The sequence below is a fragment of the Pseudopodoces humilis genome, chromosome 14 (genome assembly GCF_049639895.1).
Source record: "Pseudopodoces humilis isolate 2021_Gansu_Grassland_sample_001 chromosome 14, ASM4963989v1, whole genome shotgun sequence".
NCBI classification, from domain to species: Eukaryota; Metazoa; Chordata; class Aves; order Passeriformes; family Paridae; genus Pseudopodoces; species Pseudopodoces humilis.
In genome coordinates, this window is record NC_142213.1 from 18,636,112 (window position 1) to 18,749,023 (window position 112,912).

At 45.8% G+C, this 112,912-nt stretch overlaps 1 protein-coding gene across 1 annotated transcript; it reads right to left on the minus strand.

Annotated features, from left to right (window-relative positions):
* Positions 1-26,082: 26,082 nt before the first annotated feature.
* On the minus strand, positions 26,083-104,521 carry WTIP (WT1 interacting protein). Its single transcript, XM_005530127.3, has 8 exons — positions 102,856-104,521; positions 75,358-75,459; positions 47,899-47,966; positions 35,222-35,284; positions 32,807-32,937; positions 31,654-31,705; positions 29,877-29,945; positions 26,083-27,041 (listed from the first exon to the last, which is right to left on the minus strand). The coding sequence occupies exons 1-8, from the start codon at positions 104,297-104,299 to the stop codon at positions 26,889-26,891; spliced, it is 2,082 nt and encodes a 693-aa protein (XP_005530184.1). The 5' UTR covers positions 104,300-104,521; the 3' UTR covers positions 26,083-26,888.
* Positions 104,522-112,912: the final 8,391 nt, after the last annotated feature.

Genomic DNA, 112,912 nt, shown 5'->3' on the forward strand with positions numbered 1-112,912 from the left:
GAAAAAAATACCACACTGATGTCAGACTGGCACTGTGTTTCAAGATTTAAAATTAGCATTGAACAGTCTGTTCTGGAAGCCCATGGTTTTGGTACATTTTTTTTCCACCACAGTCAGGCTGGATTAACTCGCACTGCTCTCCGTGCTTTGAGCGCTGTGGCTGCTCGGTTAGGAATGCAAAACTACAACGAACAACAGGGAGGAGGAATTATTAGGATTGTTTACAAATTTCAATTTGCATGAGGGAGCAGAGATGTTGACAGTTATACTTTGAGAATCAAGCTACCGCAGCTGGATAAACACGTACTGGATATCTCAAGGCCTCGCTTTCTCCCACTCCCATGGCAGAGAATGAACCAAATGCAAGTCCAAGCTAATCTGAAAAATAATAGAACAGCTTTCAACAAAACCTATTTATCTATGAGGTCAAAAAGGCTCAGCCTAGTTACACTCCTAGGGAGGCTCTACTTGACAACATGGTCATACTATCTCAGGGCTGGGAGCTGTAGTGTTACAGACCACCCAGAATTATTGCTCCCACAAGGCAATGGTAATGGTGCTATGATTTCATTGCCTGCAGACCTGATCTAACATTTAATAGCTTGGGTAGCCATGGGAAACCTGCTGCATTTTTGTGTCTTATGGATCACTTTTCCTGAGTACTTTTTAGGCACTGATAAAACTAGCTTTGTAGATTGGGAAAGTAAAGAAGGGTTGTTAGAAAAGAAATGAATAAGCAAATTGGTATTGGTGTGCAGAGCTGCAGCAAAGGTAGCTGTGACTAATGGACAGGTTTTATCTTCTTGGGCTTCAGTGTGTTTGACACACCAGAATTCCATCAGACTCCTTATAGGAGTAAAAAACCTGATGGTTTTTATGGTTAAAATAAAACAGTGTATTCTCTGGAATGAAAATGTGAATGAATCCCAAATGCAAAGGGCTCTCAGTTTTCTGAATCTCTAGACAAACCTCCTGGGGCCTTTGGGTGCATCCAGCAATGTGAGTATGAGTGCAGGCTACAGGAAATAAGCACTTGGGAAAGCTGTTCTGACCTTGTGTTGAGAGAAGTTTCTAGAAATAAATTCCCATAAACCTATTCCAATTACTGAATGATCTTCGAGCTGATGGACCATTCCCTATGTAGGTCTGTTTGAAAGAAAGCAGCAAAAACAAAACAAACCCAAGCATAAACCCCAAACAAACTTGAGAATGTTTTTGTAGAGGTTGGGTTTCTATTCTTGCTTCCTCTGAAGTCAAAAGAAATTTTGCCATAGGTTTGAATGGGAGCAGATTTGGCTTTAGAAGGGAGCAGTTTTCATGGGAAAATATTTGTGCACATAGAAATCTGTCTGTGTAAGTGCTGATTTACATATTCAAGTGCCTGTTTGCATAAAGAAGTTTATTTGGGCCCAGCTGTTCATAAATACTGCAAGGTGCATGTAAAAATCCTTTTCTCTATTATTGTTGGAAAAACTGTTACCATCCAACTGGAGCTGCAAAGTAACGTGATCTCTTTTGTCTTTTTCTTGTCCTCTGAGCTGTCTCACATCCCAAATCTAACAAGATAGCTTTGAATTATGGGAACTATCATGTTGATTTCCAGGTAAACCTTTCATATCTACAAATAATTTTTTGTTACACTCATGCAGGTGTGAGTAATGTTACCTAGTAGGCTGAGATGAATCTTTTTATATCATGTTGCACTCTGGATAATGAATAGCACATACTTTAATCAACATGCTCTCTCTCTCTTTTTGTGGGTTGTTGTGTTGGGTTTTGGGTATTGGGATGGTTATGGTTGATGGTTGGAATTTTTTTGAGTGCATTAGGATGTAGTGACTCACATCTGTATGTTTGTGGTGGGTTTTGAGTGTTTTGTTTGTTTCATTGGACACATTTTCAATTCTGAATACTGAAGTCACGTCTAGCACCAAATGGGAATGGTGCCATCATTGTCTTCCCAAGAAGCTCCCAGATTTGTGACTGCAGTTCTCTCTGAATTGTAATTTTGCACAAGCACAAACACTGCCATAAATATCATATTGAACAGAATTCCTGGCGGGTCCCCCATGGCCACACCTGGTGTTAGGATCCCCAGTGTGTGAGCACTTCCTTTAAAATCTGTTTTGCAGTGATGATTAGCTCTGGTGTCAGGGAAAGCACACATGGAGGAGGAAAAGGAGACAGGAACTGCTCTGATGTTTCCCTCCCAGCTCATTCAAGGGACTTTGATCCCAAATAGTCTCAGAATTCAAAGCCCTTTAAAATCCTCAGTGGTTATAAAGATGAATATTGGATATCATACAGTTTTTAGTTTAGATTAGAACTAATCTTTTAGAAAAAGAGAATTTTAGCTGCAGGTTGTCAATAATGCTTCTGTAGGGCTAGAAATGTTTAATTTCCATCTGGATATTGGGAACTAAAGCTGACTTTCCACAGTCTGTGATCTACTTTGAATGCTGCTCTTGTTTACTACTTTGATATCTATAAACTTTGTCATGGATAGAGATTTTTGTGTGATTTTCTTTTTGAATATATCATATTAGTCGTGGATTTCTTTGGGATTGGGATTTTTTCCCTCCTTGTTTTGTAAACCACAGAGAAACTTCCCTCTCCTTGTGTTGTTGTTAATTCCTTGAGCAGCATGCCAGAAGAATGTGGTGTCATAGAAACATCTCTTCCCATCTGAACAGATGGATCCCATGGCCAGGAGTGGGTGGGTTTGGTGTGCTGTTCTTGGCAGCCTGACTCATGTAGCCCAGGAACAGGGCTCCTCTGCAGCACTCGTTTGGTAGCGTGTGGCCCTCATAATGTCTATATAAACTGGAATAAATTTGTGCTGTTCTTCCAAAGATGGATGGTTTGGGCTGTGATGCACTCCTTGGCCTGATCTTCAGAGAGAACTGCAAAGTCTTTCCCTGTTTCTCTTTCCCGATGAAGAAGTTTTTATGTTGAAGAAAGACCCAGATACTTGGTCCAGTTTGAAAATGGCCCCAGTGTCGTTTGAGATAGCTCAGGATAAGTGGCATCAACCCCCATGTGATCCCCTGGGACTGGGCATCACCTCCAGTTTCTGTTCTTTGTCACCTCCCCCATCTCAGCCAAGTCCTGGGCACAGCTGGAGGCACCCAAAACACCCCCATGTCCCATGAACTCTGCAGGTTTAACCTCAACACCCCTCACCACACAGCTGAGTCTCCCTGCGCAGTTTGGGAATGCTCAGTACAGCTGAATCCAGCAAACCACCTGTGTGTGACTCATTCTCTGTGTGTTGTATTGTCTGTTTTGATGGCTTGGTTGGAAAGCCTTAAGAAGTTTGTTTTCCAGCTAGCTGGTATTGCCCTGGATGTGGGTATTCTCTTCTAAAGGGAGAGACTGAGCTGCCCATGCCCCAAAACACCGAGGAAATGTCCCTGTCTGACATCTCCTAGTAATCTGAGTGCAGCTTTTGCTCAGAGAGTACAGTGCCAGTGTTGCATGTCCTGAGATCTGAAATAAACCCCTTAAAACCTGTACTGGAAAGGCTATCAAAAATACTCCAAAAAGTGAGAGGAATTAAATCATTACTAGGAAAAAAAATTCCTTTTTGTTTTCTCTGGATCAGCCCAGGTTTTATTAACTTTCCCCTCCTGATTTTAGAATGGGGCATAACTGGTAGAAAAGGCAATTGTTCCATGGGAAATACCCATTTTGAACTTGCAAAAAGATATTTATTTGTGATTCTAGAAAAGTCTTTGATAAATTCAATCAATTTTTGGGAAAGATTACTGAATTCTTATTGCACTGACTGAGGGCTATATTTGGTGTTTTCAAAGACTCTCTATTGCTTTGTAGAAAGCTCCAAGTCTGTTTTTGACTTAGGAGTTACTCAGGTGGATTTTTGTGGTTAAAGTTCACTACTGAGAGAAGAATCCTGTGTGTGCCTTGAACATCAGCAAGGAATCAGCTGCATCTTTCCCCTTGCACATGAAGGTTCCCAGCCCTGGAGGAGCAGCTCATTTGCCTCACATCCCGAGGCTGTACAAACACTATGTGTTCAAGTTTTGGCTTTGCTTATTTGTTTGCTTGGGTTTTTTTTCTAATGTGAATGATAGAGCCCTTCATTACAATTATCTGCTCCTGCTGTTGATTTCCCATTTTTCTCAGCAGTCCCTGGCTCTTCCCTTGGAGATGAATCTCATCCCTGTAGCAGCAGAAGCTGATGAGCTTTGAAAGGGGCAGAGGGAGTCTCTGTGCAATCAGTGCAGACAGTGCAGTGCTGGGCCAGAAGTGCTGATGTGTGACAGACACATTATGGTGACCTCTGCTTTTTCAGAAGCATCACTTCCTGTCCAAGGAAAGGAATGCACTGCCCTGTTCGGGTATTCAAGGATAATAAGGTCTTAACCATAAGTTCTCAGGTGATATTGTACTTCTACCAGGCACCCAAACATGGACATTGACCTTTTTTAATGTTCTAGAAGATAAGTTTCCACTTAAATTATATCTTGAACATTAAATGAAGCCTCTGTGTAACTGTAACTACATGAAGGATTTCTTTAAAAAAAGGAATAGATGCATCTACCCCTGTGAAATATTTTAGTGTTTTTCCCTCTGAAAACCAGGTTTTGTCTTGGGAAGGAAAGCTATTTTTATCTTCAGAAATCTGCTATTTATCTTGTAACCATAAGAGATGCAAGCATGTATCTCAGTTGACTTTCAAGTCACATGAAAGTGTCCAAAATATTTGCAGTGAAATATTCCACTAGGAAACAGCTTTCAAAATTTCATCTAATGATGGAAAACAATTTGTCTTGCCAAAACTTTCCCTGCATGTCTAACAGGATTTTAATTTTGAAAGTCTATTTCCTACTTAATAGCAGAACAGCTACACTTGAAATGCAAGGTGTTTGCAGATTTTGCCATGTGGGAAACCTGTATTTGAACACTCCTGCAGTAAATGTAACTCTTTGTTATGCTTATCTGTTTGCCAGCTGTATTATCAATTTATGCCAAATTATTTCTCTACTAATATTTGTCTGTAGGTGGTTTCATGGTTTCTTCTCAGTTATACCAATACCTGAGAAATGGCCACATAAACATGAAATTTGAAATTTAGTTTTGATGCAAGATAAAAATATCATCTTAAGTACATTTTTGAAAGCATGGGTGGGTGGGTGTTTATCAGCTTTTTAAACACAATGTGATTTTTTTCTCCTGGATAAAACAATAAATGGTATTAAATACATGGTGGCTCTGTGTCAGGCACTGTCCCTCATGCAAGGAGTACCTTTGCAAGGAATTCACTGATCCAAAAGTCACTGTTAGCTAATTTTAATATATGTGGTAAAAGGCTCCTCCTAACTTTAAAACTAAGATTTTTGCCCTAGTTTTGCTTGTACATGTGGATTTTATCTATCTGTGATTCTCCATGATCAGCAACACAGAAATTTGCTGGTCTCCTAAGTATTATAAATATTCTGTCTGTGCTTTTGTATCCAAGACAATAACTTTTCACACAGCACAATTCAAAGTGATGTGACCACAAGGAATAAGGAGAGGAGATAAATGCTAAGATTAGAGATTGTCAGACTATCTGGGGCTGAAAAAAATGTAATCAAAATGCATCACTTGACTGGAGCATCTCTGGGACCAGGAGATGGAGGAGGAAATATTGGGAGAAGAAAGATCGCTTGCACCTGGAACATGAGAAAACAAGTGCCTGCTATGTCTGAGATAAAGCAGATTTTCAGTCCAGGTCTCTGCAATATGGCAAGAAAAATCTTGAATTTGGGGATCCCACATCCCAGTGAAGTCCCCAGCATGTTCTCTTGTGTTCATGATGGCCATTTCTGTTTGTTGAGAGAAATTGTGCCAAAACAATGTTCTGTGTTTTGTTCCTTATGCAGTGTGGGTTCTAAGGAAAAACAAAAACACGATACAAGATACAAGATACAGATCTTTCTGGTTGTCACAGAAGAGTCCCCTTGTCCTTGATCTGTTCCAGTTAGGATTGAGGTCACTCATTAGGTCTGGAGTGACCTGTTGTTTGAGGGTGATTTCTGTGGGAGTTAACAGTGCTCAGCTGCTCTTTGGGACGTTCTGGCTGGAGTCACCTTGGTCATCCCTCTCTGTACCGGTGCATTTCTTTCCTGTGAGCCTTGTGTTCCTCACAGTCCCCACTACTGGAAATATTAAGAAAGATTATGTTTTACTCTGCTGTCATTTTTGGGAAATGAATGAGATTAGAATTACTGACCAGACTGGTTTCCAAAAGAGTGAACCTGAAGCCATGAATGGAGCTGGAACTGAGGCAAGAAAAGTGGTAAGAAAAATAGATGTGAAATAATAGCACCAAATTTTGTACTGCAGAAAATTTTATAGTATTTGTCAACTGTGTATTGGTAGATGTTGTCAGCTGTCCTTAACTGAGCTAAAAAGTGGTGTGGGATGATAAAAAGAGTGTAAGTAATTATAACTAAAACCTGCCACATCTGAGCTCAGAAGTGCTTGCCCCAGGCACACTCTTTTTATTTGGTTCACTGAGATGAATGACTTGTAATGCTCTTAAATTGTACCTCCCTTGGAACTGGAGTAAATTCACATGTCACCCAGTTAGTTTCAAGTCTTGATTAAGGTTTTAAGCAACATTATTTTTTTCAGGTGTTGAAGAGCCAGCTTACAGGTTATTGTGGTGTCATTTGACTTCAGCAAGACACCACTCTGAATCTTACCATTTAGGAATGGAGCAGCAGGGATGTGCTGGTGACTACGGCCAGCAGCCCTGTGGAAGCTCAGATCAAGGCTTTGTCAGATACAGAAACTTCATAAGAATCTCACTTCTAATTTTTGCTGGCAATATTATAACTTTATTGATTTATATCAGAAGTCTTTCCTCCGTAAGTATCAGCTGTGTGATTCTCACATGTGGTTTGTGAGGGTCTTTGCTAGTGGGGAAGGAAATCTTGATCTCGATTAATCTTCACACCAAGTTTGCTTGCTGAAGTGCAGTCCTTATGTCCACTTGAATGGTTCCCTTTTAACCTCATCATTGTTCTAAAGGAGGGAATAAATGTCCAGTGCAAGATATCCTCTCAGTTGTCTCACAAGCACTGGTGGGGATACTGCCATGGAAAGCACAGTCCTTGGTTGGAATTCTGGCAGGAAAAGCCACAAAAACCTTGTGTTGTAGTTCAATTCATTCAGAAACCCTCCTTCAATTTTATCTCTTAAGTAGAAGTTCTATGTGATACAGAGCTGGATTTACATAAGTAGTAAATACACATTTGCCTATCCAGAGCTGTATTTTCTCCCTTTCTACAGACATCTGTTTCTAAATCTCACCTGGTGTCCATCACCACAGAGTCAATCAGCATACAGAAATCAACAAATTATTTCTTGGGATAGCACTGGGAGATAGATATTGCAGTTCCAGCTCAATGGATGGGTTACTGGGGCTTAAACAAATTGCTCAGACAGGCAGCGAGAGAAGGCAGGAGCAGATGTGTTAAGTATTGTCCCCATCCCCACTCCTCAGGAATTGCATGAGGGAGCTGCTCTCTGTCCAGCTGACAGGAACCCATGCTGCCTCCCTTCCAAACTTTGATAGCAGACTTGGAAACAAATGTCTCCTTGCACTTTGAGCCCTATTCCTTTCAGAAATCTCAACTTTGGAAACTTGTTCTGCACAGAATTGGAGGGAGGCTCAAGTTTCAAAATGCACTTCTCATCTCTGTTGTCATTTCGTTGACTCTTCAGCACCCAGGTTTGGTATTGGCTTGCTTGGAGCCATAAAAAGACTGCAGACAATTCTTTCCAGTACATGTGCAGGCCTGGGCAAAATGTCCTGTAACATTATGAGGGGTTTTAACTAAGACAAAGTTCTTGGTGCTCTTCATATAAAACTTTACAGCAGTTCTTAAGAATGAAGCTATTTCATCTATTTAGTTCCTTTCAGAATATCCACTTGATATGTTTATTTGTGAAGCTGCAGTGCTTTCTTGGTCCTGTGTATAAATACTGATGCACTTGTTCTCTTTCCCAGTGTATCTATATGATCCTGGTTGTAAACTGTTCTTCTCCTTAGGATGAATCCAGTGTAACTCCAAACGATGCAGTTCTCTGCTGCTAATAGTCCTGTTACCTGGGTTTTCCTTTGTTTGTGAGAGGTACATGCTTAGTGGTACCTGGGTAAGTCCCAGACCAACAGCTTTGTTACTGCCTGGATTCCATCAAGTCTCTGTTTTCACAGTGGGAAAATAAAAGGACTAGCTCCTGCAGGAATCTATTCAAACAGTTGAAATTAGCAGCCAGGCTTCTGCTCAAAAATTATTTACCCACTGTCAAATACTTGCCAAGGGATGCTTTGATCCATGAACGGGATATCCTTGTGACCTTTGTGAAACTCCTAACAACGTGTTTTTTTAAACTTCATAAAAACATCTCAATTAGTTTCAATTTCTTGAGTGAGACTTCAGAAGACTGGGCATGCAGAAACAAATAAAAAACAGTATGGGAGGGCTATGTGTATATTTGGAAATTACTGATTGTACCTTTTCATTTTGTCTCCATGATTTTCCACTCAGTCACAGGAACTGATTTATCTTGTCATGGGGCACACCAGTGATTCCTGCACAGGAAACTGTGATGTGCACATATGGTCTGGGCCTGCACCCCTAGAGACAATCAGGAAATGCAGGAGACTTTTTCCCAGAGTATTCTGCTGGATTGCCAGAAATGTCCCATTTCCAAAAAGTCACAATACAAGCTTTTGCTCTTCTGGCAATATTATCACATTGCTGTGCTACAAGCAAAGCAAGAAAACACAGATGCATAGTTCAGGTCAGTGAAGGATTGTGTATGGACAGAGAAGCTCTTTGGGATGGAAACAAGGCTCAGCATTGCTGGTGACTCCAGCTGTGGTGCTCCCTGGTTGCCCACAGGAGGGACAATATTCAAGGATCCAAAAGGAAGGGAAGGGAAGGACTGGCCCTGTAAACGAGCCCTGGTGGCAGCAGGCAGCAAGGAGCTCAGGCAGAGCCAGGCAGGCAGCAGTGCTGCCAGCTCGTGTGGCTCTCTGGCTGGGCAGCTGACAGGGCTGAGCTCCTCCAGGGGACAGGCAGTGTGCTGGGAGAGGTGCAACAAGCTCCTCCAGACTGTGTCAGGTTATCCTGGTCCCTCTCTCCTGCAGAGGGCACCTGTGTTAGTGCAAGGCTGGTTTGGCTGAGTGTGCGTGGCAAAGTGGTAACAAACAAAGTAGCTGGAAAATAAAGGAGGCAGGTACCTGAGCATAAATTCTTGAAACTCTTAAAACCTCACTTGAAGTCTGATTTAGCGACTAAAATCTTTTTACACGCAACTGACTTCTTGGGTCTGCAGTCAGTACAGTCTGGGCTATACTTTCAGGTATTTAAGCCTCCATGTAAACATCTGAATTCCTTTTTCCATCCTTGTATCATTTCAGAGCTTGTGGCTATGACATAAAATGAATGTGGAAGAGAGGAGTGTTCCTTAGGTTTTATCTATTTATTCATTCATTTGTTTGTGTATGTATGTATTTATTAATGTATTTACTGCTCCTCATGAGGCCTATGAAACATTCTCAGCCACAGAAAGACTTCATCAGTAATTGGTGGGGGAGGGGGAGGGATGGGAAAAGAGGCTGCCTAATCTATTTTAGTCCTCCAAGATGGCAAAAAGTACCCTAAAAACTGCAGAAGTAGTCAGGGAGAAGGAGGTTTACTCTTTCCCTCTTGTATGCAGCCTCTGCTGCTCTGGAGATTTTAAAAGGCCCAAGTGGCTTTGAAAGTGAGCAGGGAGTTGCTGACTGGAGACTCTCCCAGGCCCATGGAAACAAGGAAACATTCTGGGGCAGCTGTTGTGTGTCAGTGTTGTCACACTGTTCTTTAACTGGAGGGACAGTGCTGCACAGAGCTGCCAGTCCTGTGGGGAGCCTCACCTTCCTCTGGTGGAGAAGGAGAGTTTGACAAATACAAAGGGAATCCTGAATTAGGCATTAATTCAGGACTCTGTTTGTTTCACAGCACGGTGCTCTGCTGTGGGGCTGTTTCAGATGTGGAGAGCTCCAAATGGCAAACTCCAAACCTCCTGAACACCATCACCCCTGTGAGCTCTCTGCTGCCCAGGAGATGCTGTCAGGACTTGGTGCTTGGAAATGGTGATTGTTTCACTTGCTCATGGCATGATTCATAGGCTTGAACTGATACTTTAGGACTCTATTTGATTTTCTTTGTTGTTTGCTCTGTGGGAAACCCAAAATATTCTGTTGTCTTGAGTTGTCACTCTCTTTCAGCAATAAGGTGTCATTTAAGACATCTTTGATAACTTAATTCTCTGTTTCATAGATATTCTACACAAGCAAAGAGCAAGAAAACATAAAGGCTTCTTCATTAGGAAATTTGCCTGAAGTTTAACAGGTTTGTTGGAAAAACAGGGCATAAAAGAGAGGTTGCTGCTGTGCTACAGTCATGCCAAAGGGCTTTGCTGGAATGACATATATAAATGAAGATTTGAGAAGAATTTACTCTTTGGGTTAGCATTGCTGTTTCTTATTTTTCAGTATATTGTAGACTTAATCATGAAACAGAATAGCTAATAGACTGTCTGACTCCTAATTACAAGTGAAGGGCAGAGCTGAAGGAACTTTTGAGGATTTGGCCAAAAGGAACATTTGCCTCTAATGTTCAGCATTAAAAATGGCACTTCAGGGAATTTTTTTATTTTTGCTGGTTTGAGAAATAAGACAAGCTGAAAAAAAATGTCTCAAGTCAACAAAAAATAAAATGACCATGGATTAAATTTATATTTTTATATGGCACAGGAAAACTAACCTTCCAAAAGCCATTTTAAAAAACAAAACATCTCCCCCGTTCAAGGCAGAGCTGGAATCGTTGTGGTACAAACTTATGTAGGAAATTGAGATTTGGGAGGATTTGCAAATGGATTCCCATTGAAATAAGTGTTCCACATCCACTAGAAAACACCACGGTTGCTCTGGGAGAGCACTTGCAGGTGTCTCTCCCTGCAAAGCAGCTGCAGCAAGAGCCCTGGTGCCGACACTTTCATTTAAACACCCTAAGATCTAATATTTCTTTGATGTCCTTCTGATCCTTCCTCTTGAGGAACTGAACGAAGTGAAACCATTACTGTAAACACAGAAGACATTCAGTGATGTTCCAAAGAGCACATTTTTGGCAGCGGCAAGTTTTTCCGGATAGCTGCCTGGGAATTTACAAATCTGTCACATCTGAATCCATTTTGTGACCCTTTCTTGAGGCTGCACCTGCCTCCCAGAGCCAGGGAGAGGCTGTAGATATGTTATCCATTTGCTGATGCTTCATTAGAGCTGAAAGGGAACAGCCACATGTTATGGTCTGATTACAACACCTTGGGTGGCAAAAGCTTGTGAGGGAGCACTCAGTGGGTCAGTTCTGCTTTCTGTCCTGTTTTCCCCACCCCGGACTAAAGGGTGGGGGTTTTCTTCTAAGCGAAGTGTAACTTTCTCCGAGTTATTCTTGCTGAGAAGAAAGAACAAGTAGTGGAGATTGAGTAACCGAGTGGGAGAAAGATTCCTGGCGCTGCTGTATTCATCCTGGAGCTGCTGCTGGAGTAAAGAGGGCAGCAGCGAGTCACGATCGTGCAGCATCGCAAGGGGTGGCACTGGGAGTGCAGGTGACATAGCAGAGACATCTTTGGGAAGCCTGGAGTGCAAATTGTGCTAATTCACGTTCATCAAGTGCATATTTGCTGGTCAAATGTGGGTCACAGTAACTCTTAACTGCAAAATTACCCAAGTGTTTGTCTATAAAACATGAAAGCTATTTTATTATTAGGATTTGATAGATTGTCTGTTGTCCCGTTAGATTCAGGCATAGAAAGTGAATTTAAAGCTTCACTTCCAAAGTGAATTGATTATTGTTCCAGCTCAGCAGCTCTGGAAATGAAAGGAAGTTCTTTTAAGAAGAAGACAGACTTACTGGTTTGTTCCTGTCGTTTCTGTCTGCAGGACAGTTTAATTTTGCCTCTGACCCTGGCACTCCTGACGCTCACTGGGTGATGTGACTGCCACAGAAAGACTGCAGCTCATGTGATTTTAACACTTCTCCAGTCCCAAGCAGAACCAATTTGATGTGAGCAGACACTTTCTGGTGGAACTGAATGCTCTGAAATGACAGAGGGGCTCAAAAGGCTCGTTTCTTGGTAACAGCTTTTGGTCAGCCAGAAAAACAAAACCAAACTGGTGGAGTCTGGATGTAGACTTTTGGATGCAGATGCTTTACAGCCCCTTTGGCTTCAGCCAGACCTACCAGAGAGGTATAAATCTGTGAGGAGTCAACTATTCATGTTCTCTTTTCTGCAGTTTGGGAGGGATCTCCTAACCCACTGTATCCCTATGGACTTTATTAAAAAAACACATGGACATAGGTATTTACATACATACAATCATAAATCTATTCTCTAAAACATAAATGCTTTCTAATTCTTTTTGAAGGCATTATTTCAAGGCTGGTAGTGACTTGAAGGTAGAGCATCCTGTTTCTAGTGAGATTAGAATAGAGAAAGCCCAGAAAGGCTTTAAGGTAAGTCCTTGAACAGTTCCAAATGTAATTTATGATGTAGCCTTATAGAGGCTAATGTAGCTTTACAGATACAGAAGGCATCTGTATAAAGGCACTATATAACAAAGAAGTAGTTATTTGCAAATAACTGTTGGGTTTTGTTAGCTCTTCTCCCTTTTTCATGGCATGAACATTTTGCTAAAATAGTTTGGGGCAGCCTAAAGCTTTACCACAAGTATTTGTGACACTCTGTACAGTGCAATCTATCTCCACAGTAATGCATAACAAAACACTTTGCTCCTTCTCATGCTTGTTCCTGCTCATTCCTGCGGAAATCTTCTGATAAAAGCCTGGCTTTATCTGGGAAGGTACCAATATATATCTCTTTCACACCTAACTAAATAATTTTTCACATGGCAGCTTTAAAAGCTTCTAGGCTTATCAGTGGAGAAAAAAATGCTTGGAAAAGAAGAGATTTAAGACTTAAATTAGTTCTATCAGCACTGCTCTTTTTTTTTTCTTTTTTTTTTAGTTTTTTTTTTTTTTTTCTTTTTGGTTGGCTGGGACTTGTTCTCACAGAACTTCAAGCTGGATTATTTGTGTTAAACTTCCTGACTGAATTCCGAACAAGTCATCTTTCCCCACAACGCTGACCTTTAGTACGAGGCCAGTATAATTTTAATTTGTTTCAAGTTTCCCTTATAAGCAAGAGAACAAGAAACCATATCCCTCTAAGACCTGGTTAGCTAGCTGCATGGCAGAATATTTTAAAATTCTAAAAGGAAAACCCCCCAATAAATTTGGATATTCCAAACTGCCATTCAAACTGCATGCATCCTGAGTGGGGTTAGCTCTACCATCTTCCAGGCAACCAGTCCAGAAGCTATGGAAAAACACAGGCTTCAAAGAAAGCTTTAACTAACTAACCTGATTTTGATCAGGGTAATGCCCTAGTGGAGGCATTGCAGGGCATTTTCCAGATTTCTGCTGGCTGTTTCTGGCTGTGGTGGGGCAGAGATGATGACTGGAGCTGCAGTTTGCTGAAAATATCAGGTGCCAGGGCTGCCCCAGCCTCCTACTGGCACAAGCATCTGTTTCCCCAAGTGGTGAACAGGACCCAGGTAATGGACCTGGCTGAATGCAAACCCTTTTTTCTTGTCTTTTTCGCTTTGCTGGAAGTGTTTTAATCCAGATTGTTTCCCTGATCTGTTCCACGGCACAGCTCCACGTGACTGCCTATGCCTGGGAGCAGGTGAATGTAGGAGCAAGTGACTTGGAAGGAACATGCTGTACTTTCATTTTTTAGCCATGATTAGATATGAGGACAGGAAGTCTCGGTCCCATCATGGCAAGGAATTGCTGTGAAATGAGATGATTTTCACTGAAGAAAATCTTAGTAGTTCCCTGTCAGGAAGAGAGCAACATGTTTGGTGAGACAGAGTTGGGAGGGCCAGCAGTGGGGTGGGCAGCTTGGGTACCCTTGAAAATAAGGAGATCTGCTTGCTACTCAGCCTAACCCAGAGTACTGAGGAGATGTGCCACAGATAACATCAGCCACAGTCATGTCATTTGTGGGATGTCTTTCCTTGTCTTTATGGGGATAAAAGTGTGTTTCCTGTGTGTGATTCATCAGCCGTTTTGTTCTCAAACTTGCTGCTGTCCAGAACTGGAAGTGCAGTCACGACTTTTGCAGAGACTTGGCTTTTGTTCCTCCTTGCTGGACCCTTGGTCTCAACTGCACTTGTGGGACTGCAAAGAACAGTCCCAGACGTGGGAAGTGATTTTTTTCCAGCACTAGGTGGCTGTATGGCATTCTGCAGTGTCCTGTATGCAAGTATTTTAAAAGCTGAGAAGTGGGCCATTCTCAAATGGAAAGGCTTCTGTGTTTTCACACCTCTACTTCAGTATCATCTTTTTGAAAGTTAAGAAATCAAGGAATGAAGGCATTTTAATTGTATAAGCTTGTCACTGGCTGCAGACACTTTTATCTGTGTGGAGGTGAGGTAGGCATGCAGTCCATCACAAAAGTGATGCTGGTGGCTGGGCTGATTGCTGCAGTTGTGTGGTGTTGCTGCTTTTTGCTGAGAGGCCTGGGTATGACCATTAAAGGGAGAGTCTGCATGTGTAATATCTGGTCCAGATCTCTCCTGCTACTTGGAGGTTACATGGGGCTCCCCATGGGACGTGAGGATGGTCACGAGGGGGGTGTCCACTCTGCCATGGGACCTGGGGCAGTGGGTCTGTCTCTGACTTCTGGTGATCCTTAAGTGTCCTTCGGGATGGGGAGTTGCACCAAGCCTTGCTCATGGACCAAGAGCTTTGACAGGATTGAATTGTCCGAAGAGCTGGCTGTGCCCCCAGGCTGAGTGCCTTTGCCAAGGCCAAACACATTCCCCCAGGAGCCGTGCTCAGCTCCTGCTTTTCATGAAACCCAGCCCTGAGAAGCAATTTGTCTCCAAATGAAAGAGAGGCAGTTGTTTTCCTTGGACACTGTCTTCTCTCCTTGCTCTTTTCTCTGCCATGCTCTAGTCTCTGTACATTTCCCTGCCCATGCCCTTCCCCTCTCACTAGCAAAGAAAAAGAACTAGGTTTTGGCTTAAACATGAATATAAAATCCCAGTGCAGTGGTTTGTGGAATCCTACATACATGAAGGCTGATGCAGCAGGGGTTTGACAATGCTCAGTAGTGCCTTTGGTTATTTCTTTGCACTGAACAACAGTGAAAAACCTTTCACAACTGGAATCCTTTATGTGTTTGAGCTTCACCTTCTGAATATTTTCTTGTGATTAAAGCTACTGTAATTTTCTTCTTTTCCAGATCTCTCTGGGGTGAAATTTGTGCAACTCCACACCAAAAAAATGTGATGATACAGAACACTTATTTTGCATTTCCATGGTGGCACATCCAGTGTGATGACACATATTTTTAAGGGAAGAGGCCTAGTTGAGGATTAAAGATCTTGGGATGTTCAAAGCTGTTGTAAATGTATAAGGTGAGACATCTAATGAATTAGCAGGTCTGCTGAAATCATTTACTGGGCCACAATAATACATTAGGTCTCCATTGTGCTGGGTACTGTATGTGGGTAGCAAAAGGTTGGTTTAGGCCCCCAGATGTTTTTTGTAACTCTGCTGAAATTCTTAAATGATGTCACTTCACAGCCTTGTTTCATGCTTGTTTTCTGTGAATGGCTTTGAATGAAGATCCCCAGGACATAAGAGTAATGTGCAGGAGTATTTGTCCCCAGGATTTTGCACACTTGATCAGACGTGAAAAGGAGACGCTGCAGTGACTCATCTGACCTTGTAGACCCAAGAGTGCCAACAGTGGTCTCTGCTAAGGTCCCCATCACAAGAATGCAAAGCATTCCAGAAGCTTTCGTCAACAATTCTAGATAGCAGCCAGCAATTTTCTCACCAGTGTTACATAAAATGGACAGGGAAAGCAAAAGGCTAATCGAGTAAATTATTGCAAACTGCTTATGGAGTCTCTTTAATTTATACCTAGCAATGTAAACCCACTGCAGGAATGGTACTGCTAAGGATGGCTGTGATCGATTTTTTTATTTTTCATTTTATATATTTCATTTTTAATAAGGACAGCTTTCAGTGCTAGAATATAATATAATATATATAAGAATTCTTCCTATAGCAGAATTTCTATTACATCAGGCCAAGGTTTTGGCAATACTGAAAGATTTGCTGATATTTACTTGTAAACTTGTCAAATTGCAAGTCTTCCTTCTAATTAAAACCAGGACTTTTTTCCCTCAGAAACGTACTGCCCAAATTTAGGCAGGACAGATAGATATAGGTCATAGCCATAGCGCGTTACCATCTCTAATTGGAAAAATTCATTTAACCATAACAACAGATAAAGGTATTAGGGAGGGATTTAAAGGAGGATAATGAGGTAAAAAACTCCTAAATGGCAATCCTGTATAATCAGGAAGGAGCAGGCAGTGGGAGAGGGCACCCTGGAAACTGAGCTGGGGCAGCAGCGCTCCCAAGGTGCTGGGAGCAGCAGCCAGCACTGAGAGCAGAGCACAGCAAGGACACAACCTCTGTGCTGCCCTACCCAGCCCAAGCACTCACATACATCTAATTAATGTCTCCTTAATGGAGAAATAGCTGGGCTAGAGCTTGGGTTTTGTTGTTTTTTTTCTGGGAGGGGGGGAAGGTCAGTTTGTTTCAATGTCTAATTTTATATTGGAAGCGAACTCCCTTGTTTGCCCTCTGAAGGCAGCAGCTGAGGCTGATGTGTCTCAGGGGGGCAGCAGTGCTGGACGGAAGTGGCCTGCCAGGCCTGCTCTGGGATTTGTTTTCTTTTGATTATGGGAAAAGTAACCCGAGATATTTCTGTGCATACAGAGCATTCTTAATGACTGACAAATCTGTTGTCAAGTAGGCGCAAGGGGGAGGTGCCATCTTGAAAGATGACACAAATATGTTTGAATTTGGCTTAAAAACCCAAACAAACTTATTTTTAGTGACTTCCAGAATCTTCTACTATCAAAACATGGAAAAAAATAAAAATGAGATAGTACACAGTTAAACCTGGCCTTGCTGTGGTGGGACTTAGTGGAGTTCACTGCAGTTCACAGCAGCAGGCACAGGAGGGTTTCCTCCACAGTGTCCCAGATAATAATTTCTGATCTCCTCAGGCAGGAGCACAGCAGAGCTGGGGGGTTCCTTACACAGCTGGGGGGGCTCGATGAGTTCTTGTGCTGGCCCTCAGCTTCCAGACATTTTGGCAGAGATGGGGAGGAACTGGAGGTGCTGTTCTTGCCTTTCTAGTGCTCACTTTCGTAGCTGGGGAGGGCTGGGGACATTCCTCAAGGGTACCTGCTTTGAAATAACTTTAGTATTTCTGCTGGAAAAGGTCCTCTGGTGACATTCCCATGTCCTTCAAAGTTGGTGCACTTGACACCATGCAGGAGGCTGAGCAATGACCACCTGCTCTTCAGTCCAGCTCCTGGCTGTGTCACCTCTGACTCTTCCTTCCTTTTGTCCACCTTTAGTTCTACATGCTGCAGCTTTTTTTTTTTTCCCTGAGACCCAAACACAGGAAACCCCAGAGGTTTCATCTTGCTGTGCTCACAGACCTGTGCTTTGTTGGGGGAAGTTGTGGGGCACCACCACAGTCTGGTCCCCATCTTTGGCCATGGCCTGGCCCCAGGCTGGGCCCTGCCGTGGTCACAGGGGGCATTGCCTCTGCTGCCTGTCCTTGCGTGTGGATCTGCAGCTCAGATGGAGAATTTCCTCCTGGTAGAGCAGGATATTTGGTACACTTCAGCTGGAGAGGGAGTGAGGAGTAACTACTATCACACAGTGAGAGGAAATGTGCTTATGTACCTGTCAGTGGTGTTATCATCTGCCCCAACAAGTAATACTGGGAAACGTGTAAAATACTCTGTAACCCTCTGTCAGTGAATCTGATGGGACCAGCTTCCCTCTAAAAGGAGAACTTTGTACACAACAGCCTTTCAGCCCACTTACAGCTCTACATGTGGATTTTTTAGCTGCATATATTGAGTACAGTATTTACAGTGAATTCATATACATATGGGATTTGGGCTTTTTTGAGGTGGGAGGTGCTGTAAGGACAAACAAAACCTTTGCCCTCTTCACAAGCAGCTACAAAGGACAACATGCAGTGAGAGTAAACTGCCGAGACTTTGGACAAAGCAGAGACTGCTCATACACCACATCAAGAGAGCTTTGCTGTTCTTCACAAAGAGGGGCAGCTGGCACTTCGTACCCAGCCGGGCTCACCAGGCACAAGGCTGCAATTGAAGATCCAGCTCAAGAAAAACAGCAGCCTTTGGTACCTCCTCCTTTGTCCTCCCTGACTGTGCCTGCTAAGCCTGCAAGCATATTCCTGCTGCAGGAGATCCTTGGACTTGGGTGCCAATAAAGCCATAAAGCTTTTGGGAAAAGTCATATGGAAATTACTGACTGCAGTGCAGTAGCTGCCTAACTTCACACTATCTTCTGGCTCATCAGAAAAGGAAAGTATTTAACCTCTGAAGATATTGTGATTAATACAGGAAAAAAAAAAATCATCAAATGGTGAAATCCATCATGCTTTATCAAAGCACTGTCTGGTGCCTGCCAGAGCCATTGGTTTAGCAGGTTTTCTTCTGTATGTTGCAGAATAAAATGAGAATCACAGAATGTTAGGGGTTGGAATGGACCTTAAAGAGCATCAAATCCCAACTCCCCCCTGCTGTGTGCAGGGACACCTGCCACAACATCAGGTTGATCAAGGCCTTATCCAAGAAATATGAAAAGAAAATTTTGTCTTGTTCCACCTTCCTTCTTTTCTGATTCTGTTTGAATTGCACATTCTTTAAGGACTTCTGCTCCTTTTCATTTCAGGAGCATTCATGGACTCTTCCGTACAGACTTTTTTGTTAATTTTTCCCCATTCTGATGAGGCTTCTGAAAAATTATTGGCCAGTTATATATTAACTGTCAGTACATTTATTAATTTTTAAAATAGGGTTTTCTGGCTTTAAAAAAAAAAGTTTTTATCTAGAGATTTGAAAATGTGCTGTGGTTAGGTCAGCAGCTAAAAACTGATTGCAAGGAGAGTAAGTAATTAAAAAAAAGGTCACAAATATTTTCTTTTAAATAGAGAATGAAATAATATCTATAGCCAAGTAAAGGCAGATCTAAATCCAGTTGCATGTCTGTCACTTTTACCATTAACTGCATTATATTGGGATGATAGAAGAACAACGAGCCAAATAAACTGCTGCTGTAACTTTTATGGGTGAGGAATGTAGGTAGCAAATGAATTATTCCACAAGATAAGACACCACTAGAAGCAGTGGGCTGTGTCTAAAGTGACCATGATGTTTGTTGGGCCAAGGCTTGCCATTTTTACAAAAGGATTCACGTGTGACAGTGACACTGCACCGACAGCCCCAGCCTTGTGCCCAGCCAGCTTCCTCTTCTGCTTTGCTGGGAAATGCCCTGATAAGGAATGGAAAGTAAATGGTGCAGAAAGCTGTGATGCTTTATTTTCCCCTGTTCTTTTTCTGACATAGGAAGAAGTGGGAAAAAGGATGAACTCCCAGGTGAGCCCAGGCACAGCCATATGTGGAGGAGTGTCATTACCATCCTGTTGGGAGACAGGCAGCAATGCCTGATGCAGGACACCAGCCCCTTTTTTTGCTTCACTGAAGAAGCTCTGTGAAAAAAGTTTTGGGAGCCATGTCCACTGATACAGGTAAGTGCAGTTAAACATGTGGCTTGAAGGTACTGCAGATAACTCTTGTTATTCTCTCTTTGGCACTGCACCCTGCCTCACAGGCCATTTTAATTTTCTGCCCTACTCTGTTGTGTATCCATCCATAGTGTGTGAGCTTTGAAAACTTCAGGTCAAGACACCAAGGTAAGACCAAATCCCCACAATACCCAACCCTCACAGAGCAGAATTTGTCACTGCTTTATTTCCCTCTGATAGCTTGTTGCATTTGACTCAGGAACTTTTCAGCTGCATGCCTGAGATAGTAAAAGACACAGCTTTATCCAGTGATTTCCTCTCCTGTCCCAATGCCCTTGAGGACTCAGCAGGACCCAGCACAGTGCCAGGGTCAGTAGTGCCAGGCCTGCTGACACTGTTTGGGAACTGTGCGTGTCACCATTCCCTTCCTGTGCTGGAGGCACTGAGGGTGTCTCTGGCTTTCATTTCCTCGCCAGAGCAGCCAGTAATTAACTGATCAGTTGGCTTTAACATTCCTGCAATAGTTTAAATGTGCCAAATTTTTAATTAACATGTTTTTTTTGGATAGTCCACTTAACCGCTTGACTTACTGTGACTAACCAAAACAGACCTTGTTCTTCAAGGCGATGGCTTCCCAGACATGTACATACAAATGAGGGGGTTTGAGGATTTCTTTTTTCAGCTGTGATGCAAACCTTTAAGAATTTGTTCTTAAATGTGTTGCTGGATAGCTACTTAATCACTTCTGGCAAACCAGATCTCCTCATGGTCTCTTACTTATTGTACAGTTTTCAATTTGTCCTTCTCCTGTGCTCTTTGTGTGAGCAGTGATTTATATTCTCTAATGTTGTGTATTGTCTTCAGATGGGACAGAAACTGACAGCACAGGGACAGTGCAGGTACTGCAGACATGAGCCAGTTCTAAATATATGTTCTTAAACAACATGGGAACTTGCCTTTGTTGTCTCAAAGTGTTAAGAGATGGTGGGAATTGTATTGAGTGCTCTGATAGGATCTCAAATGATTTTTGAACAGAAAGAAAATATTTTTTTGGTCTTCTGGAGTTTTATCAGAAGTTATGGTGAACCCCATAGCTTTTAAAATTACATAAATCAGCTGCTGATTAGCCCAGTAGTGGTGACCAAGGAATGACCTGCACTTTATTCCAGAAACCAATGCCCTCTGTTTAGAGGGTGACATTTTCATGTCTGGCTTAGACACCCAGTGAAGACTGATGTCTCCTACTCCATGTCCAGTAGCTCTTGGTCGCTATTTAGCAAATTTAGCTAAATCTAGTGATGACATCAAGTTGGGTGGGAGTGTTGACCTACTGGAGAGTAGAAGGCTCTGCTGAGGGATGGATCAGGACAGGTTGGATGGATGGGCTGAGGCCATGGGTGTGAAGGGTCAACAGGGTAAAATGCTGGGTCTTATCCTTGGGTCACAACCACCACCAGCAGAGCAAAATGCTGGGGCAGAGGGGCTGGAAATCTGCACAGAGGGAAAGGCCCTGGGGGTGCTGGTGGCAGTGGCTAAACATGAGCCCAGGAGCACCCAGGTGGGCATCAGGACCAGGGCAATGATTGTCACCCTGTACTCGGCACTGCTGAAGCCAAACTCTGAGTGTTGTGTTCAGCTCTGGGCCCCTCACTACCCAGGACAGGGCCAGGGAACCCAGGACAGGGCCAGGGACCAGGACAGGGCCAGGGACCCAGAACAGTGCAGCCTTTGGTGGTGCTCCCCTGGGAGCCAGGGCCTGACTCACACCCACCCTGCCATGAACAAATGTTCTTTTTTCCAGTATGTGCTTTCTGCACGGAGGCCCACACAGAACAGTTAAGATTTTAAAGTATTCTGTTCTTTTCAGTCAGGCTGATTATGAGTTGGTGTAAATTCTTGCTGCATTAAGATGTCCTAGATTTTTATTAAGTACATTTGTGTTACCCATGTAGTAAGGCCCTGTTAAAATGCTTTGAGTTGGCCAGTCTTTGTGGCTTTTTTTTTTCCTTCAAGGAGGGCATGGATTGCTCATTTTGAATGAATTTTTGAAAATAACGAGTAAGAAAACAGCATGTATGTGAAGGCCCTACAGAAGTATGGTACATCTGTTTCAAAGCACCAAAGTGCAGACTGTCCCTAAAACAATTGTGGCATCTGTAACTCTTTCCATTCTGACTGTGCAGAAGAAAAATTTGCCAAAATAGCCATTGTGGGAAAACCTCTAGGAAGTTTCTTTCCAGCTGTGAAGTTATTTGGGCTTTGCCAAGCCAGGGTGGCAGAGCTGCAGAGGCCCCTCTGATGGGAGGGTGGCCCAGACGCAAAGAGCAGCTTGTGAGTGTTTGATGTCTGCCGGTCACTGGAGGGAAGAATATTCACCAGGAGAGCAGACTGGCCATCCTGATGGAAAGGAAGGACACTGGCTATGAGGAAACAAGGAAGGAACTGGCTGTTGTACTTTCTCCCCTGGCCAGCTGGAGACAAGACACCAGAGCACGTTCTGCCCAACAGACACAGCTGCTCCTGCAGGACCATGGGGTGAGGAAGGTAAATGTGACCAAGCTCCCATCTGTGCCGTGAAACTGGAATCAGGAAGATGGCAAAAAGCTTCAAAAAGGCAAAATAGATAAACATGCATCTCTTTGATCCTATCAGAGCTTTGGCCACAGTTTCTGGATTACTGTGATTTAGCAAGAATATAGAGAAAGTTCCCCAAACCAAGGTCCAAGTGCTTCAAGCTAAGTTCATAGCACAGGCAAATACTTCTCTTGTGTAACACTCCAAAAAATAATGAGAGTTTTGAAAAGGAAGTGTTCCTCAATACTGACTGTCTGACATGTGAACTAGCCAGACTAGTTAAAGCTTAATTAAAAAGTGCCAGAGTGACTAAATTCTTTTCTAAGTGCAGCTGCAGAACGTTAGCTGTGGGCATATTTTAGACCTTAATTAGTAACACTTGCACTAGAGGACCAAAATCTTTCATGAATGCAGCTGCAATCAATTAATATCAGTCAGGCATTTCTGTAGGCAATACAAGGGTTCTGAAAATTCTTTTAGTGCCCACCTAGATTAAATTAAAAAAAAAAAATACTTACATGCAACAGAACTACAAAACCAGACATAACTACAAAATGTCTTTATTGAAAAAAGCAGATTATAGCATCTAAGGTTAAATGAAACTTCTGACTTTAATATTAAATAACTTAAGATGATAGCAAGTAGCTTCTTCTTTAGATAAATAAATCTACATTTCCCAATTTTTTTCTTCAACAATCAAGGGAATCAAACACTGAAACACAAAACCACAAGTAATTCTAAAGACTAAAAGACAGAAGCACATTGAAAGGTTTTACAAGGATATATATATATACAAAAATAGTTAACTAATGTATATTTTCAGCATGTAAACTAGTTACATGATATACAAACTGGGAATTCATTTATTTCCTACAAAATAAAAATCAACGTTGGTCCAAGTTCTTGGAAGAAAACTATATTCTTTTAAAGAAAATGAAAATATTTCTCAAATGAAAACTTAATTTAAGTCAAATTATATACTCTAGTTACGGCATTAGTTACAGGATGAATCACAAACTTTTAAACTTTTCTTGAAACACAAGAAAGCAGCTTTTGTTTCCTTTAGAGCTTTGGTTTACTTTACTACTCTGGAATTTCTGGTCTTAAAGAGTTCCTCTAACCATGTTTTCCTTTTGAAGCTCCACCTTACAAAATATATACACACACGTGCACACAAGTGAAAGGAAAAGGAAAGAAACCCAAACAAACCCTCTTGGAACCTCAATTCTCTGAGTGCATTCTTTTGTTTTCAAATGAGTATTTTGGTCCTTTCTTTGGAACATGTCCTCCTGTGGACAAGGGACCCTGCACTGCCCACAGCAGCTGATGCTGGAGAGGCTTGGGAAGATTCCCTTCCTACAAGGGAAGGTGATGTGCCTGATGCAAATGAGAGCAGGTTCTTATTGATGGAACTTTATGGAAACAGTACAGTACAGTAAAGGCTTCTGAAGAACAATTGCATTGTAAGATGAACTGAGGAAGTTTTCATCTGTGTTGAACTGATTTAACATAAGAATATTCCGTAAGAAAATAATTAAAACAAGATTTCTCATTTATGTAATTCCCCAGGCAGGAGGTAAAATGTGTAGAAACTGTCACTTAGTACTAATGAGTACAACACATCAGTACTTTAGGTTTGACTTTGTTTTTCTCTTTGATTTGAAAAAAAACCCAACCAAACCTGGGAAATTTCACTCAAGCCCCAGTTTTTACAGTAAATGCTGGAAAAGCAAAGCTGTACTTCGTAATACAGTAATGGAATGCATCTGTCTGTAGAAAATACTAGAACAACTGCTGCTTTCTGGTTTTAAACAAATCTCTTATTCCATATTGACATATTACCTTTCAGAATTTTTACCATGATGACACTTAACAGATCAGACCGGCACAGAACTACAAGAGATTGAAAAATCAGCATGTGAAATTAAATGAAATATTATTCTGTTCTACGGGATGATTGTTTTGAGGAAAAAAAACCCAAAGAAATGTTCTGGTTATGTACATGTTTGAAAGTGTGCTGGCCCTTAGAAGGTATGTTGGAAACTTAAACCTGTCCCTGATGGAGGCACAGTGTTCAGGAAGGTGCTGGCAGAGGACTGGGCTGAATGTCAGAGTCAGTCACCTCCAGCTCTGTCCACTGTCAGTGTGAAGGTTTTGCCTCTCTACTGGAAAAGCAAAGCATTTTTCCAGTTCAGCAAGTAACTGTTATTTGTTCCCAGGAAGAGACCAAAATCTTCTTTCTGTATTTTAATCATCTTTTCTTAATCTGGGTCCTGTAATATATATTGTAAAGACAAGCAGGTGAAAATACCTCAAGGCTAAATGTGGTCCAAAGCAACCTCCTGCAATGGTAAAAGAATTCCATTGTAGCTGATGCTAAAAGTTTATCCTGAAGCTCTGCTGCCTTCCGTGTTTGTAATGACCTGAAGGAATTGACCTGGCCATACAATCCAGTTTAAGACATTTTTTTCCCCCTTTCTCCAACATTTGCTGGCATGTGTAGTTCCACTTCCTCCTTAGGCTGGGCTGCTGACTATGGACACAGAGAGAGTGTCAGCAAATGCAGAATTGCACGTGCACTCCTGGCCTCTCATTTGCAGGCCAGACCTCTAGGACCACAGCACAGAAATGGGGCACTGATTGCACTGTAGTTCCTTCAAATCCTGGCATTCACATTAAACATTTTAATTATAAACTGATAAATATTAACTACATAATTACTTTGCCCAGGAGCCTTCAGTAGGACAGGTTACTCTAGGCCATGGAAGTCTGGCAGAAGTTCAGGAAGCATCCCTTTTGTTCCTTACTAACAGAAAAAAAATAGTTCTCAAGAATTTTTCCTGTTCCCCTGCCCCCCACCTTTGCCCATAAGGAAATTCCAGACTATCAAAAAGTTCTGTTAAGGGAGTTAATTATTCCACTTAGGAATTAGTGGCCATTGGATGCTCTTTGTGCTTTTCAAGAGCACCACAAATGGCTTTCAAAAAGTCAATGGAGCATAAGAAACTAAACTGCAATGGTGTTGCCAAATAAGTCATTCCATCAGTCTGCATGCTGAATTTAACACAGGATCATTTCCGAACGGATCGGGCAGATTCTCAAGTGTGGAGAACTGGCATGGAAATGTCCCAGTTTACACATGCCAAGAACCTGGTCTGGTATTTCTGCTTCCTCTGGAGCTGAAGAATTTTATTTTATTGTAACTTTGAATACAGTTAAAGACAGCAATGATAAATTGCAGCTTCAGGAAGGCTGGGTCAATTCTCATGAGAATGCAAGGAATTTTTTTGACATACAGATGGTGTGATTTGTATGTAAAACACCAGCACGTGGTAGAAAACAAACCATAAAAAAAGATTCATCTAACTTCCTATATGGAAGACATATATCTCTCCCCAGAGCTCTGAGGGTACTGTAAAAGCTTATGCAAAACATGAAAGTGTGTACATTCTGTGTACAGCTAATACTTGTTGTAAACACCGATGTTTTGTGGTCTGACTCTCTAAATTACTATTCCTGCCATACTGCACTTTGTTTTCCAGTGAAGACGATCACCATAATCAGTTCAAAAGTAATCTCGAAAAGAACACAAAGCTGAAAAGGTAATACCAAACCACTGGGCCTCTCTTTAATAATGTCTCAACATACAATCATGAAGCAGTTGGTAACAAAAAAAAAAAAGTCTTGGATAAAACAAGCAGTATAAAGACAAGTGTACCTTTGCATAGAACCCTATTGAACAAAAAACAGTTTTGAAAGATGAATTCTTTAGTAAGTGCCAAATGGTCCAGTTGATAGGAATGCATTTTGAAGCCATGGCTACACAGCCAGCAATTACAGAGGGCTGCAACTACTGACCCGGCACGTGCCAATCTTTTGGATACAATCCTCTGTACTATGGGTTTTATATCAAATCCTTGCCATATTTCTTGAGCAAGCTGAATAATTAGTCTTTGGATGACTGTGGGACCCTGCAGGATGGAGAGCTGGCCTGACACTTCTTCACAGAACACAGAACACCCTTCCTTACCTTGCTGAAAACTGCCCTGGCTTAAACACCTGCTTGCTGCCTATTCCCTACTTCTGGAATCTAAGTATTCTCTAAGACCAGAATTCAACAAAACTAGCTAAAATGCAAGCATGTATCTTATCATGCTTGCTGCAATATGATAAGGTGCTAACTTTTGGAAAGTAATTCTACTCCTTACTTGGGTGAAATCTCCACTGAAGGAAGCAAGTAGGGAGTCCAGAACAGCCCTTTGTACCATTGTTTTCAGAAATGCTGCCATTTACAGTTACAGTTTAGTGGTGAATTATTTGTTCAAGTAGACTGTCTTGGTGAAAATGTCTAGATAAAAGAACATATGTACAAGATCAGAAAAGGACCCCCTCACCTCTGATTTAAAAAATAAATAGATGGTTTAGATGGTTATTACTGGAACCTCATCTTTAAAGGAACATGAAAATAATTTTTAAACTTTTGTCTTCTCTTTCAAACAGCTTATTGATCATGGAAATGTCTTTCAGAGTTCTGTGACATGCATGGGGTAGCTCGGAGGTGGATGTGATGGCAGTTTGATATTAAGGCGCCTGATATGACAGGTGTGGCAGAGCAAGTGGCCCTCTAGGGGATAACAACGATGGCCTTCCTCATCATTGAGCTGCAAGCCACAGTCCTAGAAGAAAGAGAGACATCTCAGATCAGTGAGTGACTCAGGCAGGCCTCTCACAGTGCTGCTGGTCTGTCCTGCATGGCCCCAGGAGCTCCCTCCCACCTCCAAAGCCAGCAGCCTCCACAACTTCTGGGAGGTGCACCCTGACCATCTCACACTGACATTACTGAAATCCAACAGCACAGGCTATAATAGTGCCCAGCCTTTTTTCACCACTGTTTCCCATTCTGATCTCTCCTCCATCTAATAAATGGTGATGCAAATCAAAAGCCTAAAAGCAGGCTAGGGGCTGACCCTGACAAACACAACCTGGAAGAGGCTCGAACAGAGAAGGAAATAATTCTGCAGCGAGGCGGCGAGCAAGATGTGGGGGAGCATAAGTAGAGAATGAGAGGGGAGGGGAAAAGGGGGGAGAGGTGACATATCTTACTTCTGGAGCAGATTTACACTAATTTGGAATTAAAAGAACTTAAAGACTTTAAGGCCAGTGGTCCATCTTTACTAGAAATGCTGGTAATCCCTGGGACTGGCACGTAACTACAGACAGAGACAGAGAAGCAACTAACAGTGATCCTGCCTGCTGACTCTTATGTACACTGCAATAGAGACCATCCTGATTTCCACTTGCCATCACTGTAATTCTGAGGGCATTTGGAAATCACTGAAGTTTGGTGCTCAGATTTAATGTTTCAAGGATGTTAAATACTTAGAAATTATTAACATGATCAATTCTGAGAAATCAGGGATTCTGAGTATGTATCTGTGCACATAATAGAAAGAAAAAAAAAACCAGAATAAACTGGGAATAGAGATGGTTTTACTGCTGAAAACAAATGCAAAGATTTTAAATGAACACAAAGTATAATTTTTCAGCTTTCACAGCTCAAGTTTAAATCCTCAAATTTTACAATAATGAAATAAGACTAAAAATGGGTTTTAAATTAAGCTTTAAAACTGGAATGTTAGTTTAGAGGGGTCTTAATCAAAGTATCTGCCAAAGTAATTTTCTGTGTGTTGCTACATATTATATAATGATTTTATAGCAATTTATACAAGACTTAAAATTAGAACTTGCCAATTTCAGATGCCTTGCAGATGTGCCAAGTGTTTGTATGTTTTTCCTTCTCCAAAACTGAACTCCCTTTCTGCAAGGAGAAAGCCTGCCTTGTCAGTGGATTCCAGTTTCAGAATGGGACTCCAGTGATCTGCAAAAGGGCTTCAGCTCCTCCACAGAAATCAAGTGGGGTTGCACATGGAAGAGATGACACAGAAAAGCTGCAAAGTTTCCAACCTGACCACTGACTGTGCATGGCCAGCAGGTGAGAATGACATCAAAAGCAGATGAGAAGTGGTGGTCTAAGTCATGGCAACCTTTGCTAAAGTTTTCATGTGTGTACCTCAAAATCCTGGCACTCCCTTTTGCAGCAGCATTTGGGGACAGCAGTGTACAGAGAGCCTGATTTGAGAGCATCAGGCAGTAACCCACCCCTGCTGACACATGGCTAACTCCTGATTTCTGTACATAAATGCATTCTGCCTTTCTGGGCAGATGTGGAGGCAGCTTGCTTTGCCTCAAATGGGGAGGAGAATGGGGAAATGAATAATGAAATGACAGAAAATAAACCCCCAGTGGGACATTCCAGCATAAAGTCAATAGCCTGAGAGCAGGGGAGGGAGCTGTCATCTTAGGTGAAGCTTGCACAAAGCAATAGTTGGGGGAAGGAGGAGGGAAGTTCAGCTCTCCAAAATACTGTGATTTCCTGTGCCAATTTCTCTTGAAAAATTAATAGAAATGGATGGAGTATCAGGTGTCTGTTGAAAAGAGATGGCTGACTGGATGGGGCCTTCCTTACATTTAGGTACATACTATTTCAAGATGCCCTGAATTTTGTAATTTTCTCTCTCAGTCAGCAGATTCTTTGTAAAACCTTTGTGCAACAGGGCATGAAGGCAGCACTGCTGTATTGTTGCCCCTGGTGTTAACAGGTAAGATCTGTGTGGATATTTGTGTGTTATATCAGAGTGCCAAACCGACAGCAAAGGGAAGTTTTTGGTTGATCCCAACTTAGTGAGTTTGTTTCCCTTCTTATGTTCCTGGATGCAGGACTAAGGATGAACTCAGGTCTCCTCTCTGAAGCAAGAGCGCTAATTCCACAACTTGATCTGTGACAATAACTGTTTAAATGTTCTGCTCAATAAGAAACTACTCCCAAAAAAATGACAGCAAGTCCATGGTATCCCTGTCAATTTCCTAGTAAAGAATCAATATTCATTCAGCACAGAAAAACCAGATCCCCTAGAAAGGCCTTCCAGTGAGACACCTTCCCTGCACAGCCAATGTAAATTCAAGTCTTGTCAGATCAGAGCCTACAGACTGTACCTAGAGATGAGGAAAAAGAGAACTGACACCTACCTACTCTTTGCTCACTCCCCATCCAGAAGTATTGAGAAAACTCAACACAACAAACCAAGCCCAGCTTTGAAGGTAATATATTGGGGAAAACCCCTCCATAACTAATTTGGTACTGGTGATGGCAGCACCACTTCCAGCCCAGGCAGCATTCACCCCTTTGTCTTCCTCCAGGAGCTGTGGGGCAGAGCCCTACCTGCCCAGGTGTGTTAGAGCCAGCAAGCACAGCCCATGGGGTGAGTCAGGGTCCTTCTGAGGCAGAGCAGGACTCCCAGAAGCAGAGCAGATCCCCCCCCCCGAGACAGAGCAGATCCCCCCCCAGGCAGAGATCCCCCCCGAGGCAGAGCAGGACCCCCAAGGCAGAGCAGAGCAGATCCCCCCTGAAGCAGAACCAGCCGTGGGGCGGGCGGGCAGAGCCCGGGGCTCACCTCGCAGTGGTAGCACTCCACGTGGTAGTCCTTGTCCATTGACACCACCCGGATGGTCTCCTCGGAGCCCTGGGGTGGAGCAGAGAGAAAGTGACAGTGGTGTCTAAGCATTTCTTCAGTCTTCACGCAGTGCCCAGCTCGTTGCTTTGGAGAGCTGTTCCCCTGTTCCCCCGTGCAGCAGAAGCTCTGTGACCACTGAAGGTCTTAACCCCAGGACCTGGCACTGCACCACTCCTTAGCTTTGTAGCAGCAGTCTGGGTGTCTGGCACATCTAAGCTGCAGAGGTCACTTGGGAATTTTAGCCAAAACCTCATCCTCAAGGAACAAATCAGTCTTAAAATCAAGTAATCTTCCAAGGGCACCCAGATCTGAACAAATTACCAGTCAAAAACCTGCTCTTTGGGTAACTTTTCCTTGTACACATCTTGCTCTGATTTCCAGGACTTGTATTCCTCTCAAACCATCTGCTGCACAGCTCTTTTGCACATGCACATGTCACTGTGTCCCCACAGGGACTGACACACCAGTCTGGCAGGTAATTACATGCACAGGCCAAACCTCAGCGTGAGGGTGGGTGTAGGAGAGTTGTGCAATTCCTGGCTGAGCCCCAGGCCCTGCAGAGCAGCCCATACCCTTCTAGTAACCTCACAGGCTCTTTTGCTGATCCACTCTGAAGACAGAGCTCATTAAATTGCTTGCCTTGCATTGTTTCCAGGTCCAGGCGTGGCTGGAGCACCAGATATGACGTGGACTATGTCTGAGAGAAGCTGTGGGCAAGTTAGCACCTGCACTTCTAGACTTGAACTAACCTAAGAAATCTCCCTGGGAAAGAACATGGAGTGTGTCCTGCTAGTCATCAGGTGAGTCAGCACTATGACTGCCTTATATTTCTTTTTTCTTTCTTGAAAAGAAAAAAAGAACTATTTTTTAAGACCCAAATTCAGTGGCATTTACATAGAGCTTTTCTCCTCACAATCCATCAGGACAAACAGTTCTGGTTCAGCCTTTATAGGGTTCTTGGTTATGTAAGACTTGGCCAGTTAACAGAAATGCTACTGACAAATGAGAGTAATGTGCAGTGGCGGAGAGGTGGGCAAGTGAAAGGCTTTAGCATCAGCCTTTACTGCAGCTCAGCAGCTTACAGGAGGGAAACTCTGACCAGGGGAAAAGCAGGGAGATGCTGAGGCCCTTGTTTACAAATGAAACGGTGGTCAGTGACCTCAGCAAAGGCAACTCAGAGGGTTCTGTACCAACCAGAGCATGAGGGAGCCCCACTCTGGTCTAATTGTGCCAACAACACTGTCAGCCTGGGTTGAGCTTGCAAGCAGGCTTCACCTGGTTCCATTTTTGTTGCTGCCTTTTCAACCCCTTAAAAACTTTCATTCCATTGCCACCTCAGAACAACAGACTGTGTGTGGCCTTCTCACAGGGTCAGGGTAGCCATCAGATGCCTTTTCAAGGGCTTTACTCCCTGAGTTGTTCTTGGAGCCCCAGTCAGTGTTTTCAATTAAATGAGGTTTCTAACAGATTAATGAAGACCTGGAAAGCTAAGACCTGAAGACCTAAAGATATAAAGTACTATACTTTTAGAAGTAGTATGACTATTACAACCTCTGGGAATGTTTGGGAGTGACTTTACTGATGAACTTTGATTTAATTTGGTAACTAACATAGTACAGATTCTGGGAGAGGAAGGAAAAGCCTTTAGTGTGTTTTTAGGAAGTGCCCATATGCCAACAGCTGTTTCCCCTAAGAGTCAGTGCATGTTAACACCTACCTGTGCTGGGAGGATCGGCTGGTTACAGGAAGCACATTTTGGTGCAAAAACCCTACGGTGCAAGAAGAAAGTGTTCCAATCACATTCAAAGCATCTTCAAAAAGTAGAACCAAGAGAGCCATTCTAATCATGCCTTGTTTTTAGTAAAATGGAGATCCACAGGATTTGAAATGCCTCTAATTGTTTGATGATATTCAATGAGAAGGAGATTTGGAAAAGGCTGATCTACCCCAACTTCATTGTTTAGGTCTTCCTGACCTTGAGGCATAATTAATCCACCCCTCTTCCTGTATATGCCATTTTTCTTTCTTTCCTTTATTTATAAAACCATTCAAATTTTTCCAGAGCCTTGATGCTTGACTACAAAGCAGCTCCTGACTTAGGGATGTCACTCTCTGACATCAGAAAGACATAACCATGCTAAAGGAGAGGAGAGGGGCTGATCATGGCCAGAATCTTCCAGGTAAATACACAAATGGGTTTATTGTCCACAGCTGCACTGTATGACAGCCACTGGGACAACACTCACTGTGTCCTTGTAACACAGTCAGATTGGCACCAACAGGGCTGAATTCAGGGTGATTTACTCCTGCTGCATAACTGAGTTATTGGTTAACTGGAGCTAAGAGCAGGATCCTGTTGCCTTTGAGCAGAATCAGGAAGGAGTCTAAAAGCAATCTCTTAACCCTCTACCTTTTGTCAAGTAAGGCTCAAATTGTTCTAAACTAACTGTTAATTACACTTCTGTCTCAGTTAACAAAACTTACACCCGTGTCAAGCACTGCCAGAACCTCTACTCTTCAAACAGCCAGCAGAACCTACCAACACCTGCAGAGCTGGCCTGGTATAATTGGTAGTCCTGAAAGTAGAGGAACAGCCCCCAAGAAACACATCCTCTGACACAATCTGATTTTCAGCCTCACTTGGCTGAAGTATGGCATAACTAACATACTACTTAACAAATCTTAAAATACTTTACAAATGAAACACTTTACAAATAAATAAATTGTAAAATACTTTACAAATGAAAGAAGCAGTTGAGGGACATCTGAGCAAGTAGGAGTGACCTTTTTACCCATCACAAGGCTTATAACTACATCAGTGATTTAACTGGTATTATTTTTCTGAGCATGCAGTGGATTTGTGTACTCACGTATGGTAGTCTTTGACACAGTAAATATTGTTTTCCACATCTACAGTGAAGGGGACTCCATCCAAACACTCGTTACACACCACACAGCGGAAGCAGCCAGGATGGTAGGATTTTCCAAGGGCCTGTAAGATCTTATGAGGCAAACAACAAAATAAATGGATACTTGATTACATGAACTATTTGCTCCCCATAAACTGCTGTGTCTCTCTTATTCTTTATAATGACAGTGAGAAAAGCAATTCAGGATGAAATTACCACTCTGCAGATCTGTCAGCAAGGAGTGTCTTAAAACAATCAACTTGCTTATTTTAGTGGGTTTCAATATGCTCCCAAAGAAGAGCAAGAACTGAAATTCAGGCTAAACCCATCAGCTTTAGCTCTGCAGTGCCAATATTGCCAATGGAAATTAAAAACTGCTTCACAGACCACTTCTGGGGAAATCCCAAATACAAGTTACTTTACCAAACTTAGCAGGCTGTGACAGAATCCAAACAGGTCATTACTCAAAAAGTTAAATAAAAAAACAAGCAAATAAAGAGGTGCTTCTTTATTAACTAAGGATCCTAATCTCCCAGAGTTACTGACTGGTTATCATTCAGTCATAGGGGCCCATCCATTTCTAATAAAATGCCATCACTATCCATGTGTTTGGTTACTGATCCATGCACCAGCCCAGGCTTTTCCCATGCTGACCTTCCCTACTGCATTTTAAAGGTTTCAAGGAAAGGTCTGAAGCAGCTTTGGCTGCACTGCTACAGAACAGATCCCCCCCAGTCCTGACCATCCTCGTAGGTAACACCCAGTGTGGCACTGGGACATTGAGGAGGATGCTGCAAGCCCATGAACAAGCCCCTGGGAAGAGTGAGACACAGTTACCACTTTCAGGCAGCTCTCAACAGACTATAAGACCAATTCCATACATTTTGGGCATAAGAAGTATGTTTGGAAGGTAATTTCAAAATTTCAGCTGCTAGCTGTACTCAGCCTGGAACTGCTGGGAAGCTTGAGATGAGAAATCTCCACTGACCAAGCTCCCTTGGCCCTATAGGTGATTCTATGAATAAAGGTCAAACCAGGAGGAAAGAAGTACAGAAAAAAAGGCCAATTTAATTTAACCTTTTTTCCCCTCCCTGCTGAAGCCCTGTAGAGTTCAGTGAGTGCTATCAGACTCTGTTTGACTGGAAAGGCTGGAGTTGGTGCTGCTGCAGGAGTGTGCTGTGGTGCCAGCCTGGCACAGCTGTGCAGGCACTGGGCACAGGGCAGCTCCTCACCCAGCCCTGCACAGCCCCAGCTCTGCCCCAGGCCAGCACACGGCAGGAACCCACTGGAATTAGCCAACTAGGAGTGCTGAATTCCTGGAGCTCCCAGAGCTGTTTCCTTTTGTCAGAGCACACTTGCTGACGGGAGAGAGGCAGACAAGCACCTGCCAAAGCTTCCAGCTACTGAGCTCCACCAGCAAGATATTATGGACTCTTGCCTGGGATTCTGCAATTAAGGGCCAGCTCAAAGCATGCAAGTCAGGATCCCCCTCCCCCTCCCAGCATGACACAACTCTAGAAATTTGCTCTTGGGCTAAAACGAACAATATCCTTGTCCAACCAGTGGTGCCAGGATATAAGCCAGAATCCTCATTAGTGAAGTCTCTGTTCCAGCTCCAACTGAACCTCCGTGTGTGCAGCACAACAGCTACTTGTCTTAGGCACACTGAGGTTCATGCACACTTTAAAGCAAGAGGAGAATAGATACACTATAGGATCTGCCCTTCTCTGTTGTGAAAACCACTTCATTTTGTTAGGGAATTTCTGCTTAGGAAGAGCACACAAAACTCTTTTCACACCATTTCACGCACTGAAACGATGTCAGTAGTATCTGGTCAACCCAAAGCCCTTTGATTTTTTCTTATTACAAAAGTAACTCTGACTACTGGCTCCCTACAAATCCCAGCGGCAATAATGCATATGGAATGACGTGGAGCAAACAGAGGGTAAACAAAGCAAGTCACAGAGCAGGTGACAAACCTCAGGACTATTGATAATGTTCCTCTCTGCTCTATCCCAGATTCCACCCACTTGACTGAGCTCTTGTTATCTGCTGTCTTACACAGCACACCCACCATGCTCCTTTACCATATTCTCATACGAAGTTGTGCTGTACTTTCACCCTTTAGTATTAAAATTCTATTTTATTTTAACTCACAAATGGCAGAATAACAACCTTCCATATTCTTAGGCAGAAAAAAAGCCAAATTTTCTGTACTTTATAGTAGTTATAGAGCATGAAGGTATTATTATTTACTGCTTCAGTTTCAAAAACTCTATTGACAGCAGTGAAGACACAATAGCATCCTGGGTAAGGAAAAGCAGTCTCACAGTGCACTTCCCAAGCTACCCATCATTAGGAGTTTAGGTCTCTTACCATTTCCATTATGAGGTGTCCACAAACAAAGCACTTGTCTGCTGTTTGCTGAAAACCTGAATACTGTTAAAATGACAGAAAAGAAAGGATCATTAGTAGCCACTCCTCTAGCCACAGAAATACCTTTTAGGTGAAAGCTGTGCTATTTTACTGTGCTGTGTATGACACAGGTTTGGGAGACAGTGACTCAGAAGCCTTTGCTCGGCTTTTGCAGCATGTTCAGATACCAGTTTGGCCTTCTGATCCACTGCAATATTTCCACTGAGATTCCCAATGTAACAGTAAGTTTGATATGTGGAAAGTTTGTGTTTGATGTGCAGAAATTAGCTTGAATTGACTCTTTTGGTGGTTGTTTTGAATAGCATTGGACTCACCTCCCAATTCCTGCTCAAATTAGAGATCTCAGACTTTGGACCTATATTTCACTCAGTGCTATTTGCAAGCTAAAAAATAGAAGACAGGCCTGAGAAGGATTTAGCTGCCTTGTGGATACCAAGCCTTCCAGGCAGGGAAGAATCCAGTGCACTCACAGGAGCTTGGGCTCACTGCACAATGTGGGCAGCAGTGAGGTACCTCAGAAGGATGATCCAAAGCCCAGCTGCCAGCCCATGCTGCACTGCCAAGGGCATGGCTCTGGGGAGATGCTTTGCCTGCTTGGGACCAAAGCTCTGTGTTCCCTGTCTGAGCGGTTCTGACCTTAACTCTGTACTCCTGTCCCCAAGGCAGATCCTGTTTCAGATGCCAAGATCTGCTTTTAGTCCTCTGTTTAGAGGTATAGAGGAACCATCCAGGTAATCAGACTGACCTACAAACCACAGCCTACAAACAAGAGACATCTTCCTGAGGAACTCCAGCCATGTACATTTGAAGCTGGTGTTTGCAGGGGCTGAACTTACTTTCTCCTCACCCTCTGAAGCCCCATCTCAGCTGAGAGCTGTGTGTGCACAATCCTGCCAGGGGAAGGGGTGCCCCCCTACCTGGGGGTGTTGTACACTTATGGTCTTCTAGCAGAGCTCACCTGAAACATGCTTTAATTACACAACATAAAAGATGAGGAAGAGGAGGATGAATGTAAACCAGACTCTTCTAGAACACAGGTTAATTGGCTCAGGCACCTAATGCATCCCCTGAGCCCCAGAGTGTGTATCTTGCTCCATTCCCCCTGGTGTAGTGGGGATTAGCTGTCCCCTCACATCAAAAGCCCGTGGTTCCCTGCCTGGAGCTGCCATATGTTTTCCTTTTTATTGGAGTGAGGGGATTACATATTATGTTGGATCAATAGGTTGGAGATAAAATTATTGTTGCTATGCAACAAAGTGATTATGAAGGGAAAGGTCTCATAGACACTTAAATGGGTCTGGAAGTCAGTAAATGATATAGCAGCTGTCACAGCCCAAAACTTGCCATGCCCAACAGCTCATGCAGTCTTAAGAAACTTTTCCACTCCCCTAGAAGAGATCAGGGTGTTGAGGAACAAAGACAGAGGCAGGCAGTCCTAGCTGTCTATTTCTGCAACATACTACTTTTCTTTGCTTTTTTGCTCTTCTTACTGATGAAGAAAAAGGTCTCACTGCTTGGGATGTTTCTTGGCTGCCCTGTGACTGAGTAACCCTCTGGCTAGACTGCTTCCTAGGGCTGGGAACTCCAGGCTTACTGGAAACAGGTGGGCAGGTCCTAGTGACACAGACAGCAGAGGATTAACAACAGCACAAACCCAGCTAATTCTAAAATCCTGCTGGAATGAATTTACCAGTACCATCTGGCTGTCATTTGATAAGGAATGCAAAGGAGCATTCACACAGCTATTGATTAAGAGGGGACATTATTCCCCAGGGAAAGAATGGCATAGTGGTCAGATTAATGGCATTTATTGCTAACTAGATTGTCATAAATTACACTTTCGTCAGAAAGAAGGGCTTTGCTGACACAAAAATCACTCTTTATATAACTAACCCTATTAAATTAAAACCATTATTTGTTTTTAGCAAGAGAATTGTTATTAGTCAAACACATCCAGAACTGGATTACCCCATTAAGAAGACTTTGCAGAATGGCAGTAAGACTAACAGCAGTAACACAGTATTTCATGGGCTCAGGGAGCTGGTCCTGTAGCACTACACTCTTTCCTCTCCTAGTCACAGGGTCAATCCCAGACAGACTGAAGGCCTGGTTCAGTTAGATGGAGGTTTTGGATCCAGGTCTGCTTTGTTTTAAACCTAATTGGACTGGAAAAGAATAACAGCCTCAGAGCCCAGCAGCACTCTTTTCTATATGATGGCAATACTGTGGGACACTGCTGCTAAAAGAAATAAATTAATTTCTTGACATTTCTGGAGCTTACTGCTGCTTCTTTGCACTGTTTGATCCTAATTTGGAGTGTTCAAACAGAGCTACAGTACTAAGCTTTGAATTTTAGAAGCAGAATTTAAAAGTCTTAAAATACTAATTAAAATTGTCAACGTCTGTCTTTGAAGCACTCGATTATTAACAATCTTCAGAGATGTGGAGAGGAGTTGTGACTTGCTCCAGACTGCAGACAAGGCAGAACAGCCTCTTTATTGTCTCTCAGCACACCAAGAGCCTCCCGGGGTGGGCTCCCAGCATGGCTGGGAGGGAGGAGCAGGTAACTGAGCAGGTAACTGAGAGAAGGTTTCCCTACACAGACTTGGAGCCTTTCTTATTCCTGACAGAGTCAGAGGAGTAAAAAGAGCTTTTGAGCACATCCACTCCCAATCTGAAGGTGTGAAAAACAGGCTGAGGTGAAGCAGTGAAGTGACACAAACTGATAGGCAAGACCCCCATGGAGAAGCCAAAAATCTCCGCTCTGGTTCCTGTTCCCATGGTATTCATAGGCACAAATTCATTCAGGATCTAAGCAGTGTGGGGCTCAATTCTACCCTTACTCTAGAAGGGTTCCCACTATGCCAGGTTCTTAAAAAAAGCATTTTCTTGGCAGAGCAGTAAAGTGATGTAAATACAGACCAATCTCAGGCTGGATAGGAACAGTCAGAAGTCTATGGACACTCTGTATCCACAACAAATGGGAAACATCATTTTGAACTCTCCCTAATATTCATTACAGATACTCCTTAAGCATATATAAAAACAATGAGAGAAGTTGTTATTAAAAGACCAGTTTTGAAATTCAAAGCTGAAAATGAAGTGTTACCCTTTACTCTCCCTTCTGTGACTCAGGAGTACAATGCTGGATACACCAGGATGCAAAGAAAACAAAGTGCAAGTTGAAGAGCTGGCATATTGTTTTTCCTGATTTCTTAGTCTGGTCTCAACTGTTTTCTCCCGTATTTACCTTGTCCTTGTCTTCTCTACCAGGATAATAAAATCTCATTTTATATGCACAAATCAAGACTTTGTAATTCAGCTCCTCAACGACACTTATATAAAATAAGACTCTGGGAAACTAAATAAACCTTGAGAAATATGTTAATTATGTTAGAATAGAAGAGTAAAAATAAAGTAGAAGACTTGGCTGGCTGAACTTTTCTTTTGTTTGCTGTCCAATATACTTTGATTATCAAACAGGCAAAAAAAACAAAAAACAAAACTCTAATGATCCTGTCCAAGAGTCTTTGTTCCAATGTAAGAGGAAAACAAGACCCCTTCTGTCCTGAATATTTAGGCCTGTTAGTATCCTCCTGTGATAATCTTGGGATTTATAACTCTTCTATCTAATATGCAATATCTCTAAAACAAATTAACAATGAATTTTGAGCATATAATGAACAATTATGCATGGAGGATAATCCCACCAAGTACTATGAGAAACAATTTCTCCTGTCTGTTCTCAGTCCTGCGGCAAATCTCGGTTGTCTACCAGGGTCTTTTAAAGTTCGATGTTCCCATCATGACTTTCAAAAGAAAAACATTCAGAAAATAGTGTGCCTGAAAAAGGCTTCAGGACCCAAACTTTGTACCTTAGGCAATGTCAGGCCTTTGAAAAGACATGTCACCGGCTCCTCCTTCACATGCCTGACCGTGCCCAAGGAGGGGCTGCTGCTCTTCCCTGCTGTTATGCACTCAACAAAACAAAACCTTCCTCCTGGAAACAGACCTTGGAATCTCATTCAGGCCCATTTGCTTCTTTGATGAGGATGTTCAAAACCTGCTGAAGGTTTGTGCAAGCAGAGCCAGTGGGCTACATTTCAGTGGGTGTGGCAGCTGCTGCCCCGGCAATGGTATGAAGCTGTAAAATCTCCAATTCACTGCAGCAGCACTGCAAAGTCACCGAGCGTGGCTGCTCAGCCTAGGCTGGAGATTCCTACTCTTAAACGCTTTAAGAGTTTTTAAGCGGGATGATAAGGAATTTTTGCCAAAATGCTTCAGGCATTTAATTCTGAAAACTAATTTCTGAATTGGGTGCTGTGCTAATAATGTATTCCAACCCCAGGCTGCCTGTAATCCCTCACAGACTCTCTGCTCCTTGCTTTCCCATTAGTAGAGCATCTGTCTTCTCACTGCTGTATTGTTTGCTCTCTGCATGGGACCCTTACTACATGGTACACAACAATGTAAGAAATTCATGGGATTGCATTAAGAGAGGGAACAAATATCAAATTTGGTTTCATGCAGATGGGGTTTTGTTGTTGTTTTTTACACACATATTTAAATGCAGCGATTAAAATGAACTGGACAAAATGGGGCCTTCTCAGGCTCAAAGATAAAGGAGCCTCATAGCAGGTGACAGATTAATGAAAGGAAAATAGTCCAGAACTTTACTCTTCATCCTGCTGAAACTCTTTCATGTATCCTGTTGCTTCACTCTGTCTTGCTGTCTGTGAGGAAACAGCACACAGCAGTTTGCCTTCTTGCTTCTGTCTTTCCACTTTGTTATGTTTAAAGGAGAAGGACAGGACAAGGAGGGACTCCATGCTCTGCACAGAGCTAGCAGGTGGTGTGGCCAGGCACAAAACTCTGCCAAGAATTCAGCTGATCCTGAATTCTGTCTCTGCCAGTCAGGCATTTTATAACCCCTGAGAAGAGACCATTTACATCCTACAGTACCACACAGATCCTGGGTGAGCACTCGCCAAGGCTACTTGCTGTGTGATTAATTAGGAGCCACTAATGATTTTCTTACCTAGACCTTCCTTAAACAAACTCCTGTCGGAGCTTCCCAGTGACAATGATCAAGAAAAAAGGCTGAATCAACAGCTTTAACTCTGCATCATATTACAGAGCCCAACATTTACTGACTCCATTCACACTGTCCAGCACTTCACACTGCACAGGGCCATGCTGCAGGTTGTTTACTGTCACTGCTACCATCTACTGCAAACACTGAAAGGAACTGTTTACACAAGAACCTATCTTCCTGGAAAAAAAATTATCTGGATTTTATTCAAAACAGTTGTTGAGAGATTTCAATTCAGAACATAACAGCAGTTAATACCAACATTTATTACCAAAGTGGAAACATGCCACTTTCCCACATGGGTCTTTTTCTAACCCTCCCATAGAAAAAAATAAATACTGTCTGCTTACAAGTGTTTGGCAGGAGTTAAGACATAATTAGAAAGGGCTCTAGTTCTTTTAAGTGTTCTTCAGTTATTGTAATTTATTTTCTAATGTAATATTAAGCAAAATGGATAGTCTGGCTATTTGGATCACCATCTCAAGAGGAAATAGGGGAGTGATTATCTGGCATGAAACCAACTGGACTTTGTAACAGGCTCTTCCAACATTCCACCAGCAAATATAACATATGGGATAGTTACAAAAGGTAGTGAGCAGTGCTACATCTCAGAAAAAATCCATCTTTGCCTTTCCTTGTCTCCTTTGCCATGTCCCAGAGAGTGATCCCTGCAACTCATTTAACAATCTGCAACCCAGTTCAGGAAATGCTGAGCGCCCTTTCACTGAACACAGACCTTACTCACACACTGAAATTTCACTGCATTATGTTTATCTGCATTATCACCTGGGCCCAGGCACTGCCTGTGTAGTGCTCTTTTATAAACCTGAGATGTCTCAGGACTGCAGCTGGCTTCCTCTTGTGGCCCCAGTGTTGCCCAGTAAGCCCTGTGCTGTGTCCTGCACTCCTGCACCTGCACTCACAGCCTTCACCCTCAGCTTCTCTCACTGTTTATGGGCCCCAGCTTTAAAACTTTGTCCTCTGGGGTCAACCCCTGGGAGAAAACCCAGGTGCCCTCCTGAAGACAATAGGACTTCTGCCTCGAGCTTCAGTGGACTTGTAACTACCTGATCCAGGATACAGCACTCCAGAATTGTGTTGCAGTAAGAGGCAAACCCAAATTCAGCTCCACACACTCTTCATGCTGGTTCACATCCAAGTCCAAAGTGCACAGACAGACCAATATCTGACCTTGATACCCCTGGATAGTATGAAAGTTGAATTTTAAACATCTGTAGGTTTGACCCAATGCTTCACAATTAATCATCATTACTGTCAAATTAATTTATAAAATAAACCCAGGACCACTGGCATACTACAAACTTAGGGAAAACTAAGGAAAGAAAGTTTTCAAAATTTTTTGGCAGGGAGGGGCTGGAGCAAGACACACACAAGCAGCAACATGACTGCACTCCCTTGTGCCCCAATTAGGAACATGCTAGAAACTGTTTGTCTTTGTTTTCAGTGACAGCATCTGGGAGCACAGCAACACTTGGTATTCATGATGCCTCTGGAACCTTCTGTCCCAACCTAGAGCAACCAGCACCTTGAAAACACTCACAGCCTTCCTTATGCTTCTGTACATCAGGAATATTGCAGTAAGTCCCTTTTCTAAGCTTTGATTCCATCATTGTTTAAACATATCAATAAACTCCCATGTCTGTCTGTTCTCTGACTGAAGTATGGCTTCTAATAGCAAGTCTCCTAAATACAGCATCCTCCCAGTTATCTAGAACTCCATGTGCTCTGTGATTCCCATTAGATAGGAAATGGACACAAGCTGAAACTTCAGTCATTCACCTTTTCAACTGAGTCTATTTCTTTCTGAGTCTCACTTAGCAGAAATGGGCTCTCTGAGTAATGCACCAGTCCCAGGGCTCCCTCCCAAGGGGGACTTCCAAACATTTATAGTCGCTGAGATGGAAAATCAAACCTCTGACTCCAGCTGACACCAGCTTCCATCAGCTTCCATTACACTAAAAAAAAACTATCTTCTGAGTGCCCCAGCAAGTGGGACAGGCCATTTCCCACACTGCCAGGCCTGGAAAACAGCATGTGCACAAACTGAGAAGAAAAGCCTCATTAGTATTAATATTTACATTGCAGCCATGCCCAGGGGCCCTGGCTGGGGTGAGGGTCTTGCTGTGTTCGGTGCTACAGGAGATGAAGGTGCAAGCCCTGCTCTGAGGAGCTGCCCATCATCACTCAGCTGCTCCCAAGGTGATATCCTGTCCCTTCCCCCATGAAAGGCTGGGCATTACCATTTCCCACCTGCCTCCTGGTCCTGCACACCCTGATACTTTTGCATTTCTGAAATCATTGTGACTTTTATGGTTGTGGATACAAGACAAGGCTCTCTATGTCCTCTGTAACCAACTTTTGCATTGCAGTGACCAGCAAAGAGAAGTGTCCTGGGTGGGGACCAGTGGCTGGTGTAGGGGAGAAAGGGATCCAGAAGCCCACCAGACTGGATGGAGAGAAGGAAGGCTGGGGAGGGACTGCAGGGCTGCAAGGGGCTCTGCTGGGGCTGTGATCTGCTTGCCCTCCTCCTGCCTCTGGGGCTGGGCACCCTCCTGGGGACAGCAGGGAGGGGACACCCAAAGGCTCCTGAAGGTTTGCAATGCACCGAGTCTCTTTATGGTTGCCATGTGCAAAAAGAAGCTTTTATCCTTTCTCTCTGAGGATTCATGGGCAGAGTTTCTCCAGTCTTACTCACTGAAATGGATGAACAGCTCTAGATGAAACTTTCAACAACTAATGACAGTAAAGTTAGCCAGAGGCAAAAACCTAGCATGAAGAAGTTCAGCCTAAATGATTAAATTTGGCAAAGTTTTAAGACAGTGAAAGAGAAAATCTTAAAAGGGGAAGTTTTGGATGACCTTAATGCAATGCACTTCAGCCTGTGGTGTCTGTAATAGGTTATTTCCAGAGCATCTGAGTGTCTTCCAGTAGTGCATTAAGCAATGTAACTAACATCTGTCACGAGCTTCATTTTCCCTCTCATCTCCTCCCTCGAGGGAAATTCTCTCATTTCTTAACCTCTACTGGACCCCCACTCAATAATGTTCATTACCTCAAGAGAAAAAGGAAAAGCCTATCAAAAAGAGGGAAAAAAGAAAAGAGATAGATAATAGATCTAAGATTCAGGCTGCTTTGGTGACATTTTAAAAGTGTATTTTGCCAAGCAAAACAGTATTTATTTTAAAAAAAAATTCTTTACGTGATATTTAAGCATAGAAAAGGAAAGACAAAATTATTTTTCCTTCACCATGATTATGCAGCAATTTATCAACAAAATGAAACATCAACATCTGACTGGGATTATTTATTATACAGTAAGGCATTTATTTTTTGTTCACTTCACCAGGAACAGTGTCTCTGTTATGGCTAGTTAGCCATCTGTGTCCAAAGAGCTTTCAGGAAAGGATTAAACTGTCATTTGTTTTATTTCCTTTCATGAAATAACTCTCTTAACAGGGCTGGGGCAAGACTTGGACATTGCTGGACTTGTTACTTTAAGGTGGCATTTAAAGGAGTAACTGGATCCTCCCTAGAGCTAAAGCAAAGCAATGTAAAGTTTGGGAGGTTGTTTTTGTTCTTTTTGCTCCTCACACATGCAGTGTCCTACTGGCAATGGCATAGATCAGGCAACGTCTAAAGCAGAAGCAGAATTATCTGTGGATTGCTTTTTTTAAATCTGATTCATTAATTCAATTAGCCAATAAGGGTTTAAGCACTGAGAGAACGTGCAGCTAATCAGAGCTGGAAGCAGAAGGCTGATAAAAATAACCCTGGGAGGCAGAGATATTCCAAATCCTCCAGGTGCAGGGGATTCCCAGCCCAACAGAAGGCAGAACCATGGCTTCCCTTGCCCACCAAAAAACTTCTGGCACTTCTTCCCTGCAAAGAAAGAGCAAAAGAAGCCACCTGGTGTGGAGACTGTGCCCTCAGTAGGACCAAACGTGTGGGAAAACTGTTTGCCAGAAGGATGTACCTCGTGGCTCTTGCAGGGTGTCCTGGGGCTCACCAGGAGCATGAGCACCAGCAGCAGCTCACTCAGGACCTGTGTCCACAAACCAAAAACACTTTTCCGAGAAAGGGGTGGATTTGGAAAGTTTGATGCCAGCAGCTCCTCACGCCACACTTACACTGAGTGATTTTCTGGAAGCACTTGGCAGCCAAAGCTCTCAGGCTCTTCCTGAAGTGACAACTGTGCTCTGTTCAAACATAACCTGCACAGGAGCTCTTGGCCAGAGTGCAAACAGAGGAGACCCCTGGAGCAGCTGGACCCAGCACTGGATGGACCTCGAGGGGGACACTTTAGCCAAGGAGAGCTCTTACAAGAGCCAAACATTTGAAAGAATCAGAAAGCAGGTTTTCTCAAGGCCTTGGCTCCAGGGATCACACATGACACTGCAGTGAATTCCACATATCACCTCTGATTGAGTGGAAGAGCTCATTTGTCATGAGTGAGTGGTAGTTAAAGAACCAGGTATCCCATGTGAGCCACTGGCTGCAGCTCTGGAGACTGCTCCAGCAGGAGCTGCTCTGCCACAGCAAAATGCAGAATTGCAGGAGAAATAAAATACTGACATCTATAGGATGTTCGATATTTCTAGCAGCTACAAAAGGAGAAAACCCATAAATTAAAGACTATCTATTCTTTACTAAAATTTTCTGCATTCACTCACATCAAGAGCCATTTCAGCTTTTCTTCCATCATTGTTCAGGGGCTACTCAATGCAGCCCCAAAATCGCTGTGTCCTGCCTGGACTGGCCCGCAGGACACAGCCAGTGTGACTCCAGGGATGATAGGGAATGGGGTAGGATAATGAATGGGATAAACAGAGGCACAGTGGGTGTGGACAGAGCTCTGCAGCAATGACAGCCCTCCCTGTGAGGGGATGGCTCTCCTCCAGGTACCAGGGAGTGTCACCAGCTCTGTCCCCCATGGGCAGGACAGCAGCTTCCCCTCGGGATGCCTCTTGCTGGGAGCACGCGAGGGGCTCATTCAGGCCACTGCTGCCTCAGTGGCACCGTGGGCAAGGAAACATCGACCTCTGAGGCTGACCTGGGACCCATGGAAGGATCAAAGCTGGTACACACAGCCCATCCTGGGTCACCAGTGCCCCCAGTGGGGCTGTGCTGCACCTCCTGCCCTCATCTGAAGCTGCTCTGCCTTCTATCCTTGCTGGGTTTGAAATAACCTGCTCACGGGCTGTGAATCCACTGAGCTGTGACCCTGCTCCCAAACCAACAGGAGCATCTAATTCTCCTGATCAATTCCCAAACAGAAGCCAAGAAAGAGGAAGGACACCCAGGGCAGGCAGCATTTTCTTAGCAGCAAAACAATTACAACACAGTTAGACTGTATCTGTTTACATTCCCAAATCGAAATAATCTTTCTCTTATCCCCCTGCCTTACCTTCCCTAACATTCCACTACCATGGTGTCAGCAGGGAATCCTGCTGCACTGTAATGGGGCTGCACTAAAGAGCTGGAGTCATGCTAGAGACTGAAATTCTCAGTTATCCAGAAAAAGCATTTCATTTTCTGCTTTGGACTGAAAATGCCTCTTCTTAGAAAGAATTGGGGTTTCCCGGTGTTCAGGAGGAAGACCTGGGAAGATGAAGTAGTTAAAACACTTTCCTTTTTAATGGCTATTTTGTAACCTTTTTCCTTTCAACTTTGAGAAAAGCTTTCTGCTTTCTCTATTTACAGAACTCTAAAATAGGCAAGGTTGATTGATTTCATTAGTGATACCATACAATTCCTAGGAATTCCTAGGATTCTTGCTATGACATTTCCTCAAGGGAGCTGAGAGAAGATGCAATCACTTCCTGAGAAACAGTGAGAATATCACAAGCAGGGACAATGTCAGAATTTGGTTTCTTTGCTGACTTCCACAAGTGTCCCTTCGTTTTCTCCTTCCCCATCCCTCTGCTACTAGGAATCTGCTAAAATACACCTGTGGGATGTTTGGGCTTTTAAATCTGTGCCTTAAATGTCCCAACAGTTCCCAAACTTGCAGAAAGTTTATTCCTATCAGGTCCTTAATCTCAGTTTTCCTGGGAAAATCTCTGCAAGTATCTTCCTTCAGAAACCCAGTACACAACATGCCTGAGCTTAAGAGTTTTTCCCCCCACCCCATGAAAACTGAATGTTCTCCAAAAGATTAAGATTTTTAGATTTAAAATTCTTGTGTTTAGGCTGAAATTACAAGCTAATAACAACAATCATGTCATTAAGTCTGGATGAAAGGTTTTGATCATGGGGAAAGTACATTCCAACACAGTTCAAATGAAAAATCTCAAAGGTTTGAGCTCCTCCCTCTCACACTCCACCTCCTCTCCCCCTCCCTGTGCTGCTGCAGAAACACAGTAAAGAGCTGGGGAAAAAAAAAAAAAGGAAGAAAAAAGAATTTTCCCTCCACAATGCAAGCAAAACAGTAACAAGTTTCAATTGTAACAAGATACTTATTTTCTGCACAAAACACATTTTGGTTTCTTTTCCAACAGGCTCCAGCTCACAGTAAAGGTGTAACATGTAAAGACAAATACAGCTTATATTTTAGGAATTTCCATGAATTTTATGGATTGCATTGATGAGAAATGCATTAGTGCACTTTGAACTGCCAGTAAGAATTTTGTTGTGGGATATACTTTGAATAATTCCTTTGCAAAAAGCATGATTATATATTCATTAGAAATGGGAAGTCATCATGAAAGACCCAAGCTTCTAAATTAATAGTATTTCAATAAATAAGCTGGCATAAATTCAACATACTGATTGTCCAATTCATCTTCCTCTAAGCTAAAATATATCATTGCTCTCTAATTGCAATTCTCAGCCACGCCATACTCTTCATCTTAACTCTAAATGGTCTGCACATATTGAATCATTTGTGGTGCGATGCACAATCCTCACCCTTAATTGCATGAATATTTTATTTTTGGAACAACACAGCTCAACAATAGGCTTCATTTTCTTTTTTGACTTAGTCTCTATTAAAGTAAAGCATTTACAAAAGCTCTGTGAGCAGGGAGAGAACCTGAGTTGCCCCTCCATGACCAACAGCTCCCAGCTAATCACAAGTCAGCCCCACAGCCCCGCGAGCAGAGCAGTGATTAAACTGTGCCTCAACAAAGCAACTTTGTGCACAGCTCTGCCGTGCTCCCAGCACAAACCTCTCCCTCCTGTTATGACTGGTATTCCCCAGATGTTTGACTTCGAGCTCAGCCTTGGCAGGCAAGTCTCTGTGGCTGCAATTCAAGTGCCAGGCTTGAGCAGCTCCTGTGTTTATCCTGGCTTATGGGCAGTTGTGTACTTTGTGCTGGCTTATGGGCAGTTGTGTACTTGGTTTTACAGCCACCACTTCAAACCAAGGAGTCAGTGGAAGATGCTTCCCAATTCCGCCACTGGCAGGAGGCCCCGCATCATCAAACCATCTCTCAAAACAAACAAGCCAACATAAAAGAACCATTTGCTTTAGAAATGATAAAAAAATGCCTGAAATCTTACTTACTAGGAAGTCTTCTTCACAGTACACCTTGCCATTGACATTGTAGAATGCTTTCCCTCGTAGTCTTCTCCCTGTTAAAACACAGGACCATCAGAATTTTGTTCTTCATCCCCAAACCCAGTAGTTCAGAATGCAAAGTGCAAAGCACATCCCCTGTGTGTCTGTGGGGTCTGTTCCTGGCCCCTCTCCTCCCTGGAGGGTCCATCCAGAGCCAGGCCTGAGGGTCAGGCTCTTGGCTCTTACCAAATCAGGTACCAAACCTCGCCTTAGGTACCAAGTAAAAGTTATGTTTAAGTATTTTGTTATGAAACCCAGCTGATAACAGTTGCTGAAAAACTTGCAATCTAAGCTCAAAAATGATTTGGGGAAAAAGCTCCTTTGCAAATTGAGACAATTTTCTTGGCATGTAAAATCCCAGCAGGCTCACATCCACTGCCGTCAACAGCAGCAGCGTTTGTCTCCAAAGGACTACACAAAGGATACTGCATATGGATGTTCCTGCACCCTCAAAAATATTAATAATCAATGCCACAGCAGTTCCCTGCAACACTAAAGCAGTACAAGGCACATCTAATGGAAGAAAGGGCAGTAAAACACTGAAAATGAGAGATTTTGTATTCAAGTTTTGACATTTGCCATTTCATTAGACCATGTGGAACTCGACTAGCAGCCTGTGGTAGTCATGATCTGCTGGCTCCCTTTACAGTGAAGAAATGCACAGCATTCACAGAGAGTCTCAACAGAAAGGATTCAAACCAGGAATGCAAGAACCACCAAGCCAAATAACTTTGTAGATAGAGCACATCAGAGCTGTCTTACACCAGAGTTGCTCTGTTGAGAGCAGTGCTGCTTCAGCAGAGTAAAACCAGAGAGGGAGAAGGGAAAGCAAACTCATCCCAAGTCACCTCATTCCCACTGTGCCAGGGTCCCACTGGCCAAAGCTCCCAGGCACGGAGCTCTCAGCAGCCCTTTGCAGCCTCACATGGACAGGCTGCCTCGGGCTGTGCCAGCAGCAACACAGGCAAGGGAGAGGGCAAGAGGAGTTCCCAGGACAACAGATCCCAGGTCACTGCTGGAGCTTCACTCCATGGAATCAGCCTGGATGTCTCCTCCAGCTGCACCAGGAACACCACTGATCCCTGTGGGGGAGCTGAGCCAGCTGGCCAGCACAGAGGGGCAGGAGTGCTCTCCACGGTTTCCATAAACAGTGTTGAGGAAAATATTATTAATTTGCAGTGTTTGAAAACACCTTTTCCATGTTGCCACTGTGATCTGATCCTGGGAAACAGTGTGTGGCACAAAGGAACTGGGATCTGGGCTGATGCTCTTGGGAAATCACATGCTGCATGCGGTTGTCTGGTGGTTTTACTGTCGTGGCTGAGGGAAATGCTTCTTTTGTGTGCACATTCTTGGGCTGTCGATCTCACGGCTGCTGTCTCCATACTGCTGGTAGGTGGAGTCAGCTCTTGTTTGTCTTTCCAGCTCCTGGTGGCTCTGGTGGGGACCAGGACCCTGGGGCCGTGGGCAATGTACCCTCTGAGAGTCTGAGGTGAAGCTGGGCCATCCCCTGAACAAGGCTGGGACAGCAACCAGGGGACCTTGGGGCCTCTCTCAACTGATGCAGGAGCAACCACATCTGCATTTTCCCTCCTGCTTGTCAAAGCTGTTTTTACACCGCTCTAGGGAAAGGTAAAGTACATGGAATGAAAGGGAAAAACGAAAGAGGCCAGAATGGCTTTGTAAAGGACATGTTGTCTCTGTCAGATCCAGCCTTGGCACACAACTTGTCTTCAGCTGGTGGACATGAAGTGTCCAGCCAGAACAGGGACCTGCCTTGGATGTGTTGATGCAGCACATCCCCCGTGCCCACTCACCCCAGAGCTGGGTGTTTGCTGCAGGGGAAGCAGCGCTGGCCATCAGGGACAAATCCCAGCGCTGGCTGCTGGAAGGGTCTCTGCAGGAGAGTGGTGCAGGGAGGCACCAGCATCTCCCAAGGCACTGCCAAAGGGGCAGGAGGACCCTGACATCCCACCCTGTACCCCAGCCTGGCAGTGCTGAGCTTGAATGGCACAAATTCTGCTCTGGTTCTTTCCTCAGCACAGCATCACTGGCAGGAACCAGTGGGGCCAGCACTTTCCTGGACTGGGATGGAGCGGGAAGCCTCTGATCCAAACCAACAAGGCAAATCCAGTGTTCTGGAGCACCTCTCAGACACATCAGAGGTCTCAGCTGCATTTGGCAGCTGCCTGCCCTGTGCCCAGCCCCACTGGGAGTGTCCCCATGCCACCTCTGCAGCACACAGCACTCCCAGCACAACACCTCTCAAAACTGAGGGAAAATACCATTTCCCCCATTTTTCAGCTGAAAAATACAGGACACCCGTTAAGGAACTGACTTGCCTAAACTCATAAAGCAGGCAAGCAGCTTGCCCACATGATAATGACTATTACTAGCAATGATTAACAAGACTGACAGGCCTTTTACCTTGCAAGAATTTCATTCAAGGACTGTACAATAATTATCTCATAAACAAGAAACAGCAAGTTATCACTCAACCAACCATGGATGCCTATATTGGCTTCAACATCCTGCATTTTAGAAATAAAGGCAAAAGTGTACATTCCTGTCCTGTGGAAGGGTTGACTGAATGACAGCACTGAACATGGTCAAACATCAGCCTCGGAGTGCATCATGTGCAAACTGCAGTCGAGAGGGAAGTGCTGCCAGGGAGACAGGAATCCTGAGGAGAGGCAGTGCTGTGGCCCCAGCCCCAGGTGGGTGCATCACCTTGATGTTGGGATGCTTTCCCCGAGCTCCAGCTGCTGGACAAGGGGGCTTCACCTCTCAAAGGGCTGGAGCTACTCGGGGACCAGGACTGTTGGGTGTAGCTGTGACCTGTTACTGTCAATAAGGCAGAAATTACGAGTAAAATCCCCCTGATGTTGCTTTAGCCAGCTGATGCCAGCACCTGGCCAGCCAGGGAAGGTAACATCATCCTGCCCACTGGCACACAGGCCCTGCTGCTTGGCTTTCCTTTGAATGACTGTGTCTAGCCAAGCCTGGTTACTATTTGCTTTCATCATATTGAAACAAAAAAAGTCAAGAGCTTCTGACAAAACTTGATGCAACTTGCTGACGGCTCATTACAATAACAATGAGCAGCCTAGCACAGAGTTCAGAGTATGGGGTTTCACAAACACTGCACTTGGTTCCTCCTCCTCCTCCTGCTGGATTCCCACCTTGGCATGCCTGCCCCGTCAGACCAGTTTGCAGCAGCAGCAGTGAGGAATTGGCTCTGTTTCACACCCAAAGAGCAGCAGAACAGGGAATGCACAGGGGATGTATAGGGGATGTATAGCGGATATATATAGGGAGCACACAGGGAATGCACAGGGGATGCACAGGGGATGCACAGGGAGCACACAGGGGATGCACAGGGGATGTATAGGGGATGTACACAGGGAATGCACAGGGAGCACACAGGGAATGCACAGGGGATGCACAGGGATGTACAGGGGATGCATAGGGGATGCACACAGGGGATGTATAGGGGATGTACACAGGGAATGCACAGGGAGCACACAGGGAATGCACAGGGATGTACAGGGGATGCATAGGGGATGCACAGGGAGCACACAGGGGATGCACAGGGGATGCATAGGGGATGCACAGGGGATGCACAGGGGGATCTGGCCTGGGGCAGGAGCCACCCAGCTGTGTGCAGGCTCCTGACACCAGCAGCAGCTTTTGGGGGGAAGCCCCTTCTCCCCCAAGTGCTCTTCAGCCTTGTTTTCCCACAGTAAACAAAGATTTTGCACTGCCAGTGACAAACAAATAGTTTCCATTTCCCAACAGCCCCACCTTGGAGGGGGAGCGAGCACCAGGAGAAGGGAGTTCCACCACCTTGGGTGGGAGGCAGAGACCTCACAAACGCCCCAGCAAACAGTGCAAACATTCATGAGATAATCTAGAAGATAATAAAATGAAAGCTAGAAATGACTCTATCCCAAGGACCAATCACAACTGGTGATTGCAACCAACATGACAAACATCCAAAAGAATGCAGGTTTTGTGGAACTCTAAAAAAGAAATAGAAATTAAAGCAGAACCATCTCTAAGTTTTTAACAGTGGTTTGGACATTTAACCATTTTATAAATGTCTGTTATTTAAATGTGTCCATCAAGTATTTCCTGCACAATTTTTATCTCCTACATGTCACAGACTAGAAGGAATGGGACAGCTGCTCCTTTATCAAAGGGTCCAACTTAGACAGCTTGCAAAAGGAAAAATGAACCCCAGTTCACTTGGGCTGTCCACAGTATTCTCCCCAGTCTTCACAACACTTTGCTGCCTGGTGAGAACACACCAGCCAGGAAGCCAAGATGGAACACAACTTTTTTTCACTCCTGTTTCAAATGCTGCTCCAGGTCCCCATGGAACAAAATGTGAATGAGCCCAGATTTTACAGTCTTGGGGACATGGCCCAAAAGAGCACTGGAAGTGTCCTGCCTTTCCCCTTCAGCCTGGAAAGCATCACTGCTGCTGCTGGCTGTGAGTGTTTGCCTGTGGAGAGGTCAGTTTATCAATCACAGCCTTCAGTGGAAGATCTCCTGTCTCACACAGGATGGATGCAACCGGAGCAGGGGCTGACACCCCCCTGGCTGCTGTAAAACAGGAGATAGGAATGTCTCATTGTCACAGCAGGGTTATTAGACCTAATTATTGTTTGCAGCATGCTTTGAAGTTGAAAAGTGCTGAGCATTATTATAATATTTCAAGTTCTTTGATGATTGAAAACACACAACCCTTTGGTAATCATGATTTAGTAGTAGTGTGAAGTAAGCAAGTTCATGTGAGAAGCCTGCATTGTCTCCGTGCCTGACGCTACTCAAACACAAGCAGCTCCCCTCTGACATCATGGGAATGCTGCAGCCCCAGCCCTGCCTCCCAGATAATGCCTGCTGCATCCCAGAGATTACCAGCGTGCTGAAAAACCCACAGCAGAGCACCCCCTTACCATCAGGCTCCCTCTCCTGCCACTCTCAACAGAGATGTGCCTCTATTAACTTCATGTGGGAAAGTTTCAGTATTAGAGGAGACAAAGAGTGAAGTGACTAATAATGTTCAGTTACCCCTAATGTCACAGCTGTGTGGAACAGGGATACTGTTTTAGCCACAAAATGTAATTAAACCTTCCCATATGGAGTGCAATCCAAGAGTTCAGTTGTAGGCATCACTGCTAAAGATGGGAAATTCATTAAAGCAGAGCTAATTAACAGTCTGAACAGCCCAAGTTAACACCATGGAATATCACTTCAGTGGCTGCCATTCCTGCTGGCTGGGGACATGGCTGTGCAGCACAGGGAGAGCCAAGGCACAGGCAGGGTGGCTGTTCCTGTCCTGCACAGCACCAGGGCTCTGCCAGAGCCCTCAGCATAGCCATGTCCTGCTCCTGCTGGGAAAGGGGCACCCAGAAACTCCTGTCCTGTCTCACAGCAAGACAGATACACAGCATCCCTCTTTAACAGCTCTTTCTGGAGGCAAAAAAATATAAAAATCTCACATTGCTTCTCTCCTTGAGATTCTCCCTCCTTCCTATTTAATGAACTGTCAGTGCTAAGGCTGATCAGGACACACAGAGAGGATCTCTGCAAGCTCTGGTCCATGACTTGCCTAGCTTCCTGAGTGTGGCAGCCTGAGCTCTTCATGCCTGGCTGACCAAAGAACTGTGTCTGTTTTAGTTAGCAATATTAAACATGGACCTAATTGCTTGTTAACTGCTTCAGATGCCATCCCTGCAGTGACTGATGTGACACCAGCACCAGGACTCGTCTCATCCCAGCACCTTAAGTGACAGTCTCCCAAAGCCAGGCTGCAGTGATGTGTGAACACACACACAGAGCATTAATACAGAACATTCACTCAAATATCTCCCAGCTACCTTAACACTGAAGGAAAGCTCCCATGTATTGCCCCAAAGCCCTGTGCAAGTGGAACGAGACACAAGGTGGTTTGAGCTGAGCAAATGCTTCTGCCTGCTCACAGCTCACCTTGCCACACTCTCCATCACTGCTCAGTGAAATGGAAACTTTTGCCAGGCCAAACCTGGTTTTTGTTTTGCAAAACGCTCTGGCTCTTGGTGTGGGGCTGCTGGGATTGTGAGCTGGTCTGTGGTGCATCCACAGGCTGCCCACACTCCCAAAGGCACTTTTCCAGCCAGGGTCCTCTTGAAGGTCCTGCCCACAGCAGCATCACCATGGGCACCACTGCCCACCAACCCCTGGCACACACTGCAGCTTCTGCATGCGAGCAGTGACCGTCCCTCTGAGCTGTGTGACACCACCTGCTGACCGACGAACTGGCCACACAGAACCCAAGAGATGAACGGCAAGAGAAACCTCCACAACCCAAACCAGTTCTCCACAAACCCCTAGATTGGACAGCCACTATTTCTGAACAGTAGAAGCTAAAATTTAAGTCACCAGCTGAGTCCAAAAGCTGAAACTTCAAGAAAAATACCAAGTTTTACAAACACAATAAATAATTGAAAATGTTAAGTAATAACAAACCACCCCTGCTACCTCCTCTGCCCAGACACCTCTGGCTAAAACAGGAGCAGAATTTCACCCAGAGAATTGTTTCCTTTTAAGCAGCAGAGGAGGTTTGCCTGCCTAGGAATTGAAGATGTGCCAAAAGAAAACAAAAGCTTCTAATACTTTATCTGTTACCATTCCTCCTTTACTCACATGTGAGTTTGGGCCTGGAGTTGCCCATCCTGGCTTACACTGCCTCTCTCACAGGGGTTTTCTTTCCACAGGGTTTCTGCCACCCCACCCATTGCAGCGGGGCAAACCGAGGCTGCTTTAGCCTCTCAATAACTACTAATTAAGTTTTTCACATTGGTTTCCTACAGTGGACTCACACAAAGCCACCGAGCACAGGCTCTCCATGCTGGGGTCCTGTGATGAAGCTGCCACCACAGTCAGGGTGCCAGGAGGGGACTGAGCTCTAGCCCCTGGGCTTGGAGAAACTTCCATCCCCCCACTGCCATGGCCCCCTCCCCTCCTCATAATGCTCAGCCTTTGTGAAAGAAGGGGTGAATTTCTAGGGTTTTCAGGGGTTTTAAGATAGGGGAAGAAAAAAAATCGATGCCAAATTCCTTTGAATAGAAGATACTGCATGTTGGCAGAAGCCACTTTTCACAGACTCTGGCTGTTTGAAATCTGAAACACTAAAAAGTGGCTACTGTGGATGTGCTGTATTCTTCTTTTCAAAGCAATCTGGCACACAATTTTGCTCCCCTGTTCCAGGACCCAATCCTGCATTCCTTTCACGCTCAGACTCCCATTGACTTTAAGGAATGCAGGATTGGATCCTAAATGTGTGCTTTACTCACACAATAGCTCCTCATGGTTACGATCTATTGAGAAAGGCACACTTTAAAAACCATTTGGAATTGCAGGCTCATCCACCAGGCCAGAATGCCTGTAAAGATCTCCCATTATTTCAGGAAAAATGCTCAGTGTCTGGATTGCACACACACACACACTCACACGTTTTCCTGGTTTCAAGCTGCAGGCACAGCTTAGCTTGAGATGCATCAAAATATTTTGAGCACTGACCTGATAGCTCCTAAAGAAACCACGTGTAATTTTAGGTTTTTAAAAAAAACAAAACTCTGAGGAAAAAAAAAGGAGAAAAAAAAAAAAAAGCCACCAAAGCAAACATATAAGCAGCTGAATCTTAAGGTCGGGTTTTTCAGAGAACTTTTGTAAAAGCCTCTAAAAGACCAGCCCTGGCTAAGACAAAACAGAGCCTTGCACTGCTATTTTTGAGGATGCTGTATATTGAGTTACGAGGCTATTACGATGCAAATCTCAAATGTACAAGCTTTTTACTCGGCCATAAACACAAAACAGTATACATTGTCCTTTCAGAAGAAAAGGTTTGCTGCTAAAATAGCAGAAGCCCTACGTAAATAACCAACATTCTTTCTGCCTGAGGTCACTGACTTGGCCTATTCAATTCCAGGCTAGTCTGGGATTTGACAATCTAAGCAGGGGAGAGGCCCTTTCCTTTTTTTCAAAAGAATGCTGGGATTTTATTTGAAATTTAAACTCTTGCAAACAAAAGGTGGCATCGTATGTTGGAGGCCTATGAAGGTGGAGTACAGGATGTGTATTGTTTTCTCCCTTTACATAGGTTCTTTCAGGGAAGAGTATTCAGAGTCTGTGAACAAATTCCAATAAAATATTATCATCAGGTAGGCAGACATAGCAAGATATGAACAAACACTTTAAAGAGATTCAATTCCAAGAAATATTGATGTGGAAAAAACGTAAAAAATAGTTTAAAACGATAATTTAAATTATCATTTAAAATAAATTGTTTTCAAATTAATAATTGGAAACCATTTTCTAGTTTAAGATCCTATAGTGATTCATATTTGTACACCAAAACCGAGCTTTTCAGTGCAAATTAACCGTGGCTACAAAGTCAGCATTCTTTCTCACTCTCCATCTCGTCGCTCTGCCCTGGGGAAGCAGATGGTAGTTAACTATTTTTCCTCCCAATTACCGTTTCCCTGCTCTTCCCTGGACTCTCACAAAAGCACACTCTGGTGTAATACAATTATCATCCTCTCCCTGCTGCCCCGCCGGGCTCGCAGCTGCTGGGGATGGAGGCCCCAGGTACCAGCATCGCCAGGAAGGGCTCTGTGCTCTGCACCCATCAAAACCCCAGGGAAAACACAGCACAACCATTCTGACATGCTTGTAAGCCCAAGGTAAACTCGAGATTCTCCTCTGCAGTTTAACCTTAACCTGCCATGAGTGAAGAACTTCATTAACTTCCCCTGGATTCTGCCCTGTGGCACAGGAGGGAACACCTCTGTACCCAGTGGTGCTCCTTTGCTGCATCCTGCATCCCAGAGATCTCCGCAGGACTCTGCCCACCACAGCCCCAAGTGGGTGCTGGACACGTTTCTGAGGTGTGCAGGGCACATTTCTGCCCCAACCTCTCTGCATGACTGCAGCTGTCAGCCTCCAGCAGGATTATGTAGATAGTTAGCTAATATCTTTTGTTACCTTGCTGGAAAACCCCACCTTTCTTGGCAGGGTATCCCTAATCTCCGTGCCATGTTTACTCTAGTGTGGAATTCTCTCTTCCTTTCTGTCTCCTCCTACTCTTCAGTCAGGTTATTTAACCAAAAGGTTGCTTAAAGCTGCAGGGACAAGAAGCTCTCTGACCTCTGGCAAGGCGTTCCTGTGCAGACTGTATTATAAACTTAGCAGATACTTTCAGGCTTCCATATAATTTGCTGAAGTTTAAATTGGCAGATGTTTCCTTTCTCTCCCACTTACATATTTATTCTACCCCATACCACCCATCAATTTCTGGGTTAACACATAAATTATTTCCACAGAGCTCCAACAGAAGAAGTTATGCTGAAAAAGGGTTTGCAAAAACATAAGCCAAGTGCATGTTTAAAAACAGAAATACAACTGCCTGCATTGATCTAACAGCTACTTTGGGTCCAGATATTAACATATATCTTAAAATATATATTACTTAACAACCCAGCAAGTGGCAACACAAGAAAATGTAAAATAAAGCTCCAAGTGTACTTCAATTTAATGTTTTTCCCCCAGGGCTGGGTTTACAAATGCAAAAAACCCCCACCAAACCATGAGAGGCCTTGCCACCACTCATAAGCTGGGAGGGCAGGGGGGTGCAGCTCTTCCCCCAAGGTAGCTTCCACTGCGGGAAGCTTTCACCGCTCCATCACAGCCTCTTGTTTGTTATCAGCAAGGAATTCCAATTTTCCAGCTGCTGCCTGTAAGCCAGGACTTAAAAGAGCACTTGTCTTATCACACTGTCCCAGGGTGCAAGTGCCAGCCCATTCCATGGCAGAGTAAATCCATCCCCAAAGCGCAGCCCACTCCAGCCCAAGCCTTCCAGGCAGGACACGGCCTCCAGGGGCCTGGCTGGAGCCATGTGTGCCATGGGGGTGGCTCTCATTCAGCCTCCAGCAAGAGCCACCACAATGTGAGCAACAAGCCTCCATCCATCCTGGCATCCTGGCTCCACATCTGGCCAGGAGTGGAAGCTCATTGGGAAGGAGCACTGCAAACAGGGCTCACACAGCTGCAGTGTTCCCAAGAATAACCTCTCAGCTTCCAGCAGCCAGCACTTAAGGCCTTCCTGCACCACAGGTTGCATCATAACTATTATGTTTAATAGCCTCACTGGAGCAATTCTTCTCTAATTTGTCTAATTTCTCTATGAGATCATTTATATTTTTGGCCTCCACACTTTTCCTATGGCAGAGTCCCACAATTTCACTGTGCATTGTATGAAACATTCTCTTTTTTTGTTTTGAACCTCTGCTGATCTCAAGCTCCTGTTGCATCCTAGAGACCACAGCAGCCTCCAGAGTCATCACCAGCAGACTAAAGAGCTCTATAAGTCAAAGTCTGAAACTTCAGCTGCACCTGGATATGAATGGGATGCACACCTCCAGCACAACTGGTATTTTTATCTAGCAGCATTCTGAGACTCTGCTCAGGCCTTCTTTTGGACACACACACATGGAACAGAGTCCCTGAATCAAAGTTCACACTGTGTGATCTCCCTGAGGGAGACAGGATCAACCTCCTGAGCTCTGCACTGCCTCAAGTTCCTGAGCAGCCTTTGTGAGGGATGCGCTGAGAAACACAAAGGGAGGCTACTCCGATGGGAATGCATCCAATAAGACTGAAGGAAGAAGAAGAAGGAAGAAATAAAAAAGGATGTTTGGTGTCAGGTGGACATTTACAGCAGGGCAAGAACCCACTGGAGCCTCCACCTGAAAACTGGCAAATGCTGGGTAAGGCTGTTGGGTACTGCAGACCCCCCACCATTGATACATTGAACCATTGCATGTTCTTTCCTGCAAGTCATTGTTTTCCATTCAAGTTCAGCCTCAACTCAAAGTCCCAGCTTAGCCAGGCTCTGAAGCATGTGAGACATCTGAACAGGAGCTGGAAGAGCAGGCAGGTTGCTGAATGTCATCTTAGCATGGAGCGAGCTGCAGCATCACATCTCCCAACATACAAAAAAGCACGTTGAACAAAAGGAGTGGACACAGCCCAGTCCTGTGGCAACATGCAGGAGAGCCTCAAGGGAGATGAGCAATTTCCCTAAACTCTCTTGTGCGTTGTCTCACAAGAACAAGAATGGATTTGCAGAGTTCACTAGCACCATGTGAGTCAGCACCCAGCACAAGAGCATCAAAGGGCGCTGCTGCTGAACCTCCACACACCAGCAGGGCTTGGCTTGAGTCCTGTCCACAAAGTGCTCACGCTGGTGAAATCAAGCTCACAGTGCACAATTCCCCTTCCCTTGAGATAAATCTCAATAAAGTGAGATTGTTAAGACCCACGGTGCCTAGAAATGACATCTTGAGCAACAGCTGTAACCCTTTTCTTCATGGCACAATGGAAGAATGTGTCAGGGAGTGGTCCTTGGGTCCAGAAGCACGAAGAAAACTTAGCATAGTACACAGTGAGAGAAGTTCAGAATGACTAAGTATTAAAGCATCTGCTAGTTTTGAAGGGCATTCTCTGGGTTTAGATTATGTAGCTGTAAATTCGAAAGATCTGCACAGAGAACAACTCTCCTGTTGCCCACACTGGTGAACAATTACACTGATGTCAATAACATTACTTCAGATTTATCCTGGGTAACTTGGAATAAAACCTCGCTAGGACCTTAGATATGTGTTTTAGACAATATTCCAGTATTCTTTGCTGTAAACAAAACAAAACTGAAAATCATAGTTCTACTCAGTTACTGAAATGGACTGGGGTCTGCTCAGCCAATCTGAAATCTAATCAAAGCTCAGCCCTCCTTGATGTTTTGTGCTGGACTGACCACAGCTTCCTGCAACAGGTCACATTAGTACTAAAGCCACAAGCAGCTCCCAAGCCAGAGGGTGAATAGGTACAGCTCCTGACAGTACACTCACTTCTTCTGGCACTCAGGTACAATAAGGATATTGTTCCTTTAATGCTTAGCTTTCCTTTTAAGAAGTATGTGAGATTTCAGCCAATTCTCCACAACGATTAGTTCAGGATGAATGTACTTAACTCAGGATTCAGCTGGAAAGAGCCCAAGTAGATGCAATCAATTTTCTGCTAAATCCACTTCCTTCCTCTCTTCTCTACCCAGCATGAGACATCAGCTCTCCACTACAGCCACTGGTGACTAAGACACTGCAAACCTCTGCCTTCAGCCATGCTCCTATCAAAGCTGCTTACTCCTGATTTCCCCTGGTTTTTGGGTTTTGTATATCCTGTTCACTTACCCAACATTTGGGCTAGGGGGAAAAGGCTAGAAGCAAATATGAAAAAGCAGCTATACAGCAAACCACAAACATCAAATGCACTGGCTCCTGTGACCCAGGAGTTAATCACTCACAACTGCACAGGATCAGCTGCAGAACTCCACTGATAAAGAACTTTCCCCTTTGTGCAAATTTTGAAACCTCCTCAAGGTTTCAATGTGCAGGTACTGTATGATCTGCTGGCTTCTGTGCTGTCATCTCTGTATGTGAAACAAATTATCTTCACCATCATCACCCAAACCCCACAGGACTTCAGAGAGAGCAGCCACTGGCTCCTCTCGTGAACCAGCCTCATGCAGCAGGGCCCAAACCAACACTTTCTAACAACAGAGATGATTTGACACTTGAATATAAACAGGGCAATAAAAAATAACATCCCTTCAAAAACAATGATCTCTGGCTCTCACCTACATACTTTCTTAAGAGATTAAATAGATGATTTCCAGCCTTATTTTCCCAAGTGGACACATTGTGCTTTGTTAAATAACTCATGGAATCAGCAGAACAAGTCCTGGTGGCTGTGTGTTCTTTAGGCTTTCTTCCCCTAGTCCAAACTTTTGATCATGTTCCCCTACCAGTAAAACAACGTTTGCACATGAATTCCAATACATGTACATTTATATATTTATAAATTATATACATCCACTTGTGAAGTATTTTCTTCCTGCACCCTAAAGGATCATCTTGAACACTTGTCTGGGGAGAGTGCTGCTCTAGAGACCACTGCACTGTTAATACTGATTCAGCAAATTGTTTCTATGGGTCTGAATTTACTGAATTTACACTGCTGTGGTTCCTAAGGTCAGTAATCCACTGACTCACTCAATGAAGGTATTTGCATTACTTCCAGGAAAAAATTTTGCAGGCAGTGCAGTTGGAAGTGTGATAGTGCAGAGAACCCAGGCAGCCAGGGGAGCTGTGTGACTGAATCTAATTTAATGTCAGGACATAGCACACTTGTGTTTTAGAGCACACTGACAGACAACTGCTGAGATCTAAGAGTGAGTAATCAAAAACAAGCAATCAATCCATTCCTGCCTTTAAATATGCACTAAATCAGGGGCCTGTCACTCTGCACAGGCACAGCCATAAGAGCTGGAAGGTATCAGTGGCTGTGTGCTGGCACAGTCACCACACCAGCACAGCAAACCCTGCTGGATGGAGTCAGAGCCACTGCTCTTCTTACAGCATTTACTTTGAAAGTGTCTCTTGTCCAGTTCCCTGCCTGGCTCATCATTCACTTTTGCTACCACTACTCCAAACACAGTGCAAGTTCACAGGAGTTAGGTAAACAAATAGTTATGCTGGAAAGTTTTAGGCAAGAAGTCAGGTTGGGGGCTGGTGGAGAGGAGGAGAAAGCACCAAGCCTATGTGGGCATCCAGAGCAGGGAGCGCTGCTGGAAGCCCTTCCCCAGCCACGGTGGCTGCCTGGCCCCGGCTGGGCTGCACGAGCTGGACGAGGGAGCAGCAGGGGAAGGCAGAGCCAGGGATGGGGGAGCAGCAGGGGATGGCAGAGCCAGGGATGGGGGAGCAGCAGGGGATGGCAGAGCCAGGGATGGGGGAGCAGCAGGGGATGGCAGAGCCAGGAGAGCAGCAGCAGATGACAGAGCCAGGGCCAGGCCCAAGACTGAGCCACAGCAGAGAAGCAGTAATAGTAACAGCACATCAGGAGGGCCCTGAGCAGGAATGGGAAAGGAACACAGGATTTTGTGCACCCACAAAAGGAACCTGTGGGGACAGGAAGAGCAGGACAGTGCACAAGGCAGTGAGGGACCCCATCACCAAGCACCCAGCACTGCTGTGCCACCGGCACCCCATGGCATGAACGGGCAGAGGAGAGGGAGGGTCTCTGTGGGACCTGAAACCTGGTCCTCCAGGCCTGCCCCTAACACCACACGGCAGAAAGCACTCATGGGGCATTTTGGGAATGAGCCCAAAGAACCTCAAAAGCAATGGAGTTTACCTTGGGGTTTTTAAACCCCATTGCAGAGGCCATGACAGTCAAAAGCCTCCCAGGCACCCTCCTGCCCCAAACAGCATGAGGAGACCAGAGCACTTGAAAAACCGCTGGGCAGAAGATGCTTTGAGAGAGTGAGTGACACTTCTGGCCCCATGGGCTTCCAGGTCCCTCCAGTCATGTCACACACAAGCACAAAAACACACTGAAGCTACATCTTCATGTGTTACTTGGCTTTGCAGGACGTGGGACGGAGACTGAAATGCTCTTTGCCACTTCAGCATAAAGGGTGGGTTATTTATTGCCCAGGAACAGCCATTTTATGGGTGAAATGCTGAAAGCCCTGAGCACCCACCACCCCAAAACAATGGCAGGAGGTTACTCTGGCCCATGACACAACCTTCCCTCAAGTCCCCAGTGTCTGTGAGAAACGAAGCAAGAGGCCCAAGTGTCCACCAAACACTCAACACCTTTCCCAGAGGAACCCCAGCACCATTCCCAGAGGAACCCCAGCACCATTCCCTGAGGAACCCCAGCACCATTCCCTGAGGAACCCCAGCATCGTTCCCAGAGGAACCCCAGCATCGTTCCCAGAGGAACCCCAGCATCGTTCCCTCCTCACTCCCTGCAAGCCCTGAGCCTGCAGGGATGTTTGGGACAGGTGAGGAACACAGAACTACACCTGAAGTTATTACACTCCTGCTCTCTCCACTGCTTGAAGAAAATAACCCTCATTAATTTGAAGCCAGGAGACTGGGTAAGCCCTGTTGGGGACAGCCCAGCACCAAGAGCACAGCACAGCATCTCCACTCCATCAAACACCTGGGAACTGCCAGAGGGAGCCACTGACCCCTGTGAAGGGAGCAGCACTGGATATGGATGGACTGGACACTGACCACTGGTGAGGTGTGACAGTGACCAAGGGCAGAGTTTGCTTCAGATTTCCTTTCAGAAAGCATTTACTGGACTTAACTCAAACTTGTGGGATCAAGCTTGCAAGTGTGACAATTGCATATTTTTACTTGTGTCAGTTCAGTGCAAGGCACCCACGTGTAGGATTCACACTGGTAAAATAATAGGAATTTCACAAAAAACCCCATAAAATAATTCCTTACTGTTTCTGGCAGGGTGCCCACAATCAAAGCCATATTGCAAAATGACATTATTTTTATACCGACCTGGGGATTACTGTCGGTGTGATGGGAGCAAGCTCCTGCTGCCCAGCTCAGAGCTCATCACACTGCCCTCCATGAACTCAACACTACTCCAGCACTAACTGAAACTGGATTTGGCCATGAGTGATGATAAATCTAGAAAGTCCCAGAAGTTTTGGTCAAAGTCAGGATTTTCAGGAAATGAGATATTTATTGGAAGCAAGGGAAAAAAAATAGCTTTCTGGCCAAGATTGAATTTACTGAGTTTCTTCCTGTTCTGTGTTCTAAGGGAGTGAGGCAGCGAGGGATGGTTGGAAACAAGAGCTCTTCATTACCTGGGTTAAAACAAGCTAAAATTTTCTGAGAAGTCCATGGAGAGGAGAAAACATCCATTGCTGGTAAATAACTCTGACCTGTGGAAGTGAATTTACCAGAACCAAGCTGGTCAGTCTGTAACAGTAATTTTATAAGCAGACAAAACATTCAGGTCATGTCAAATACCAGGGGTTACCAAAGCACTTTCCTTGGTGCCCAAGGCCAGCCCACTGCCGCTATAATCGGCCAATCCTCCCGAGTCCTCTCATTTAAATGAGAAAAATTTATGGTTGTTTATGTAGGCTTCATGCCAAGCCTGTTTCTCTGATAAGCTTCTCTGGTGCATTTGTGTCTCACATCCGATTTAGAGTCCTCTGAATACTGGAGACAGCATTCCTTGGATACTGAAAATAAATTAAAAACACAACGTTGGGCTTGGACAGAGGAATGGGAACGCTTTTGACGTGGCCCAGGCACTGAGGGCTCTTGGGAGCAGTGCTGGGAAAGCAGACTTTTTAAAATCTTGCATTAGTCCATTTATTTAATGATATATAATCCTCAAACTGGTCCCCCATAAACTGTAAATACGCATTATTTGAGCAAGTAATTAGTTTCAGTAGCATGCAGTAGCAGCTGTATGGTTTGGCTGCCAGACACTGCAAGTGTTTCCTCCAGCAAATGCAGCTATTTGTGCTATTTGTGATATAACAATCATTACTGAAAGGTATAAAAAAACTTCTCACTCCTCTGGTGCTTTCACCTCAGGATCTCCACATAATTTCAAAGTATTGAAAGCAGCACAGTAGCACCCAGGTGAGGGAGGGGAGAAGGATTATGTCCACGTGGGCCAAGCCAGATAGGCAAAGTGATCTGTCCAAGAGGACAAGGAACCCTTAGCAAGTGGGAAAAAAACCTGTCCTCTGCCTCCTGGGCTGATCCACCCCTTGGTGACCACCAACCTACCAATCCTCTCAGCTAAGAATTGTTCCTCTGTCATTTGCCAATATCCTCTGCCAGAAGAAAGCCTCAAACACAGAGTATTGAACTCTGCTGCAACTGCATATTTTATAAATGTGAAGACAAACTTTAGCAAAAGAAAAATCTTTATTTTGTTTTGTACATGGCAAGATTCTTACGGGAAAGAGCTTTTCTAGTCCCACAGGAAGTCAAAGCATCCTTAAGGTGAAGAGTGGCAGTGGAAACCTTTGATCTGTAAAATGAATTTGCAAGGTAAAACCTAGGCTGCTTTCTGGTGAGAACCTCAATGTGTTTTCAGGCCATACAGACAACTCTCCCTGGAAATAAGCAGTTAACAAGAATTAAGGATGAGATTGTAACCCAGCTTGGACAGGGGCATGGCTGAGGAGCAAAGCCAGAGCTCCCCTGTCAGACAGCTCAGGAGGTAAAGGCAACAGAAGCAGCAAAAACCAGATTTCCTCATCGTGCTGTGTCCTCTGCTAAGAGCTCCAGTCCTGGTCAGGTGGGAGCTGCAGAGCTGGACTGAGAGCTGGCCTGGCAGGAGGGGAGAGGTCCTGTCCCTGCACTGTCACCAGGGAATGACAAGTCCAAGACTAGAAACAGCAGGAAAACAGGTAACAGGAATAAGAATAGAAAACTATTTTGGAGTTTGGAAAAGGAATTTTTGCTGGTGAGGGAGGACAGACTAAAGCTTCCATGGCAGCAAAGTGGTATAATCCTGCCTCCTTGATATGGGGATGATGAGCTGCCAGAAGTCCTTAGACACTTTTCCAGGAAAAGCCAAAGATACACATAACAAATCAAAACGGGCAATTACCAGGGTACAGTAAGATTTCAAACAGTCCCAAAGGAGCTCACTATATTTTGGAGATAAAGGTACTGACAAGCAGTTAAGATCTTGACTAAAGTCATCCACGGTGCCTGTTTGAGATGGAAAACAAAAGATGCCCACACAGAAACCGTAACAAAGTTTGAATTCTTCAGTAGCAGACACATCAGAGCAAATGCAGGCAGAAAGAAAAAGACAACACATGGGGAATGGAAAACGTCCCACAAGATGCATCAGAGACAAAAACTGAAGTTCAACCCTTCCAACACATCAGGAAAACAATCAGGTAGTGGTGGCCCACTGAGCAGCAATGGTGAGATCAACACCAGGGCAAAGGAAAGCTGGAGAGGCACCCAAATTCCAGGAGAGGATCCAGGTGATCCCCAGCTTTAGGACAGGCTGAACGTGTTTATAAACATGGACAGGTTTTGTATGAGGATAAAATGTACTGGGACAGGCACCAGGAAAGGAATCATCGGTTGGTTGTGGGCACGGATTCCCTGAGTGCTGAAGGACAAACCTGATTAACTGCATGTGTGGATACAGAATTGACTTTTTGTTCAAGAACTGATGATGATCTACATTACATGAGAAATTATTTTGGAGTTTAATTTGCAGGTTTAGTTTTCAGATGAGCAAAAATCAAGGACACTACTAAAGCATTTTATACACTTGGCAAAATATATAGGGACAACATACAGGAGAAACAGATCAACAGAATTACAGGAAACCAACCCTGTGTTTGCCCTTTAATTCGTTTTTTTCTCCACTTTTCCCTTCCACCTGTTTTTTGGTAACACTTAAAAATTACAGAACCTGGAAATGGGAAACAGAAACATCTGTTGACAACGTCAATGACTTGCCTGTGCTCTGCTCTGGATTATCTGGATTTCTTCCCTTCTGAGAGACAAACTCAACAGCAGCCCAAGGGAATCTCTTCTTTTGTAGCAACTGAGGTGTGTTCCAAGAGAACATTTTAAATGGGTAGAGGGGAAGGTAAGAAAGTTAAAAAAGAGAGTAGCAGGGAAGACTGAACACCCAAAAGATGTGGGTTTCAGAGAAGACCATCAAGACCTGCAGATAAAAGATGCCAATAAGGAAATGGAGAAATTTAACCAAATCTTGTTATTCTAGAAAATAGGTGACATTTCAGATTCACAAAACTGTACAAAGAAGTGATTAGGTTCTCTGGAGTTTTTAGAGAAATAAAAAACAGAGACAGAAACCTTGTTAATTAGAGCACATTTTTTGTACTTTATGTGTTTTCCAACCCTTGAAAGGATCACAGGTGCCATCAGTGAATTATTCCACATTATGAATACAAAAATTTTGTGGAAGGAATACATCTACGGTCAATGAACACAGAAGAAAGTTTCTGTCATGAGTTGCCAGGCAACCCCACCAATTAAAACAGCCATCCAAAGCCATGTATTTCATGCTGGAATCATCAATAGCAGAATGCAATTACAGCCCTTCAAGGAAACAAGGAGACAGGGACAAACCACCAGCCAACCACTGATCACATGCCCTCTGATCATCAGAAATAGAGAAGCATTTCCCAGTTCCCTGGCAGCCAGGTACTGACCCCACAACCTTTCCCTGGGGCTGAGCCTCCAGCTCTACCACAGCTGCTAAAGCAGCTCTCAGAGAAGAGTGGCACTGTACCAAGACACACACTCCCCCAGCCAAAAAAATGCTTTAAGCACCTCCATCTTCAATATCTGGGATGCCCCCATGGAAGTAAAGCAATCAGATAAGCCAGCTCTAAAAAATCCAGGTTCTCTCCTAGAGCTGAACTAAATTTAAATTAGTCACAGAATTGAAAACATCTCATGACATAATATTTACAGCACAGTCTGTAGAAAGGACCCAGCAATGGAGTGCTTTATTTCCAGCCCAGCACACACATCAGTGCCCTGCTGGGCCAGAGCTACCTGGGACAACAGACAGCAATGCAGGAAAATACAAAATGCCTCCTAAAAAGTAACACCCAACTACATAAATTCCAAATAAAGGAGTTTCCTGTGTCTATCCCATCTCAAACATTTCTGATGACCCTTTCCCATCCCACTGTTTTTGTTCTTCTAAAGCCTGGGATATTATCAGACTAACCATGGAACAAGATAAAACATTTTTCTAGCAATCAGTACCCAAAGATACTTGGGCTCTTACATGGGCTGATATCCAAGTTTGACTTTTAATTAAAATTAAGCTTACATTCCTTAGCTAAGACTCAGTCATGGCTCGGAGTCTTGCACAGGGGACCCCAAACCATGTGAAGCCAGCTGTAATCTCTGCCACCCTCTGCCACCACCCTTCCCTGAGTCCTGCACTGGGGGCTGGCTGCGCCTGCTGCTGCAGCCAGACTTGAAATGGCTTTATCCATCTGACAGGTGTTAAATGGGAAGTGTGGGGCTGAGCACAGGCTGTAACTCATCCCAGAGATGCAGAGTGGCTCAGGCAGAGGAGTTATCTCAGTGACACGTCTACACCAGCCACAGGCAGCGGCACAGACTCCAAATCCTCCCTCTTACCCAACCCCGTGTCTCCGCACTCCGCTCGGCTTTTCCTGGGAATCACATCTCCAAGTGCCTGCCCCAAGCACAACAGGACCTGCTGCCAGCTCCAGGCATGGCCTGGAAACCACCAAACATCCAGGTGGCCACAGATTCAATCCAACCACGGGAGTCGTGGATGAGCAATGACGGCAGGGTGTGAGCTAAGGGAGTCGGGAGGGATGTTCCTGCAGCACTGAGTCACTCCTCAGCTTGGGCCCTGAGACCAGGAATCAGCCAGTGCCTCTGGCAGGATTACAGACCAAAAATCCCAACATTTCAGCCTGCTCCAGTCCAACAAGATGTGGTTAGAAAATGGCAGGGAAAAGCGCACAAGGACATGAGGTACCCAGCAGCTGTCACTGCACGGCTCCTCCCAGCAATGCCCACCAGCCCCTCTCCCTTCAGGGCTCCTGCTGGGTTTCCCTGATGCCCAGAAGGGCTGCACAAAGTGGCTGCACAAAGATGAAGAGATACTGAACCTGCAGCTAAGTGAGTGAAAAGTCAGTCATGAGGCACCAAGGGTGAACCCCTGACACAAACACAAATATTTGTACCACTGTGATTAACAACCCTAACACTGATGGACACACACTGTAGAGCTCACAGATTTCACACTGAATTCAGTTTTATCTTATGGCAAAGTCACACTTACAGACAATTTAATTTGCAGCTACAAAGCAAGTACTGGCAGTGTGCAATTTGGATGCAGCAACTCATGCCAAACTTATAAATACGCTGTGGGGACAGAACAAATACGAATTGAAAATGAACCTTCCATTGGGAATTTGGGTATTTTGAAAACTCACCAAGTGCTGTAAATATACACCGAAGGGACACAGCTTCCTTAAGATGTTCTGTGCCTTACTACCACCAAAAGCAAACAAAGGTTCAACTTGGGGCAGCAAATACGCAAAAGACCATTTCCAGTGTCACAAGGAACTTTTCTGGGAATGAGCAGCCTCTATTAATAGACATCTACATCCAGTAGCACTGAGTGGCCTCAGACAGAAGTGAAAAGGCAGGTTGTGACTGTGGTCATGAACTGACTCCCTTTTCCCATCAGCTGGGGGTGTGGGCTCGTTCAGAAGTGCTCTTCATACCCTCAGGGTAATAATAACAATATTCCTACTGTGGCTGTCCCACCTGGGCCTTCGAAAGCAGCAGCTCTGGGATCTCAGCCCTCCCTGTGATCCCTCCCAGAGACCTGGCTGAGCTTGTGAAGGCTGAACAAAGGCAGCAGCACTGCCCATTATCACCTAAATGTGACTCCTTTACCAATGTCCCTCAAAACTGAAGTGCTGTCTGACCCCTGGGAGTGCTCCAGGCTGGCCAGCAGCCATCAGCTGAGAGCTGCATCCATTTGGATGCCACAGTTTTCTTTAAGCTTCTGGGTGATCTTGCCATGATTTTCAGTGCCTTAAAACCAGCAGCACAGCAAAAGCTCCACTTAAAGATGAATGGCATTCTCAAGCATTTGCTTTCACACAGGAGAGAAGAACATGTTCCTGGTTTTTATGGTGAAACACATCTCAGCTTTGAGAGCACAGCCTTCAAACCCTTAGCTCTGCAAAGCTCATTCCCTGGCCAAAGCTCATTCCTTTACACCCTCTGAGTTACAAACAGAAAACTGATACTCCTCATTGTAAAGATTTATCTTATTGCAGATCCTGCCATCATTGCCACTACATTAAAATTTTGAGCCTGAAAAGATGCTGTGGACGACATTATGATCTGCAAACTGAAGGTGCCTGGTAAGTTCACTTCTTTAATGAGTATCAACCAGAGTTCATTAATTCCTGCAACTGTTCACCTACACTTAGATCACACAAGCAATCTGGCATTACAGCAATTATCCTTCAAGAAATCCTGTCATGCTCTGAAATGCTATTAAGAGGAATTAGATGATGAGCTGTTCAGGAAGATATTTTTCAGCTCTGGTCGTCCATAAGCAAAATCTGCAACTGAACTCCTGCCAAAGCCAAGATTTTACACTTAACAGAAGGGACAGACTATGTTGTTGCCTGAATTAATATTTGTTATTTAAAATTCAGCAAAGCAATTTTACACATGACTAATATAACATATTTAAACACATCTAAGTGCTTTGCTGAATCAAGGCCTAAAAGAGATTCTGTTGGTGTCAGGGATGAGACAGAATCTGCATTTTAAAACCATCCTAACAAGCTTCAGGTGTATCCTCTAAGAGATTGTGAATAAAGATCTACATTGAAATACTCGATCTCAGGAAATCAGATCACTTTGGCTTCTACCTTAACTGAAGAGAATTATTTGACCTCTGAAAAAAAGCTGTCTGAGGACCATGGCTTTAGGCAAAAGGCTGTAGGCAAAAATCTACTGACAGAGCAAGGATCTGAGATGCTGAACTTGCTCAGTTATGGGAGCAGAGCTCAGCCACCCAGAGCCCACTGAACACATTTCAGAGGTGGAAAAGCAGCACATAAAATATGCCAAATAAGTAATCTACTCTTCCTTTCCATTTTAACTTCAATCTCAGCTTACTGGTGCTGAGTCCTTTTTTTGAGGAGATCCCGTACAACTCTGAATCAATGCATTACTGAGGGTTTTTCCCCGAAGTTGCCAGAACCTAGGAAGACAATTAAGAGATTTACCATCTGAGCATTTTACCAAAATGTCTAGAAGGGACAGAAATCTCCTGTTTATTTACTGAAATACTTTCTCATCTTTCTGCATTCATGTCCTCAAGGAGGGAACCACCCTCACTGCAGAAGACCCCAATAACCCCCATTCCATCCTCACACCTCTACACTGGCAAGCCTGGAGCCCCCAGGGAGATGCCCACGGCTGAGAGTCTGTTTCTGGATTTCCTCTTAATTACAAGCAACAGAAAGCCCCAACAGTGATGTGATAAACAAGGGTGGGAGCAGGAAAGGACAGCACTGGAGCTCCCAGGAAGGCACAGGAGGGGACACGCTGCCCCCTTCAACCAGGACCCCCTGACAGATGGCACCTGGCACTGAAAGAACTCAAAGAAGTGTCTAAGAAAGGGCTCTGACTCAGGCAGAATTTCCACTTCTCTGCACAACTGCACTTGTCTTTGCAGAATTTAAAACACTCATTGCCAAGTGATGAAATGAGGCCTTGGAGGCTCCACCATTCATTATCACATTTCAGCCTGAGTGGTCTCCAAACCACAACTTTTCCCAAGGGTTTGAAATATTATTTTATTTATTTTTTAATTGTAGCTGGTTAAATATTGAGCCTTTATCTAAATCAGATATCTTCAGGTGCAAAAGTATTGTTTTTCAGTAACTGCCTTTTATTTTCTACAGCCATTCTATTGAAAGTAAAACTGAAAACTGCTGAAGGTGAGCTCAGATCATTCTTGTTACTTGAGTTAAAAAAGACAGACTAAAAAACCAGGCAATCTCATGCTCTTATTCTCACATTTCGAATTTGCACTGGGCTGGCATGGCCAGGCTTTAGTTCTGGGGTGGCTTTGTGAGGAGCTGCCAGAAGCTTCCCCCTGTGTCCAGCAGAGCCAATTCCAGACGGCTCCAGGATGGACCGGCCCCGGCCAAGGCTGGGCCCATGGGTGACAGTGGCAGCACCTCTGGGGAGCCTTTAGGAAAGGGGAGAAATCCCCCTGGAATTGCAGCTGGTGAGAGGAGTGAGGATGTGTGAGAGGAGCAGCTCTGCAAACCCCCAGGGCAGGGCATGAGGGGCAGGAGCTGCTCCAGGAGCTGGAGCTCAGGTTCCCCCAGCCTGGGCAGAGGCAGCTGTGCTCCTGCAGCCCACGGGCTCCAGGATGGATCAGAGACCCCCCTGCAGCTCTGGAGAGCCCCACAAGGGAGCAGGGGGTGCCTGAAGGAGGTTGTGACCCCCAGAACCCCACACTGGAGCAGCTCCTGGCAGGACCTGTGGAGAGAGGAGCCCAAGCTGGAACAGCTTTGGTTTGCTGGCAGGACCTGTGACCCCACAGGGACCCAGAGCAGCTCCTGAAGGACTGACTGCAGCCCATGGGATGGACCAGGCTGGAGCAGCTCCTGAAGGACTGACTGCAGCCCATGGGATGGACCAGGCTGGAGCAGCTCATGGAGCTCACTGTCTCCTGTGGGAAGGACCCCACACTGGAGCACAGGAAGAGTGTGAGGAGCCCTTCCCCTGAGGAGGAAGGAGCAGCAGAGACAACCTGGGATGAGCTGAGCACAGCCCCCATTCCCCGTCCCCCTGCACCACTGGGGGAGAGGTGGAGAAAGCTGGGAGTAAAGTTAAACCCAGGAGGAAAGGAGGGGTGAGGAGAAGGGTTTTAAGGTTTAGTTTTTATTTGCCATTATCCTACTCTGATTTGGTTGTTAATGGATTTTTTTGCTTTGCTGTGTCAGTAACTGGTGAGGGAGCTCTCCCTGCCCTGATCTCAACTCACAAACCCTTCCTTGTATTTCCTCTCCCCATCCAGCTGGGGAGGGCAGGGATGGAGTGGCTTTGGTGGGCACCTGGTGTCCAGCCAGGGCCAACCACATGTACAGGAACTACAGCATAGACACTGGTTTAGGCAGAGAGAACCAATGGACTTCTCTACTCTCCTGTCAAAGGCTCACAAGGAGCACCAGTGTGTGCTGTGACCCCTTGCCTAACAAAGATCATTAATGATCACCCAATTACCTAAAGCTTGGCTCAACTTAAAACATTCTCCAAAGAGACATTTGGTCTTAATTTGAAAACAAAGATGAACAGAGAATCTTCCACTTCTCTTGTTATTTTGTTCTAGCAGTTAATCATCCTCATTGTAGAAAAACTGTCTTTGATTTCTATTTGAATTGTGTAATTTCAGCCTCCAGGAAAGATCTCTCTTGTGTTTGTCTCTAGTACAAATGACACCACTTTCTAATGCTGTTTTATGGCTCTTGTACTTACAAGTTCCAGCCACATGTCCCTCCCATAATTTCAGATACCCAAAATACACTGGGCTGTCGTGATTAGCTTTTCTCCAGCCTTTAATCATCTATTTAAGTTCTTCTGGGCCCTCCCTGGTTACTTTCATCCGTTTAAAGGTGGGCATCAGACCTACAGCTCAGGATTCTCACACAGGTCCCAGCAGTGTCACAAAAGGAGCTCCCTGTTCATCAGCTGCAGTCCTGTGAGAAGTCTCCATTTGGTTCCTTGCCCATGAGCTCCTGTAAAGCCTTTTCAGCACCATTCTCAAGGGTGCATTTCCCACAGACAGGACCTGCATACCTTGGTCCCAGGGTCTGGATCTACTGGCACTGTCCTGAACCACTCTGGGTTCTCCATGGGTTGCACAGCCCAAAATACAGTGAGAAATTAAAGAGTTTAGCTACTCTCACGTTGATCCTATTTCAGAGATGAGAGAAAAAGCTCTGTTTTGGGCTCACCCTTGAACACAGGTGAAGCTGAGCTTTGCTGAGGTGTTTTAGCTGCCCTCAGCCCTGCCCCAGCAGCAGCACAGCCCCTCTCCAGTGCCTGCCTAAGGAAGTGCCCAAACACTCCCCTCCCAGCCAGGCTTGTACCAGAGGCTGCAAACAGAAGGAAATCCCAGTCCTTCTCACTGGTGAACCATCCTGGAGGGCCCTTCAGCCCAGAGCAGCACAGTGAGAGGCTCAGAAGACAACCTGGAGCATCTCCCTGTGCATGGGGTGACTCATGGGAAGCTGCCTGAATCACCAAATTCCAGGGCACTGAAGGGTGGGGCAAACAGTGCTTCAAGTGGACATGTCTCAAATTGCCCTGTGGTGGGTGAATACAGGCCACACACACCTCTCCACAACAGTCAGAAAAGCTTGTTAAGTGTTTAAATAATTGAATTGTGTTTGTATTTTGCTGTTAAAATACACTTATTGTCCCTTATACATTTTTCTAAGGAACAGTGACCTGCATAGAGAACCCCGTGGTAGCAAACATGAAACCCGAGTACTTAAAACCAACATTTCTGCCCCAGAGAGGAAACTGGAATTCACCCATGCAATTAGGTTGGGTTAATGCTGTGGATAGACATTATCTGATATTCTATTTTGTAATCCTCTGCTAAGCAGGATGCTGCTCACTTTGGGAGCCAACAGAACAGCTACTCACTGTCAGAGCTGAGCAAAGTCACCAGCCATCCCTGAGGCTTTCAGATGAGCTCAGCCCCACATCTGGTAATGGTCCAGAGTCATTCAGACAGGTCAATAAACTCTACATTCAGGTTGAAGGTTTCTTTAAACCAATATTTATCAGTACAAACCTCAGGAGAAAAAACACTTCTCCTGTGAGCGGTGAAATTTACAATGTTCTTCTGACCATCAACTTATTTGGTTCTATGCCAATAATATTTTACTCTTTTTCTAATCCTTAATTAATCCTTTTTATAAACAATCTGTGCTCAGCACATTCTGCTCAGAATAAATTTTTTGCTGTGTATATATATATATATATCATAACAAGATCTTCAATATCCAGGCAAACATTTTCATATATAAAGAACTTCACTAGATGGGTGCATAAAACAAGAAAAATCACCTGACTCCTGAAAATTGAGCTCTCACACTTCCCTTAAGCTTGGTGGGAATTTGTGAGCTCTCAGCAGTTACAGACAAGACACTGAGGAAGTTTTCAACTTAAATTCATAATGCCTGACTTAAGGCACACTTCTGAAAATGCTGCCCTGAATTTTCCATTTCCCCTGGCAAAGCCAGGACTTCCCCAAATCACACACAGAAACACCTCTTTCAGATTAAAAGGGAAACCTAAAAAGGTCCTGGGAACAAGGAGGAAACAGTGATTTATCGTCTAGTTTTCCCCCACAAAAATAAAATCTTGTAATAGCATAAGACATTTCAACACACAGTTTCTATTTGTTCTTGTCACATTCAACCATAAGTGAACAATTTCTGAGCACTGTGCATACACAGAAATGAGAAATACACATGCCTGACTAGACTTTCATTTGCAAATAGTGACAAAAATATGGTTTTGGCTGAACAAATTTTACCTTTTTTTTCTATAAAAATGATACATGCACATTACAGTTCCATAAACACAAGTGATTTAAAGCACATAGTGCTTCTACCAGCCAGGTTGAAGCCATTTTGTAAATGCAGCCCTTCAAACAACCAAACACTACTTTTCTGGGCTGCTGCTTAGGAAAACACCACTGAGCACTTACAGATGGCAAATAAAAAAACAACTTTTAAAGCTGGAGCCCTGCGTGGGAATTTTGCCTGGGGAAGCAGCAGGATGAGGTCTCACTTTGTGCACTGGTTGCTAAAGGAAGCCACAGAAGAAGGGCACGGCAGATCTGACTTACCACAAGAGCAGCACGTGAAGCAGTTGGTATGATAGAGGTTACCCATTGCTTGGCAAGCCTGGCTCGCTCCATACACACCTTTTCCACATTTTATACAAATACCTACAAAGCAGAAAGAGAATCGAAGTTAAAATCCTCCACAGCTCCTAAAAACAGCTCCAGGCTGCCGATTCACAGCACTCATGATACCCCCATCAGGCCCTAAATCAATGAGCTCCTCACCCTGAATAGATTCAAGTACCCAAGAGAGCAGCAGGCGGCTGCAGAGAAACAAATGCATGGAAATTCACCCAAAATGAAGGGGGGGCCAAGCCTCTGCTGGTGTTTCAATGCAGGGAGACTGAGGCTGGCTACAGACAGAAACCCAGAGGAGGCAGGTGCAGCCAGGAAGGACAGAGAAATCCATGCACTCCCTACAAACAACCCTGCCAGTCCAAGAAATCATTTAGTGAGACCTTCACAGCAAACTGCTCCACCACATGACATTCAACAGACACTGATAAAACAACTCAGTCCAAGCCTGAAAGATTTCTCCTTGGCCCTCTCCACAAACACAATATCAAGTATGTTTGTCTGCAGTGAAAGCCACTGGGAAAATGGATCTGTCAGTCACATTTAGTAATTGTTTCATGAACAGAGGATGTAACCTCATAACCACAACCTGGCACCTTCCCACAGCCAACAGCAAAGCCTCTGCCTTCCTTTTGGTCTCAGGACAGAAATTCAGGCTCACGGCTGTGCTTGAGTGGGCTCAGAAATTCACCTTTACTGATGCCAGGGATGACTTCCATGGAATCCTCAGGAGACCAAAGCACCAGGAGCAAACAAGTCAGAGATCAGCGCTGCACATGGCAAACTCACAGGGAAGGTAATGATCTCAGTAGGCTCTATAAAGAGGGTTTTTTTGGGGGATAGTTTGGTTTTGGGGAGTGTTTAAAGCTATTTCCTCAAAGTTTTTTTTTTTTTAAAGTCTTTTGCCGGTGCATATATTTCTACCTATACATAACCTCTCCAAATTCAAACCAAGGAAGGGAATTAACTCAAGGATTACTTTGGTTTTGTATCCCTCTGAAGAAGAACTTAAATTCAGGGGAATCCATGTCCTTCTGTCACACAAATGGGACTACTGATTTTTAAGTTCTTCTGAGATGTTCACAAGCCTCTATTCAATTCTAGCAGGACAGTCCATCAAGACAAGGCTGGTGGTATTTTTTAAATACTACAGTAGAAAATAAAAATGAAGATTGTTTTTTTTTGCTTCAAACAACTCTAAAAAAAATGCTGTTGTTTGGGGCTCTATTTCTACAAGTGCAATCTTAGCATTAATCATTGGCAACAGCAAAACTGCTAATACACCTAAGGACTTAGGAACTGCAGAAGTGCAAAACAGGCTTTTATCTTCCAGAATTCTTCTCTGCTGTGCTGTGAACATTCTATATAAGTACAGGCAAAATAAAAATGCAATTTCTTTTTGGGGAGATGAGCATATTATGAACAGGTATCCCTCTCTTGTTCAGGGAGACATCCCTCCATGAACTTCTCCAGCCTGGTCCTTCCCATGGGCTGCAGTCAGTCCTTCAGGAGCTGCTCCAGCCTGGTCCATCCCATGGGCTGCAGTCAGTCCTTCAGGAGCTGCTCTGGGTCCCTGTGGGGTCACAGGTCCTGCCAGCAAACCAAAGCTGTTCCAGCTTGGGCTCCTCTCTCCACAGGACCACAGGTCTGGCAGCTCCTCACAAAGCCACCCCACCATCAAAGTCTGACCACACCACCCCTGTACAACACACCCTTTCTAAAACTGACCTGCTTCAGTTCAGAGCAGTATCAACACAGCCATCAGTATGAGCTGTGGAGTGTGATCAGATTAACTGGGACACTGGCAAGTGCGAAAAAGTATTTTTCCTATACTATAAATTCCAATACTGAAATGGAAAGACCATTCATTAAATCACAGGGTTTATTGGTGTTTATACCTTTAACTCCCTCATTTCATGTCATGAAGGGATATTTTCATTTAGCTAGCTCAACATCCTGGCACAATGTTGCCATTTTAGACTATTTGTCAAATGACATGATAAATTTAAAACCCAAGACATCAATTAATATTTTTTAAAAATCTTAAACCTGATTTCAGAAATTTAGGGAAGCAAAAACTCTAAGATCAACAGCTAGACTGTTAAAACTCTAAGATTACCCAAGCTAGACCTATTGAGACAAACTAGCTGCCATTCAGATCCATCAGTTCATTACAAACTTGTTAAGAAAATGCCAGTCCTTGGGTGAGCTCAGCCCTGACACAAGAAATGGGAAGTTCAGAACATTGGTTGCCTTATCCAAGGCTGCTGAGTCTGTTCATTTATTTGTAAGCAAACGTTATAGAAAACAACTTCTATTTGCCCTGAGTTACCTGAGCAAAGATGGCTGTGGGTCCCTGCAGACACTGACTGAAGAGGGGATGAGCTCCTCACTCCTGCCCAGGGCTCCTCTGGCTGTCCCTGCAGGAGCCTGGGGCAGGAGGGGCTGCACAGAACAGGGACACAGCTGCACCAGCTGCTGCCATCTCAGCACCTGGGGACAGAGGAAGCCCCTTCAGAGCCCCCCAGCCCCTGGGCACTCCTTGCCCACCTTTCCACGCCAGCCCTGGCAGCTGTTGATTATCTGACAGGTTACACCAAGAGAGCTGCGCTGTCCCATCTACTTCCTGCTTAAAGCTACTCAAAGAAGAGCAGGAATCCACAGTCTGTAACTCTGGCAATTCTGTCTCTGAGCTCTTGTGCACAAATCTACTACAGTCCAAACTGCTTTGATAAATGAAAGTTATTACCTCATTTCTTTGCCATTGCTGCACTGAACCATCACAAGCAAAAGAAGGATTTATTGTGGATGTTAAACTTGCACTGGCCTCTCCAAGCGAGTGATTTGTTAGGAGCAGCTGTCAGTTTGTTAACTTGTTTTCTCCAAGAGTACTCATTAACTCCAGGAATGAATGACCACAGAGATGATTAGCATACTAAAAAAGCGAATGTAAAATTCCAAAAGTGTATTTTGGAAAATATATCTGCAGCTGCAGTGTGAGTTTAGTGTGAGCTCATAGCTGCCTAGGAAAAGCCCTGATTACATGGCTGCTCAGGTCTGCTTTTCCACCAGTCACAGCCCAGACTGCACACTGCGGGCTTGTGAAGCCCTGACATAACAGCTACATCACTTTTCCCCCCAGAAATTCCCAGATTTAATTCCAAGGCTTGTTAAACCAGCTGTGAAGAATGTTCTGTTGCAGAGCAAGTGTTGTCTCATTTCTGACACTTCCCCTGACATTTCTTCAGATGCCTTTAGATGATTCCTTGCCCCTCCTGACACCTCAGTTCTGAGCAGCCAGCTGTACCCCAGACCTTTAACACATCAGCTCTCCTACAGATTGTTTGCCATGAAGGCTGGCTGAGCCAGGAGCACAGTGTCACAGCAGTCCTGGGCTGGGGTGGAGGTACATTCACACCCTCCCAGAGTGTTTAACCAGACAGGAGAGTGGAGACTGAACCAACACTCCGTGGAGCAAAAGACCATCAACAAAGATGCTACTGGAAAGAGAAGGAGCTCCCAGAGACTCCATGCTGGACTCCAGCACATGGCCAGTGCTCCCCACACCTTTTAGCAGTCCACTGAGCCTGACCACACCACAAACATCATCTCTGGACATAAGGCAGGCGAGCCTCCAGCACAGCACAGCCACAGCCGTCAGCGCACGGCGCTCCCTGGGCAGCTCACACACCAGCAAACACAAGTATCAGCACAGCAGAAAATCACACAGCTATTTTCTCATGTGTTCAGTGACTGCTCCAGACCTGAGACCAAATGCAATGCATTATAATTAGCAAAGGTACCAGCACCAACCCATTTTTCAGACTGTTGGTACTTGTGAGAGTTCCCTGCAGCAGCCTGTGCATTACAAGTTTGGTTTGGGACCTGTACATCAGATCCTCTAATGCTTTTTTGGCCACACCAGTACAGGCTGCTACTTCCTACAGACTTCACCAGGCAGCCAGAAGTAGGGAAAAGACTGATAAATGCCTTGCATATCATGGCAGATATTTAACCACCTTTTGGCCCAGCTTTGTCCACAGACACAAGTGGAATTCAGCCTGTGCCTGATGCCATCCTCGTGTAACCTAAAGGCAAAGGTTTAGTACAAATGCAAGAAAAATGGTTCCACGTGGGCTCTCAACTCCAGCAGGCAGCAGCTGTGTGAGCTGGGAGGATGCAGCTGCCACAGACTGAGCACCATGGCCCAGGGAGGAGCTGCAGCTTTTCTGTCTTACAGCCACACCGTATCTCCAGGATAACTGCTACACGCTGCCTACAGCGGGAAACAACCAAGCCCTGTCATCAGGAGTTATGGTAAAGCTAAAATTAACAGCTAACACATGGCACAGATGACTCCCTGCCTCTGCAGTTCTGGGAAAAGGGCAGATGAGCGTCACATTGGGCCATGCAAAATCCCCTTTTCTTCTCTCAGAGATGGAAAACCATCTCTGCACGAGCCCCAAACAAGATTGTCCACACCTGCAGCCTACCCAGGGCACAGGGGCAGGGAAATGGACACCCACTGCCATGGAGCAGGGAGAACAAAGGAGGAGGGAAGCCTCAGCTCCAAACAAGAAGCCAAACTGCAGCAAGAGCTACAAGAGCAGAGGGCTGCAGCAGACACCCGCAGGTGCCCCTGGCCAGGGGAGGTGTTCCCACACCACCTGCAGCCAGGGATGTCACACAGGGTGCTGCTACTACCTGTAAAATGTGTTTTGCTAGGAACCAGGTAAGCAGTGAAGCCCCAGAGCTGCCACTGCTGCTGCAGTACCTGCTGAGCTCCCGTGCACGCCCTGGGCTGCGGCAGCTCGGATTGAAGAGGTGATTTCAGGGGAGAAAAATGCTCTTTTCCTTCCAACAACCACAGGAGAAGGGATCTTCCAACACACACGTCATCCCTCAGTCAGGCACAGACAGAAGACTCGAGGCACCTGCACAGGGCAGAGCGAGGGAGGCAGCCCAGGGAGCCCTCCCAGCCCTCGCCACCATGGGCAGCTCTCACTGCACAGCTTTCATCTGTCACCTGGCAGATTCCTTGCAAATGCACCAAGGATTGGAACATTTGATTAGAATGTCAGTATCTAACATGAAATCTGAAATACAAGTTATAAATAGATACAACCTGGATGCACTCAGCAGCAACATCCTGTGATAGGAATGATGGAGGGACTGCCTGGCTCAGCTGCCAGCACTGCCTCTGGCCCAGGAAAGAGCAGGAGACACCACAACTTGAATTAAGGTTGAAAATGACAGGCTAAGAAAAGTGAGAAATGCTCAAGTAAATGTTTTAGGCTCTCCTGCCAAGCCCCAGCCCACCCACACCTGGCACCCCAACACCAAGAGCCAGGAGGGAACTGGCCCCATCTGGCAACACAACCCCAATTCCAGCCTGGAAACCCCCACGTGCTCCCTGCAGTGACTGTGCTGGAGGAACACGGGCCACAACACCTAACACAGATCACAGCTTCGGCAAAGCAAGGCAAGAAGCAGCCTATGGACTGGGAAACTTCCTGTTGTCACTGTTAACCTTGTTGAGATTGCCTCCAATCTTACTTTCATCCTCAAGGAATAAACAATAAACTGTTTAGGCTCTTGAGATATGCATCTGCTGACTGAAAAAGATCTCTATCACTTCAGTGCCTGCCTGCTACAGAAGGCTTTACTCAATTAATACACAGGAGGGATGCACGTGTAGAACTTGACTCAGAAAAATCAGAACTTGAGATAATTTGTGTTTGGTTACAAATGCAGCAAAGTTCACATTCACTGGAAGCTTTGCAGAAGCAAAGCTCTAGGTCCTGGAATAACTTTCATTACCTCCACTCTGCCTCTTGCTTACCAAGGCTTGTGTGGGACAAGGCTGGTGGGAGAGGTCACGGCCACAAAGGGAGGCACTGGGACCAGTTCCAGGAATGACAGCACTGCTCAGAGCACAGGAGCCAGGCTCTACCTGCCTGAGGGGTCGGTGCTGCCAGCGGGACCCAGCCCATCCCTGCTGGCTCTGGAAGCAGCAGCACACTCTGCTTTGTCCTGAAGTGGTGGGAACGCAGAAGGCCACAGAAACAATCCACAAATACCACCCCCCCCCAATTCCCTATTTTAGCAGCTCTGAGCCCAGGGCATGTCTGTGCTGGTGAATTAAAGCAGCTCCAGGCCAGCACTGCAGAGTGGAGATGCCATGGGAGCCAGGATCAGCCCTGATTAGCAGCTGCTGCAAACTGGAAGGCTTTTATTCCTGCTGAAGTAGATCCACCCCAGCACACACTGAAAGCCCAAAGCCAGCACAGCAAATGCTTATTGCTTCATACAGAATGTGAAATGTCTGCTGTGAAGCATGAAATTACTGACACTATCTGCAGGGCTCACCCCTCGCCGCTGCCTCTGCAGAGCTCCCTTTGTGTGGAGCCATCAGTACCCACACTCTTTCAGTTACACTGATGCTTGCTTTACAAATATTCATTCATTTCTCTGTCTTGATTTAGTGCATGGCAGTGCCAGGGTAATTTATACTTATTATTTGGCATTCATAGAAAAATCTTTTGCCACTGAGGCGCTGAAGTGGAATTCGGAGGAGTTCTCGTGGCTGCCCCATGGGCTGTGCAACTTTGGGTTGCTTTGCCTGGGATTCAGAGCTCAGCTGACTGCTCAAGGCTCGTGCTCACACAATCACAGCACATAGGGACCTGCAAATAACTTCAGAACCCAAGTACTAAGCAAAAATAAAGACAGAAAAAAATCCTGATTGTAAAAGTACCTTGTGATGACCGGGATTATCAAAGCAAGGAGACATACAGCTGGGGTGGCAAAGGAGGGCACCACTGGGAATTTATAACGTGCAGGGAAAGTCTGTAAATCACATTCCCTGTCCCACTGCCCCTCCACTGCTGAACACCTGAGTGTCTTGCTATGGACATGAGCCCTCTTACAGCCCAAAGGGACCAGGTCAACGAGGCCCTTCAGCTCAAGCACACTTACTCTGCCTGGAGCACAGTGGGTGCAATCACATTTATAATTCAGCCAGCTGAGGAGTGTTGAATTTCCAGCAGTGTAGCAGCAATCAGAGGATAGGCTATGACCAAAATCTGGAGCTGGTACAGCTGCTGGCAGAGGAGGACACAGCACCAGAGCCAGAGTCTCAGTGAGCCCAGCACACACACAGGTAGGGCCCAGAGCCAGCAGAACTGGGAGATGCTCCTGCAGCTCCTGGTTGCAGTCCAGACTCATCAAATACCAACATCCAAAGCTCCACAGTGTCCTAGGAAAATTCCCTGTTAGAAGCTGGTGAGCAGCACCAGGGGCATTCAGCCCAGCTCTACACTCACTGACAAGGAACAGGGCAGACCTTGGCACTGCACACCCCAATATAATGGGCAACAGGAGAAGTGGCACTTCACAGAGGGTGATAGAGGAGATTCTCCATAAAAAATGTACTTGGTTTTTAATTATCATGGATACTGCAATTTCTACCAGTTGCTGGTTAGACCAGCTGGGGATCACCTGAGCTCTGGGGCAAGGTGCTTGCCCATGCCATTACTTCAGACTTTGGCACAATGCAGGTCAGACTGTAGACCTTTTATATTTAACCTTTTATTAAGTTGTTGGTTTTTTTTTTTCAAGTAACAAGTTTACAGACATTGAGACAGTTTTATTACAGTAAATAAACAAAAAACTAAATATTTGGAGCTCATATAGCCATCTTTCTTTTCTGCTGATCCCACACATTAATAATAGTACCTTTATCTACACATTGCAGACTTTTTCCTGTATAAGTGAGAGTGTTCACAGTACAGAACCAGTCAGAAAACCTACTGCACCAGCCCCCTTTTCCAGTTTTGATGTTCTTAGTTATCTTTAGTTTCTGTCTTGGCTCTTTTCTATATTAAATATGAGTCACTGTCACCTCTGTGGTCTTCAGAGAAAAAAACCTTGAGATGAGATGACATGGAAAAGACAGAATCAATTTAAATACTTCAGTTTGCAGAAATCTGTGCAAACAGGTAACAACAGTGAGATACTGAAAAGCCCAAACACCCTGAGCTCCACAGCACGTCAGAGCTGCAAACATCAGCTGCACAGACGTCAGCCTGGAGACTTTTCATTACATTCTCCTGACATTGCACATATGAGTCATCTCTCTAATATATGGCAGAAAAAGGTCATATATTACAGCTGCCTTCCTTGACATATTTAAAATGGGTTCATGATTAAACAAGGAGACTAGTCTAAAAGTTTCCAGGTGCACTTTCCTATTTTCTTAGATAACTGTCTGTTTACAGCACGAGCATGACAGTCTGGAAAAGGCATGGAATTACATAACCACGTTTGGTTACAAACTCAGCAGCTCCTTCCACAAGCAGCTCCCAGCCCCACACGGACCCCACAGATCCAGCACCACCCCACAAATGTGCTGACACCTCTGCACAGCTCACACCTGCCCCAGGGAGGTTCTCCAGTACCCCCAGAAGCATAAATAGGTTTGCCCAAACACAAACACACATATAGGTAGGTATTATACCAAGCTAATATTTAGAAAGACTGAATTACTCACTTAAGAAAAGCTGGAAGTGACTTAAAAATCTGTCACCTCGACCCTCTGAACCAGTTTTTTTCCAGACACTTCAAGTCCAGTGACTCAAGGATGCTTTGAGAACACTGGGAGGAGGAACATACTTTCCTGTAAGGAACAGCCATTTCAGAAAGTCACTTGCCATAGGTTTCTCCCACCTTCAGTCATAAAGGACTTTAGTTCCGAGGTACCTGGCAAGCCCCAGCTTCCCCACATGGCAGCAGTGAGAAGCTGTCTCCTCTGCAGCTGCAAGGCTCAGCCCAGGGAGGTGCTCAGTGCAAACAGCCACACTCCTCCACTCAGACAGGAAGATGCTCAGACTGAAAGAAAAGCCTGTCCTGATCTAGCAAGTTGAAAACCCTTGGGACAGCTGGTCAAATACAGCTCCAACGACATGTAAACAGGATATTCTAATTTTGCCTTCTCTACCTTTGGGAAACAGCAGCACTAAATGCTGTAGATGTGGGTTCATTTCCTGCCTCTGAATTCAGCTGAGGGGGAAAAAGCAAAAGTTAGCAAATCAACACACTGCCCACGAGTTCAGCTGCTCTCCAAGGCAGACCTCAGGTGGGCAAGGGGTTGTTCCAGGCTTTTGTCAGACTCCTGCGTGCAGTGATTCCTGCAAGAATGCAACTCTGAGCTTCCCACAGCCATGAGAGGACCTGAGCTCCATTCTCAGCATCAGGGACCGGCTCTCCCCAGCACCACCCAGACCTGCAGGAGAGGACAGATCTCCCTCTGACTGACACTGAACCTTCCACTGACATGGGCAGCAGCACAGGAGCACATTCCATCACCTGAATAAAGCCAGCTTTACAACTCCTAGGAAAAGATGCACACATTGTAAAGTACTGATAGTTCACTTCATCCTGGCAGGATTTCTGCTAGGTCAGGTATCTCCTGTCTGGACTGCTTCGACTTTTTGCTGGATCAGGTATTGTCAGTCCTGGATCAGGTAACAGTCTGCTTTCCAGCAGCTGGAATGAACTCCAGGGTATGAGTTCTGTCTGGCTAATCTGACACAAATGTGAACACACACTTGACCCACATCCAAATAGCATCAACGAATGAGCCAGAAATGTACAAATACTACACTCAGGACCATCTCTCCCCCCCCTGCTTTGACCTAGACTGTCATCTTGATGTGAAACAGGAGCAAAGTGGGTATAAAAGGGCAGAAATTGGAGAAAATAAAAAAAGAAATCGAGCCACAGTGCTAGTTTTCTCTGATGAAAAAGGTGTGAAATGGGGATTGGTCACAACACTCAGCTAAGAAGCACATGTTGAATCTGCTAATGCCCTCAGTTATGAGCTCCCTCCCTCCCAGTGACAAACCAGCACCAGAGCTGGCAGACTGTCTAAAAGCACAGGTTTTTTGCCATCCACCTTTCCTGTTCTCACAGACAGACCAGTGACAAAAGCACCAGCTCTGCAGAACCCAGGGACTGAGGGAGAAACACCCAAAACACTGAGTTTGGAAAGGAGCTGGCAAAGAAGGCAGCCCCCACCTGTACCAGGGTTTTGGCATCATCTGCTCTTTTCAGCCTGTCCACTGCACCTGCAGCCAGAGCTTTGGCCCACGAGCCCTGCAGAGAAACCCACAGCCCCTCAGCTGAGCTGCTGCTGCTGTAAAAAGTGTCCTGCAAGAGCACTTGGCACTGAGATGCAAACAGGGAAACAGCCTTGGCCTCAATGGCTCCTGCCAAAGAGCAATTTGCTTGAGGGGGAAAGGATTTCTCTTTGCTAATGATCCCTGTGCTGGCACTGGTGCCCAAGGAATCTTCACAAAACAGCACAACCACACAGCACGAGATGCCTTCCCCAGAACTACACAGAGTCCTTCTCCACCCTACTCACCAGCCCCATGCCAAGACAGACAAGAATCCTCTTTTTAGGATGATTTTTGGAAGATGGATGGATGGGTTCTTGTAAGCTGGATGCCAGACTCAAAGTGAGGAACAAGACACAAGATGCTCTTCTCTCCCACTCCTGACATCTCACCACCCAAACATCTCTTATTTAGTAATTCATCAGCTCCCACCACCCACAGTCATAAGACAGCAAAGGATTTGTGGCTAAATTTCTGTAAAATTACAAAAATACAGCTAAAGCACAGTTAAAGAGCAAACTCCCCTGGTATAATTATTCTTTAAAAGTCTTTCTAGAAACAGCAAAAATCACCTCCTGAAGAACTGCATAACCAGGGAAAGAGTGAGCAGGTAGAAAAGGGTTAGGAAGGCAATTTTTCACTTTGTTAGTTACAGTTAACATCTCCAAATAAATGTGAGCTTATGAATTTCATGAGCCAACCTTCCCTTCTCCGTTTTGAAAGGTTACATGGAGTGGTGAAATGTTAGTTAATTGATGTGTTAGAGGACTGGCTAAAAAATAACAGAAACCTGTAATCTTTTTATAATTATAAGTCAACACGTAACTGATATGAGAAGCCTCTATTCATAGCCACTAAAAGGAGCATTCATTCCTTTTTACATCATCCCTTCACTGCTATGTCTTGATGCAATTTTCAACAGCAGGTGAAACCACTAAAAATTGGAAACAGTGTGAGAAATTTTCCTCTGTCTGGTTTTAATTAAAAAACTCAGCAAAAGAGAGAAGTGATAAAGAGAGGGAGCCCTTTCCACCTCAGCTGCTGCCTGTGCACCCGTCCTTGGAGAGCCCAGAGGAAACCTCACGTGCAATGTCAGTGGTATTTCCCCTACTGCTAGAGCAGTGGTTTGGATTAGGATCATGACAAAAGCAATAAAGGATAATTCACATCTGATTGTGAGCTATGTGGAAGTTGTTTGATGCCCTTTCAGGGGACCCACCTGAGCAGTGGGCACTGCCTTTGGGAAGCCTGGGTGAGACCTGAGCTCCCACTACAGAGGGACCTTCCACGTGGGCACTGTCTGGGAGCTGCAGTGTCCCAGCTGCAGGAGACCACACCAGAGGAGACCCAGCCTGGTTCAGACACAGATTCTGTGGGCAGACAGCCCCAGATGCTGGGGCTGGGCATGTGGGCACTCAGGACATGCAGGCAGCAGCAGTGTCCCCATCACCCAGGACAGCCAGCCTGACCTCCAGCTCAAGCTGCTGTTGGTTTCCTTTGCCAAACACACCCTGGGCTCCAGAGGGCCTTTCTGCAGAGCTGCTTCCAGCCAAGTGGGCTCCCAGCACTGGATGAGGCTCCCCATGTGCAGGACTTGGCTTTTCCCACTGTTGAATTTCATGAGGTTCCCATTGCCACATTTCTGAAGCCTGACAGGGTCCTGCTGAGCACCACCACATCCATCCAGTCTATCAAGCAGTGCTCCATGGTGGTACAGTCCACAGGCTGGGCTAGAGGGGTACTCTGTCCCATCACCCTGGGGATTAATGAAGGTGTCAAACACTTCTGACTCCAGCGTGGACTTCTGAGGAGCACCACCAGTGATGGCTCCAACTCAGCCTCATCCTGCTGGTCATACCTGAGCTCAGCCACCTTTCAGTCCCTCTCAGTCTGTACTTCACCAGTTTGTCCAGAGGGATGTTATGGGTGACAGCATCAAAAGCTTTACTAAAGCTGAGATCAAGCACCACTGCTCTCCCCTAACTCCCCAAGCTTTCCATCACAGAAGGCCAGCCCAGCACCCCTCTGCTCCACATTTTCCCATCTTCCTTTCTCTCACGTTCCTGCAGAAGCACTTCTTGACTTCCCTGTCCTTCACCAGGGCCAGCTCCAGATGAGCCTTGTGTCTCCTGATATTCCCCCAGGTCACTGGCCCGGCTTCCACCCCTTATATATTACACACATCCTTCCCATTTCTTCAGAATCCCTGCTCATCCAAGCAGGCCCCTTGCAACTTCTATTTCTGAACCTGGAGATTGCAAGCCTTGAAAAATCAGTCAGTTTTCCTGACACCTTTTCAATTTTCCCTACCTACTTTAGAACTCCTGTAAGTCAGTAAAATACAGAATCTATGCAAGAAATATTCAGAGTCAGTTCAGTTTGCAGAAATGCTCTCCCTGTTGTAGGTACTGGCAGAGTCTGGACTTCAGCTTCCAAGTAAATCTCGCCCTGTCTAAATTCACAGCAAAATGACATGGCTAAGTAAAGAGCTACCTGTGAATATTTACACATTAAATGCCTACTTAGAGATTTAACTCCCCACTGGATTCTCTCTGAATTTAAAAATAAGCATAAATGCATTTCTGAGTCTGACCTTTGATCAAAACATTCGAGATCAGTGTGTAAATCACTCAGCTGGGATTTTTCCTTCTCATGAGTTAAATCACTGCAGCACAACCTAATGCAAACATTCCCTTAATTGCACAAAAGTCCTTTTGGAATCTCTCCTTTCACTGTATTCACCAAGAAATAGGTTCTTCAATGCTCCCTTGAAAAAAAACACAACAAAGGAACTAACAGAACCCACAAAACTTATCTTCTGAAAACTAGCTAAAAGAATTAGTTTAGTTGTTGGGGGTTTTAAAATTTATTTCTGCTTTTTCAAAAAAATACTAGAGCCTTTGTTTGCAGATGAATGTAAGCTCTTCTGTATTTATATTCATGAAAATAAGGGCAGCTTTTATCAAATCAATGATGAAACTCTCTACTGTGCTTTCTCTGTAAGGTTAAGAGTGAGGTACAGAGCTGGTGCTGAGCTGCTGCCTGCACATCCCTTGCTTCTCCCACTGCTGCCTTTGACAGATGAAGGATTTTATCATTTCTCCAGAGTAGCAATTGTCCCTCTTAGAGAAGAAATCTTTGTTGATCCTCAATTAAAACAGACTGTGCTTCACTCTAGTACCAGTCACAAAACGTCTTCTCTGGTTGTCTTTCACCACAGCAAGAGAGATGTTTCTTCAAACAAAGAAAAATAAACCAAACCCTAAGAGATCACTAAGAATGGTTGTTCCCCCATGGAGAACAACTCCATCACCCTCTCCCATGGGGAACAGTCCCCACCACCTTCCCTCATGGGGGAAAAACCCCATCACCCTCTCTCCCATGGGGAACAACCCCCATCACCTTCCTCAACTGGGAACAACCCCCATCACCTTCCCCCATGGGGAACAACCCCCATCACCCTCTCCCATGGGGAAGTTCCCCACTGGTTTTCAGCTGCTGGAGCCACAGTTTTTATCCTGCAGTGGAGTCAGTGACTCAGGCTGGCAGGAATGGCTGTGCAAGGAGGAACATGCATCCCTGTGCTGTCCTGCCCTGCCCCAGCAGGCACAGCACAGAGCTGTGTGCTGAGGAGGAGCTGAGCACCCTGCTGCTCCCTGTCCTCTGCAGGGCCAGGCTGAAACCCCAGCCAGCCCCCCAGCCCTTCACCTGCTGGCAGCAGGAGGGCCTTCAGCCCAGCCCTGAAATACTGCCTGTCCCCCAGGCTCCAAACTCCCCTTCCCCTGCACGACACTTGCTGCTATTTCTTCACTACCTGATCGTGGAGCTCTTTGAGAGAAGAACATCTGAACTATTTTATTCTTGTTTAGGACTAAACCTGTGGGCTGCCACCTGTTCTGATCTCTATATTCCAGCCTGCACAGAACATCTTTATCTCATTTCCTCCCTCCCCCTGGTGCTTCCAAGCTTGTGCTCTGCCCTGGGCTGCAGAAGAGCAAAAACCTGCAACTGTCTACTCCAACGTGGTCACACTTGACCTCAGTCAGTCCTACTTAATTTAGACCCAAGACAACACTTACTTTGTTGACTTAAGTTAACTGCTTGGTGAGAAGCTGCATGGTCCAAAAAATTCCAACACCAATTGATTTGCAGGTTTATTGGATGCTTTTTCTGGCTGGTAGCTATTTTTTTAGGAACAGTAGTGTTCCAGCAGGAAATGATGCATGCAGAACTGAGCCTGCCCCAGCAGCACATCCAGCTCCAGAACTTCCTTCAAAACAGTAATCAGGGTCCACTCTTTAGGGAGATCTTTTACACATGGTTGTCACCTGGGTGTGCAGCTCTTGTCCCTCAAGAAGGGCACACTCATTCATCTCACTGCATTTTGGTTGCACTCCCAATCACATTTACAACACGTGCAAGCAAAACTGAAGTCATGACCTAAAATTCCCTCACAATGCCCCTATAGTTTGGTTCCTTGGTCAAAATGAGAATGGCTCCAATTAAAGTGAGCTTATACCACTATCAGCTCAGTCCTGGTGGTGGCAGTTCTGGACCAACCCCAGAAAACACTTTGGGGGATGCAAATACACAGGCATAAGCTTCATAATAAAAGTGAAATAATGTATTTCTCAGAAACTTAAGCAATTATTACCATGTATCTGCCAGAACACTCAGCAGCCTCCCTCTTTTTTTTATAATCAAAGTTCTCTCTTGCCTTTTCCACATTGTAGGGAACATTAAGTTAGAATCTCCCCAAATGCAGGCAGTGGTGAGCACCCCCAGAGTGGCTGGCTCCCTGAAGAGGTGTTCCCACACACACACACTGCACATCTCTTCCTCTCTGCTTTTAAATATCACACCAAAGTTCACAGCAGCCTTGAGATGAGAGCAGCCAAGTCCTTGAAGAAGCTGTGGTCTCTGAACAAGCCCACACAGATCTTGCACTTGGAGGCTGAGAGGAACAGGAGTCAAAGCAGGGACAGCCCTGCCCAAAAGAGCAGAAGAGAGGAACTCTGACCATTGGGATCAGCCAGTGCTCATCACCCTTAACCAACAGTGTGGGCTCAGAGTTGGAGATGACACCTGGAGCAGGGCTAGAAACTCCCCATGCAGGCATTGACCCAGCTGGGAACACAGGAGCTCTAAGTCAATGCTCATCATTCAAGGGGTACTTTGTCAGAAAAACAAAACAAAGTCCTTCCCCCCAATCTGGAAATGCACTTTTTCTCTGACCTTACTATAATCTAACACCAGGTTTCCCAATTCTGCCAGTCCAACCAAGCAAAACACCCAGTAATTTCAAAGGAAGTTCTGCCACAAAGGAGTCCAGGATTTGTCCTTCAGCTCAGGAGTGTGGGTGTTGTGTTATGTTTTGTGGGTTCATTTTTTCCCTTTCATGAGCTACAGAAGTAAATCAGACAAAGTGAGATGTAGTGTCCAGCCAGAGCCAGACCCCACATGGGTCTGAGCTGCTCCCTGCTCCTGCCTGTCATCCCTCCTGGTCGCTCCTGCTGCCCCATGGGGAATTCAGACAAAGCCCCCAGAGGTGGGAAGCAGGGAAAAGCAGAGCTTCCCACACTCAGCACACCAGGAAGCTGATTTGCAAGTCTGCACTTGGCACAGCTTCAGAGTGTTTCCTCTGGGGCAGCCTCTGTGGATCACCTCTTTCTGGGCTGGTTCTTCCCTGGCCTGGATTCCTCCCAGGTGGGAAAGAGGGGCTGAGAAAGCTTTTTCCCAAAAGAGTCACCACCAGTTTGCTCTTACACACCAAGCAAGGCTGTTTCAGCCTAACCCAAACTTTCTTATTTTTTTACATTTTCTTATTTATTATTATAAATTATTATATTATTTCCCTTCTCTTTTTACATTTTCTTAATAGGTCAGGGAGGGTTTGGGGTTTGCTTTTTTAAGAGGTGTGGTCTGCCACTGCAGTCATTCCACGTGGAATTGCCCCATTGCTCTCAGTGTGGGGTTTGGTGAGTGAATTGCCACATCTCCACTCTGCAGAAACTCCTGTGCTCAAAGCCCCAGGCCTAAACCTGCCGTGGATTTGAGTTCTTCCCTCTCTGAAGGGGGGCAGTGACCAGCTGCAGGTGCTGCTGGTGTGGCTGCACCACTCCCCACGAGCAGGCAACACCTCCCAGCACTGGCACAGGAACATCTCCCTCAAAACCAACACACACAAAGACTGGGAAAAAATTCTCTTTCCAGGCAAAGCAAAACAAGCTTTTTTCTAATTGTTTGTGAAACAAAAAGCATCTGAGTCCACCACCTGGTGACTGCCATGATTTCATAAAAAGACATTAAGTAAGACTAGGCTGGACCTATTTTTTATGAAGAAAATGTCAAGAGTCCTCAGAGCCCCAGCACCTCACTCAGCACAGGCAGCACCAGGGTGATCTTCAGAAGCCCCTGCAGTTCATGTACATCACCCTCTCTGTGCCTGTAGCTGTGCTGTACCTCCTCTCCAGGCTTAGCTCTGGATTCCTTTAAGGAGCCCTGCTCTGGGCAGAAGGTAACAGGAGAAGAAAAGCAGAGGATGCACAACTCACATCTGGACACAGCCTCCATCCCATCCCACTCACCTTCCACCCCGTCCTGAGAGCGCAGCACCCTGGGAGCTCTGTGCCCACAGGTGACTTTGTACAAGCTGAAAGGGGTCAGCAGGACACACCACAGCCCCCTCCCACACCACTGACCCCACCAGTGGTCACCAATCTCCTGAAAATTGTGACACAACTATTTATCTGTCAAAACACCAGGTTCCCAGGCACACAGCACATGGCTTTCACAGCCCCAGCACAAAGCAGGGATACACCAGACCATTCCATGTGGCATGGCCTGGGAGGTGCAGGGGCTGCTGGATGAGCCAGGGAAAAGCACTGGTGTGAATTTACTTCTTCCCTGATCCCCGGTGCAACAAAAACAACTCGAGATGACTCCCAGCTGTCAGAAACAAGTCAGTCATGCCCCTGTGACCTAAACCCCCATGACTGTCATTCATGGGGCAGCACTGGGTTTATCAGATGTGCTCCAGCTTCTAAATAAAACTGCCAGAATTCTAAATACCTTGCATGAATTTTATTTTGAGATGTCTTGAGGGTTTTTACCCCCCTGAGCTGATCCACAAAGGCCTGCACCCAAGTCACAGGGGGTTTCCAACAGAGCAAGTGCATCCTTTGCTCTGCATCACTGCATCCCTGCACTGCCAAGCCCAGCCCTGCTCCAGCCAGGAACAGGTACAACAAGCCAAGAGACTTTCCAAGACAACCAGCTACTGACCTACACTTCAAAAAAATTACATGCTTATTTCTGAAACCAGCTCCAAATATGGACTCTAACACACTTGATTAGTGTGCAGGTCTGGTTTCTATTGAGTGTTTAGATTTGGGAAACATGGCTTTAATTAAAAATGGGCAACCCACCAACTGCAGAGAGTTTTCACATAACTGCCTGGCAAAAACCAAAAAAAATAATAAAGCTGCAACAGTTACTGTCATTCATCAAAACTTCTGCCTTGTTCCCTGAGGAATTGCCTGCTTGCCCCACCTATACCTGATAAAGCACCTACACCTGGGATGCTCAAGGTTAAGAGCAACTGTCACAACCAGAGAAACACAGAGAATGCAAGGTTTTACTAATTACAGCTCTTTCCACTGCCTGCTATACAGCTGTTTGGTCTTAGCTGATACTGCACTCCAGTACCTATTGCTCCTTCCCTTTTTCCTTAAACAAAAGCAAAAATCAACATTCCCTTTGAAGCAGCACAGTTATGGAGAGAGGGAAGAGTGGCAGGTGAGACCATGTGCAGACAGTGTGTCTGATCCTGCTGCATTTCATGCTGGTCACAAGAACAGGCAGGACAGCAGACAGCAGCACACAGCCAGGTAACACACTTCTGTGAGCAGGGGAGCCACAGAGAATTACAAAGTTTATTCACTATCCCCTTGCTCAGAACCACTCTGTCAGTGATTATTATCTGATCCAAACAGATGGATTTAGCAGGAATTTCACACCAGCAAAACATAGAAAACCAAGATCCTGCTCTAACTCTAACACCACTGAAGGCAATGTCATATCCACAAGGCCAGGAAAACAGAACCAGCCCCAGCAGCAGAGCCCTTGGTTGTCCCAGTTCAGCCAAGTCCATGTCTGCTTTATCACAGTCACTATCATACCTCTCCCACCTGATTAGAAATCCCTTCCTACCAAAGGTTTCCACTCCACACTCACACACGCTGCAGCTTTGCTCTTGACAGAGACAAGCACAAAAAGGAGCCTCAGATTCCTGGCATTAAAATTTGGGACATCCATGAACTGTTTCAACAGTACCTGAGACAACCAGGGCCCCAGCTGATGCCCCACTGGGGCAGAGCCAGCACAGAGGAGGCTGAGGAGCAGCAGCAGGACCACACAGCCCAGCCAGGAGCTTCACCCCCAGCACCCCTGCACGCCTGGGGAAGAGCTGCAGCACAGGGGAAAGGTTTGTGCCACGACCACCAGAACAAAAGGGTATTTCCCATGCCTGGGAGAGGCCACAGGCTCTCCACGGACCACAGGAAATATGATGCAAGCCAGCTGAAGCATCTAAACATGCACAACTGTCAAACTGCATTTAGGAATGGCTTTTTGTTTCTCTTCATTTTAACTTTGAAATTTTCTCATTTTTTCAAATGACCACATTAAAGGAAGAAAACATCTTGTTTTCTTTTTCCAGGAGGTGTCTTTCTGAGGTGTCAGCAATGAAACAATTCACCAATTAAATAAATGTTTGAATGGCTGGGAAACAACAAACTTCCCTAGCAGCTCTTCCACAATAGCCATCCACTTTTCAAAAAAACTATAAATATATTCTGAACTGAAACAAGCTTTGCTCAATCAGATTATTTAAAGAGCAATATTACATGTGAGATGTGATCTTTTGTAACCTCTTAAACACCTCCTGCTTGTCCATTTGAGCCAGTCCCTATTTCACGACAACCTCTGACATTAACATCCCTCACACTCGCACGCTGCCCTCCCTGCTCCTCTCCCCACGATCCCAAACACACACACTGACCCTCACAGGACACCAAATTTCACTGCTGCTGCCTGCAATTAAAGACTTTACAGTCAAGGCTGAACTTGAGGGAGATGGTTATTTGTGCTGTTATTCCAACCCAGTTGCATCCCTCTTCCAAAGTCATTGGATTTCTCCCCCCTGGCACCTGAGGAACTCAGTTCTCTGTTGGGTATCTCAGCTCCCAAAAACCCATCAGGGGGTCCCTGAGCCCACCTGCACAAGGGCACCACCAGGGGCCCCAGGGCAGCTCAGCCCACCAGCCCAAGGTGGATTTTTAACCAGGCCAGGCAGAGCCGCCACTGGAGCCCCTTCCCCGAGCAGCAGAGGGTGGGACAGCAGCACAGAACAGAGCCTCAAACACAAATGCCTACAGCTTTTCATACAAAACCTGCCAATGAGAACTCTTCCAGCATCTAAAACTTGGAAATAGGTGTCACTAGTGATAAACCCTCGCCCCACAGCTGAGTCCCCCTGTGTAAGCCCTTCCACACATTTATGTGCACAGGAGTTCTCAGCTGGGCATTAAATGAGTGTTTGTGCTCTGGGGTGCTGAGGTTTTTCCTTAATGAGTCATAGGCTTTTTCTTAAAAGTTTGCTGGAACACATAAATGTGACATTAGAAATTTAGTAAAAACTGCTCCAGAAAACCAGGAATGAAGTTTCAGACAACGTGAAATACTCCAGCTGGAAGAGATACATGACTTGCTTGGCCACTTTTTTGTGCTCAGTCTCAGCACAGTAACAAGGCTGTGCTGACAGGGAGCTAAAACAACCCAGTCAGGTTAATAAGAAGAGATAACACACAGCACAGAATGGAACTATCTGCTCCAGTGTAGAAAAAAAGGAGAAACTCCACTTCCAGAGACAGGCACATTGAAAAATCGCATAAAAATCCAGCCAAACACCACATTTACTGGTTGATCATTAGCACATTTGCTAATTTTGTTCAGAGCTGAAGGCTAATAAGCCAGCAGGAATCCTGCTGCCAGCCCCAGGAGCTGTCACACCCCTGGAGCAGCTCCAAGCAATGCCACATCACAACCCCAGGTACGATGGTCCTGTCAGGACTTGAACCTTCCAGGCAGCTGAACACAGCCCTCCAAAGTGAGCCTTTCCAAGCCCTTAACAGAACTTACAGACATCATTCACATTCCTGAATCCCACCCTTCTGCTGAAGTTTTGCTTTATTTCACACATCCCCATCCCTGGCACTTTGTCCAGGACAGGCACAAAAATCAACCACCACATCACACTCAAAGACACTCGGCTTCTCCAGCCTCAGAACGTGAAATTATTTTGGACACAACCAACCAGACTCTGCCAGCACGCTGTGAAGTGCTGTCCTGAGATATTTGGGACATATGAGGTAGACAGAAGGCCAAGCCTAGAGTTTATTAAATATCTGCATAAATGTTCTGATCTTAGTAAAACTATCTGGCTTATCACTGTTAGTTTATTTTCTTACCATCACTGCACAATCTTACTACACACCTGCAAGTTACTTTGCCAAATTTGGGGTGTTTTCTTAATAATCTTTTTTTTAAAATAATCACTTTATGATTAGGCAAATTCACTTCCTTTCAGAGTGTTTTCTAAGCACCCAATATCCACACAGCTAAGAGACATTTACATCTTCATTTATTAATTGTGGATATTAAGGATTTCAGCCTGGACCTGCTGCCACAAAGCCATCAGTGGGAACACACAAACTTGCACCATTTACACATTTTAGATGTAAAATTTATACAACTTTAGGGACATTTTCCACTGGGAAAAAAAAAATCTTCAATCAAATTATAAAAACAGCTACTTTGACAGTTCCTTCACAGCAGGATACCATTTCTACTCAGCAAACTGAACCCATTAAAGTCATTAAACTGGGATTTACTCCCAATTCACACACCACCATGTATGAGCCTCCAGTGAGTGACTGCACCTCAAATGGGACATTCACACCCAAAAATCTTTGTGGAAGATCCAGCACAGAGGTGAGGGAAACAACTGCCAGTACAAGTTCAGCTCTGCTACAGAACAATTTTTGACTTTCAGTCTTGCCTAGGATGTCTCCCAACCCACCTGAGAGGGCAGAGCTGACTGGACTGGGGTTTGTTTTTGGGGTGAAGGGGGTAGGCAAAGGGGGAACGGTATGTTTAAAAGCCTGATTTACTTCTGGATTTATCCTTGAGGAAAGCAGCACAGCCTTGGCCTGGACCTTGTGACAACCCTAAAAGCTGAGCAGGAGCAATGAATTGCTGAGTGTTTCTCACAGCACTCCCACTCCAAACCAAGCTGCAGCCCAGGCTCCACCCAGCCCCTGCAAACCTCCCTCCCCTTGGCACAGTGCTGCACAAAGCCTGGCTGGGAACACACAGGAACATTCCCAAACCTGCCAGCACAGGAGGGTCCCAAACCACAGGAGGTACCTGCACCAATTCTTGTCCTGCACACAAACCTCGGCACTGGAAACCTCACCTTGGTACCACAAATCAAACACGTGGCAGCTCTTTGGAAGAATCCTTTCCTTCTTTCCCTTTTACAACAGAGTAAAAGCATGTGCAATAAAAAGAAATAAAAACATTTGCTATGGAACAATACCTCGTTCACAGTCAAGTGTCATGCAACTGAAGATAAGAAAACATTTGTCCCCATTCATGACACAGGCTTCTCTCCAAGTTACAGCCATCCAAATCCCATTTCATGTTAACTGGACATGTTACATGTATTACTTAGTAAAATAAACTCACACATGTTCCACAGCGCTCTCCTGCTGTTATTATGCCACTTCCCAACCTCAAGGAGTCATAGGGATGTGCATGGCTGGCAGGGACTGCAAGAAGCCACCTCAGGAGCATCCCTCAGAGCACATTTCACACCACAGACAAGACTCCATTTTTCCAGCTCTGCAGACTTGTGTTATCCCCTGCTTTTTTCGTGTTAATTCCTTCTACTTTTTCTCCCCCCACCTTCCTACTCCTTCCTCCTCTCTGGATGATGCTCCAGCTGCAGACTTTCTCTATCACTCTGATTTCCTTGCCTCATTCAGGGTTCAGGTTCCTGGTAGCTGTGAGCCACAGGATGCTGCTCCACCCCAGCATCGCCCACTGCAGCTCCTCCTGCACCTTCCCCCAGGAACACACACCTCCCTTGCCTGACCCCTTTTTGAGGGCTTTCCTGCTCTTTGGCTAGAAAAGCCTGACCACTCTCAGATTAGTTTCAGCAATGTATTTTTGAGCTGTAATAGGGAGATTAGAAAAAAAACCGAACTGTGAGATACACAGCCTGTCTGAACACTTCAGGAGACCCCACCATGTGAGTTTATTTCTATTTAAGTGTTTGCCTATCAAAGGCAATTTTTTCCCAGGACAGCCTCAGCTGTAAATGCTGAAGGATATCAGCTGCTTACCAACACTGAATGAATTTCTAAGCCCAGAAAAAGAGAAATACAAAGTAATTACCAGACAACACATCTTTGCTTATCCCCACAAAAAATACAGTACAATCATTACCTCTACTTTGATGGAAACAGGAAAGATCTAATATTTCACAAAGAAACCTTCAGGAACTCCTAAGACCAAAAACAACTCCATAGTAAATCTCTCAAGTGTTCTGGTCGCCAACTGCAAGCTCATCTAAATTTCATTCAAATTTTCAAATTTCATCCCTATGCAATAAAGCTTTTAGATATTTACCACTGTTACCTGTCTTAATTTTGATCTCACTTGCATAAACACCCTTCCATCACCTCAACCTGCACACACAGAACAAGCACAAACGTACAACTCTGAATTCATGAACATACTGCAGGTTGTAAATCCAGATGTACACGGGTGACAACGCACATAAAGGGCAGAGAGGGCCTGGATGGGCCTAGAGATTTATTTCCTCCCTTCACCTGGTCTTCCCTTCCCTCACCTACCAGGCCAAAGGCTTTTCAACACCATGTTATCAGCACTGTTTCTTGGTGGTGCTCCAAAAAACATGTGCTGGTACTGCTGGATGGCTTTAGGAGAGAGACAGCTCTCAAAAGTCAAGGCTACTCACCAGGGTAGGCACAGGCTGTGCTACACTGAGGGTGCATTATTTACAGAATCCAGACTTTGTGTCTCACTCTGAGACATCCCTGTTTCCTCTGGCAAACCTCCTCCAGGTCCCCAGGAACTCAGGTCCCCTGGATTTTTCTGCAGGGTGAAGACAAAGGTGCCCCTGGAGGACAGGGAAGGTGGCAGCTCTGTGACAGGAGAGAATTGTTCTCGCTGAGGAGAGAATTCCACACTCATGGAATGACCTTGCTCTGTTCTGCATCTCAGCTGTGAGGGGGGTGAGGCAGGTGTGAGGGCTGGGGAAGGCTCTGGATGTCAGAGGTGGGAAAAGCACCTTCACAAAGGGCACTCCCTGCACAAGGGCAGCTGAAGGACAACGACAGAGCTGCCAGTCTCTCTGGACTTTGCACAGGCAGGCAGGCACCTGCACTCCCCTCCCCACCAGGGTCAGGTGCCTCCTGCATCTTTAGTAGAGGACAACGTGACAATTAATCACTTCTTGTGCTGGATTCCACCACCACAGAACCCTTGCTGGGGGATGGCTGCAGCAGAGCAGGGGCTGCCAGCAGTGTGTGAGTGCTGCCTGCACCCCTCAGCCACCCTCCTGCCACTGCTGCCAGCCAGCAGAGACACCTGCATCAAAAGGAACAGCCAAACCAGCCCTCAAATCCACAGCACTGCTCAGCAGGACCTGCCCCTCAGGTGATGAGGCACGGCTTTACAGCCAGTCCCACAAGGATGTGTGACTTGGATGGGTGTGCCAAAATACAACTTTAACCTTTACACCCTTTTTCAACACCTAAGCACCGGACTGAAGCATTCTGCAAAGAAAACAGAATTTAAGACAGCATGACTGAGCTCATGACTTTCTAACACCCACAAATGTCCTGTTGACACCTCGGGATGAACATTCAATTTAAAAATCATTCCTGAAACAACTTTTACCTCGCCTTATATCAATGTTCAGCTCAAAAGAGTTATGAAAATGAGTGAAAGTACTTTTTTTTTTACCTCACTTCTCAGCATCTGCCACTAAACCAAGCACATTTAGTAAACTGTCAGTACCCTGACAGGGGGTCTCAGAGGAAGAGGTTTGGGCAGGGAATGCACAGGAAGCAGCTACAAGGGAACAAAGTCTCACAGCCTTACCCAATTCAGCTGCTGCCAAAGGAAGGGTCTCAGCTTCCTGGAGCCCTCTGTCTGCACCCTCTGCCTTGGGTCAGCTCCAGCCATCTCTTTGACGAGGATGAATTGGAGCAGCTCACCAATCCAGCCCCAAACAACCCTCCCTCTTCTCCCTCCTCCTCTGCAGGCTTTGTTTTCCTCACACCAGTGGTGCAGGTGGCTGCAAGGTGCTGGAGGGAGCACTTGGAAGTGGAATGGTGCAGTCACCTGTGCAACCAGGCAGGGGAAGAGCCTTCCTTTGGCAGCACTGGCATCTTTACTCAGATTAAACCAAGGAGGGCATCTTCCTTCTCTCTACAGATGCACTGAAGCCTGGGAGAGGAAGGGGAGGATGGAGAAGCTGAAGCAGTAGAGCAGAGCTCCCAGCACAGCACTGCTCAGGCCCAGCTGTGAGTCCAGCACACCTGAGGGATTGCACCCTGCTTGGCTTGGCTGCCCCGAGCCCCGCTGCAGATCAGACCCTGCACTTCTGCCCCATCCTGTACTTGTCTGTCCCAGACCACAGATCCCTCCTCAGCACAGCAGGGAGGTGTGGGACAGCAGCCAGGGCCTACCAGCACCCTTGGGGGAACTCACCCAAACTGACCCACAGCCAGGACGGAGGCAGGGTAGAGCTGTTCCTCCTCCAAGCAGAGCTGGCTAGTCCCTTGACCTCAGCTTCAAAATAGCACACTGCTCAATTTTTAATTTTACTGGGGGTGTGGGGGACAGACAACAACCACAGGATGACAGGACACAGCACAGTAAATACCTGGTGTCCTCATATCAGCATTTACTCATTAGACAATCAAGCTCATCTAATTAAGGAGCATTAAAGCATCTCCTCTGTTCCCTCTACCTTGTTGGACCTACTGGCTCAACACTTCTGCTCTCCACAGGCACCAAACAACACCCAAACACTGTCTCTGGACTGTGCCAGACACTAGTGCTAAGCACACACTTCACAGCTGCAGCATGCTCAAGCTGCAGTGAATATCAATGCATTTTCCCTACTTCTTTTTATTAACTTAACACACTCTCAGGTAAGTTGAACTAAAAACAGACTTCTCCCTATTCTGTTCTCATTCTCCTTGACTCTGACCCAGCAGCCTATGGTCAGCCCTGCCAGCCTCTCATGCCAAAACTCAGCATTCACCTACATGGATCACCTGAACCAAAACCATGGCACCAAATCCACGAGCATTTATCAAAACCTCAACAACTCACAGAAATCAACTTGCCTTTTCAAAGCACCCCAGTTCTCTGGGTTTCATCTGCTTCCAGGGTGGAAGTGACAGCAGTGATCCTTCGTTCTGCCTCAGCAGGAGCCTCCAGAGCATCCCAGAGGCTTCCCAGGCACAGGCTCACTGCTCACCCCGCACTGGGCACATCTCCCGAGGCTCGGGGCCTGCTGCAACACATCGCTGTGGAGCACAGTGCAGCCAAATCTGACAAACCAGAAAATCTATCCACAACACAGATTCCCCCACATTTCCTCCTGGAGTCCCTGATTGCACACCCAGCTTTCCCAGGCCACTGGAAACACCTCCCAGAGGCTCAGGACAGACAATTTCTTTCTTACCTCTTACTTTTTACTCCTCAGCCTCTCACTGTCCACCGTGGAAATGCTGAAGGTAACATTGCCTGCAGCTCGTGTGTTACAGGCCCCACGCAGCACATCCTCAGAAGTGCCCTCAGCAGGATCCCCTCAGCTGCTGAGGAGCATCTGCCAGGTGCCAGCACTGCGAGAGATGCAGCGGGTGATCCATCAGCCTCCTTATCAGCCCTGGACAGATGAAGGCAGGCAGTAAGCACCGCATTCAGCCTCCTTTGTCTGGGCACAAAAGCTTGGAGAAACTCTGCCGCTGCAGCGTACAGAAAGGTTTTCCTGCTAGAGAGGCTGCTGCTCACTTAGCTACCTCCAGCGAGCGGCCCAGGTCTCTCTCGCAGAGAACCCTGCGAGTCCTTCGTTCCCTGCAGAGCCCCAGGGCTGAACACGCGGCTCCATCCTCGGGAACGCACACAAAGCACGGAGAGAACCATTCCCTCCAAGGCCTCCGATGGGGCTGGCTCATCCACACCCCTCACCTTGCCGGGCTCTGCCTCCCGGCCCTGCGGGAGCTCTGCAGTCGCTGCGCGGAGCCCTCGGAGGAGCTCCCGGCTCACCGCAGCCCCCAGAGCAGGAGGGCAGAATTTGCACGCTCCAGGATCAACTTTTCCCAGGTGTTTTTAGCTTTTGCCACCCAGCACAAAGAAAGACGGGAAGCTAATCCTAACTAGTGTGGCTATAAAACACACGCACTCATCCGCAGTTCAATAAGTTACTTTTCTTCCATAAAGAAGCAACAAAAATTCAGGAGATGACCAACAGGCCGATTTAACCTCAGCAAGGGCCGAGAGCTCCTCCAACCTCCCCTCCGGTCACAGGGATGTCCCTGTGTGCTGAGCAGACCCTGCGAGGCCTCGCGGGGTGGGAACAATGCTGGGCTCCCACAGGTGTTCTGAACTAGCTCAAAGATTTCACTAAGAACCGCTCCAGCAGTTCTCGTCATCTACAGAAGTTAGCACAGACTGAGGAGAGCAGGATGGCAAACACCACAGCCTCTGGGATGCTGGAGGGTAGCAGAGAAGCTTCAGCAGCCCGTGAGGAAGGGAGACAAAAGAGAATCACTGTAAGCCCCGACTACACAAACAGCTCTCATCACACTCCAGACAAGTCTCCCATCCGCACGTGGAAAGGGAAGCATCACACATCCAAACAAACCGCGTTAGGAAGACACGGGAGAGGGTTCACATACCGGGAGCGAACTACGGTGCGAGCACTTCGGACACCAGACAGTGTCTGCGGCCATGTGAGACTTCAGCAGGCACCTGGTCCAGAGCAGCCCCGGGCATCGCACACCCGCCTTCTCCACGGCCCGACTCGGCCGGCCCCGCACACCGCCGCCCTCCAGCCGCCCGCTCCCCCCGCCCCACTCACCGAAGTACTCCTTCTTCATGTGCATCTCCAGCTCCTTCTCCAGCTCCAGCGTCAGCGCCTCCAGCCGCCTCTCCGCCTGGCTGGGGCCGCTCTCCCGGCACGGCGTCACCTGGTAGGGGAGCTTGAATTTGGGAGCCGAAGCGGAGCCTTTGGTCGGGCTGTAGGCGTAGGGGGGCGGCGGCTCGGGGGCGCCGGCCGGGTGCTGCTGGTCGTGCCGCGGCGGGGACTGGGCATGGATCCGGTGGTACGCGTCCCCCAGCTCGGGCACGGCGCCGTCCTCCTGCAGGCCGGGCCCCAGCAGGGACGAGCGGGGCGACGGCAGCTGCAGCTCGGGGTAGGCGCTCATGGAGCCGCGGGAGCTCCGCGAGCTCTGGCTGGAGATGCTGGAGCGGGGGCTGACCACGGCGGGGCCGGCCGAGCCGCGGCCCTCGGGGCCGCAGAGGCTGGAGCGGGGGCTGGCCAGGGCGAGCCCGGCGCCGCCCGCCCCCTCGGGCTCGGCGCTGCCCGGCGGGCCGTACCTGCAGTCCGAGTAGCTGGAGCGGGGGCTGGCGGTGCAGGAGTATTGGCTGGCGGTGCTGGAGCGGGGGCTGGCGTGGCGCTGGTCGTAGCCCATGCTGATGCCGCTGGTGCGGTTGCTGCTGGGCTTGCTGCCGCCGCCGTCGTAGCCGGTGAGACTGGCGCGGGGGCTGGAGTGTTTGCTGGTGTCGCTGGCCGTGCTGGCGTAGCTGGAGCGGGGGCTGAGGGCGGCTCCGTCGTACTGCACCAGGCTGGCGCGGGGACTGCCGTACTTGTCCTGCCCGGGCACCACCAGGCTGGAGCGGGGGCTGGAGAACTTCTCGTAGGGCAGCGCGACCGCGCCGCCCAGGCTGGAGCGCGGGCTGGAGAACTTGCCGTGCTCGGCGGCGGGGCCCGGTGAGGCGGCGGCCAGGCTGGCCCGCGGGCTGGCGGCGCCGAACTTGCCGTCCGGGCCGCCGGGCGCCCGCCCGCCGCCCTTGGCCACGTAGCCGCCCTCGTAGGCGCTGCCCGCAGCGTAGCGGTAGCCCTCGGCCGAGTAGCGCTTGCCCTTGTCGGCGAAGCCGCTGTAGCAGGGCAGCGCCACCTCGGAGCGGGTGCACAGCCCCTCCTCGCAGCACGGCGGGCCCGGGCCCGGCTCGGCGGCGGCGCGGCCGTTGGCGCGGAGCGGGGCGGCTTTGCCGCAGGGGGCGGCGGCGGGGAAGCCTTCGGCGGGCGGCGGCGGCGCGGCGGTGCCGTTCATCTTCCGGCCCCGCTGCTCCGCCGTCATGTGGGCGGCGATGACCCGCTTGGTCTCCTCCAGGTCGGGGTGCAGCGCCAGGTCCCGGCGGCCGCCCCGGCCGTACGGACCCTCCGGGCAGGGCTCGTACAGGGACAGGTCCTCCATGAACTTGGTGGCCTTCAGTGCCAGGTCCTCCTCGTACTTCTCCATGCTCGGCCGGAGCCCGGCGGCGCGGGGCGGGGGAGGACGGTGAACTCCGCGAAAGCGCAGCCCGGAGCGGAGAAAGAAGGGTTAAAAAAAAAAAAAAAAAAAAAAGTCAAAGAGAAAAAAAAAAACCAAAATAAAAAAAAATCCCCAAATGCAGCAACACAAAAAGCACCCCAGAAGAAAGCCCCTTCCCGCGGTCCTGGCAGGGCAGCGGCGGGACGCGGCTCCTTGTCCGGAGAGCGGCGAGGCGGCGGCCGGGCTCGGGGCGGTCACCCGGGCGGCATCCCGCGCCGCGGCGCTGGGCTCGGTGCGGCCGAGCTGCCCGGCGGAGCGCGGCCGGCACAGACGAGGCGCCCCTGTGTCACTTTCCAGCCTTAAATAAGTGGCGCGGTCCAGTCAGTGGCGCGCTGCGCGGAGGATTTGGCGCGCGGCGGGCCCCTGCCCCCCCCGCCCCGGGCGGCCGCCCCGCGGCGGGGCCGCTGCCCGCCCGCACCCCGGGCGGGGGGCGAAGGCGGCGGCCGGCCCGGAGGGGCGAGCGCGGAGCGGCGAGCGCGGCGCGGGGCGCGGCGAGGCAGGGACTCCTTTGTGTGGGGCAGGAATGCGAGGAAGGAGACTGGGCGCTGCGTCCCGCTGGAATGTAGTTAATGCCGGAGCCAAACAATGATTTTCCCCGAGTCAGTCAGGGAGAGGGCGGCCGCGGCGCTGCTCCGCGGCGGGGTCGGCGGCCCCCCCCTCGGCTGGGGCCGGCCGAGCCCGGCCCGGGGCCGGCGGCGGGGCTGTCACCGCGCCCGGGGTCCCCACGCGGGGCTCGGGGTCCCGGCCCGGGGGGGCTCCGCTGCTGGAACTCTCCGGCAGGACCCGCGGCCTCGTCCCGCGTGGGGAAGGGGCGGCTCTGCCCCACCTGCGGCCGGGGCTCCCCCGCACGAACAGCGGCATCCCTGCGGGGACCGGCGCTCGGGAGCGGCCCCGCACCTGTGCGGAGTCCCCGGCGTCGGCCAGGTGCCTCCGCTGAAAGGAATTGTGTTTGTAGCACGGCAGCTGAGGGCTGTTGCCAGTTATTTATTAAGTCTTTTTTTAAAAAATAAATAAATAAAAGGCAGCGCTAAGACATATGATAAACATATTGTGGCCTAAAGCAATCTGTGAGCTGACGGGAGTGTAAAAAAGCAGCTACTGTGTGTGTCACTGCAAGAGCTTCATCTGTTGATCGGTGATGAAACACCCGGCACCGCTTGCTATTTACGTCTGTGTGCTCACAAGAAAAGGTGTCAGAAAACAACCCCTCAAAACGACAAGACCCCCAGTACTAAAGCGTAGCCTACAGGTTTGTTTGGTCTGGGTTTTTTCGTAACTGAGCTGCAGCTCCCTGACAATCATTTGTGTTGATGGCAGAAGTGCTGACAAAGCTCTAACAGCAGGTATCTGACGGGTGTTCTTACACTGCTGGGTGCTGAGCACCCTGTGACAGGAGAAATATGGCTCAGGTTTGAGCTATAGGCACTCTGCTCTGCCAAGAAGATTTTATTCTGTTATCAGACCTAATTAAACATTAAAAGCAACTGTGTGCTCCAAAATGTCCCTGGCTGTGGAGGGCAATTGATTTGCAATCTGTTTTCTTGTGTGTGCAGGGGTGGCAGGAAAAAATTCAATAAACTATGTAAATGTGCAGAGCAAGATGTGAAAAACAAATCTGTTAGGCATGACAGAGGCAGTCCATGTCCATGTGGACATACATGAGCAAACACCTCCACTCTTGGGAGTCAAATACTCTTTTCTATGGTCACATCTTTCATTACACTTTTTGCCCATCTCCTACACAGGTGTGCTACTTGTGGAACAAGTTACATTTCACCTGTAGCCCAGAGGTGTGTGAAGGCACCTTTTGCAGCTGTGTCCTGGTGCCGCCCCTCGCTGCTGCCGCTCACAAGGGGCCGTGCCCTGGCTGTGAGGGGATCAAAACTCGAGTCCCTGTCCCATTCAACCCACAGACTCTGGTAAAGTTGTGAGCACAGACACAAACTGTGCTGTCAGCCACATTGCATGGACACATCCCTTCCAAGAACAAAGAGAGGTTCCTCCCACAGAGCACGTGGAGACCACCTTTAACTTGAGGCTTCATCTGCCCCACTTGGGATGAAGATTGTTAGTGGCAGCGGGCATCTCATGACATGCTGCCCTCAAATGTCCTGCTGCAGAGCTCCTTCAATCCTTCCTGGGGCCTGTACGAGGCTGTTCTCTCCTGTTACTGGCTTAGCACCGCTTAGTGTCAGCTTTTGTAAGGTCGCCTTCCTGAGAAACTGGGAGAGACTCATAGACAGCCTGGAAGGTTGGTCCATCAGAGCACGTCTCAAAAAAATGCACTCTGTTTTAAGGGTGTTTTGATTTGGTTGGTTCTTGTTGTTGTTGCTGCTGTTTGGTTTTTTATTTAACCTTACAACATTAGACAGCTTTATTGTTAATCAGACAGAGTGGGTGGGACGTGCTGGAAAGCCCTGCCCATGTGCTCATGAGAGGTGGCATTTTGGGCAGGTATCCTTACAGCAGGGATGGCAGAGCTGAAGCCACAGGTTACTCTTACAGCAGCAGTGTCCTTCTGTAGCTCTGTCCTTCTGAGCCACAAATCTGTTCCTGCTCTGCCTTTTGAGGCCGCTCAGTTCTGTGCTGCTTCTGCTGCCAGCAGGTTTCTGCACTAAGTCTATTGCTACATAAGTCATGAAAGCATGGGCTTTGCTGGGTGTGAACTCATGGGAAAAACATTCTGGGGAGTCTAAGGAAATAACCCTTTTTAGTAAGCAGTGTGGATCAAATGGTAAAAATCCCTTTTACTGTTAGAAAGCTTGTGCTTGATAAGTAGCATCCTGGTACTGTGTTCCCCTCTCAGCCCTGCTGCAGGGGCAATGCTCCTGCCCCCCCCCCCACCAGGGAGTTGTACTTCTGTCACACACATGAAAAAGCTCACATTTATCTGCAGTACAGCCCCAGGTGTGGGCAATGCAGGCCCAGGAGTGGAGTAAATAAATATGTAGGTGGAGTAAATAAATATGGTGGCAGTGGTACACAGCACACACTGCACTGCTGCATTGCTCACAGAGGACCATCTGTACCAGGCTGTGCAAACAAAAAGAGTGCAATTAAAGCTGATGTTGCTGTACTAAGTAGCCCCATCATTCTCCTCACTGTTAGATACATGAAAATCCAAAACAGTAGGTAGTTACAGCTTGACAATCCTGATGTGGTTTTCTCCCTTCCTGATTTTCAAAGTACTTCCTTAATTATAACAAACAGCAGTAATATGTACATACTGCAAAAAAGAATGACACTTCTGCAGTAAGAGCACAAGAGCTGTTGGGGGGTGTTGGAAAAGCTGAACTTCATGGTTTGGTGTGGTTATCCTTATGCCTGATTTTAAGTTATCTCAGTAAATCAGGTATTAAGGAAAGCCAGCTGCTTCTGTTAAATAAACTTCATTGTCTAAGACTTAAAGGGAGCAAAATAGCCAGGTGGGGTTATTGATCTGTGAATATCAGCTGGCTGGGCCTCCCAGGCTGAGCATTCCTGTTCCCTGTAATTGCCAGCATCTACAAGGAAGCAGGGAGACCTGCTGCTCTGCTGGGCTTTGCTTCTCTGAGCTGCAAACAGTTTATTACCAACAAGGCAGGGAATCTGTCAGTGCAAGAACTCCCCGTGGAAACTTGAGCTGGGGTGAAGACAATGGCAAAAATCCCACGACTTGTGTTGTGGTGTGCATGTGTTATATCAGAGCTGACACAATGCAGGAGGGAGTTCTTTGTCTCACTTCATCAACTGAACGATTTGAAGCTGCTCCGCAGATTTGCCTCCTGAACTGGATGCTACCTGTTTTTTCGCAATTTATTTCTTTGTCTCCAGCATTAAGAAATCAATGAAATCATACCCTGACATCCACAAGGTAACTGTTTTCCACTTTTAAAACTGATCAGTTTTTTGGAAAGGAATGTAAATGATTATTCTTTTATCTCTGGTCTGTTTTAAGCCTGATGAAAATAACCTCAAACCCAAACAAACATAAAACCCCAAAAAACTTTATGAAATTAATTCAACATTATGCTAAGAGGGGTTTATATTTTGGGATGGGAGACTGAAGCTTTGATTTTCTTTGAAGTGGTAACTGTATTGGGTTTATATTGCTTTGTTTTGCATGTTTGGATCCTGTACACTAATTTGTGTTGTAATACTTTTAAGTATTAGCAAACATTTTGGAATATGAAGTTTGGATGTTAATATGTATTTGGACTTGGGTGATTTGTTTGCAAATCACTCTGTTCTGACCTGTTTTTTAAAATTCTTATTTGCAGTTGATCGTAGCTTCTAAAAATTGCAATTCTAGGGTGTGTTTTAGAGCACCATCTTCTGGCAGACAGCACTCACTGTGTTTGAAAGGCTGCCCTTGCTAGGCACAACTATTTAAAATATTTCTGACTAACACCACTCTGCAGGCTTACAGGTCATTTCTCATTCTAAATCTGCAATAAAACACTATTTAACATTTTTTACATTCTTCTTATTCACTGCAACTGCAGCTATTCACTGTGCTGCACAAACATAATTTGGGACAGACCCTGTAAAATTCCAGTCACAACAGGCGCTTTGTGAACGTGCTGGGGTAGACAGACAACATCTGTCCAAGCACTTATGATTAATGCACCATATATGTATCTTATTTCTTTTACAGCTTCATCTTCCACTTCTCTTACATATTTCAGATAATCACACTTTTGTCCAGCACAGTTTATGGGCTCATACTTTGGAGGCTGCACAGGGCACTGGCCATAATTCCTTGCACTCACAGGACACAGTCACTGAATATTCCAATGCAATCAGTGAGCAACCACTACATTTGCATAAATCCATCATTTACGTGGCCAGCTCAGTTAGCAGTGCGCCCATTTAGTGCTTTATAGCTTCTGAATTCAGAGACTTGGAGGAGCTACAATTTCTCTTGGATATGATAAAAAGAAAGTCCTGATTCCAACACTGCAAACCTTCATCCAGCAAAGGAATCAGAGAGCATTAGTGCACTGAACAAAGAACAGAAACACTGCATGAGGGTCAGGCTGCCACACGTGGCTCCCTCTGCTCTGCTGGTGAAAAGTATCAGCCTGACTCTATGTGCCTCTTCACACCCATTAAAGAAAGGAGGCAGGCTGCAAGCACTGACCTCCTGGCCTGGCAACACAACACACTTCAGCTGGGATCAGAAGGATCATCTCAGAAGGAAGGGGGCATTGGTTTGTTGAGAACACCAGTTACATTTACATTTCATTGTATTTTAGAGGTTATTATAGAGGTATCACTTGTTAACTAAAATAATGACCAAATTTGCAAGGATAGAGCTGTTCCATGAGTGTAACTAATGAAGCCTGGCCTCTGTATTCTGCATCCTCTGCACTCTCCAGCTTGTAGCTCCCCTCCAAATTCTCAGTAGTGCTGCAGTCCAGTGAGTCTGTGTCCCACAGAGCCAGATCCAGCACCTGCCTGATGTTTGCCAGGTCCAGAAGAATCACAGAACCCTTAGGGCTGGGAAAGACCTCCAACATCTTTCCCAAAGACCAAGTCTAGCCTTCAACAGAATCCCACTACAGCCACTAATCCATATCACCAGTGTCATGTCCACTCATTTTTTTAACACTTCCAGGAGTGCTGACTTCACCACTGCCCTGGGCAGCCTGTGCCAGGGTTTGACCACTCTTTCAGTGAAGGAACTTCCATAATATCCAACCTGAACATCGTCTGACACAAGTTGAAGTCATTCCCTCTCCTCCTGTCCCTGTTCCCTGGGAGCAGAGCCTGACCCCCCTGGCTGTCCCCTCCTGCCAGGGACTTGTGCAGAGCCACAAGGGCCCCCTGAGCCTCCTTTTCTCCAGGCTGAGCCCCTTCCCAGCTCCCTCAGCCCCTCCTGGTGCCCCAGACCCTTCCCAGCTCCGTTCCCTGCCCTGGACACGCTGCAGCCTCTCCATGTCCTTCTTACCACGAGGATCCCAGAACTGAGCCCAGGACTGGAGTTCTGGCTCTGCACTTACCCAGCAGTAAAGGGGTCAGTCCCACACCTCCAAAGCCAAAGTGCTACCACAGAAGCTTCTAGGGCTCTGTCTCTTCTCCAGCACTGCAGGGTTGGGATTGATTAATGTTTGCAGGTATCTTCAAGTGTCACTGGAGAGGACTGGCAGAGCAATTCCATAAACATCTTTTCTTTTGGAAAGTGTTCTGCAAACTTCTAACTTTTTCTCATGAGTGAAGGAGTCTGCCAATGGGAGAGATAAAGATAACATGTATCTAAACAGCAATTTTCTTCTTTTAATATAACAGCTATCAAGCCATATCTACAAGTACATGTAATTACTCCATCCTGTTCACCCTTAAAAGCATCAAGGCCTCCAAATCAAAGCATTGCTTCTCCCTCATGTACATTTGTCTGCAGGTATAAGCTCCCTATAGTCATTCTGCTTAGGCACCAGCCCAGAAACAATCTCAGGCAAGCAAAAACCAGATAACTGACGTGTGTACAATTTGTTGCATTATCCTGATCCTGTTCCTGCTTTTTTGCACGTTCTGTATTTTAGATACACAAAATGGAGGGCTTTTTTTCCTTTTAGCTGCAAAGAAAATAAATATCTCTAGCACAGAAACAGAACAACACTAAATTATTTCCCTTAATTCTGTGTTTATTCAGTTTTCTAATCCAAATTTAAAATTTTGGGGCAGTAGAAGTAAGGCTTGAAGCAGATATCAGTGGTATCTACAGACTGAATACAAGCTGATTTTATCTTCTGAAGTCTAATAAATGGTTAGCAAGAAGTCTTTGTTGTAAAGGTCAGAACTTGAAATGGCACATCAATCTATTCCCAGCTGTCAGAGGCACGAGGCCAGGAAAGGATGCACCTCTCTCTGTGGTTCAGCTATGGAATGGTTTCATAAAATAAAGCTAAAATATCACACAGAAACATCACAAACACTAAATGGTCATCTACAAGTTGCAGTGGCTCTTTAGGAAATGGGCTGGCTGTCACCAGGGCCCCAGGGTTCTTTCTCCTGGGTGGTTAACATTTGCCTCATAAAGGTGATTCTCCTGATGCTTTGGGAATTCTTTCACCCTCCATCAGAACAGCTTGATGAATCTCTGGTTAATTGCTGTCAATTATCAATGCTCAATATTCCTTTCCATGCTCTGCTGCAGCAAAGGGATATTGAATTAAAAGCATGCAGACACTAGGTACATTCTGTATTAGTCTGTATTTTCTTGTCCATACATGGCACTTGAATTCACTAAGTAAATTAAAAATGCAAACATCAATAATTGTTTCTATAAAAGCAGCCAGAAAAGTTTAGCTGCATTAGAGAATTTTGGATGATTATAAACAAACAACTTGAGAACCCTGCAGAGCCAATTTATATCACTGCAAATAGCAGTTTGTAGACTGATTTAATGAACTGGATTCCAAAATTGTTAGTGAAGATAGAGCCTACATTGCTGAGCCAAACCACTGAGAAGAATTTCTCCTCCATTTAAACATTTAGATCTTGTGCCTTCCAACTATACTTCCTTCCATATGACCATTACTGCTATTAGGAGTTGAAGAAATTGTCATTTGAAAAATGGAGGGGTTTTTAATTACTTGAAAGCTTAAATAATGCTTCAATTTAGAATTTTCTTTTTCTAAAGAGTAAAGGAAAGTTTAAGTTGGAAAATTCTCTATTGATACAATGTTGGTGACTAGTAGCCAATTAAGGACACTCATACTCCACCAGTCCTGAAAAGCAGCTTTTCATTCTGCACAGCAGCAGTTTGCATTTAGTGCCTCATTCTGTACTGCCAAACTTCCAAAGGACTGACCAGAACAGCCAAGAGCTGACCCATGTTCTGTGGGAGCAGCCTGTGGAAAGGAAATACATTAAAAATCTCTTTCACATAAAAGTGTGTGACAGGAGGGATCCAGGAGCATTCTTGCACTACCCAGGCAGGAGCAGCACAACTGCACCTTGTAAATACATCACCAGGTCATTGCTTGTGCAGTTCATTCTGGCCTTTCATGCTGCAAACCCAATGATGACACAAGGTTAAGAACAATAAACAATAACTTGAGGAGCAGCCAGGCAGAACCCCCCTGGTTGTTTTTTTCACCCTTTAATCTGTTGGTGATTTTTCAATCCTCCTCATACTCCACTCAACTTCCAGCCCACAAACACTCCGAACTTCAGTAGAAATAATGCAGTAAGTTACCAGGGTATATCCTCTACAGGTGTTTTAAAAAAAGTTTGAAAGTAATTTTATTTTTAATAAAGATTAAAACCAAAATATATCAGCCTTAATTTTTGGAAGATGTCATTAGACATTAAATTCTAGTGCTTCAGCCGATTATGGCAAGTTTTCCACTGTAGCACTGAAATCCTTTCTCTAACACCTCTTATTTACATCTTTACCTCATCTTCACTCCTGCCAGCCAAGCAGCAACTAACTCAACAGGATTTCACTATTATGCCTCCAACCAAGCCCCTGCATATGACTGCTACTGCCTAAAAGGAGAAATAAAACATTAATTGCCTTGCAGGTGTTTTGCACAGCATTGGCAATTTTAACAC

Bases quoted from the DNA above. Each gene is read 5' to 3' on its own strand.
- WTIP (XM_005530127.3), bottom strand. From the start codon at position 104,299: ATGGAGAAGTACGAGGAGGACCTGGCACTGAAGGCCACCAAGTTCATG. The intron at 32,938-35,221 runs GTAAGAGACCTA...TTGCCTCATAAG, and splicing joins GACACCTCATAATGGAAATG to ATCTTACAGGCCCTTGGAAA. The intron at 27,042-29,876 runs GTGAGCCCCGGG...TCTTTCTTCTAG, and splicing joins TGGAGTGCTACCACTGCGAG to GACTGTGGCTTGCAGCTCAA.